Below are 143,500 nucleotides of genomic sequence, written 5' to 3'. Positions count from 1 at the left end.
TCCTCTAGAACAAACAAAAACATCACCAAAGGGGCTTATCCGAGTCTTGCAAGATGAAATGTTCACGAGGCTATCCGGCTCACTGCGCGGGACGTTTTACCAATTCCCCTTTTGTTATAACCACAGCGCTTTGCATGACGGAGGTTTTTTTTGGGTCGGATCGCGAAAATATGAATGTTGTAAGGCTGTGTCGCCTGTTGATTACTACTGGCGAAACGTCGTACTCGAGTTATAAATGTTGTGGCTTTACTCTCCAACACACCGATGTGCTGTACTAGTAACGAATTGGCACGTTCTGTTTACGTGATTAAACTTTGCTAATTGGCTGTGGTGGCGGGTTTAATGACACATTTATGTTTACGCGATCTGACCCAAAAAAACTCTATCATTGGATCATATTTGGTCTCGAAAGCCCCTTGCGTGTTAAACTGACCACGGCGTTTTGTTTCACGAGACGGAGTGCTGGCAGGTTAAAGGCCACGCACGCGAGAAGATGAACACTTAATACATCTATGCCAATACCAATAATACCAACGCAACAGCCATTCGCCACTGAGTGACGGCGATGTCACCACGGCGCCTGTGCCAGGCCAGGTGCACTTTGAGGCCACGTGAAGGCTCGCTGACTGACAAGGAGGTCTCGGGACAGACCCCGGGTCCCATGGGTTGGCTGACCGAGACGACTGGTAGCTGCACTAGCCGTGCCCCCTACTACGTTCTATGCACAACCGAGTTCACGCACCCAAGCGCGAGCCAGCGTTTCACGCGATTCTCGACGTGATCCACCAACCCCATGCGTTCCTCCGCGGGTGCAAGTAGCGAGGGGGCCACAGCGTATGGGATTTGCCGCCTCCAAACCGCCCATTTAAATGTTATGGGAGGGGGGGGGTGAGCGTGGGGGTCACTGCCCCATCGTTCCCACGCCCACGAACTGCGCCAACGACAAATCGAAGAGGAACTCGACCTTGAAGCGGCCCGGGTTGAAATAAAAAAAAAGTATTCGGTCAACACGTTAACGAGCGACGCTTTGAGAGCGGCAGTCAAAAGACGCAGCGCCTCTGAGCCCCCGTCGCTTTGTTTTGCTCTCTCTCTCTCGGTGTGTGCGTGTGTGTGAGTGGGTTTTTTTATTTTTCTTCTTTCTCTCCCTCTCTCTCTCTGTGTGTGTGCTTCGTCAGAATTTTCGCAAGAAGGAGCCATCGGGCACAATTCTAGCACACACACACACAAAAAAGAAGAAGCGACGGTTCTGTACAAATTCTCCCCGAGGGCCTTCTTTGTGCAATGTGAGCCCAATTGAGACACCCTCTTGCACCGATAGTGAACTCAGTGAATGGAAACCGTGTCTACGTGCGCGTGTGTGTGGGTGTGTGTGTGTGTGGGTGTGTGTGTGTGGGTGTGTGTGGGTGTGCCGTGCCGTGCGCGCCTGTGCGTGAGACCCTTCTCCTGGCCCCGGCCGTGTTTGTCAGCAGCTTTCCTGCCGTAAAGTCTGGGTCAACGTGGGCGATTGTTTGCGTGACAATAAGGGAGGCCCACTCTTACAAAGATCCCCCGTGTAGCCTTAGCAGACTGTTGGAGCGAGTGCTGTAAGCGAGCACCGATGAAGGCCGTTCAACGGCAAACGAGGGGTGAGTGGCCAGCACCACGCCCGGCCGCTTTTGTCTCCCAAGTGGCCTTGTTTACACGCCGCACCAGGTACTCATTTGAGGCTGAGTGAACCTAGAGAGAGGCTCAGGAGCGGTTCAGATAATCGTCACCGGTGTTTGCCGTGAGCGGGAATCGAGCCCGGGTCGAGGCGCAGCGTAGCGCTAAACGCTGCACTACCGCTCCGCACGCTATGCCCAACCGCACGCATTCTCGACCACATCACCTCCATCGCAACACTGTCAACATTGCCACCATCACGATCGAGATATGTTATACATCGACAACAACACCACCACCACCGCCAGCACTCACAAGCACCGCCATGAACGCGTGCGATCGCCGCATTCATGAGCAATGCATTGCCATGCAAGTAGGCCAATGTGCATCACGGTGACGCGTTGACACAATGAGAATCTGTGATGTACGCGCTTGCACGTGGGAGAGTGGTGGTGGAGGGAGGGGGGGTGCTCGTGAGACAGGGGGGGGGGTGGTGAGATAGGTGAGGGGGCGTGGTGGAGGAGGGGGGGGGGAGCCACCAGGTGAGTTTGTCTTCCACAGAAGCGAGCCTTGGGGGTTGAGAGGTGGGGGGGGGGGAGTCACATCTCCCGACCCGGTTCGGCCCAGCCCAGGCCCACACTGCTCAATCAGTCAGAGTCAGGCGGGGCTGGGCAGCGCAACATCCACAACGATTGTCGTAGAGTACAATGTGGAGATGGATGTGCCGTGTATGTGATATGACCGCATTGCCCCCAAGTGTCGCAGACTCTCCATTGGCCGACGGTCCGGTGTCGGGGTAGAGTTCAGGATTAGTCTCCTCGCCTGCAAGGCCCCTCCATGATACCGCTCCATCATTGTCCACAGGATACTCCTCCTTCGTCCGAGTGTTCCAGCAATCGTGATTTGGGTCGTCCAAGTTTGGCCCTGCTGCGTGTGCCGAGCTCACGTGTCTCTGTACACGGCGTTGGTTGGGTGACCGGGAATTTTTCGCGGACGTTTGCTTGCGTGGCTCTCGAGGCTGCGGAATTAACTTCCACTGCACGCTCGGCTCTGCTGACTCAACCCCACTTATTTTCAACGGCTTCTTCAATTGCATTGCGTTTTTTTTTTTTTGGGGGGGGGTTGTTGTATTTGATTGGTGTAAGCATGCATATTTGTTTTCTCTCTCGTCACCGTGGCGTGCGCGATGACCACCACAACCACGTGACTTTACACAATTGGAACCTCCTTTGCCAGTAGCAAAATATGCTAATTGGTTTTTTACCCTTTTATATGGCACAAAACTGACACCTTTTTTTACAAGGAGTCATGTTTGCATTGACCACAATACCTGCGGTTGGAATGCAAACAAAAAACAACTCTGATAATGTATGCACTGTCCTTGAAATGGATTGGTCCACACCCGAGACAGCTTTTCTTAGAGCCTAGTCTCACATGGTGTTGGACCAGATGACGCCAAAAGGCGCACAACTCAAAGACAATGCACCATCAGAGTATGAGAGCTCGGGGTAAGCATTTACACCATTGGAACCTCCTTTTCCAGTAGCAAAATATTCTAATAACATTTTTACCCTTTTATCTGGCAACAAAACTGACACTTTTTTTTTGCATTCCGACCGCAGGTATTGTGGTCAATGCAAACATGACTCCTTGTAAAAAAAAAGGTGTCAGTTTTGTTGGCAGATAAAAGGGTAAAAAACCAATGATCACGTGACTTTTCTTTCGTGTTGTGGGCGGTGCTTTCAGCGCCACAGCGCATGGATGTGTAGCGTTTTTTTTTTCATTTGTTTGCTGGTGACTGTGCATTAGATATCGAAATCGCCTCCAGTGCTGTTGCTGCTGGCGGCAATAAAAGTTGTTTAAAAGTCAAAAGTCTCTCCTCTCTCTCTCTCTTCGTACCGCACACCGTGACCTCTGGATGAAGTGCGCTCAAGAAGTGCAAACGATTCATCATCATTATTATTATTTGGTCGGCGTCGAAATGCAACCGAGTCTCAAGGCGCCGTACACAAGAGCTGGTTACGCCATGCCACGCATCGCGCGGCGAGCGAGGCGTGTGTATCATCCCCGCCACGCGTGCACAGAGCCACGCCGTCTTTATCAATAACGATCACATGTGTTCACGGTGGCCGTGCGCTATGGGGGGGGGGCGATCGGAGGTGAGTGGGTGGGGGGCATTCGCACATTCCGCTGCCCGATTGATTGTGCCAGCGTCTCTGCCCCCGCTTGCCCTAAGCGGCTGCGTTGGGAGACGGGGGAGATAGCGGTGGGAGATGGATTGAAAATTGAAAGTGGGTGGACAGGGGCGAGAGGAGACAGCGAGGAGAGGGAGGAGATGGCTCATAGAGGAGGATAGAGAAGACCGAGGGGGAGGCGGCAGGGAGAGAAGGGAGAAGAGACAGAAGAGAGAGAGTGAGAGTGAAGAGAGGGGGGGAGAGAGGAACGAGGGAGGGGAGACTTGACTTTTAAACAACTTTTATTGCCGCCAGCAGCAAAAGCACTGGAGGCGATTTCAATATGAAATACACAAAAGTCACCAGCAGAAAATAAACGCTACAAATCGACGCGCTGTGGCGCTGAAAGCACCGCGTACAACACGAAAGAAAAGTCACGTGGTGGTGGTGGTCATCGCGCACGCTACGGTGACGAGCGAGCGCTTCAGAAGGTGAACACGAGGGTGCCGTCCACGCTGGTGCAGAGGGCTTTTCCGGCTCCCCAGCGTTCGAAGAAGACGTGCACATCACCAACATGTGTGTGGTACGCGTGCTCCAGCCGGAGCCGCGCCTTAAGCAGGCCTCTGAACACTGGAAGCACAGAGCAGCCGTCAGTGTCACCCTCCAGCATCTTTTTTCGAGAGAGAGTGAGGAGGGAGGGAGATGGATGGAGCGAACGCGAGAGACGCACGGGGGAGTCAGTCGCTCTCTCGTGAGCGCCGTGGGTGCCTGAGCGCCCAGCCGCCTTTGTGGCGGGGCTCGGGCTACACTCGGGTTGGCTTCGACCAAAGAAAGAGGAGGCCACGTGCAGCAAGCATCACGTGGCGCGTGGGAGACGCGCTCACACAACACGTGATGATGAGGAACTTGACGTAGCATCATAATGCACGGCAACCGTTAACACATTTGATCGTAATTGATAAAGACAGTTTGAATAATTATAGTACTACTACTCCTAGTGTTCGTTATTTCCGTTTGCATGAAACCCTAATTGAGTCTCAATACTCGTTTTGAGGATGGATGCGGCACTGTGACATTTGGCCAACTATGCGTACACGAGTCAGTGGTTTGGCTTCGTGCGGGAGGAAAAGGGAGAACCCGGACAAGACCCACCATGTGGCGCCATCACTTTCTTGGTCAAAACCTCCCCAGCTCAGCGAGATTTTTTGACAATTTCACCAACGCACAAAAAAAATCTATACGTGATCCACCATGTAAAAGGGGGTTCATTTCAGCCGGGAGCTATCCGGGGTCGAACTCGGAAAATATATCCCCAGGAGCTGACCGCCGGTTGGAATGGTTGTTACACCTTGACTTGCATCCCACTGGGATTTTTGCACACAGTGTTGGTGTACGGTGCTTTTTCTGCAATATTTTGCTGTCTTTTCTTGGATTTTCTGTTTGCACAGTCACTTTAAGATGTTTTCTTGTTCATGTTTTTGTTTTCTGTTTGTTGCGGTTGCACCCGATTCAAGAGCCGAATGGCTCACAGGGCTATACCTAATCAATGAAACTTGAAACTTGAAAACCTGTGACCCCCCCCCGCTCCCCAACCCTCACCTGGACGGCGAGGGCGGTGGGCACCTTGAATCGGGAGCCTCCTCCTGCAGCCCGGCGTGGCCACGACCGCTCAGGGGTTCTCCATAATAGCGCTCTAGCAGAAGCAGTAGCAGCAGCAGCAGCAACATTCCACGCCACGGTCAACCCTCGCATGGAGGTGAGACGACAGTTGTCCAGGCAAAGTGGTCTTAGGCACCGGTAAAGTCTGTTTGGCGTTTAAGTGTTTAGTGTTTACGAACACGGCGCTGGTGCCAAATGATGACAACACGCCCGTCGCAAATCACGCGCGGTTATCGTGAAGCCGCGTGCATGACGCCTGCTGCTGACGATGATGATGATGACCTCTAAGCTCAGGGCGAGGGGAGGGGCAGGGGGTTACGTCTGGGGTCTTGGGCTATGAGGTTAGGGGAGCGGTGAGGGGGGAGGGCTCTATCAGAAGCTCAGCATCACCAAGTCTTGACCTAGGATCGCCCTTAGCGTCGCGGCTTAATTAAACACGAGCCGACGATGACGAATTCGCCCAAGCCTCGTCGCTGTCAAAGTAATCAATGGGCTCAAACGAATTCCTAAGACGCCATATCGTTTGAGGAAACGTCCATCTCCGTGCAAAGGGGAGACGATGTGACGATGCGACGTGGGGAGACCGCGTGGAATACAAGTCGCTTTGTAGGACAACGGAGAAGGAGAATGCGAGGAGCTCGTAGCGAGGCTTCTGGCTTGAACGCAGGCCCACGTGCGTCTGCGCCCGTGGGCGCGCCGTGGCCGTGAAGTCGCGCTTGCGTCCGTGCCAACAAGGGGGGGACAGGCTAGCAGTGGAGCTGTGCTTCAAAGGCGTCCATAAACCAGAGCCGCCCCCCCACCGCCACACACACACACACACGTTTCACGGGCTTGTTTTCGCGAGGAATTTGTAAGTAAAACTTTCCATGGAGACGCGGCTGACACGAACACGCGCGCGACGCGGTAGCCAAAGGCGAAATTCCTCCATGACACAACTATTCCACAGAGAGTCGGAAAAAAACAACATAAAGGAGAGGCTAGGACTTAGGGAGGGAGCGGGGGGTTGTGGGGGTGCAAAGATTATGGAAGGGGGAGGTGGTATTTGGGGTTTGGCTGACACTAAGATGCACATGAACGCGTTATGGGAAGTTTTGAGTTTCAGTGTTTTTTTTTTCAAACGGTGCCTAACGATCGCACTGTTCTACTTTGTTTCAGTGATATGGGAAACGTGCGAATTATTAACCCAGAAAAAGCCTCGCTCACTGGAGGATCCTGCTACGTTGCGTTGTTTGGACGATTCAATTCCTGAGAGTTTGCCATCGTTTGGGGCAAACCCGTGGAGCCAGGAGAAACCCCATCGCGCTGTTATACGAGAGGGAGGGGGGTAACAACTCTGCAATGCCATCCGCTGGCCGCCTCGCAGCGCCACGCCTACAACACCTGGCAAGCCACAGTGGCCACCTGCCCAAATACTCACCAGGCCCAACCCGTAGTTTTAGAAACCAGGCGAGATCAGACGCATGCAGGGCAATGTGGCCGTCGGCTGCGTAACACGGACTTATACAAACTATATTCCACATTTGATACTTTCCGTCGTGGGGTTATTTGACCATACTTCCCCACACTGTTCAGTGCCGATTGATGATGATAGAGGGGTGGGGGGAGGTGGAGGTGGTGGGGCGGGTGTCAATGCCAGTTCAAACAATATCACTCGCCACTGATGTTATCCGTGGCTGGGAATTGAACTCAGGTGGCCGGGTCCGTAGCACAGTGCGATCATCACTGCGCCGCTGGTTCCCTCAATTGGTTCTTACCCTGTGAAAAATGACGGATATTTACAAACACAAGAAACAATAGTTGGTACTCCTGCTGCCGCACAAGGACATATGACGAAACCCCAACTCTCTCGTCAACAACACCGTGGCCTTAAAAGAAAACAAATATAATGGGCGACATTTCGGATAACGTCCCTTCTTGCTAGCACACACATCAGAATGCCAAAGAAGAATGAGTGAATCACGAGTCGGAGACTAACAGAAGAACTCCGGCTCCGCGCGCGCGCGCGGTTGCACGCACTTCGTAGAGATCAACCCAAAAGGTCCCATCGACGACTTGCGCCGCATCAGGTCCCAAAGTCGCATAACGATTCGCAAAACAAGGTGCACGGGAACAGCCGTGGAGGAGGGGTCGTGATGGACAGGGCCGTCACCCACGTGCAGTGCTTGCCCACGCGTGACCTCGCGACGACTGGCGGCTCGCTCGAGGCGGGATCGGGAGATGTCGGGGCATCGCTCTTGCCAGGTGAGCGACGCAGCCGGACGTGAATTTGCCATTCGCGTGCGTTTCAAATGAGACAGACGGCATGTGCGCACGATGAACGACGGCGTGCCTCGCAAAGTGCATCTAGGAACGCCGTAGAGTTTGTAACGCGCAGCGGTGTCTTTGTGCACGGGCACAGAGGGGAAGGGCGGCCAGGAGCCGGTGCCAAAACTTGCCCAAGGTCAGTGGTGCTCCAGTCGAATGTTTGGCCAAATTTTAATTGCTACTGCAGTAAGGATGTAGTCGCGATGTGCCGATTAACCACCCTCCCCACCCCCACACACACACTGTCTCCCTCCCAACCACCCTGCGCCCGCTGCTCTTCGATGAACGATGAAGAAGTGGCAGTGGCGATGGCTTTGCAACGGTCAGAGCACCGGCCGAGCAATGAATGTCGGCAACGCCGCCCGTCGGCGCGACGCGGCCGCCCTCTGCTGGCGATGGCCTGGCCCTGCAGCGACTTATAAAACTTGGCAACAGCGACTACGACGACGACAAGAAACTGTTCGGTTTAACGCGTAGTCGTGAGTCGGCTTTGGCGACCAATAGTATCCACTCGTCTTTAGCCCGTCCAGGGACGGGTGTATTGCAGTAAATATGAAACTTGCAAGCGAAAAGCAGACCTCGACGTGATATTCATTGCATCAATTCGTGTGCATTTTGCAAGGGCGTGGTGACACAGACTTATTTCATTTAAAGGTTATAATCCCTTGTTCATCACGACGCCCTTTTCACTTTGATGTCTCAACAGCGTTACGGAGATCACGTGATGACGTGAGGGTTCTGCCTTTGTAGTGAGGGTTGTGAGTTGACACCGAGGAGGGGGAGGAGGCGCCTCGCCCCCCCCCCATGTGGAGTGACGTCACCCGCTAATTATTATGAATGGCGGGGGGGGGGTATCCATTTGGAGGACGTCACCCGCTCATGATTATTAATGAGGGGGGCTGGTCGACGTGGAGTGACGTCACGTGCGTTACTCACTAACATTCTTGGGTAAATATAGTAGTCAATAATAGGCTTTTTTTGCGGGGGTGGGGGGGGGTGTTTGATCGCATAAATATAATTCTGGCTGTTGCCTGATGATGCTAGTTGAAATTCATGGCGAAACGTCGAACTCCAATTGTAAATGTGGCGGCTTCACCCTCCAACACAGCGGTGTTGCTGTACTAGTAACGAATTGACACGTTTTGTTGACGTGACGAACCTCACTCATTTGGCTTTGTCGGGGTGGTGGTGGGTTTTAACGACGCAGTTATATTTACGCGATCCAACGCAAAACACCTCCACTAAGCAAAACTCTTCCCAAGCGCTCAAACACCCCCATCGGGTTGTTCCATCAGCAGCTGCGACAACTGGAATTGTATAGCCCTCATCGTCGTCGTTGTCATGATCAACCATGGTCTATCTACTGCTGAATGAAGGCCTAATTCCAGTAATCACCATGCGATGACTGGAATGAATCCGGCTCGCAGCTGCACACGAGCCGGATTCATCACAGCTGTCGAATGGTTCAGAAACTAACTCTTGTCTCGTTTGTATTGTCTTGTTTGCATTGTCTCGTTTGTATTGTCTGTCTCGTTTGTATTGTGTCTCGTTTGTATTGTCTCGTTTATATTGTCTCGTTTGTATTATCTCGTTGTATTGTCTCGTTTGTATTGTCTCGTTTGTATTGTGTCTCGTTTGTATTCTCGTTTGTATTGTCTCGTTTGTATTGTCTCGTTTGTATTGTCTCGTTAATATTGTCTCGTTTGTATTATCTCGTTTGTATTGTCTCGTTTGTATTGTCTCGTTTGTATTGTGTCTCGTTTGTATTCTCGTTTGTATTGTCTCGTTTGTATTGTCTGTCTCGTTTGTATTGTCTCGTTTGTATTGTGTCTCGTTTGTATTGTCTCGTTTGTATTGTCTCGTTTGTATTGTCTCGTTTGTATTGTGTCTCGTTTGTATTCTCGTTTGTGTTGTCTCGTTTGTATTGTCTCGTTTGTATTGTCTGTCTCGTTTGTATTGTCTCGTTTGTATTGTGTCCCGTTTGTATTCTCGTTTGTATTGTCTCGTTTGTATTGTCTCGTTTGCATTGTCTCGTTTGCATTGTCTCGTTTGCATTGCCTCGTTTGCATTGTCTCGTTTGCATTGTCTCGTTTGTATTGTCTCGTTTGTATTGTCTTGTTTGTATTGTGTCTCGTTTGTATTGTCTCGTTTGTATTGTCTGTCTCAGTTTTGGTCGTTCCGTTTTGTTTGTGTAACAACCCCCAAACAGGTAACATTTACACAAAAATGGAATGTAATTTCCATTAAACTAAAATAATCGATGCGTGTATCGTGAGCTCATTAGTCAATTTTAATCGATGGTTCGCTCCATGCCGAGCAAAGACGTCGGGAAGTCACCGAAGCGCCTTCTGCTGGCGAGTCTACGTCACAAAGAGCCTCCTGCTGGCGAGGCTACGTCACAAAGAGCCAGTGACGCGTCTCGCGAGAGCCGCTGTGAAGCGTGGCACTGCTTGAACACGAGCGATTTACATTCTCACTCGTCGTGTCTTTCCTTACAAAACACCATCGACGGCGTAAAAAGAAACACGCTTTCAGGGTCTTCCTCGCCGCAAGAATAATAACGGTGATTCTTGCCGGGCGCCCGCCTGGTTAAATACGGGGCTTCGAACGCAATTTGATTGCATCGATGCCGATTTTAACCAACGGCAATGTGGCCGGGGAGGGTCAATTGACGTCGCCGTATGCTTCGGTCATTTATCCGAGACTGTTACCGACCCAGGTCCCATCTCGCTGCTCCCGATGAGCCCGTTTCAACAACAAGAGAACACGGGGGGGGGGGGGGGCGAGTGGCTGTACTGTACCTGCGTAACAACACGCATTGGGCTCATCGACGTCGATGGGCTCTACTAGCCAAGGAGGGTCCAAATTCTTCTTGCCCATCGGTTCACCTAAGCTCGGACATGAAGGACCAGTACTAGGCTCTGCCAGTCAAGCACAGTCCCGTCATATCTCGAATTGAATACGCAGCTGCACCCAAAAGCACCACCCCGCCGCCGTGGTGGTGGTGATCTGTGGGTGGACTGTGCGTAGAGAATGGACCGATGCTCGACTTTTACACGACAGTTGTCATGCCACTGCCTCCAGTTTCAACCGAAACGTTGTTCAACACGTGTCTCTGTTGGAAAACGACTCTTGAAATGCTTTGTACAATTGAAACCCTTGCAGATACAACAGATCAGGTGGTATTTCGTTTGGGAAATATTTTCACTCCGATGTCAATTGTCTGGTAGATTCTTAATGGCAAGAATGTATTTATAACCTGTAGCATCACAGGACTGTGAAGGATAGCAACAGCATTGACAGGCCTGCAGTCAGCAGTTGACAGATAACGGCCGATGAAGATGACTTTGGTGGTGGTCGTGAAATTTGTATCAGTCATTCGTGAATGATGGTGATAATGATTGGAATGATCAATAATGGTGGTGGCGATGGACTTTCAATCACCCACGAGTTGATAAGGACCATAGTGCTGGTGATCGTGGAATTGATGTCACTCATGAATGTATGACGACGATTGTCAGCGGCCAAGGAAATGCATGGCATCGCTCCATGAGCAGATAACGATAATGACTACTAATTATTGTAATCAGCATGTGACGGCAAAATAAGAATGACAGCCATCCCTTCTAAAACCTGACAACTGCACGGAGTGGGGATCCCAACTTTCAAAATCCCGACGCCCCCCCCCCCAATCTCTCCTTTCGACGATTGATGTGTTTGTTGATCGACGTTTTTTCACTTCAGATAAAAGTTGTCGTGCACTCTCGCCATATTTAAAGGCGAATCGCCTCCCCCCCACCACCCCCACCACCACCGTAAGCGGTCGACTGCAGTGGTGCTGGTGCAATCCTCCACGAGCTCTTAACGCAGCAGCCACCAAGCCCGAGGCGCAGCTCCTCACGGTCCGCCCCATCAATTATTTAACCAATTCACTCGCTCGACGCCGATAAATATTTTATTGGAGCAGTCTGGCGTTTCCATTAAATCCACACGGTGCCGCCAGCCCGCGATGTGACAGGGGGCGGCAGTCGCCTGCGTCTCGCTGTGTGCCGGGAGCAGAGGGGGTGGCATAGCGAGGTGGGCACTTGTGAGGAAGCGGGGTTGGGGGGGGGGGTAGCGAGAAGAGTCTCATGACGAGGGCGGAGGGGGGGGGTGCAGGTGATACGGGTGGGTGGGGGGAGGGACACCAGTGTGTGGGTGTTCGAGCGATGTCCGTGATTCATACACGCTCGGCCGTGAGTAATGGGACATATAATGATGCTGGGGAAAAAAAAGAGGGTAAGGAAGCTGAACGTTGACACAAATGTAGTCGGGTCTATGATTCATCATCACCAGCCATGGTCTATCCGCCACCGGATGACGGTCTCCTCATTGTGGCGCCATCCATCAGGGGGATAGCAGACTGCGGACATTGGCATTTATCGCCATACGCAAGAATAAAATTGCTGCATCGCCATGGAGGTTGTCCTTTTTGGAGTTCCATGTTGGCTGCTGTTCAGTCACCAGTCTCGTTCATCTGCCGTCGTCCCTTAGAAGTGACGTGCCCTGTCCAAGCCCACTGATTCTTCATAACCAAAAATATAAGCAGACAATACTTATCATGTATACATGTCTCTCCACGTAAAACATAACTGTATTTTTTCCACAATCCATCAGCCTCACGGCCTTCTGGGGGTGCACGTAAGCAGGATTTCGACATACGTTGGCTTATACTGGTAGGAACCACCTGGTTCCACCAGCCCACAGGGGATTATTGTGTCCGTCCGTCCGTCGTGCATCCAAAAATGGGAGGGGTGGGGCTGGGTGGAGGGGAGGGTGGAGAGGGGCTGGGTGGGAGGGGTGGGGCTGGGTGGGGAGGGGCTGGTCACCCCGTGGTGCCCTTATAAAACTCAACGTTTAACCTACTCACGCCGGCTTGTGCCGGCCCTCACAGTTGGGCATATTTGCGGAATACACCACGCCGCCATTGACCCTGGCCATTGACCGAGAAACCCAACGTTCCTACCAGCTCCCTCCGCAGGAATGTGTTCAGCAGTGTGCACTGAGGAGATACTCTTCGTCGAAACTGGCCCCGAGTTTGGTTGTACTGAATCAATGCTGCCGAAATGATGCACTCCCAGAAGGCCGTGGGGTCGATGGGTTGTGCAAAAAATACTTTTTTTTTACATTTCATGAGAAGACAAAAGCTCATCCATATTGTTATATGTATTCTCTGCAACGATGCTCAATAACTATTTAGTGTTATTCTGCAGTCAACAAGATGTTATAATTTCAACTCCAAACCATGCATTCCTCAGCGTAATTTTCTCCATACCTTTTCCCTCAGAATAGACGATAATGGAGTGTTTTTTTTGGGTTAGATCGGGTAAATATATAAATGTGTCGTTACAACCCACCTCCACCCGACACAGCCAACTAGTAAGGGTTGTCACGTAAACAGAACATGCCAATTCGTCACGAGTACGGCACACCGATGTGTTGGAGAGCCAAGCCACAACATTTACAATCAGAGTACGACGTTTCACCAGTAATTACAACTAGCTTCATCAGGCGATAGCCAGATTTGGTTTAAAAAAACCCTCGCATTTTGGAAAAAAACTTTTTTTTCACAGATTCTCGGTGTATTGCTCATACTTTTCGCTCGGAATCTTTTTAACTGAGAAACAGGAACATAAACTATAGTCCACAACCCCTTTGTTGAAGGTAGACAAGTGCCCTGGGTAAGTTAGGAGGGCATTTGCCTTGGCCGAGTTGGTGAATCACTCGGAGATAGTCATCGCAATTGAGACAACCATTTGCAGGGCTGTGAAGTGCTTTTCAAAGATCAGTGCAAAAAGTAGGTTTATTAAAGAGTCATCATCTACTTACATATTTTTTTCTCAAATGTGTTAGTTTCTCTACATACTCTGGTTGTGGCCATACTTAATACTAAATTCATCGAAACTAATACCCACAACTCTCCACCAAGCAAAAGATTCTGACATGTACATAAATGATTGACTGATGGTTTATATGGAAAATGGCTCGTCATTGTAATGTGCGATGCTAAGAAATTATATATCTGCAACTGACCATTGCGTTCTAGGTTTGTGCACGTTGGTTATATAAACTATAAATTGGCCGGCCACTCAAAACTAAATGACACCGCATGCAGAGAACATGAATAGTAGATCCAACTAATTAAAACACTGCCAAAATATATATTTTAAGTGGTTTATTTTTGCTAACATATCAATACGCAAAGCTTCCATTTGGAACACTCGCAAAAAAAGCAGCGCCAAATCGCCCCAAATTAAAGGACGGGCTCTGGAAGGTTTATTTTTGTTCTCAAGAACCCATAATACAAAATAGACATTGAAGAGGGGGAGAAAACGACAAATCGCGTGTGCAACAAACCCCTAAGCGATGCACCCTCAAAATTAGGCACAGACCGCGTGGGCGTCTTGGCCCGCGACCCCACCACGGCAGGGGTAACGGCCGGGAGCAGTGTATTTGCGGAGGGGAAGAAGATGCAAGAAGGAACGGTGGGGAAAGAGGGGAAGTAATGTTAACCAAACAGAACGGGAAATAAAATAACATGAACACGATGTCCAAGTTGTGTCATTATTATTTTCTCCCAGGAGCAGCGAAGGAATCTGGAAGGAGTTTTGACATCAATCGTGATACCTTCAAATAACTCGTATCCACACTTGGCCGTGCACCATCCTCACAAGCGCTGCTAGACGTTGTGGATAATACGGAATTTGGAATTTTCTCATTTCATTTCCGAACATGGGTTGTTTTGTGCAGTCGCACTGTAACTTGAGACTATTAGTGAATGATCAATCATATTATTGGAGCTGATCAGCCAAGCCACACCTCCTTAAGCCACTTTGGCAGTCATTGCTCCGAGTCTGAAGCATGGGAACACCGCCAACGGGCAGGAAATCCATCCGTCAAAGCTGAGAATGACTCTCTTTTCAACTCGGTTCAGGCATTACATTCCCATTGCATCCATCATGTTTTAATTGGCTTGGGACATTTACTATTATGTACAATAATGCTTGATACATCGAGCTCACCGACTGCTGCTGCCAATGATGCACCTCTTCATGCTCCTAATGCGAATGGATTTCCCCCCCCATTATTATAATTTGCCCCTCTCACCATGCATGACTCATCACCCACACTGATTTATTGTACTGTGCATGCAGGAAGAGGCTGCTCGTTGTGTTCCTCCTTCAGAGACCCGTGAAGTCACGAGCTCTATCGTGCCATGAGTGAGATTAAAACTGCTGGGAATTTCCCACACTCCCCCGTTTCCCCCGCTCCGCAACAATATCGGCAGCGCATTGATAATACCACACAGCCGGAACGCGCTTAAATACGCAGAAAGCACATTTAGAATTTTACAGAAATAAATCATCATTGCCATATTTTCGTTCCGTATGAAAGCAAAGCAGAATGGTGGTGTAATTTTGCACCGTCCAGTGCTACTTTATTAAACAGTTAAGTAGTGTGCCTTGGTATAGCAAGGATGCAAACCCACAATACAGCACTTGTGCAGTCGTTTTAACAGCAGTGCAAATAACCCAGTGGTTCACGGTGCGCGGTACGGGACACAGCACACTATTCAAGCCGTGCAGCACGCAAGCCACACTTTTTAAGGGGGGGGGGGAGGGGGGGTTCAAACCCGTCTCCGGCGCAAAAGACAAGAGGCCAATGACCCACACTCAACGTGAAGTATCTCTGCAAGGAAGAACACGCAGGGAACGCGTGCGGCCTGGTTCCACAGGTTTTCCATCAAGCGAGAATCGTGACATTTTTTTTTGCCTTGTTGAAACCTGTACCGTTGCGTATATGTAGTTGGTGTCGTTCGAGTCCTTGGCCCTGGGCTACTGGCGCAACGAGACAAAATCACGGCTGCGCGTGTAGGGTTCACACCACGCCCGACTTCAGTCAAATATGGCTGTGCTTTGAGTGACGCTTCACCAGCTGCTTCTTTCATGTGTGCAATAGGCAAATAAACAAAACGCGTTGTACAAACAATAAAATACACGACAATGTGACTACGCACAAATACACAGTTTAGTGTACGTCCTACATCTACAGCAAGTTCAGATGACGATTCAGATGGGAGACTTCAACAGAGTACAGCACGTAAAACGTGACACGTCCTTTAAAAGGTGATGTAAAAGCTACTCGGCTATTACCAGCTCAGAACCAAGCTAGGCTTTAATTAAACATCAGCAGGAGTGCAAGGCTCATATAACGCGATTCCGTGTTCATAAATTAACTTCATCAGCAGCAGTAGCGGCGGCGACTTGGCCTGCCAAACTGCACCACGAACAGTGACTACGCGAACAAATACTAAATGCTCACAGCTATAACGAGTACAACGACCAAACTACAGCTCCACGTGTGTGTGTGTGGAGCTGGGGTCAGAGCACTGGCTCGGACATATTCTACAAAAAAACAATTCACATACACCGCAATTGTGTCCAGCTGCAATTGTAGGCACATCTTTCCGTGTGTACTCGTCTCTCTGTATTGATACAAGTTGAAAACCCCACAAAGCAGGTCACACTCGCAGTGCCGACGACTGCAACAGTGTGTGGCACCTGCTCACACCGGCACTGGGCAATCCAATAAATGTGTTAGAGCAGAAATGAATAACACAGGAGAGCATTAAATATTAAATTCACATACAGACACTCCTCTACTTACGAACATTCGACTTACGAACTTTCAGAGATACGAACAAACCTGTCCCCGTATGTCCAGTTGTCTGTTCGGACCGAGTGTCATAAGTTTAACTACCATACAGCAGAGGTCGCAAACGGGTTTTGATTCCTTACCCGTACCCGGCCGGATACAGGTAGGGTACGGGTATCGGGTACCCGATTGCGACCTCTGGGATGAAGCCATGTTGCAGGCGCGGGTGGGTTGATTCTAGGAACTTGAATTGTGAGAAGAGACAAGACGTTGGGAAATGAGTGACAAACGGTTACTCACCAGTGACTCACGGCCTACCCGTACCCGGCCGCACCAGGGTCGCAAACGGGTACCCGTACCCGGCCGGGTACGGGTAGCTGGGTATCGGGAAGGGTACGGGTATTGGGTAACCGATTGCGACCTCTGCCGCACAGAGATGGCGGTGGTGGCATCTACATCCACGGAACATGAAGAACCATTGGCATCTACATCTACAGGAGATTATCCAACTTTTAAAGCCATTCCCCGTGTTTAGTGTACATGCCGTACATGTTTGGAATCGACAGGAGTAAAGTTGGACTTACAAATAGCCTTAACAGACCTCTGAAACCTAACTCATTCGTAAATAGAGGAGTCCCGGTAATTATAATTCATAGCCACCTTTCAATCCAATGCTGGATGAAGGCTTTCCCATCCTGTCTCTATTGGTGAAGTATGGGGCAGCCAGAACTGGTTCCAATATCACTCACCACTCATCAATGCTGTTAGCAATGGTCAAAAATTCAACTTAGGTCGCCAGGTTCACAATACAGCACACGAACCACTGCGTTACCGTTCCACCCTGGTAAAACCTGAGTGGTTATCAATGTAATTATAAGGTCAATAAAAGTAAAATGTGATCAATGTTTCAAATGAATAGGCCATCAGTAGTATCATTGCTTTTTTTGTATTACAAAACATCCCGCTACATTTAATCGGTTCTGGTGGCGCTGGCGATTGAGATATCTGCTCAAGCCCATGAACCAGAGACGTGGAAGGCGGCCGCAGAGGCGGAAGTCGGCGCTTACAAAAATGTGACATTGAAATCAAAGTGAGAAGTGCCTTCGACCACAAACCAACGTGACCGCATGGCTGCGCCACCTGCATACGTTCACAAACCGATCGCACCAGAGTCTGCGGATTTATGACGGCCTCTGGTGGTGGTGGTGGTAGCGATGTTCACACGCGTATTTTGCGCGTGCGCCGCTCAGGCTGAGGGAAAGAGCCGACCAATTGTTGTTTAATGTCAACTGCACTTCTGGTTACAGAAGTCTAGCAAGTGCCACCCGCTCTTGCGTTAACTCCGAACACATTTTAAGTTTCATCGCCCGTCTCAAAAGACACAGGGCAAACTCCGCCTCACTGTCTCATCATGGCATTTATGACTCAACCAAACAAGATCACCTATCCAGACTGAGAACTGCCATGTGTGGATAACCTTATGTAAATAACATTTAACATTAGTGTAAGCAATCGTCATCATAAGCAATTCATAAATGTCCACGTTTCAGAGGGCTGTGGACAATACTTTTCTTGTGTCATTCAATGAGTATACAGTAAGCTCTGAATATCTGGATTGTTTCAAGATTACACCATTTTAATAAATGGCTGGGTGCTTGAAGCAGTGTAAACCAGTACCCTGTCATATCGCTGGGCGAAATTAAACACGCCTGTAATCCTGCCAACTATTTAAACTCGAAACTATTATATTCACCAGGGAAAGCCCACTGAGCTATTAGCTCGTTTTCAGAAGTGGCTTATCATGTGGATATTTATAGCAGCCAAATAATCTATGCAGAGTAGCAAGGTACTTACACTGCACGTAGTAAGTACATGGGTGTGAGTACATCACGGGCAGGTGCAGTTGTTTCTGCTCAAACATTTGATGGCGGGGAATGCTGTAAAGCTGTACCCTGCTCAAATAATCACCTTGCTGGGCTCCTTGGCTACTCGCAGGTTCCCATGGCTACCTGCCCTCTCAACTTAAAAAAGGTTTATCACATGCCTGCTTGCAGAGAACAGAAGCTAACATGTTTCTGACACGGTATTTTGAAGTAAGTGTACATTGCAGTTGTAAAGTTGTACGTTGGAAAGGATCACAAGTTAAAAAAGGGAGTGTTACAGATGTATTGAGGTTATTCTACACATAGTACTTGTATTATTATTTATATTCCTTCGAGATATATAAAAAAAATCACACGGCTTCAAATCTCCAGCACCCTGCTTGCATGCACAGCACCTACAGTTGGCGATCACGGGATTTTATTGCAGTAGCGTGGACGGTCAGCTCAACCGAGATTGAAGCCAGGGCGATTTTAATCGCAGGGAGCACGTACGCAGGGCCCACACGCCAGAGGGCTTAACGCGCCCTCACGGCCAGTCATGAGATAGATATTCCTTTCATAACTACCGTCAACAAAGACCGCCCTTTTAAGTACGCTAATAAAGGTGGAGGGTTTCAACGTGGGTTCATAGCGCTCTGAAGGCGCTCTTGTAATATGTGCAAGTATGTAAGGCAGGGCAAGCAACAGTGGTTGTTGGCTTTCTGCTAGTGCACAATACGGTTTAGGACCCCACTACCCTCGCAAGACTGCATGCCAATTCTCATATCGTTTCTTATTACTTTAGAAACACGTTTTTTCCCCACCGTTATACAAATACAACACACGACAATAAAATCACTAAGTGGTCAGTGTCTACCTTTGGTCAGCCAGCTGTCAAACGACAGTAGCCAGTAATCATTATAAAAAGGTACAGAAACCTGCACTCAACATTTTCTAAGTTTGCGAATTCGCAATGGCTACACACATTGGCGTTAGGACTTAGAAGTATGGTGCATATATGTGTATATACATATACACACACGAGAACTTCTAATATTTTATGCGACACTTCAAAAGTCTCAGCCCTGGCATGTGAATATATACATTTACACAAATATTGATATATTAATCACAAATAATGTACACACATACATACAACACACATAAGTCAAAAGTCTAATTCGTTGGTGCGACCTTGTGTAAAATACAGAAAGCTTTTAACTTAAGGGTGTAATGATTCATTCCCACGGTATTCGACAAATGGTCCAATGCAAGGTGGTGATTTGATTCAAGAAAATATTTGTGTTTGTTACTTTGTGAATGGAGGGGCCTCCAGTGGTTGCAGGAGTCACGTGAAAGCTTTACATATAGGAATCCAAAATCACCACTTCTTTGAGACACAAATTAACGCACGATTCGGGTTTTTACAGAATTGTTACACCTCTAATTTGTACCCGTGTCCTGTATGCGTGCGTGTATACGTGTGTTCACATATGCAGTACACACATCATATCTCTCCTGCACATGTAATATGTAAAGCTACAAACTCAAGCCCTCACCTCAACCCCTAAGTCACCGTTAGTGCATCTTCTTGGCTGGTGGTGACGAATATTGCCATTTCTTCTCTCCGTATAGAATTGATGCTGCTGCGAGTTGCCACAGGAAAACTTCCGTATGTGTGGTTGGCCAACCTGTTGCTGAGGCAGGTAAAATTCTTGATGTCTTGTCATACGTTGAATTAAAATGTGTAGGTATTTTCACACGAGTCAATAATGCAAATAATATCACAGGTGGTTCTATTCAGAGGTGCACCCCCCAAATCCATAGGTGAACAGCGGAGTTGGAACAATTTTCTCCTATATTTTGATGAATTTTCACAAATTGGCATCACGATTGGATTCACGAATATTTTCTTTTTTTGCCATTGTGGTGCACGTAGAAATTTCAGTGGCTGCAAAGGTGTTGACAAAACTCCAGTTTCTACGTATCAATCACGTACGAACCGTATATATAATCCATTCTTACAATGCACAAACCGTGCGCATAAGGATCGAGCTTAACTCACAATTTGTTACAAACCCAACCGAGAATTCGATGCTCCCAGTGCTGGACCCTGCGGCGCTGCCACCACCACCACCGTACAGTTGTCATCAGCGCAGCCATAGTGGCTCATCCAGCCGACGCACGCGCACCTTCTGCTTGTAGTGGTACTCCTTGAGGTAATCCTTGAGCACGTGTGGCACCGGCAATGCGTCGATGCCGTCGTAGGTGACGCGGCCGCAGATGGAGGCGCGGCACAGGCGCTGCAGGCTGAAGGGGAACGAGCGGTGGAGCGGCGTGGCGAGCAGAGGCTCAAAGAACATGCATGCGCTCGGGTCCTTGTAGTGGCGCAGCAACGCCGTGACAGCCGGCGCGTGGAACACACAAGGGTCGTGTGCATCGAAGCTAAAGTTGTGGTTCCACTGCTCGACACGTGCGTGCAGCGAGCGGCCATAGCGCCGGAAGCTTACAGAGAAGAGGTAGTCCTCCTGGGCCGAGTCACGCAGCAGGAAGGTGCCCTCGGGACGGCCCTCGAGCAATGCTTCCGCCTGGTACCGGTCCATCACGCCCCAGTAGAAGGGACTCTGTGTGATGTCCAGCAGATCTGGCACCAAGCAGTGGATGTAGTCGATCTGCGTGTGCGCGAGGCGCACCAGCCCGCCCACCGCAGGCCCCGCCGCTGCCCCCATCACCGCCGCCGACTGCTGCAGCTGCTGCTGCACCTGTTGACAGAGAAGCTGGCTGAACATGAGCGCCGAGCTGGACTCCAGCCGGTGTCTCTGGGGCGGCGCGAGCACTGCAAGGGGCAGCTCATCGTCCTCAGAGCCGGATTCGCCGCCGGCCCCACTGTGCCCCGCTGGCGGTGTGTTCGGCTGGCTCATGCCAGGTGCCAGCTTGGGGCCAAGTTTGCACAACGGGTTGATCTGTGCCGTTGTCTCGAAGGTGTGAATCTGTGCATCAGGTGGCGGGTCCACGCCCTCCTCTATGCTCATCCTCCTGCGCTCCCGCAGGGCATCCTCCTCATCCTCCGCCACGTCTAGCGAAGCCGTGAGGAACGGCCCACGCGTTGGCCCTACCGACGTTCCCACTGGTGCCGTGTGCTGCTTGATGAGGTGCCATTTGCGTGCCAGTTCCGAGCCTGCTGGGAACGGGCAGTGGTCCAGCATGAGCTCCGACAAGTGAATCTTGCGTTTGCTCGAAAGCTGCCCGACAGACAGCCTGTTGTTGCTATTGTCACAAGCGCCATACGAGGCGTGGTGGCGACGCGCGCCGGTGCCGCACAGTGGGAAGCACTGCCCGACGGTGTCTTGCAGGCGGTTACGCAGCGTCCGCGAGCGTGCGGGGGTCTGCTCAAAGCGGTGTTCCGTGCACACGCGCGCCTCTGCGCTCTCCACCTCAGCGTCAGCACTACCATCGCGGCCCTCTTCGCCCACCAGCCTCGGCTGAACATTAAGGTCGTCTGCATCCAAGCAGGCGGCAGCATCGTCACCGCCACAGCCATCACCACTACCACCACCGCTCTGGGAGCGTTTTTTCTTGCTGGCCCAGGGAGCATGGCGGAAGTACGAATCTCTCAATGAGTTAACAGCACCGACTTTGGATTTTGGTTTTGCCCCCGAGCCGCCATCCTGGGGAGAATTGAACCCAACCGTGATCTCTGGCACAATAACAACAATGTCAGAGCCGCCTTCGCCCTTTGCGGCTTTGTCACCGCTCTCCGCCACCTCCACGTTCAAGCCCGAGGCGTTCTCCATCGCAGCCATTGCGGGGCTCTCGTGAGCCGGCGATTCTTGCTGTTGCTGGGCAGTGGGAGCTCCCTCCGGATGAGAGGCGGTCGACCCCTCAGCTTCACGACACTCACTAAACCAGCTGTGGCATTTGTACTTCAAGCTGATCCAGGCCTTCTCAACCCTCTCCATTGAAGCACCTATGGAAAAAAGAAGATTAAAGGGTTTTAATCTGTTTTGATGTATTGAAGAGCAACGGATGTAAGCTCTCGGAGCTTAGCTTTAAATGAACTACTCTATTAAAATGTACAAGGCCAAAGGACCAATTGGAAAATTAATTTCACATGTGACTTTATTTTTACTAAGCTCACGCAATCTGCAGGTTAGAAATTACAAAAACAACATTTAATATTTGTTTCACTCGTATTTTCCATTTCCGATAAGTCATTCTCAATACACCTAGCTCCTGAATGGCACATTACAAGCACAGAAAAATATCCCCCACATCAAACCAAACCCGGTCATGGGAGTTTGATTTTTAGGCAGGATTAACATGAGTAGCGAGTTAAACCTGCATCTGGTTTGGGCTTCCTCTAGGTCGGCACAGCCTCACGTGAACACCTTGTGCATCGTGTAAACATCAGAACTAGGTAGACAAAATTGGTCCGAGCATGATACTGGCCACACTGGTCGCTCACGAGCCATTTATGAGTTAATAGGCGTTTGTCAACAACAATTACCCCAACAATTCATCCAGGCTGTGCAGTGGATAGTTGTCTTTGCACGCATATCTGTGTGGATGGATCAATGGACCCATATGGTTGTATCTTTGTTCGTGTCTGTGTGGGGAGCGGTGGCACATGGGTTAACGCACTGCGTTATAAACCCAGCGATCCGGGTTCGATGCCCACTTACGGTCAACACCAGTGACAATTATCTGAACAGGTCCTGGGCCTCCAAAAAGGTCGACTCAACCTCGAATGAGTACCTGGTGCAGTGTAAACATCACTACTGGGGAGACAAATGCGGTCGGCGTAGTGCTGGACATCCACCCTCTCGTGTACCATGCCGGGTTTCATAAGTGCTTGCTGACAGCACTTGCCCCAAGCCTGTTAAAGTAAAGGGGGATTATTCTTTGTCTTTGTCCGTGTCTGCAATTGGGTAGCGGAGCCTGGAAAACCAGCTCGTCAGCCAAGCCAAATTCACACCAAGTTCGAGGTTCAATGTCTGCCACTATCATAGGTACTTTCAGCGTGGCATTACCTAAGCCAAGTGTGCTGTACAGCAGGTAGATAACATCCCCGTGACATTGTTTAAAAAGTATGGCGCTGACAGCGGCGAAGACTCAACAACCCACGTACATTTCGATTTAAAGCTTTCGTGACTGCAGGGATTCATCTTCTTGGTTCTTTCGGTAAAGTAACGTAGAAGGGAGATAATAAAATAATAAAAATAAAACATAAAAAAATAATACAATTATGTTTAATTTTTATTATTTTATTATCTCCCTTCTACGTGACTTTACCGAAAGAACCAAGATGAACCCACATACACTAATACTTATTAACAATATAAGTGAGTCTATACAAGCACCTCTACAATTAAAGACTGAGTCCTCTATATCTGTATAAACATCTACAGCCACCCTGTATGTATTGAGGCCGGCATAGCACAAAAGAGGGTGGTCTGGTCAGCACCAAGCTCAGCCACTTGTCACCCTAGCCATAACACGTTCAAACACCACACCAGACACAGTACTCATTTAATGCTAAATCAACCTCGGAGAGGCCCAGCACAAGCCTTGAAAACACTTACCACTTTTGTTAGCCATGGCCGGGAATTAAACATGTAAACCAATAATACACTCATCCACATACACACCCCAAGGCACATTATTTCACGCAAAAAAAAATCACATGCAAACAACACTGAACTACTATACACACGTACACAACTGGAGACATCCCTTAAGGTCCATAACCATCCCTACACACAAACCAACACGCACACACCTGCACATCCTAATAACAGCCGCCATTCGCCACAACATTGGCGGTGACGTTACCACAGCTCTTGTGCGAGGCTAGAGGGTCAGAGGTCACAGGACGCGTGAAAGGTCGCCGACGGGTCATGGGACAGATCCAGGTGTTAAGGGCTACGTGACTGAGATTTCTGACACCCTTACAGTGTACTGTACAGTCTTTGCATTGACGCACAACGCTCTCGACACCCTCCCCAGCTATCTCCAGACACCTACACGCACACCTCTATACACACACACATCTTCAGAAGACCCCCACCACACAGGCCTGTATACCACACACCTACACAGCTTAGACAATTGACACAGCCCTCAATAATAATCCTTTACATAAACATCTCCACATACCTACACACTATTAACACTCCCTCCACATCCATCCGAATATAACTGATTCATACCCACCTGTCTCTACAATCACACACGCCACAAACACCTCCACACCAGCGTCAATCTAGTCAGCTTCCACGCACATAAACATGACGATTAACAGACACAGAGATCAGCCATACAAACTGAACAGACTTGGGGGCAAGTGGTTAGCGAGTAGAAGGCCGGCACGGCACAGGTTGGTGGCCAGCCTCGTGGCAATGTTTACACATTGCACCAGGTACTCATTTGAGGCCGAGTCGACCTAGGGGAGGCCTAGAACTCGGGCCATAGGGTTGGAGGCAGTGGTCACCACGACTCGACTGCTCCCTCTCCATACTTCACCCTTCACCCTTTCCCCTAACCCTCTACACACACAAACATCCCGCTCCTCTCACCCACACACCACCCCCGAACCCTCCTATCACCCACACACCTCTCCACACACACACAGAGACCTCCACTCACCCACACACCTCTCCACACACAGAGAGACCACCCGAACCCTCTCCACACATCCCCTTAACAGTCTACACACACACATACACACACCCGCTCCACTCACCAACACACCTTACCACGTCCCCGCCCCCACACCTCTCCATACCCCCCACACCACCCTAACCCTCTCCACACACACCGTCTCCACACCTCGCCTCGATCATTTTCCAAGCGCCACAAGCGGAGGCCAACACCGACCGACAACCGCCTCATCAAAACCACCAACTTCACGACGCGATTTACTGCCCCGCGTACCGTCGCCCCCCTTCCGCACCGCCCCCACCATCCCCACCGTCCCCACCGTCATCACAACAAACAAACATCGCCTCAAAAACACGACGACCGCGCACCCCGAGCGAGCGAGCAATGTCCGCCTCACGACGTTCTTCTCCGCTGCCGCCACAGCTCAGCTCCCTCCGCTCACAATGCGCGGGAAACAATGGAGGGGTGGGGGGGGGTCTCGTGAAGGTGGAAGGGGGCGGGGCGAACTGACACGTGATGTCGCGAGATCCAATAGCGCGCGCGAAGACGTCATCCATAGCCCCGCCCGCCCGCCCCCCCTATCCCCTGGGGACGTGCGTGTGACGTCATCACAGCGAGAAGCTCCTCCCCCACCTCATTGACACCCCCACTCCCCACCCCCCACCACCCCTCCCCCCACCCCCACCACCCCTCCGCCCACCCCCACCACCCCTCCTCCCACCCCCACCACCCCTCCCCCCACCCCCACCACCCCTCCTCCCACCCCCACCACCCCTCCCCCCACCACCTTAAAGGAGTCGCGTTCATTGAGACTGACAAGCCTCGCGCTTAGTGACGTCACTCATTAGAATACCAAGGCCAATGAATGGGATTGTTTAAAGAGAGATTGCTAAACCGAGGTGGATATATATAAGGAGGCGGGTTGAGAAAAGTATAGACGTTGGAAGTTGAACCGAATTGCAATTTGTCACGCGAATTTGTTTTTGTTGTTGTTGTTCTCACTCGCAATACACACACGCCTACTCCAAAATGCGGTGACATCATCATAATTGCACATCCAGTCAAACGCACAAACGGTTGAAGTGATCCCCACTGGACCCCGCCCCCTCCCGACACACCAATTAGCAGAGGTGGGACATAGTCATTGTTATGCAAGTCCAAGTCGAGTCGCAAGTCATCAAATTCATGACTCGAGTCTGACTCGAGTCCAAGTCACATGACTCGAGTCCACATCTCATAGGTGGGACAAAGTCATTGTTATGCAAGTCCAAGTCGAGTCGCAAGTCATCAAATTCATGACTCGAGTCTGACTCGAGTCCAAGTCACATGACTCGAGTCCACACCTCTGCCAATTAGTGACATAATCCTGCTTGTCAGCATACCCCAACCCAACGATCATGAATGACGTCATTTTACCAGGCCAGCCAAATACTCAATGAGTGACGTCACTGCAAGATCCTCCCCCTCCCTCCCTCCCCACCACCGCTCAATGAATGACAGCCCTCCGCCCTCCCCCCCAAACGCCCCTCGCCAACAGATGAATGAATGACGTCACCCAACCTTACCTCCACCTGACGTCATCACACTGCATTACGTTACTGTAATTCATTACAGTCTTGACTTCGTTTCCTGCCAATATGCAAAGGTAATTTCTGTGGTGAAAACCTTAATACTATTCCTGTAAATCCTGAGGGAAATAATCAAATTTTATGGTTACAAAAACAAATATATCTGCGGATAATTTATATTTTCTCCACGTCTAATTTCTAGACTCCTTTTTGAAAGAGGTGCTCATGTATTTGTACTGGAGGAATCCGATGAGATATACACCTATTTTTCACAAATCTCATGAATGTCCTTGCTAGCTACAAACGAATAGGCAATGAACCTAGCATACAATGACACGATAAGCACTGGGAGCATGAAAAACGTGTCAGCTTGATACCTTAAAACTGATATCACTTAAGAAACCAAAATGGAACCATAACGAATGAGACAATATCTCAATATTGTACCGGTAAAGGAATTGTATGCATATTTCTTATTGCAAAAAGTAATTTAGCCCAGAAGTCAAATAATTTCAGATGAAGAGGAGGTTCCTGATGTAACACTTGAAACCCTTTTTTTAATTCAATATTTCACCTGGAAAGCCCCTTGAGTTGGAAACATCTCGTTTGCCAGGGTGTTAAAGTTATCACCCCACAGTCAACGTGGAACGTTGATCCAACGTTGGAATGTTGACTGAGACTGCCCTAGGCATTAGTAACTTTTGAAAACTTGACCAGATGGAATAACTGGACATCTCTGGGAAAAAAAACGATGAAAAGCCATTTGCTGAAGTGGAAACTGAGTCTTCCAAGTTCTTACGAACCAAGTATTTAATTAATAAATACATGATAACTAAAACTAAACCAAAAAAAATCAGAAGATAAGTTAGGGGAGGAGATACGCTCTCAGTTACACCAGAATAAGCGATAAAACCCTGGATTGAAGGAGCAGGCATACAAATACAGAATCAACGCATTTCCCATCCCACATTTGCTGACTAAAATGTAACTGCAAGCCACAACTAAATAAGTTAAGAAAGAACGAACACTATCAGGTGTAAATACTCTTGGGATAATTATCAATTGCTAGTATCATGGGAAGAGTGCTGGAATTACATTTTAAACTGTTACAATGTCCTCACGATGCAGCATTGTGAGGTGATTTTAGGGTACTGGGATCCCACAGTCGTGTACATAAACACATTCCTGCGGAGGGAGCTGGTAGGAACGTTGGGTTGCTCGGTCAGTGGCCAGGGTCAACGGCGGCGTGGTGTATTCCGCAAATATGGCCGACTGTGAAAGCGGACACAAGCCGGCGTGAGTAGGTTAAACGTTGAGTTTTATAAGGGCACCACGGGGTGACCAGCCCCTCCCCACCCAGCCCCACCCAGCCCCACCCTCCCCACCCAGCCCCACCCTCCCCACCCAGCCCCACCCTCCCTACCCAGCCCCTCCCTCCCCACCCAGCCCCTCCCTGCACGACGGACGGACACAATATTCCCGTGGGCTGGTGTAACCAGGAGGTTCCTACCAGTACATGCCCCACACTACATCTACTGCATACATGTTAACCCCTTATCAGTGCCCTACCTTATTACAGACCAATTCAGACCTTATTGGTCACCCCGTATACATCTCAACGGTCATCCCACAAAGTCCCATCACAAGGGAGAAACACAGACAAATAGACAAATTATTTTGGGTTTTTTTGCCCGTATTTAAAACGGCTGTACGCTTTATGGACCTGAAAAATCAATTTCCCTGTACAAGAATAAGGGACATCGCGTATGGGTTTACAATCTATGTCTACACAGTCGTTAAACGCGACAACTGTCATTAAAAAAACAACAACGTTATATACAGCTGGCATGCACAGACACAGGCTATGTGGCACACTTGAATGAACGTGACCTGGGTTGGATTGTTGGAGGTGACAGGATTAACCGATTGTGACCCCCTCCGAGATAACCACAGGAGCCACATTTAACATTTCACCTAATCGCGTTCATCGGCAACCATGCACGCGTTTATCACCCCTGCCAATCCCAGCTTTGTTTATACTGCATGTTCCCTTCCAGATGAGGGAGGGAGGGAAATTGCAGTTCACGAAATCGTCACAAAAACCTGATTAATTGTGCCACCAGCGGCCAGTGCCCATGCTCCCGAGGGCAAGGTGGCAAGCGGTGCGAATTTAATTGCACTGAAAATTATGATTTATGTATCTTTTATTCACTCCTTACAAAAGCATTTATGTTACTCCAAGAATGGTAGTTTGTGTGTCCCCGAGCTTATGAATAAATAATGCGGATGATTGTTGTTGTTCTTGTTGTTCTCCTCCCCTCAAACTTGGCTCTCAACTCCCAGGCTCTGCGCTTCAAGGTGGAATTTTGGACTCGTCTGTCCATTGGCACGATGCGTTTGTTGCAGGCGTTAGCTCTCAATGTCGAGTTCACTTGAATTCCCATCGCGAGCAAGGCTGCCGTGTGCGTTGCAGCCCAATTCGTTGCAGATTGCTCATTTCCCTTGCCCCGGAGAGCCCGAGCAGAGCTTCTCACACTGCGGTCACCACAATGGAATGTTTGACCGGTTCTTGTGTTTTTTTACTTCAACGCGCGGGAGGAAACCATGATGGCCAAACCATCCCACCCCCGCTTCAAACGTCGACTATAAGAAGTGTGTGGCAAAACCTACTTGCTGTGCTTCCCTACACGAAGACACTGCCGGCGTTTTGCCTTGCAGGTGGGTATCCCAAGCAGCCTCCTTCATCTATATGAGGCTCACCAACCCCACCGCCAAGTCTATGGGGGACATGGCGTACGTCCATAATACAGGTTTGTTTTTTATTTGGGGGGGGGGGTTAGATCGCGTCAATATATTGATGTGTCGTTAAACCCGCCACCACCCGACACAGCCGATTAGCAAGGGTTTGTCACGTAAACGGGCGTATGTCATTTGTGACTGCATTCGGCATGAAGGGAAATATCTGCCTGACTTTATCACACGAGCGTTATAGCCTCAGCTGAGCCACCGACCCGAAACAAACAAGCTTGAAGGAAAGCCGCTGGACTGCTATTTCTCAGAAGCGGCAAGGACGAGGCCGCGAAAACGTGAATGTCAAAGACGTTCAGAGCGAGCTTTTTATATCACCAGAGTTCCAAGTGGATTAAGCGAGTTTAGCTCGAATAATTTGAGACTTGATTTAATACGCAGCGTGTGGACAAAAAAAGCACAGCTTGAGATGATTCCACGGCGAACCCTGCGACACGTTAAACACCCAGGTGCAATTCCTTATCCTAAATCCCCTCTTGGTCCCAACGGCATGGCAGCGAGAGACAGCGCTCCTGGCAGGCCCCCCTCCGGCACCAAACCCAAAGGGGTCGCTCCTGGCAGCCCCCCAAGAGAACCCTCTTCCTGGGTTCCCATTGTATTCAGATGAACGAGAGGCTGTAATTCATAATAAAGGTTTTTGGGTTTGATCGCGTTATTTATCAATGTGTCGTAACAATCCACCACCCGACACGGCCAAAGAGTAAACAATGTGTCACGTTCAATTTTGATTTAAAGCTTTCGTGACTGCAGGGATTCATATTCTTGGTTCTATCGATAAAGTCACGTAGAAGGGAAACAATACAATAATAAAACAATACAATTATCACGACGTTTCGACGGCAACACAAGCAATCATCATCAGGTGTGAAAAACACAGCAAGCAATATTGAAAAAAGTGGCGGTTTTTTCTAATTTTCTTGCTGTTTTTCACACCTGATGATGATTGCTTGTGTTGCAGTCGAAACGTCGTGATAATTGTATTGTTTTATTATTTTTATATTTTATTGTTTCCCTTCTACGTGACTTTACCGAAAGAACCAAGAATAGAATGTGTCACGTTCACAAAAGACAAATAGTTCACTACTTTATCCCACCGGTGTGTTGAAGAGTGAATCAACAAGAGGCGGTAAGTTGCGCTTTGTCTCCACGTGTTGAATCCCTTCCCTGCCTCGCTCTCCGATTAGGCACCTGGGAATGCTGTTATCTACTCTCGTTAATTAAATTACTCGAACGGGAAAGAAGCAGCGACGGTTGAGCGGACACGCACGCGTATTGAATTTATGAACGCAGCACTGATCAACCTTGTCATGGAACTCCCGGACCATCTTGCCAACTGTGGTTGCGTGGCCCCATGAGCGTTCAGCTGAGTGAAACTACTCCTCAAAAATCCATGTTCTCAAAAGGGGTCAAATAAAATAAATTTGAATTTACAGCCCTTTTGTGAATAGACTGCTGGATCTTTGGCCATGTTTCTCTACGCTGGTCAGTGTGGATTGGTGGAAAAGCTCTAAACTTGTTCATTGATGTGAGTCGGGCCCGGGAAACTAACTCAGATGGTCGGGCTTATAGCACCAACACTCCACAGGCAAAATGGATAGCGAGGCTTTATTTATGGGGCTTCAACGTGTCCCATTTTTATTATTACACGCTTTTATTTAACTCACTGTCTGTTGTTGTCGTATCCTCAAATCTTGTAACTCAATTTTAACCCACTTCCCAATGTGGTATCGACTACAAGCTTGGTATACTTATGTCATACTGATGACAACACTATATTCTATCATAAAAAAAAGTATTTTTAAACATTCATTTTTAGATATTATGTTTCGGCTTGGGACTAATTGTCCACGCTCAACTGACGTTGGCTGTAATTGGCCACGGTCCCTTACGTTATGGAAAACTTCGGGGCCACTTCCTGGAGTTCTGCCATTACGAGTCCGGGTACATTTAATTAAAGCGTGTTTAAAAAAAAAGTATTTTTAAATATTACTTTTTCCATTCGGGGCACCGAACACACATTCTCGCTACATATTTGAAGACGACGACGACTAATGTGCTCATTACCTAAGTCAAATTGCAATTCTCAGAAAATAATAAGTCTCGAGAAATGGCTCTTTTCGGCATTTAAAGGCTGAAAGTTTTTTTTTTTGGCAGATTATCCAACAAGAGCGACGTCACATACTTTTTAGACAGAGCCGAACATCCGCTGGTGGTGCCAAAGCCAATTTCGTCGAGGCTCAACAATTCACTTACGTAACCTATATTGCAAATAGTTTTTTCCTCTCTCGGCACCCACCGTATACCACTGCGTGAATTCCATGACCCAAAAGTAAAATGTACAGTTTAATAGCTTTTTTGTAATCTATGCTGTAATTTACATAACATACGCTTCTGCAGCCCCTCGGCTACGTGGCACACATGAAAACGGCAGTGAAGAAAAAGACATTGGTGTACTCTACGACATGTTATGCTCCCACGTCGATGGTCACCACCATCACCAACCCCGCACTAATCGGCATGGTGATTTATGGTCAAATAACCCCTAAGGTTGTCCTCATCCAGCAGTAGATTATCCATTCACGAGCCCTTGCACGGTGGGAACAGGGTTCGCGAGAAATCATGACTCCAAAAATGACGCCGCTAATTGAATTGTTTTTATTGTGGGAGGGTAAAATGTTACAAAACAAGCGTTTTAAAATGCTGCAAAGCTGTGCTTACGTTTACAACAAATCGCATGTTCTGGCCCCTACATTAACAACGATTAGTGGTCTTATCGTCAATCCGTGTGAAATGATAAAACCGGCTGTGTCCATGTCAAGACCAACCCCAGTGGTTCTAGCTCGCAGTGCGGCAGTCACACCGAGAGCATCCCGCGTGACGAGGTGTCGTGAGATTTCAGGTATTCTTGGCGTTGTGTATAAATACATTGTAGTTTAGAGCGCGCACCCGGTGGCCCAAAGTGATCAAATGTGCAATGGAGCATTCCAGTGGGACCTCGAGGTTGGAGGGACATCGTTTGACAGGCGGCACAGTGGTTATGGTTCGCATTGGCTGTTTTGTAAGGTGGCCGAGCCTCTGCTGCAGATGGTTGTAATTGAGCAGGCGTGAAAATGATTCATTTGTGGGGGTGGCCCATTGGCCGAGATAAGAGAGGAGGCATTGAGTACAGAGGGTTGCTATCCTCCTGTCACCGCGACCTCCTCTCAGATCTGCCTTTTACACCTCGTGGCACATCCCTCAACCTGCTCGTCGTTATACTCTTAGGTTTTTTCGGTAAAGTCACGTAGGAAAATTTTTAATTACTAAAAGTAATAATAGAATAATAGAAAAAAAGTAATCATTAATATAAAATAATAATAAAATGTGATTTTTTTTTTAGTAATTTTATTTTTTACCTACGTGACTTTATCGAAAAAACCTAAGAGTATGAATCCTTGCAGTCACGAAAGCTTCAAATCTAGACCCTTCCCCACGGTCGCTGCGTCCGTCTGGAACGCCGCGTCCGTCTGGAACGCCGTTCCCCCATTCCCACAGGGAGCACTCGAATCTTGATTCACTTTTGGGGGGAAAAAAGGCAGCCAAAGACGACCCTGTTCTGGCGAGAGATATGAACCGAGCTGGGCTCCACGCCTCCAGAGTCGCGCTAAAACCGGTTTGGTTGTTGTCAAAATTGTGCGCGTTATAAATAGACCACCGTCATTGTGCGGTGGAAAGGCGTTCCATCCCTCGCCTGCTATCCAGGAGTACGTGGGTTCGCTCCGGACCCAGGCGTCGCCTCTATAGTCAGAGTCTGCGTGTTCTCTCCCCCCTGGAATTTGTTTTTCTCTCCAGATCCTCCAGATGTGTTATAGCCTTGCATATTTAGAAACGTGCGTTTTGATTATTTAGCCGCTTTGCTATAAATCCCCACATGATGTTGTTAGCCACACGGGCGAGCTATCAGACGTTGTCATGTTGCCCCTGAAAACTCCTCCTTAATAGCTCAGTGGGTTTAAACCTTGTAAATCAAATCATGTAGTTTTAGGTTGTTGTTATTGTTGTTGAAAGCGGGGCTTGACTGCGGCTCAGCAGACGCAGCTCAGTGAAAGCGTCAAGGTTGGCCGCTCGCAGGAGCAGCTGCTACAGCGGCTGTGCTGTGCAAGTCGCAAAGCTGCGACTATGTGGCCACATGCGGCTCTTTAAGGACCGCTTCGTGACCTTGTCTGGTTTGGGCCACCCGTCTCGTATTCACGTGCGTTGTGCCTCTTGACATACTAAGGTTGGATCCTTTTTTTTTAACCAAATTCGACTAAGATGGCTGATTTAAAGTTATTTTGGTTGCCGACCCATGGTCTCGTGGCAAGTGGAACCCTGGGCTTCAAGGACTTGACTTCCTATATCACCCCCAAACTGTTATAAAGGAGGTTTTACACACGTGGGGGAAAAAACATGTATCCGTGTGTTATTCCGGCAGCGCTACAGGGGACGCAGGAGACAGGCAGCGGTTACAAGTTCCTGGTTTTTGGCTGTTGCGGAAGGACGTTTGATAACACACTTCGGTCAGTCGGTCGGCCGTCTGATCCAGTGCTACGGGTTCTGTTCCAACTCTGTGCTGCGCCTCGAGCTGTGATGGGCGGCGTTCGCTGAAGTGGCAAGTGTTCGCCAGTGACTGGACCCGAGTGTTTACCGCACGCGTCGCCACGTGAATGCTTTTCTTTAAGTCACCTTTGTTGTGCGTAACAACCATTGTAGCTGTGCCGTGACCGGATGGTTGGTGGCTCAGGCCGGTACAGTCGGTTGTCTTGGATAGCTGCAAGCTTTGTGAGTGTGACTGTGAATGTGCGTCCCCTGCGCTACGAACCCCGGCCACTCGAGTTCGACGGTTATTTGAACCGGTCCTGGGCCTCCGCTATGTCGACTCAGCCTCAAATAAGTACCTGGTGTGGTTTTTGTAAACATCACCGCTGGAGAGACAAAGGCGGGCGTGGTACTGACCACCCACCCCTCGTGTGCCATGCCGGCCATCATAGCAGCTCTTGCCCCAACAGTATGTTACAGGTTATACGGGGAGATCGTTGTCTTTGTTTGCATTCCCTGCATTAAGAGTGAGCTGGGTTGTGGAGTGGGACAGGGTAAGGACCTGTGGAGGTGTGTGCGCGCACGCGTGTGCTCTATTTCACTCCTGCTGTGTCCACTCGTGGTCTGTCGGTGGCTCCCGAAAGACACGCCACCACTCGTCACCAAAGTTAAACCCGTTCCGTCTTTATAACGTGTAGTGGCGCAAAACCAAAACCGTCACACTCTTCAAACAGGATTACAGAAGCCAACAACAATACGATGTGGGCCAGGGTTGGTAAATGTGCACAACTGGCCAAAAACTCCATGTTGAGAGAATGCCCGGCTTAATAGTTAATTGTACAACGTTGTCTTCAAAAACAAGGCTAACACTACTACGAGTCTTTGTCGAGGATTAGGGTCGTGAAGACCACGAAACTTGATCTTGACTCAGTTAACTAGGTGCAGGACGCAGTACTCATCACCAGGGCCACTCCTGGTGGCGAGGTTGACTCGAGTTTATCTGTGTGCGGTGACGAATGACTGCGAGGCAGAAACGTGTTCTCGGCCCCCGGTAGATTCACAACTCTAGCTACCGGCGTAGCCACGTCAGTTTGAACTTTAACAAAAATGCAGCCACGCCCTTGCTTGGTCTTTGGCATTCGCTCTGCGTTTCGTTCGACAATTCTCGAACGTGGAAACTCAGCGGCCCCTGGTTTTGGCCCACGGCGCACAGCCTGTGCAAATAACTCCCCCCGTTCGTACGTGTCACGTGGGCTGGCGCGTCTCACGCAGCTGAGGTAGGCTACTCGACACTCGGGCAGGCGGCCTGGTGTCACACCCTGCGCAATCACTATCCGAAGTCCCGTGCTCATCTACTCTCTCAATAAAAATAAACAACTGCTGCTACGCACGGCCTGGCGAGGGTGTACAAAACGTACCGAGCTGTGAGCGCAAGACTCACGTTCGCGTCAAGAAGTGTGCAATAAAAAGAAAACAAAGAGGAATTCACGACCACAGCCAACAGTCGTTGACTTAAGACTTGCACGGTCGATCGTTCTAAAAGGTTAAGACCACTTGACAGAAAGAGAACTCGCAAAAGTGAACGCAACAGCGAACGAGAACAATTTAAAACGACGACAGTAGCACAGAAACCGTGGCACGCCGTCACAGTACGGTGGGCCCCTTCATGGCACGAGGCAGCGTGGCAGGGCCTGCGGGGACAGCCCGCCTCTTGTCCGTCGAGTTGCCACCTGGAGCCGCTGTGAAGATCGGCTGCGCGCGCAACGGCGACGTGGGCAGTGGCCTCTGGGGCGACTGCGGCAGCGGCCGCTGTGGAGAGTGCGGGAGCTGCTGGGGGCGGCCGCCTGCAGCAGGCGTGTGAGCTGACGCGACGGGTACGGGACCCTTCGCCTCACCCTGCTGCAGAGTGGCAAAGCCAACTGGCTGCAGGGCTGACACCCCTGCATGCTGGAAGCCCTGCTGCTGGTTTTGGCGGCTGTTAGCATAGCTGGCCACCAGCAACGTTATCTCCAGGATCTAGGGATGCCGAAGGAAATCGATGCACAAGAACATATTTGCAAGTGCGGTCTTTCACACTGGGTGCATATGTGTCTAAAATACTCACCAATCACGTAACCTTAACAAACTGTTGACATACTAGTAGTGAACATTACGTAGTGGTAAATCAGCGTCATTAGCAGCCATGATGAATCCACTGCTGGAAGGGGACTGTCACATGCTGTCGGCATCCCACGTGGTCCTGCACCGCAACACTCCATCTCACTCCTGCACTCGTGCACATGAGCTGATGCCCTCGCTCCACCTCTACGGTGGTGGTTCACTCCTTTGGCTGGCGTTCTTTCACCAGCCTCCTCAGCTGTCATCCCCTTCCAGCGATGTGCACTTAACAAAGCCCATTAAATCCCTCTATGGTCAATATGAACATTTTTAACTTACGTATATCACATGTCATACAACGATTAATTACAAATTTATGTTTAAATAATATTATATTTGTTCTTCTGCACCACTATCATCAGAGTCACATATTAAAAAAATACATATATTTTGGTGCAGAGGCTTCAAGCCGAGCGCCTGTGTGTGCGAGCAGCATCCTCATGTTTGACGATCCCCAGATGCGGCGGCGGCGATACCTTGGGCGAGGGCATGCGGAAGAGCAACTTGTGCGTGGGCGGTCGGGCTCGCTGAGGTGAGGGGACGTCACCTTGCCGGCACGGAATCGAGGCCGACTCCACGACCAGCATGAAGTCATCGCCGCAGCCTCCAAACGACATCACCGAGCGGTACGGGTACCCGGCCAGCAAGCGCTGCACGGAGCCACGGGGAACCACGCCACGCCACATTGTGTCAGTCCACGGCATTCCGCTTGGAGCTTCACGGTGACGCGAGGCACCAGCGATGCAAAGCCATTATCCGACCGTCTGTGCACTACGCGCGTAGGCGTGCATGATATCCTCACGGTTTCCCAACGGTATCCCACGATAAGCAGTGCAACATCACATTCATCCAGGTGTGATGCATAAGCCTCATTAAAACCATTGGTTCTGCACTCAAGTTGGCAAAAGGGTGCTAAATTGCAACTGAACATGCACTCCCCGTTGCAAGCTATGTGGGGAATTTGCTGCCACTACGGTGGTGCTAAGAGGTCACTTGAAGGAATCTTGGAAGTAATTCTGTAATATCCACTTCCATGGGCTATTCTCTAATATGAAGGGTTACACTGTTTCGCGTGAGTTCCAAACCGATTCTTCATCCCGTCACGTGACACCTATTGTATAACAAGGATAACATTTATCGAGAAAGATCCAAATGTATTTATAAAAGTAAAAGAAAAGTCCACGATATGCAGCAAGCGTACCATAGCGGGTCCCTGCAGGATGCTCACTCCGTCCTCCTTCACCGCCAGCCACACCGCGCCCTCCCCGAGCAGTGACGGCAGCACGGGCTGGAAGGGGGGTGTCACACAATGACGGAAACTTTAATACATCTCAATGATATTCTCCATTGGCATGATCCAACAATGTTTAAAAAATGAAGCTGTCATCAAACCGGAACGGTTTACGTAGCACATTTTTACGACGGAAAGCATCTTTGAAAACAAATAAAATTGTACTGCATGCCTTGGAAACTTCACAGTGTGGAAATAATCAGATGCCGCCGTGACAAGGCTGACAGCAAAGTAATGTCCGTCACGAATAAACGTATCCAAAGAGGTACAATTGAAAATCGTACGTACGTACACATATGAATCGGGAGGAATTCTATCTAGGGGGTCACTAAAATGAGCCACAGGAAATCAGGGGTGAATCGAGCCAAGCTATGCGCAGCACCACATCAGTGAACCGCTCCCTCACCTTGGCGCTGAAGAGCGTGGCCCCAAAGAAGGGCCACTTGCGCACCACCGTCAGGAATATACGGGCACAGTCCGGGGCCGAGCGTCCATGCAGGCCGCTCCAGCGCGTCGCCAGCGAGTTGCACAGCTGCCTGTACGTGCGCGTGGAGCGCACGGAGGCAGGCGGGGGGATGAGTCGGTCGCACGGACCATCGGTACAGACGTCCGCGTCGCATGCCACCTCTGCCCGCGTGCGTCGTATCGGTGCGTGAACGAGCGTGTGCACGTGCGTGTGTATACCGGAGCTGCTCGGGACCGGAGCCCGCTCTGTAATGCTGGGGGTAGAATCGGTCGAGAGCCTGTGCCAGCATCTGATTGGTTGCGTGCTGAGGAGGGGAGGAGCTAGCCAGGGCAGATGTGGGCCACTCCAGGTCTCCGTACTCCACCTGGTACTCGCATACAGGGTGACCCCATGCCGTGCCCCCACGTAGCCTTTAAGGCAAGCATTCTCAGCCAGCGACGTAATCTCAACGAGCAAAAAAAAAAGAGGACAGGAGAGGCATGCGCAATCGCCTCACCTGCGCCATGAGGGCGGCCATCTCCAGGGCGAGCGCCCTGCTGGCGGGGAAGCGTCCGCTCGCCACCTCCGCGCTCACCTGGTGCGCGAGCAGCACGCGCTCGCGCTCGCTCTCGTCGCGCCACCGCGAGCGGTAGTAGAGCCTGGGCGCGCACCGGGAGCGCAGGCAGAGACAAGTAACGGTCGCACTCATTCGATTCGTACACTCGCGAGATACGCACGGAATGGACAACATAAGCAAGCAACACAATCCGGAGGGGTAAAAATTAGACGAAAACTAAGAATCATTCGTTGATGTGAATCATAACCGTTTTATCACAAGTGCAAGGTGGCATTCTTGGCCACTCACAAACTCCCAACACTGCCAAGCTCACACACGCACACATACATAGACACGCACACGGACTCACACATGCATGACTCACCCCCCCCAACAGACTCCCACACAGACTCGCGCACACAAACAGACTCGCGCACAGAGACTCGCGCGCACACACACACACACACACTCCCACGCACACAAAGACTCGCACAGGCACAATCGCGTGGGACTGGTGGGGAGGCCGCCACCTGTTCTTATAGGTGAGTCGGACGGTGCGGGCGGCCTCGTGCGGCCCCGCCTGGTGCCCCTTGAGCGCTTGCTCCCATCGTGAAATCACGTCGCACACCTGCCGCGACACGCCACACCTGTCAATAGCTCGCCAACGACCGCCCCGCCCCCCCCCCCCAAGCGGCTGGCTGCCGTGCTTCCTCCATCCGCTTCCCGGCCGACTGGAAAACCCTGCCTTCGGTGGCGGTGGCTCTCGGGGCCGGAGGGCCTCGCCCCGGCGTGAACACCTCATCGTTTGTGACGATGAAATTGCCACCTTTACATCAAGAGTGAATTGCCAGAGACGTGGACAGTGAAGGCTGAAAGAGTGCGCAAAGACTGAGGGGGTTCAGGGTGCAGTGGGCACCGTTGACTGAGAGTGCGCAGGGGTGCAGTGGGAACCTTGACGGCGGCGTGCAGGCAGTGCAGGGTGCTGTGGCCAGACGGGTCGTCGATGTAGAGCGCGAACCCCGAGAGTCGCGAGTGCCGCACCCCGACAGCCGTCGCCAGCGTTGCCTCGAACTCCTCCACCGTCGAGGAGCCATCGAAGCCCACCACCTGCGGTGGACGGCAAGTAGTCAGCACCGCGCAACCGGCGGGACGCGTGGGCGGGCGGTGGCGCATGCCTGCGATCGGGTGCTTTGAAGGAAAGGGTTGGGCGGATCATGCAGGGGATTGCAAAACGCCTAAATCCAATTAACCTCGTTCACTGGAGTAGACATTTGCAAGATATGCAACAGAGTGAGACAAGATAAGAGAACTAGGAGAGTTAGGAGGGTGTGCGACGGGAGGAGAGAGGTAGGGGAGTGCGTGCAGAAGAGCAGAGTGAGCACGTGTCCCCCCGGGTAGAGCGCTCCACCTGGTAGGCACCGCTGGCGAGGTGCACGGGGATGCTGAAGGGCAGCGAGTGGTGGAAGGGGTTGCGCAGCAGCAGGGAGAGGATCTCGACGCGCGAGGGGCGCGCCACCCGGTCGCCCGCGCGCAGCGTCCGCTCCACGCACCGCCCGCAGTACGCCGCGTACTTGCCCACCTCTGACCTGCAAAGACAAAAGATCCCCACTATAGCCTTGTAACAGACTGCTGGGGCAAGTGCTGTTAAGCGAGCACCTATGAAAGCCGGCACGGCACGGCACGCGAGGGGGAGGGTGGCCAGCATGTATGTACGTTGAACTTCTTTCCCACGGTACGTAGCCAACCAAAGCTAATTGGAGGAGCGGGGGTAGGACAACAAATTAAACACAAAAAGCAGTTCTAAATAAATGAGAAGCATTCCGCCCCAGTGGTGATGGTCACACATCGCACCAGGTACTCATTTGAGGTTGAGTCATCACTGGTGTTGGCCGTGAGCGAGAATCGAACTCGAGTCGACGGGTTCATAGTGCAGCGCGCTAACCGCTACACACACGTGCATGTACACACACAGAGAGGTATGTACACATGCAGGTAGGTAAGCACACATACACTTGTATACATGTATGGTTAATTTAGATGTCAGGTGACAGGCTAGCCCTGCAGAAATGCTTGTTCTAACTCTATTCCTTTTGCACCAAACCTTAAACACGTAAGCCTGAATCCCAACTTTCAAACCGTGACACAAATCCCCATATAACCGACACATTAAAATCCAAACACTAAAACCCTGAACTTCTAAAAGCTCGATTAAAAACTCTAACCTCACAAAAATTTTTTTACAACAATTTAACCATTGTACCTCCAACCACAAACCCCCAAATCGAAATCCCAACTCTATTCCGCTGGCTTTATATTACCACCAACAAATATCTCGCTCAAAACATCAACCCTCGTTCTTCAACCCCCACATCCGCTCGGTCCCCAACCCTGAACACCTGAACACGTCATTCCTAAACTGCAACCCTAACCCAATAATCCGAGAACAAGAAAGCACGTGGCCCCCGTCGCGACTCCCCCTGTGGCATCTCGCTGTGGCCTTGCCCACCTGGGGTCGGCGTGCCGATGCAGGTGCTGCTTGAGGTACCACAGGAAGCGGTGCTGCGGCAGGAAGAGCGACACGGCCAGCGCCAGCAGCTGCCACGCCTGCGAAGCGGCATCGCCACATCAGCCACTTTCCCGCGTCAACCCATACCTGGTGCGCGAGTGTGTGCGTGTGCAATGTGTGTGTGGAGCGGCGGTGCAATGGTTAGCGCGCTGCACTACGAACACTGTTGACTCGAGTCCGATTCCCGCTCACGGCCAACACCAGTGACGATTATCGGAATCATTCATGGGCCTCTTCTAGGTCGACTCGGCCTCAAATGAGTACCTGGTGCAGTGTGTAAACATCGCTACTGGGGAGACAAAGACGGCCGGGCGTGGTGCTGGCCACCCACCCCCTCATGTGCCATGCCGTCTTTCAGAGGTGCACGCTAACAGCACTTGTCCCAACAGTCTGTCAAGGCTACACAGGGGATCTTTGTCTTGGTGGCAGTTGAGAGTGCTGAGCTACAAACCGAGGCGCCCGAGTTTGATCCATAGCCGTGTACACCCACGGTGGCCATCGGAATCACAATCTAAAGTTTCCTTTCGACTTCTGAGAGCATTTTGCACAAAATAAACAATTAGCCTCATCATGAAATTAGTCGTACCACTCACAATTAGTGGTAATTGTCCGTAAGCTGACTGCGCATGTTTGTAAATATCAGAACAACGTGCCCAGGAGTTCCGTCACCCGCACCGCCACCGTGTGCGACACACATATGCGAACAGCGCGGTAGTCGAATACCGGAACCAAAGGTGGCCCGGTTGAGGTGTTCGCCACACCACTGCCTTGTGTGCCACACTGCTCTCATAGGTCCTCGCCAACATGCACCGGCTCCTGCATAGCCTCAAGAGGGTGAACGTGCGGGCGACTGTGTTTCGCGCATTTGCCTGCAGGAGCGAGTAGTGGTTGAGCGGTTGGCGCCGGCTCGTCTGCTTGATGAGTTGGCCGTACATCTCGTTGTGCAGCTCGGGGTGTGAGATGCACACTTGCAGCACGCTCTGTGCCAGCGACACGTGGTAGTCGATGGCGGGCGCGTCTATCAGCACGTTAATGAACAGCTGGCACGACTGGCGTACAAGCGCACACACGCACGCAACGACGACGACGCAACAAACACAATGGGAAGAAGCGGCGTTAGTTAGGCATGAGCCCCCTGCGTTACGGCAATGTCAGTGTTTACATTCACAAAGGCTTCACAATTCTCTTTCATTTTGCTCCACTTGTCCATCTGCCATAAACCTATTTACTAAGTTAATAACAATCGGTTACTTCAACTTATTAAATCGTTTCCTGTATGTGTGTAGAATTTTTTTTCGCTTTCGGTAAATACATTGACTCGTGCTGGTAAACAAAGATTGCTGTATTTACGATCCATGCTTACCCACAAATAAGTTAATCGAATGAATGAGAGAGAACAAACAAGACAGGTAATATAAACACAACCGTGCAAAATGAAAAAAATACAATCAACTGTTGAATCCAACCTTAACCCAGAATCATCGCAATTGAATCGTATCGGGAGGTGGGGGGGTTGTGTAATCAACGATTTTTGGGTTTAGATCGCGTTATTTATAAATGTGTCGTAACCCTCCACCACCCGACACGGCCAATCAGTAAAAAAAGTGTCACGTTGACATAAGACAAATAGTTCACTGCTTTAGCCCACCGGTGTGTTGAAGCGTGAAACCACAACATTTACAATTTGAGTACGACGTTTCGCTGGTTACGACACATTTATAAATAACGCGATCTAAACCCAAAAATCGTTGATTATGAACAATATTGGTCGCGAAAGCCTACGTGTTAAACTGGGGTTGTGTAAGTGAAAACCACTGTATGCCGACTATTTTCTGTGTAATAAAACACGTTGCTATATTATTCTTATCTAGATTTTATTGATTTCAGCAACAAGGGCCCAATGAGCTGCTCATCTCTATTTTCATGGGCATCCTGCACCGGTACAGATGTTGTTAAGTAGAGATCCTAGTTCCACAAGTAATGGGTTTTATATGTGTGCTTCATGTGTTACAGGAATAAGGAAGCGTTCAAAAGCACAAAAATAAAAAAATACGACTACATTATTTTTATTTACAAAATTAAATTAACTACAAAATTAAAATTTTACAAAGCAAACACAAACTATTTAACTATTTTTCTTTTACCAGGCAAGGCCCACTGAGCGTTTTCGCTCTTTCTCAGAAGCAACCTGGCCACAAATGATAGCTCAACGAAGTGGCTTATCATGTAGAAATTTATAGCAGCCAAATACTCTAAATGCACGTAGATTCTAAATGTGGAGGGAAAACCCAGAGCATCCCACAGAAAAATCCAAGCGACTACGGGCAGAAAGACACGCAAACTACAAATAAACAGGCAGGCGTCGGTGTCCGGATCGAACCCATGACCTCCTGTAAGCCAGGTGAGGTAGCTAACATCTTGCCACCGTGGCACCCCCAACGCAATCGGTGACCGTGAACCCCAAGTACAATCTAAACACATCGGAATGCAATGTAACACAGGTTATGAAAGTTAAACCACGGACGAACGCTGGGGTAAGGGGCCTGCACGCGCGGGGTACCTTGAACAGCTTGACGGCCTCGGTGTGCAGCGCCTGTGAGGGCAGCGTGGTGAGCGGCCGGGCGATGCCCTCCTTGCTGAAGCACAGCGTCGGGTGCTGCCACAGCAGCGAGCCTGCAGGGCACACAGGCGCAACGAGAAAAGCATCCGCCGACACAAGAACACAAGTGAAGGAAAAATCATTCGTTTGCACGGGATTCTCTATCTCGCACTCTCCATCGCGTGTTCGCTTTCAAAAGTATGCTTTAAAACTCAAACATTGGATTCACCAGGTAAAGCACTTTGAGCTGTAAGCTCTTCTTTAGAGGGAATCTGGCAACACATGATGGCTCATGGAAGTGGCTTACATTATCACGTGGGAATTTATAGTAGTGGCCAAATAACTGCGATATAAATGCGTTTACATGCGAGCAGACATCCAATTTTTTCTCTGTTTGGCGTCTGCTAAGTATGGGGCAACCCTTTGACCAATGTGGCTGGTTTTCAATCGGGTACATTCCAAAAAACAACATAACTTTAAACCGCAGATTCGTTGACGTAGGCTCATCTTTACTCGAGTTATCGTGCCATACCCCCACCGCACACATTACGGAGGAGAAACGCATCCAAGATGAGTTGGAAAGCGTTAAAATAATTCCCAAACTGTGCATGCATCATGTGGTGGCCACAGACAGAGCCGAAGTGAAACTCGTTTCATCGGCAGAATAAACACGACGGCGTGTGAGCTGCGAAAGTTTATCGGTGGAAAAGAAGTGGCGAGCGAGCGGCGTTTGTGAGCGGTGCACGTTTGCGAAATTAGAGCGGGGGAGTGAGCGGCGAGCGTCGGTGAGAGAGTGGACGGCGTACTCGGGTCTCCATCCATGTCCATCAGCTGGCCGACGAGCTGCTCGTACTCCGTGCCCACTTTCCCGCTCGTGCTCCCCGCGGCCACCGTCAGGTGGTACAGCCACGTGTCCTAGACGCGCGCACGCACACATATCACGCAGCACGCCGTGTGGGTACGCGAGCTCCGCCCCCTTGCTCCGCTGTGGCTACCCTGCGGTGCTCAATCACGCCGCCGCCCACAGAGAGCGCCAAATCAATCGTGGAAGCTTGCGCTCACTCGGGCGAAATCACCTGGGATGGCATTGCAGCATTGTGTGCGCTCGCTCACGTGAGGTTATCTCAAGTGTCGGGGCTCACGAAGGTGAGGGGTCACCTGGGACGGTTCTACATTATGGGTGCTCACACAGATGACATCGCCTGTTCGTACGCTACAGCACTGCGGCTGCTCACACAGGTGAGGGTCAACTGCAATGGCTATCTATCACTATGGAAGCATCTACAGGTAAGGGGTCAATGACGGCTCACACAGTCAAGGTCACCTGGGTTGCTTCTTTACCACCAATGAAGCTCACGCAAGTGAGATCACCTGTTGCGGCACCGTAGCATCACGGCCGCTCACACAGGTGAGGCTGCTTGTGGTGCTACTGGAGGGAATGAACGTGTTCACTCTGGGGCCACGCGCGCTGGTGACGCTGTGTACCAATTGCTGCACCATTCCGCGCCGCACTACACCGCACCACGCCGCACCACTTTGCACCACTCCGCAACGCACCACAACCGTAACACTCCACACCGGACTATCCCACACAGCGCCGCACCTTCTCGTGCCGGCCGGCGATGAGCAGGTACGTGGGGCCCTGGTCGCGCGGCTGCACGCACAGCGTGAGGTGCGGGGGGGCGGCCACGCTGCGCCGCGCCGACGTCACCTCGTAGTCCTCGTCCGAGTCGCACGAGCGGTCCACCTCCTCCACGCGCGCACCGCGCACGTTCAGCTGCCCCAGGGGCATCTGTCGGGGCGAGGGTTGGGCGGGCGGCGTGAGCACAGGTTGCACGTCACGCGCGCCACGTCCGCATCACGCCTCCCGTGGCTCGTTAGTAACGCTGGCTTGTTATCGAAAGCGAAACAAAATACATAAAATAATTAACCACAAAGTGGAGACACGGTGTTCCTTTCCCAGGCTGTGTTCTTTCCGCTGCGAATGAAGCGGTCCACACACTGGGGTCTTCACACATCATCATCCCGCGCATATCAATATGCTCTCAGAAGTTCGGCTACCAGAATGTGTTATTATACGTACGTTACGGACATAACAGCACGTAGTAGCATTAAAATAAAGAGTAAATTGACTCGCCGACTTTCTTTAATTAAACCTAAAACAACTGCTTCTGGAAAGTATACTGAAGGCTTTCAAGTTATTCTTCTTCGAGCCAGCCTGCTGGTGGACACACACCTTGTCCTCCTGGCTGCGGAAGTAGTAGAAGACTTTCCCGACGAGAGCGCACCATACCCGCTTGGAGTAGCCATGCTTCACCTGTGGCGGGGGGGGGGGGAGGACGGAGCAAACGCAGCCCAGAGAATGACAGCAGAGATGTACACAACATAGGGAGGGGGCAAACACGGAGTTCGACTGAGATAGTTGAGAAAGGAGATATTCAACCGACGCCACGGTGGCGTCAAATGTTATCTCCCTCGCCCGGTATGTACAAGGGTCGTGGGTTCGATCCCGTGTGCGACACCAGGCTCAACGCGGACACGTGTTCTGGGCGTGTGCGCGCGCGCACCTTGGTGAGCCAGCCGTGCGCGCAGGGCTTGAGGTGCGGCCACACGAGGCCCGGGCGGGCGGCCTGCACGTGCAGCACGGCGTGCAGCGCGCGCACCCACTCCTCCAGCAGGTTGGGCGAGTCGGCCGCCAGGAACATCACGCGCTTCTCCGTCACCAGCTGCGCGGAAAAGAAAAAAAACACGGCAGCGGCGGCTCGAACCGCGTTGATATCGGCCGTGACGTCGAGGGAAGATGGCGGCAGGCAGCCACGAGGGAGGAAACGCGCCACCGAGAGAACGGCCGTCGCAGAGATGGTGACATTCCCCCGTCACCCGATTTTATTCCAACCAAGTTATCGGCACAATCAATTGGTGGTTGGGGGGGGGGGGGGGGGACGGTCGTAGAGAGTCAGAGGAGAAAACGCGCGCGGGTGGACATCCCACGCAGACGTGGAGGGAATCGTCGCAAACGACCGTGAGAGGTTGAAATGCGTTAATTAGGGAGGCCTTCACACAGCAGTGGATAGAGCATGGTTGTTGATGATGCTATCAGCGTGATTTCCATAAACAACTTCATCTATTGAGAATTGTTGTAGAAACAGTGCATCATGCCATGTTAGAGAATGGTCGGTGGAAGGAGCTACAACAGCACTCCAGAAATGCCTTCAAGTGACTCTCAATTCACACACACACAGTAGGGGGCGCACTTTCCCACATTCAAACAGATATCTGTAAGTGCTCGGGGGGTGGAAATTATCCAAACTAAATACAAAGCGAAATTTAACATAATTTTTCTCCGTGCAATAATTGCCGACCGTACCGAGACCATCATCAACTCGATACACTTAGCAACCCGGCTTTTGATCTCTGGTGGCTCAAGCCCAGACTTGATGCTGGCACCTCGGCGGCATAGGCTCGAAGCCTCCGACACATGAGCCACCTGACCACCCCCGTATCTCTATTCTGAAGGGGCCGTCGGGTGGCACAGGTTTGCCGGACCGAACGGCGGAAGGCAGAGGTCGCAAACGGGTTTTGATTCCTTACCCGTACCCGGCTGCACCAGGGTCGCAAAATGGGTACCCGTACCCGTACCCGGCCGGGTACGGCTAGCCGGGTATTGGGTAGGGTACGGGTATCGGGTACCCGGTTGCGACCTCTGGCGGAAGGAAGAGACTCGGGGGTCCTCACCTGCATCATTTGAGCTTCGTCGCCACGAACCACGCGGCAGCACGCGTTCAGCTCGACCTGCCCCTGGGGCTTCCTGATGACGTCGCTCTGCAAGATTTCAAGGGTCGAAGGGCAGAGGGGGGGAGAGGGCAGTCATTAGGTCCCCAGTTAACGGTGACAAACACCCAGCCAACCTTGAGGGATGGGATGCATGGCATCACCGTAGCGCACACGAGGACACTGTGATTGAGCAGAGCTAAGGGGGTCTTCTCTCTCTCTTCCCATCAGCACAAAGTTGTGCCAATGAGACAAAAAAAAAGAGAAATAATACGATCAAGATTTTGAAATTGAGACAAAAACATTTAATTCCAGGCTTCAGAGCAGCATTACACAGTTGATTCACGCACTGCACTTTAATCCCTGTGAGTTAAAAGTTCGACTCCCAGATGTGGACAATATTCGTGGTATCCGGGAACGGCGGCCTGGGGACGGGTGTCTCACCGGGGATTTGTAGTAGAGCAGCTCCCCGCCCCGCAGCACAAACCAGCGGCGCTTCCATGCGGGCACCTGTCCGCCAAGCTTGAGCAGATAGCCTGACTTCTCCAGGGTTTCCTGCCAACGCACGTCAAGAACTCCCTTTATACACCCAGGGAAGCGACACCGAGTCTCAAGCCTTTCTTGCAGGAAGGTCCCGCAATGGGGCACGTTGGGCCACTGCCGGAATTTATGTTTGTGCACGCCGGAGGAAACCAGCGGGCCCCAGAGAAAACCCCACGCTTATAAGCGGGCGGCACTCTCAATTCTTTAGAAACTTGCTGTACCGCCATCTCCTGGGACAACGTAGAATTCCTTCAGGATGCAAATTCTCGCACAGACGCGGCGATCTCTGCATGATCCACCAACCCTTACCCCCACCCCCCTCCCCCCCAAGGCAGGATGCTACAGGCGTGCGGCGCCGCATGCGTACCCTACGAATGGCTGCTCAGTTCAGAAGGCGGCCAAGCGACACGTACGTCAAGCACCGGGCTTTATATCGCGAGAGGATCTGGGATCAGGAAGCGGAATCTAAACGGTGCTGGCTCGGTGCTCTAATAACGCCAACATCTATTCATCGAGTGGCATAGCTATCGAGTGTGCAGGTGATGCAACTGCACCAAGGACTCACCGGCGCTGGGCTAACAGGAGAGGGGGAAATCAAAGAGGAGGCCCAATTTAATTCCTTGCAGCAAAGCCCAAGCCAACTACGCTACCCTACTGCATCCATTGTTTAAACTTTCAGCTCTCAACTGATCTCTTGCGCTCCCAAAAACATCCCGACTATGCGACAGGCATCACATCACGAAACTCTCGCACTGCGGTGTCACCGAAACGGCGAATGCCGATGCTGTAACTGCACAAGCGGGGGAGCTTACAGCACGCGCGCTGTCCGAAGATCGCGCCGAGCAGGTCTTGAGCAACTTGTGCTCCGGCTCCGAGTGGTCGCTGTCGGCCCAGCAGGCGTCCGGCGGGATCGCGTAGTCGCTCTCCGACGATATCGACGACATCGACACGCCTGCTCGCAACGCACGCACGACGCACGCACGGCACCACGTGAGCCGCGCAACGACGCCAACCCGGCAGAGATACGATCCGTCGTAGGCAAGCACGAGAGTAAGGATTTCAAGAAATCAGCGGAAGCAACGGAGCAATCTGTAAGCCTCACCTCTCTTGACGGCGCGGGGGCTGCCGGGGCCGCTGCCCTTGCGAGCGGCGGCCGTCGAGGGCTGTGCGGCCACGGTGGGGGTTTGCGGTGGGAGGGGCGGGGGTCCGGGCGGTGGCGCCGGCGGTGCCGACGATGGAGGCTCGGAGGCCGAGGCGCGGGAGCTGGCGCACGACGAAGAGCCGTCCTCGTCCGAGCACGAGGCCCGCTCGGGCGACAGTGGTGACGCGCTCAACTCCGTCGCTTTCTGGAGCACGCGAAGCGGGAGGGGCGGCAGAACAATGTCGCACTGGCCACAACGGTGTAGAAGGCTGCCTGTGACGCGGGGCAGCTTCGTGTTGCGGACAGGGTAAGCCTTGCACGTAAGAGTGGATCTGTATCGTCATAGAGGTGAGCACGGTTGGCTACGTACAGTGCGAAAGAAGTTCAACTTACATACATACGTACAGGTGACAATGCATCGATTCCTCAGTGAAAAATCGATGCCATTGCTCGCAGCATGCGCATCGAATCGTGCGCGTCATGCAAATTATATATTAATGCTAAATATAGGCTCACGGAGAGTACGGCAACATACAAATAAGGCAGGATTATCATTTTAATAATAAAAAATTATATCGTGAATGCTAGACAAAGATTAACCTGCTCTTGAATCGATGGGGGAACGGGAGTGAATCATGATGCGCACACTGCACTGTAAACTCGTCGCCCTCAGTTCGAATCCAGGCCATGGAGACCATCAGCAGCATGTGGTACCTGAACCTGTCGCGAGCCTACACCTGGTTCACTCAGCAATAAATGAATACCTCATGCGGTGTGTGCAAGCAAAGGCACGGGGGAGACTAAGTTTGCAGGGGGTGGTGCTGAACATGCAACCCACCTTATGGGCTGTACCGACGTTAATAGGTATTTGTGAACAACACTCAACACTCATCCGAGTCTTGATGGCTTAATGAGGGACTTTTGTCTTTGAGGAAGGATCCGAGTAGGAGACTTCTAAACTATTGTGTAAGCGATGAATTGGGCACGACACGGCTGCTCATGAACATATTTCGTTTTTAAGATTTTGCCACTAGATGGCAGACGTATCACGTGGTAAAACTATGGGGGGGTACCCTTGCACACCTGCACATTAGAATAGTGGTACGATGTAATAAATTGTTTGTAATCTCACGACACGTGACATTTATAGAAGAACAACACTGCAATACGGCCACAACTGTACGAATCACGGAAACCATTTGAAATTGCGCGGCAACATTTAAACAGATGTTGGGCCCTGTTCACTGCGGGAGTGCCGATAGTGCAGGGCCGTGTGCTCTGCAGATGGTGCCGCTCACCCCCTTGAGCATGGCGTACACGGGGGCTGTGACGCTGTTGTAGATGAAGTTCCTGAACGGGTTCGACGACGCCCAGGCCACTGGGCTTGACACGGCTGTGGAGAGAGAGCGAGAGGATTGTACGACAGGCGACAGGCAAAAGGGGGGCAGCAGATTATCGAGGCCAACAAGCGCCGTCGCCCGTGCCGGACAAACGGACTCACCCCGACCCGCTGGGACCACGGACTCCGCACCAGCGCTCCCTGATCCTGACATCCTCAGGCCGGACTTGGCAATGGCATAAATGCGGCTCTCCTGTCGACAAAGCAATACATTCATTTTTTTAATGAATAACAATATATATTTAGACTGCCATGACTAAGTGAGTGATGTAAATTCGAATTATGTTCTAGAAAGGCTACACAGGTGAAATTTGGTAAAAACAAAAATCTAAAACCGGCATTTTTGTAATTATGGACATTTTTCACAATATTTTATTTATTTTCCGTATAACTAGGCCCATAAAAGTATCTGGTGGTGTTGGAAGTTTGCCGAATCCAAACATGAAACCTTGTTTATAACACCAACATTTTTCTGGTACTTGTTTTTGGCGAGTGCAGCCCTAAACACCGATAACAAATGGGCTGCGAGAAGTGGTCGTCGGTCGTAAATCAAATACAAAAATGTTGCGGAACACGCCGCACGTAAGAAACTGTACCCAAGATGGCAGGCGATGGAGCGGTGGCGTTGGTGGTGCCGGGGTGCTCGCCACCTGCCCCACCACCGCCACGCCCTCCCCGTCGTCGGTCTCCATGCCGTCGCTCTCCTCCTCCCTCTGCGTCTCCGCCGTGCAGCGGCCGTCGGCGTTTTCATCGGCGACCGTCTCTCCCTCTGTGTCGTCGTCGTCCTCGTCGTCCTCCTCATCCGTGTCAATCTCGGTCTCGAAGCGAGCGCGGATGGGCGGTTGGCTGCGGATGTGACGTCTGAGCGCGAACTCTGACCTGCGCTCCGCCGAGTCTTCGTCCGTTCCGCACGCTCGCTGCGCGATCCCCTCCGCGGCCGCGCGCACCTTGGGGAGCGTCGTGCACACGGGGCGGGTGTCCTGATGCGGACGGCGCGAGATGCCGCCGTCCTTGTCGCCGTGGCGTTGGCCGTCGCGGCCGTCGTCGGCGTTTCCCGTTGTGCTCTCCGAGCCCGCGTCGCACACCGAGTTCGAGTTGGCCGGGCCCGATGCGGGGCCGCAGGCGGAGTTCGAAGAGGAGGAGAACGAAGAGAAAGATGACGACGAGAAGGAGGGCGGAGTGAGGCTCAGCGCAGACACGCGGCTCGGAGACAGCTCCAACGCGGCGGCATCACCGTCGCTCGCACCCCCGAAGCCCGCAAGCGCAGGACCAGCTGCGCTTGCTGGGGTCGGGGTGGCGTCCCTTACGGTGGCGATGGGCTGCGGAGGAAAGGCCGGGCTAAGAGGCGGCACAGGGGGAGCGGTGCACGGCCTCCGTGGTGGGCTGGACGCCGCTACGCCCGCCGCTCGCGCGTAGGGCCGCAACTGCTCCCGCGTCTCTGGCGCCACGAGCGTCTGCTCCGCTTGGCGCACGACGACGCCGCCGTCGTCGTGGGCGGGGTGGCGGAAGCGAGGCTCCCAGGCGCTTGTCACCGACGCCCGGCCCGGACTCTGGCCGCTGGCGCTCGGCAAGAACGACCTCGACTCTGACCCCGCCAATTCCACCGAGTCGGCGTTTCTGCGCGGTTCGCCCGATTCGGCGTCCGCGTCATCGTCGCCGTCTATGTCGTCGTCCCCATCTTCCTCCATCATCGCCAGCAGCGTCTTTGTGGCTGTGAGAGAGAATGCGGAGTTCGAAGAGGAGGAGAACGAGGGGTTCACCACCACCCACGTGGCACCCCATTTGAGCAGCTCCTCATGGTCACAAACACAACTGATAAATGAACCCCTCCCCCTTACTTGAAAATGCTTGAATTTTTCATTGCACGTGAAGTTGATCAACATTTAATTTGTGGTCTGATTTGTTATTGTTTTTTAAGTGATAGATTTATACATTGAAAAAAGGTTTCTTTTAGGCTCATCCATGGACTTGTGGCTTTCGAACCCCCCCCCCCCTCTCATCTCACTCTACTGCCCTCCAAAAGTTATCTGCTCCAGCAACGAATATCTTCTGTTATAACATCAAGACGTCCTTTGCTCAATGTGAGGTCATTCCTTCTGTCTATAATTACCTCACACTATCCTTGCACTGTAGCCGCGCTGGAAGAACCCCCTACTTGTATTAGTCCAGGCTTAAGAGCTTCGATCTTGATGCCTTCTCTAAAAGCGGTCTTCACATACAAGCAGACAACACCGAATTTAACTCCCTTTTCCTCTCTGCCCTACACCCTTCTCCCCTCTCGCTGCCTCCCATACGCACGACCATACTGTCGAAAATCCGTCAATGTGCTCACATCCCCCCCCCACCCTGTTTGTCCAGGGCATGGAGACGTGTTCACAATCACGCGGACCATAAACTCGAATAGCAGTCTACAGCAATGACGCTTTCAACACGTGGGACAAACGGTCACTTTGACCGTGCGCGTGATGCGGCGCGTGATGCCACTCCCAAGACAAGGGGGCCTCTGCAACACTTACCCTGCAGGCTCTGAATCTGCTCCTGCTGCTTCTGATTGGCTGCCCTCAGGGCTTGATTCTCAAACTCCAGCTGAGAGAGAGGAGGAGGAGGAAACAAAAAATAGAAAATATTTTAGCACAACGAGAGTCGTCAAAGACGCTGACCCCTCGGCATCGCCGCGAGCGCCGTGGCCTCCGTGCCTCTCACCTCGCGTAGCTTCAGCGTCACCCACTCCTTAATTTTCGCGGCTTTCTCTTCGATCATTTTGGTCTCCTGAGCTCGGATTTGCTTCTGTTGAGGCGGAGGGGTGGGGAGGGGGTGCGGAACGAAAACCGACGAGGAATCAGAACCTCATGCCATCAGGTTTCAAGCAACGCTCACTTGGTTTACATTCAGTCGCAGGATAAATAACTCATTTGATTTCATATTCATTCTCATCAGATGAGGAGTTTATAAGTTTCCAACACGGAACTGTTCCTCTTTAAACAGCCACGACCAGAATCTCGTGATGTTAGTCACATGTTGGGTGTTGTAGTTAAGAGTAGCATCCTGATCAGAACCATCTGCAATCGGACGAAATCCATCAGGTGCAGGTGGTTTTGATCTGAAATGGATTCACTGCAGCCTAAATGCAATAGTTTGAACAAAATGTAGAGGTTGCATTAACTTGTATCGCTCAAATACATTTTGTTCAAATACGTTTTATTCATGCGATGCAATTTGGATTTGAATACCTGGCACACTAAATTTTGAACAAAAAAAGTGAGCTGTTCATCTGTAAGATGAGGTCACGTGCAGTAGCGTAACGAGGCCATCAACTTTAGCCGATACACAGAGAGGGTGACTTCAAAGGGCCCATCACCCATGTGGTCACGTCCGACCAACACTCTGGTGGAGCCTGTATAAGAATAGGCCACAACAACTGTCACCAGGCATTGTGAGCCCCGGCAGAGGGAGCAGGGTGATAGGGGGAAGTTCACGCGGAGGGTAACACGTTCACACCTGGAGGTGGCGCTTGGCACCCCCGTGGTGCAGAGGTCGCAAACGGGTTTTGATTCCCTACCCGTACCCGGCCGCACCAGGGTGGCAAACGGGTACCCGTACTCTACCCGATACCTGGCTACCCGTACCCGGCCGGGTATTGGGTAGGGTACGGGTACCCGTTTGCGACCTCTGGGATGAAGCCATGTTGCAGGCGCGGGTGGGTTGATTCTAGGAACTTGAATTGTGAGAAGAGACAAGACGTTGGGAAATGAGTGACAAACGGTGACTCACCAGTGACTCACGGCCTACCCGTACCCGTACCCGGCCGCACCAGGGTCGCAAATAGGTACCGGTACCCGTACCCTACCCGAAATGAGTGACAAACGGTTACTCACCAGTGACTCACGGCCTACCCGTACCCGGCCGCACCAGGGTCGCAAACGGGTACCCGTACCCGGCTGGGTACGGGTAGCCGGGTATCGGGTAGGGTACGGGTATCGGGTACCCGATTGCGACCTCTGCCGTGGTGTCACACCAAGCATCAGATGGGGACGAAGGTGTGCGTGCGCAAGTGCGCGACACGGGGGGGGGTGGGGGGGGCCACACATGCGTAACTGCGAGGTGAAGGTGTGCGGGAGATCGTGCCTGCTGGTGCAGGTCGCTCTCCAGGCCGGCGAGGGCGATCTCCTTCTGGTGGAGGAGGTCGAGCAGCGAGGGGCAGCGAGGGCAGGGCCCGTCTCCCCTCCCTCCCGAGTGCGAGGGCGACGACGTGGCTCTCAGTTTCTCCTCGAGCACCCGCACCTGACGGCCACGGGCACGCACACTCGCTCGCTCGGGACGGCGTACACGGGAGGTGGCCGGGTGGCTCCGAGGTCAGGGCATTCGTGGTTCGAAGTGGAGTTTCAGACGCCGGTGATTACGTCGGAATTTTAAGCGTCGCACATCGATGGTCTCGGCCAGGTCACCGATGACTGAACGAAAGATTCCGTCACATTAGCATTTGGTTATTCATTATTTCGGTAAATTCCAGCTGAGAATGTGAAAACAGCAGTGTGGCTGCCATGCGATGAACTTTTTTTTTCCCGTAGAAAGCTGGAAATGACCAGCGCCCCTCCGTCGACTGTGTCGACAAAAGAAAGACGTTTTGAGAAGGGACCTCCGAAGCGTTTCTAGGAACCCTTCTTCCGCGGGCCGTTCCCTAGAATGCGCACAGCCGGGCCCCGACCTCACGCATCGTCCCGACGGCGTCACCCCCAACAGCAGAGTCAGGTGTTACAATTGTGGAAAAAGATGAAGCAAAGGGAGCACCACACAGGCACAGTAGTAGACACTGAGAGGGGAGGGCTAAAGACACACAGGGGGAGACAATGGAGGCTGTGGGAAGGGGTGAGCCCAGAGGGGGGGGGGACAGGCTCGCGCATGTTTGCACGCTCGAGTGTGTACACACACGGAGAAAAAGGAGAGACCCCCCTTCCCCCCCTCGGCAGCCTTCCGGCTCCCCCTCCCGTCCACGGTTTAAGCAAACAAAAAGCTTGCTCCGTGCTGAAGCGCGGCTAAGTGCTGGGATTACAAACACGGAGCACGCATCTGTAAGCCCGGACCATTTTCTGGGCCAGGAGAAGCAGACAAACGGCCGCTAATTGTTTTGTCTCCTCCTCTCAAGAGTGCGGCGGAGCTCTTTTCATTCGCTCGAGCGGCCCGTGGGGCTGAGGGCCGTGGGGCCGAGGGCCGTGGGGCCGAGGGCCGTGGGGCCGAGGGCCGTGGGGCCGAGAACCGTTGCGCATTCTTGTTTTCTCCCGAAAAAAAAAAATCGCCGACAAAGCCGTGCGTTTGTCTCGCTCAGAAACGCACAGAGCTCTTCCTGTGCCAAAACCAACAGCTGATCAATATATATATCTCTTTTTTAATCCCCATCAGCTGAAAAGAAACATGTCTTGTGAGAATTTGAGTTTTGAAGTATTTTTTGTTTGAAATGTACTGTAAACATGTTTCTTATTGAAGCTGCTTTCATCCAACTGTTGACCGTTGGTGGCAGCCAGCCCCCACCCCTGACTCCCACATCCTCTCCCCGACCCCCAAAATCCTCTGGGACCATCCTGAGCTTTGCAAGAGAAGTTTTTTTTTTACGCCAAACAAAGCTTGGGGGGCGGGCGGTGGGGAAGGGCATGGAGGGGGGGTTCTCGTGCTCCCATCCCGAGCGCAGCTGTGATTAAGTCACCTTGCTGACGAGTGCGACATTTCACACTTTTGGTTTTGCCAGCAGGAGTCCGAGCGGCCGCAACCAAGCCCGACGGGCAGCCTGCGTAGCATGCGTAGCCGCCATCGAGCGGTGACAGAGCGAGGGGGTTGGTGGATCGTGCGGGATCCGGGGAAACTCACAAACTCGTCCGTCTATAAGGCGGCCCAGAAGGTGGCAGTGGAGCAGGTGGGTCGTTGATCCTGCCTGGGTGAACGTTTTGAGTGTCATCCTCTTATGATGAGCGAGTTTTGTTCTAACACTGTGTTCCATATTTACAATTGCTTTAAATGGAGTTGGGCAAACATCCCAACGTACCGAGTCTGGAGACGTTGAGTAACTCTCCTGGATAGGTACGTACAGTGAGAACTGACAGTTTAATGTAGTACATCATCATCAATATGATCATCATCATTGTTACGTGTCCTCATGGAGCTCACCCCATCTTGGCATACCGTGAGACTGAACGTGAGTTGGATGGATACAAAATAAAATGGAGATGGCAAATAAAGGCAGATGATGCGACGTAGAAAATCTCACAAGCGATGTGGGAAGAGGAAAACGGGCACAACAAAATGCAAAACAAACGGAAACGCGCTGTGAATAGCACGCACCCAGACCCCGGCAGGCGGCACCGTCCGCGGAGTTGAAAACACGCGGCGCGGGATTAAGATGCCTTGGAGGCAGGATATCTCCCACACCTCCTCGATGCACAGCCGATTTCAGAGGCGCGGGGGAGACTCGTTACATTATCGTTCCTGTTTAAATACGTACGCCACAAAATGGAACTTGCTAGATGTGTGCGAAAGCCAAATTGCTCAAACAACTTTTAATCATGAACGCCGCTGCAGGGTCACCCAGGGTTCGTATTTGTGCCATCGTCGTCCTGATCTTTGTGGCAACTGTTGCGGCGTTACTTTTCGGTCGGGTGGGCCGAGCGAGGCTGTGTTTGGTGTCCCCGATGTGCAAAGAGCAGTTGGGGGGGGGCTTAGGGCAATCGAGAGCCGAAAAGCGTCGCAGGCTTTCACGGCGCCGCCACAACAACAACGCGCGCGGGAGTTATGTGCACAACGCGCATCATCAAAGCCAAAGAACCCCCCCCCCCACCGTGTGGCCCACACAGGCTGTCACAGGGGGGGGGGGGGGGTAGTTCTGTTAGCGAGTGTCTATGGAGGCCCGCAGGGCGGACGAGGGAGTGGTGTGGTCACAATTACTCGCGGCCACGTTCGTCTCCACGCTGCTGAAGTTGTTGACGCGCCGCAGCAGCGACTCGTTTGAGGGCCGAGGCGGCCGCATTGAGGCTCAGAACTCCGGTTTCGGTGATCACGGCTGTTGTTCGCCACGGCCAGGATGAATCCCACTCAGGTTTCCGGGTTCATCGCCCGGTGAGCTAACCGCTATGCTACCGGTCCGAGCGCAAACACCACATACACACACACAGACGCGCGGACGCACGCACGCAGGCACGCTAGTTCGCGCTCACCATTTTTTTCGGCAAGAAGGCGCCAAAATGGAGGGGAAAAATATCAATCCATTTAAGTATGAAAGGAATGCCCCCCCCCACCACCACCACCACCCCCCCCCTCCCACCACCCCCCCCCCTCGGAAAAAAATAAAATGGGTAAAACCTGTTGGTAACAGAATAGAACATCATCGCACGACTGCAGCCTGCGTGAGCAGCAGCCCTTTGAAGGCGGCAGTCGGCACAAAACGAGGACCGCACAAACGACGACGGGGGACGATGTGAGGTTTGGTTGGGGGCTAGGAATGAGGCTGGGGGAGGGGGGAGACCTGATTTTGAGCCCGCAAAGAAAGATGAAGATCCCTCCGTATAGCCTCAACAGACTGCTGGGGCAAGTGCTGTCAGCGAGTGGCGTCTGTGACGGCTGGCGAGGAGTACGAGCAGATGGTGTGGCCAGCGCCACTTCTAACCCCCTTCGTCCCCACAATGCCGGTGTTCACACGAAGCATCAGGTAATCCGTTATGGCCGAGATGACCTAGGGGAGGTCCCAGGACCGATTCAAATATCAATGAAGTTGGCCATGGCTGGGAATCGGAATTCGGGTTTCTGGGTCCTGGGTCAGTAGCGCAGTGCGCGAACCACTACCCCTCCCCCACTGACACACTCTCCCACACGGACAGGCTCATGGACACACGCACACAGATTTACCGGTATTTCCAGGTGCAGTTTGATGGCTAAATTGAGGGTTTGCTTGTGGGAAGTTTTCAATATTTTTTCCCTTCCTCTTCCAGTTTTTCTGCATTGTTGTGAGCGATCTTAAGGGTTAGCAGCGCTCCTTCGGCGGAACGGTTTAACGCCCGTGTCGGAGAACCGAGACCGTGACTTTCGCAGCCTGGGTTCGAGTCCCAGCTAAAGTAAAGCAAAAAACAAAAACCCACTTATTAAACGCAATTCTTACTCTCATCAAATTGGGTTAAGCAGATTATTTTTCTGGAACATGCATTGTACGGGATTGGGTCACGAAAACCACACGAAAGGTTAATGGAATATAGATTTCATATCCTGACTGCAATTGTCAAAAATCATGAGCCCGGACAGTGACGATTCAGTGAGTTTTGGACGGGGGAGAGGATTGTAAGAGTGGCTAATCTCGGCACAAAAGCACCCCACTCTCTCAGAGAGACACCTGCTGGCCTGCTTCATGTGTTAAGCGCCGCCAATCTATGAGCGCCTGGAATACTGACAGAGAGGGGCAGAGCGGTGGCGCGGTGGTTCGCGTGCTGCTCTACGAACCTGGCCAACCTGAGTTAGGTTTAATATAAGAATAGGTTAGACCCATTCTGGCAACAATACAGGTTCTAGATTTGAAGCTTTCGTGACTGCAAGGATTCATATTCTTAGGTTTTTTCGGCAAAGTCACGTAGGTAAAAATTTAAAATTTTAATTAATAAAAGTCAAATAAAAATAAAATAAAAATCATTTTTTATTTTACTTTTATTTTCACCTACGTGACTTTACCGGAAAAACCTAAGAATAACAAAACAAGTGTGAAGATGTTAAAACACCAAACCAAAACCTTTCGCTAGGAATCATGTCTGCATTAACCACATCTACTTGTGGTGAACATGCAAACAAAAAAAAACATGTTCTGATAGTATATGCATTGTCTTTGAAACTTTACAGCAGTCCCTCGGTGTGCCGCTCACACCCCCAACTCCCTCGCCAACCTGCCCTTGCCAGCGTGGTGAGTTGCGTTGAAAACGACCCCTACGGCCGATTGACAACGGGCTGCACTCCGCGCAACAAAGGTCGGCCGCAATGCACGGGAGAGACGTGGGGTAGTGGGGAAGGTGGGAGCGAGCGAGCGGTGATGTGGGGGAGGGGCAGTGAGTTTCTCGCACCATTGTGAGTTCACCACCCCCCCCTAGCCCCCCCCTTCCACTCCCAAAGACTCCAGTTAAACATTCACAACCGCGAGCGTGGTTGTGGGGTGCGGTAGCCGCTGATCGACTCCCCTTCATATGCGAGCAGCCTGCCGTGTCCACGTGAAGTGTTCACGTGATGGAGGGGATGCCCTGTGACCACGTGAAGTGTTCACGCGACGGTGAGGATAGGGGATGCCCAGTGACCACGTGCAGTGTTCATGCGACAGTGAGGATAGGAGATGCCCTGTGACAACGTGAAGTGTTCACGCGACAGTGAGGATAGGGGATGCCCAGTGTCCACGTGAAGTGTTCACGCGACAGTGGGGATAGGGGATGCCCTGTGACCACGTGAAGTGTTCACGCGATGGAGGGGATGCCCAGTGTCCACGTGAAGTGTTCACGTGATGGAAGGGATGCCCTGTGACCACGTGAAGTGTTCACGCGACGGAGGGGATGTCGCCTCACCTGCTGCTCTGCTTCGTCGGCGCGGCGGTCGGCCTCCAGCACGCGTCGATCCAGCTCCCCCATCTGCACGCACGCACACACAGAACACAACGACATTTATAATCCTCACCAATATCATCATCATTCGTCATCTCTCCACTGTTGCATTAAGGTATCTTCAAGGCATCGGCTTCCTTCGTTGTCACGCCATGGTAACAGGCCATCTAGTTCGTGCTTACGAGCCGGTCTCATCGCTCCATCTCCACAATCGACGTCCTTCCAAGCGTGTTTTCCCTTCTATGACTGCCACTCCACCGGAATCAGAATCATCAGAATCTTGATTTAGACTGGAAGAATCGACACTGTCGCAGGTCTCGACCACCAGTCATCATCGTGGATGATAATGATAATAATCCATTGCCGGATGAAGGAATCTCCCGCATTGGTCATTGTGGATGTTTAAATACACTGAGCCCCGCTGCTCAGTGTGGGTGTAAGTTTGGGGGGGGGGGGAGGGGGGCATGACCGCTTCACATATCACTCGCCGTTCATGTCAGCCGAGGCTGGGAATTCAACTTCACATCGCGAGTTTTGGAGGGCAGCAAGCCGCTGTGCCTGCGGCGTCTAATAGATGTGAACGCGCATTCTGAGCTCGTGACGAAGGGGGGGGATTTTTAGTTCTAAAAAGAAAGAGGAAGTTAGGGATGGAGAGGTACGGGAGAGGAGAGAACGTGTGTATATGCACGGACACAGTTTCGGGCATAATTTGAAATCCGTGGGAAAAACGCAGAATCCACGAGCATCGTCGTAACACGCTTTGGTCGCGCTTCCATTCACCACGCAAATCCGTTCCGACCCCAAAGGCGCCGTGCATCTAAATGCCGAGTTGGGACCACAGTCGATGCTTTCAAATGCCAGTGACGCCACAGGCGTGAAGGGAACTGTGAGGAGCGAGGTTTTTTTTACAGTTATAATCCTACCCACGGATTAAAAAAAAAAAGTGCTGTGTTCTCACGACACCGATGGATAATTCTCGCTCATCATCGCCCGACGGCAGCCTCCCGTGAGAAGTGCGCTCTGCAGCGAGCGGCACTCCCTGTGCCCAGCGACGGCCTTTCTCCTCCCCCTCTTTTTTCTGCGGCCACACACTGGTCTGCCATCGCGTGCCAAGGCCCGATGGGCTCTCGTTCCAGGAACGGTTACACTTGCAGACAGAGAGGGCTTCAGTTGTGTGTTCGAGAAATCCGCCACCGCCACCACTTAACCAACTCCCCACAAAGAGAAACCAAAATAAAAAAAATTCCCCACCCTCCCCCACCCAAACCATTCACCTCTCCAACCACGACGCTTCATCCCAGTCTCCCTCCTCTCCTCTCTCCGCGAGACTGTTTTGGAATGTTTTTGGTTCATGAAGCTCTGTCAAGAGCACGCACAAGAATGCTCGGTATTGCAGGTGAGCTCCCCGGGAAGGCGAGCGCAAGACCCTTCCCTCTTCCCGTCTGAGCCACTCCCCAGCTTCACGCAGTGGCGCACAGACGCACGCACGCACGCAGGCAAGCACGCGCCTGCGCGTGTGCGTGCACGCTGGGAAAACATCACACGGGGCCACGGCGGCAATAAAGGGCCCAGCCCCTCTAACCCTTCGCTCAGACGAGGGACCACACACGCAGGCCAGGTGTCCCCCCCCCTCCCCGTTGGGAAGGCGTGCGCTCACACAAACGTGTTTGTGTCGCGCTCGAAGAGGCCCAGGCACACGCGTGTGCGAAGGCGCAGAGACGCGCAAAGGAGCCGACGGTGACCTCTGTGTAACGCGCACACGCCGCGTGCAATGCGCGTACGCCCACACTCTTGCGTTTCCCTTACCCGGAGCCTCGTCAAAGCAACACAGCGACCAAACGCGAAGACGAGTCGCAAAGCGAGCAAAGAGGTGACGAGGACGGGAGGGTGGGAACCGACACCCGGAACATCAACGTTGCGCTCCGCTGCGCCCGGGCCAAGCTCTCGCACGGGGAGGCATCTCCACCCAAATCCTCCGCTCCCCGACTCCACGCCATCGCGTTCCAGGAGATTGTTTTTTTTTTGTTAGAGCGTTGAGCTCATCCCACGAGCAGAGTCCAAATCCGCAGAGGAATCCATGGCAACGTCGCTGGAGAGCCGGCACGGGTCGAGGTCGACATGGGCGAAGCAGAGGAGGGGCGGCTTACGGCGCGGCGGGGACACGGTGCGGACAGACGATGTCTGGGGACGGGCGATGACATTTTTTGTTGGTTTTGGCGGCAGCGTGGTGGTGGTGTGCACCGCGCTCTCTCCGCTGGTGGGTCCAATGGGATGGCAGGGCCCTGCCCGGTTGCCGGGCCATGCCAGAGCACCATGGGAAATTCATATCGACACCCTCGGACGGAGTTAGAATTTAAATTAGAAAAAACTCAACACGTGCGAGATGTATCGAGTTGTTGATTTATATTCGTAATATATTACCACCGAGATGAAACGTGAAAATGCGGAGGAATTGTAGGATCTCCCCTATTTGTGCTCTACGAGGCCCCAAGAGCTGAACTCTGCCCTATTCAATCCCCCGCCACCATCCCGCCGTAGGGTTCAGGCATGCGGGCGGCGGTGTTAATCATTGGAAGCTGGCCTTAAGCGGAAAACCTGCTGTGAAAGCACGGCTTTTTTTGTGTGTGTGTGTGTGCAAGGATGGAGGAGGGTGCACGTGGCGGGGGAGTGCCCTGTAAATTATGCGTTCGCAGCCAACGCTCAAGTTTGCGTCTCCGCTCCGACACCCACAATTCCAGAGCCGCGACTCACACGACTATGTGCGGGTTATTAATTAATTATTATTGTTTAAAGCACGAGGCAGCTGAACGGCCCCTCCGGTCTCCTCCGCTGCAGGTAGACACGGGGGAGCAGCTGCAAATGGGCACGGAGACGACACCCAACTTCGCTGGCGCCGGCAACATGAACCCAGGCACGATGCGGTGGCGGCGGGGGGGCACGTTGTGGTGGGGGGGGGGGTGTGCCCCCTTCTCCTCGGTCATCAGCAACAGACATGCACAATGCAGGAGGGGTTCGCGGGCGGATCTCTAAAGGAGCTGCGTCGTTGTGGGGCTGGATTCAGCGGTGGGCGGGCGGGCGGGCGAGCGCAGCCCCGGGCTGGGCTCATTGGGATGCACAAACAATCATTCGGTTGTGCACAGCAGGAAGACGTTTTAATGCGGCCGGCGTGGGAAACGTGGGAGTCCTGTGTGGGGGGAGGTGGTGGAGAGTCGTGGATGAGGATTACGCCTCCCTTTGGTGGGGGAGCGGATCACTCGCATGGCTACCCCGGTCATTTGTGGACTCGATTTCGCGATTCCAGCACTCCACCCGCCCCCCCACTCCACCCCCCCCACTCCACTCCCCCCACTCCCCCCCCCTCTCCACCCCCACTCCACCCCCCCCCACTCCACCACCCCTGCCCCCCCGGAGCATTGGCAACTACCACCCGGCCGACCGGCACGCGGAAAACCCATATCAAGGTTTAGCCGCTCGCCCTGTCATTTGGGAAAAACCTCTCAAAATTAAAATAATTGCAGCAAGAGACCTGCCTCTCTCCCCGCCCGCCACCAAAACCGCACCATCATTAAGAGGATGCAGACCCAGCGCCGCGCCATGGCATGCTCCCCCGCGAGCTTTCATCTTCATGGCTGCGAGCGAGCACGCCTGACTGAGCATCCCACAGCGCACCAGCGGAACATCCGCCCCGCGCTGCCGGCGGGCTCACCCGCTCACCCGCCCGCCCGCCCGCCCGCCCGCCCGCTCACCCCGCTCTCCCAACTCGCCCTCTCGCTAACCCGCCTGCTAAACGACTCGTCCTCTCGGTTGCTCACCCTCTCACCCTCTCACACCCTTTCACTCGCCTCCCAACCCGCTCACCCACTCATCCTCTCACCCACTCGTCATCTCAACCACTAAACCTCTCGACCACTCACTCTCCCGCCCTGCACACTCTGTCGCCCGCTCTCCCCCCAGCCCAACAGGACCACATGGCCCTGCAAGGAATCCGTGCCGGGGAACGGCAGTGCCACGCTACGCCCTCCCCTTAACCGCCTGGTGCCGTTGGCATGCTGAGCCTGAGCCGAAGCCACGTTTGCTACTAAAGGGATTCGCGAGCCAAGTCGGTGCCCGGAGACTCGGCCGCGTGGCACCCTGCGCTCTTGGGTCCAGCAGGATGCTACCGTTCGCCACGCGTCGCCAGCCTCCCAGTTATTACCGCATTAGCACGTGCGGCCTGCGGCGGGGGCCAGCGCCGCAGACTGCCTGTGACACAGAGAAAGAGAATGTGTGGGTGTGTGTGCGTGTGCGTGTGCAAGCGTGTTAGAGTGTTTTGTTAATGTGTAGGTCAGTGGTTTGTGCTTTGGACTATGATCCGAGCGAAAGGGGGGGTTTGATTCCTGGCCACGGATGACATCAGCGGTAAGCGGTAACGGAACCTGCCCAGCTTATGTTGACTAAGCCTTAAATTCATATCTGGCGAGGTCTGTGTGCCCAGCGGTGCCGTATCGACCAGACAGAGGGAACACTTCCCACCACACCATCCCTTCGAAAGTGCGAATAGAATCTGCCACTATGGTGTCTACGTCTATGCAGGAGATATTTGACTTCGTTCGTGTTAAGGATTCCACACTCAGGGTCGGGCATTACTTCTGCTCTTCAACCGTTTATAACACGTGGATGAGAAAACAGGACATCGACAAAGAAAATAGAACAAAAGCTGAGAAGTGCGCAAGAAAGTGAGGGGAGGAAGACGCTTAGAATTACACAGAGAGACAGCGCAGGGAACACATGGACCCGATAACGTCACGTTGAGAGTTCGACGCATCACCTCAACCGTTGTTAAGAAAAGCCAAGTGGGGTTTGGGCAGCAGATGTCGCGAGAAGGGACGTTGGCCAGAGGTCGACGCTCACCACAGTAGCGGCCAAAAGGAAGAACTTGAAACCGGAGAGAGAACATCTACCGCGGAGATGGAGCGATGAAATCCGCTCGTGCGTTACATCGCAAGAATGTGACAGATGGAGACAACCTTGTGGGGGGAGGGGGGTGGGGGAGTGGGGGGGGGGGGCTTCATCCGACAGTGGCTAGATCGTGGCTGACGATTACTGGTTTTTACCACTGCATGGATCGGAGTCCGTAAACGCCGCTGCTGCTGCTGCTGTTGTTGTTTTTGAGACACAAAAGAGGGCGCCGCCTTCCTGTAAGTCACTGCACCCCCTCCTCTCTCCAGAGAGAGAGGCTGGAACCCAATTAGGTCCCCCACCAAAATAAAACGCGTTTCCGAATTTGAAACGAGCGTTAAATGCCGTCCAATTCGGGCACCGCATTTGGCGGCATGTTAACGCTCATTGACAACAAATGAAACGCGTGCCGTGGCCGCTACAATGGACGGCTTCCCAAGGCGTATCGTCACAACCGGATCGCACGTGCGGCAACTGCAAGTGACGGATTGTTCACAGAGGTGGCCATCCTGAAAGTAGATGACGAAGCAGAGAAAAGCAAAATCGTAGAATTGAGATGGGGAGAAAAAATGTAAACAATCCCAAGCGAGATGATTTTCCCACCCTGCATCACCGGAAGAGAGAGTCGTTTAAAATCTGTGCGCTCGCTTTGAACATTTTTTCGTGACCAAATGAAAATGCGCAGGATGCACCGTGCCAGTTGCTGTGTTGAGAATGCTCGCATCTGTCTCTTGCCAAGTGTCGGGTGACCTCGGGGGAGAGAAAGACAAACACGGTGGACACACGCGGCCCGTGGCTTCAGCGTTGGACACGGCTCCCAAACACGATGCTAGATTAGCGGGACACGAAAACCCCCACACTCACGGACCAGCACGAGGCCACTTCACTCAACTGGCAGCTTCAGCACACGCGGTCGATTTTGTTTTTCCAATCCGAAGCAGCCAGAGTGTCTCATTGCTCGCATGAAGTGTGGGCCAGCACTCACGGCTGTCTAAGAGCCAGCGCTGGAGTTTCCACATTGACATGGGTGGTGCAGTGGTGAAAATTGTGCCTCACCAGCGAGCAGAACCCGGGGATTCGATTCCAAACTTGGATTGCCTTCCTGCATGGAGTTTATATGTTCTCCTATTCTGCATGAGTTTGATTCGGGGTCTCTGGTTACCTTCCATAGATACCAGTTCTGTTTCGTCTCGTTTCAAACATCTCGTTTGTGTTGTAATCACGAAGTGAGACTGTTAAAGAACGTTGCATTAGCGTATCATTTGCAGAACCAGTAAATAATCGATTCTCGCACGCATGATTCGATGTTTCGATTTAAAGCTTTCGTGACTGCAGGGATTCATCTTCTTGGTTCTTTTTGTAAAGTCACGTAGAAGGGAAATAATAAAGTAATAAAAATAAAACATAATAAAATAAAATAAATGTATTATGTTTTATTTTTTATTTTATTTTTTATTTCCCTTCTACGTGACTTTACCGTAAGAACCAAGAAGATGATTCGATGTATTCATCTTGCAAGTAACAACTTATTTTAATTGCTGGATCGATCACATGGACCCCTGGTTTCTGCTAAAAGCGCGACCACCGCACAACACTCGGTCCCCGAAAGCGGTTGTTGTTTTTTGCTAATAACACTCAGCGCCGAGGCGTGTGTGCGGATATTAATTTCACAAGCTTGGAAATTAAGTTCACAAATAAACAGCAGGTGTTTAAAAAGGTACTCGAAAAGAAGCACGAAAAACTCGACCGTGAAACCTTTACAAAAGCGGCCCTGTTCGGAGGGAGCACTGCGCGCTGCTCGACACGTCAGCGCAGACGGTGCATTCTTGACAGTTTCTCCACTTACATGGGAAGTTGGCTTTCATCGTGCGACGTGCGAGCCCTGCATGGCTAACATTACAAAATAAACCCATCCGGGAAAAACCTGACCATCCAAGTCCGTACCGTGAACAGAGCGCCAAAAAAACAAATGAAACATTCCTCGCTCGAGCGTTGCAAAAGAAACCGTTGCATATCGATCAAATATAAGTGTTGGGCTTCAGCCAAGGCAGAGGTGCTGAGCGATGATGGGAGACGCCCTTCAGAATATGACACCCCCCCCCCCCCCCGTATATGTGCGGCATTCCGGCCAAAGCAGACGGCGACCTTGCGGACTTGTGTGATCAGCTGTCGCAGGGCTTTATAAACAGTGACGAGTCTCAAAATCAAAGCACGCTTGGTGAAACTACATCTGCCGGGATAACAGATGATCGCTTTGTGGATGGACTGGCCCTTGTCGGAGGAATAGGGAATTACGTGATGACATTAATTTATCTAGGAAAGCCTCACCGAGACAAATATTCAGGAGGGTCCTGCATTCGGATGTTTGTCCCAAAGAGACACTCAAACCTAACTTCGAAATAATCTGCCTCTAATGTTTGCCATTCAGAGGACAACTTTGACAGGGAACAATAAATGGTTGAAGAGCATACCAACACCAAGGGCAACCTCACACAGAATCCCACTTAGCTCCTTGCTCCATCCCCATGTCAGCTTTGGCCTCATCACCTCCTCCTCCCACATAACGCGTTACCAGGACGACCGCCGCTCCCACGTGCGAGTCCTGGCCGTGCCTCTTGCCCAGGCACGGCGCGAGCTCGCGCTCCGTTATGGAGCAGCTGGCGCGGTGACGCACACCGGCACGAGCACCGACGAGCTCGTTCGGTCTCTCTCGCACCCGTGCGGCCACTCGCGGGTGAAATCGCGCGGGAACATAATGCCGGCGGCGGCGTTGTCGAGGCGGCGGGGGGGGGGCAAGATCAAACGCGCGCGCGTCGCCATGGTGAAAGTTACCGCTCGATGTTTTCCAGCGTGCGTGTAAGCAGGCACAGGATACGTGTGTCGGTACTGCCACCGTGCACAGGGTTAAACTATTCTCAAATTCCTACCAAGTGAATAAGGCGAACATTCTTCAGACGCACATTGTTCATCAAGGAGAACTAACTACGTTCTTCAAAGACACAATGGTTTCAAGCTGTCCGTGGGTACATGACCGTAAAAAAACAATCCACGTTGCTGCGGTTTAAAAGAATGAGCGAGCCGGAATATTTGTAAAACCTGTACTGCACGCAGGCCATGTGGCAAAGCATTTGAGCGCACAGGCACGCAGCAACCACCGTGCCTAACGTGGGTCTAGACCTGCGCTGGAAGAAAAAACTAAATCCACACTGCCAAGTTGGGTTTCACGTAGAGGTCATTTAACGCAAATAAATCAACTATTCCCAACGCACAGCTGCGCACGCACGCACGCATGCACCGTTTGCATCAGCGCCCAGAGAAAAGCAGCGCAAAGAAATAGTGTAAAACAAAACGAATCCACTTTCACTACAGATGCCACTCCCGGAGTCTGTGTGGCTCCCAGCAGCGGATAACAAGTCTTTACCCAGCGGGTGCCGAGTCAGTCCGAGCTCAGTGGAAACAACTTAATGGAATTTGGAAAGGATGAGATCACGGCCGATGACGCGGCACCGTCTGTTGCCCCGCGGTTCAGGGGACGCCGGCTCCAGCGGGCGGATGGATGCGGCGAGCGTACCTTGTCGGCGAGCAGCTGGCGAATCTTGGAGGCCTGCGTGCGGAAACGGGACAGCTGGGCCTCCAGCGACAGGCAGCGCTCCTGCCACGCGGCCGGACACGCGGGGGGGGCCGTCGCCTGCCCCGCGGCTCCCGTCCCGGTCGCCCGGCCCGCCGCCGCCGCCGCCGCCGCCGCCGCCGCCGTCGGCCCCCGTGGGCTCCACCACCACGGCGGACGCTCCCTGCTCGACGTCGTCAGGCGACATTGCCGAGTCGTCCAGCGCTTGCTCGTCCTGCGGCTCGTGCTCCCTCGCTGCGCTCTCCGCCATGCTCTCCCACACGATCTGCTCAGGGTTTTCAAGTGGACAAGGGCGGTGATTGAAATTACGTGTCACTCGAACTATATAAGTTCATCACGCGTGTAATTTGTAAATGGTATCTAAATGACACTCATCCAGGTAGCTTGCAATTTGCGTCCAAATGACACGAGACGTGGTTAATCGCTATCATTTTCACCTGGTGACATTTGCTGCGGTATATACGAGTGCGGCTCGCTCCGGCCTACGGATCGGAATTGCGGGCGCACGATGGCGGGCGGTCACATCGTGGCAATTTTGAGCAGCAAAACTAGACGCGCGTGGCGCTGGGGGGGGGGGGGCAGGGCGGCAGGGATACACACACACACGACACACACGACACGTACGGCTTGGAAGAGCGCAGACGGCACAGGGAGGGCGGCACGGCCGAGCTCGCCCAGAGGAAGGGTGCGAACGCCTGGCCACGGCACACGAGCGACGTCACGCCGTCATCTCTCGCAAACGTCTTCGCTGAACGCCTCTCCTTGGCTGTTTTCAAAAGTTGGAGAAAAAAAACGAAGAGATTCCTCTTGTTTTTGTTCCCCGCCCCCACCCACCACCGCCAACATTCAGCTATCGGCATCCTCGAAGGCCCTCTCCAGAGCCGAGCAGCTGTTTGTTTAACCGCGCTGCTCTGCACTTCACACACAATAACAGCTCACAACATTCATAACCCTTACGACACGCATCACTGCTCCCAGGACATGGGTTCCTTTTGTGTGGGAGCTATAAACGTTGGGCCTAAAAAAAGCAGGTCAATTTGTTTTCAGTGGAAAAGTAAACTCATTCACGCTTGCGCTATATATACAGTGTTACGTTATAACGTACGGTCGCTCAGTCTAAGGCGGTAGGCTACGGGGTCACGTTGTGTTGGCGTGAGCACCGATATCCGGCCAGCACAGGGGACGTGATAGGGGTGACGGAGCCAGCACCAACCCGGGCTGCTTTGTGTATTTCCAGTGCCGATGGTTGCCCCCACCGTACCGAGGATTCGATTTTGGGCCTAGTCTACCAAAAGCAAGTCCAGGCCGGGTTCACATTCCAATTGACAACACAATTATTCAGCATAGACCAGGAAATCAAGCCAAGACATTGGGATCAAAGCGTGCATGTACTACCCACTCCGCTACGCAAAGGTATAAACATCCACGAACAATTTAATTTCCACTTACAATTTTACGGAGCGTCAATATGCCACACGGTATGCATACGGTCCACGCATACAACAAATAGTGGCGGAAGATCTTTAATTATAAGAGTCAGCTCGGATATTTGAACGCAAAGTGACGGCTCTCCTCCGTACGAGGTCATGCCAATAAAGTCCTGCGTTCTCAACCGCAAAACCCTTGAAGCCGGACATGCAGCCAGCGCGTGCACCCATCCACAGGCTGATTAAACACCAATCAAGCGGGGTTAAAGTTCACGTCCCGGAGGGGAGCGCCCGTAAAAAGGTTGCCGCTTGCCACTGTGTAGCAGCAGTTCCACACGACAATACGAATGCAGCGATTTAAGAGATGGTGGGGTTGGTGAATCACGCAGTGACGGAGATCAACAACAACAACCGCCATTCGCCACGACGTGGCAGTGATGTCACCACGTTGCTTGTGTCAGGCTAGGTGCACGCACACACACACACAAGTAGGTCTGCCAGGAGATGCAATGTCCTGTTAGCGCGTGCGACTGCTAACAATGCCCTTCATAAACACACGATTTGTGTTATTATACGAATTTCATTTTGAAAAAAATTCCCTTAAAAGGTTAGCACAGCAAGCCAATCTCTGTCGGACGATGGCGACAAAGTCTGTGAGTTATCCCCTCGTATGCGTGAGCTTTCTCCAACGACTCTGGTTTCCTCCAACACCGAACAAAACTACTCCAGGTGAAGCCGAGAGGAACAAAACGCCACAACTTCGGTCTGGCTCAAGAAGTTGAGAAGCAGCGCAACACCCCCGGCCGCACAAGTGACGACGATCAGGAGGAATTCATTCTCCTCTTATCTCGCGTCCACTCGCTCGCTTTTTTACATTTTTAACGTCTCGCTTGATCCGTATCGTGTGTACTGCCTCCACTTCATAGTTTGCACGACTACGTGTTGACTTTTTTGCTCATTCAGACGCTGTCTCCCCGACAGACCTGGTCTTCACCTGAGGACGGCTGCTTGCGTTGTGGCCGAAACGTCGTGAGAATTATTTTATTATGTTTGATTTTTATTATTTTATTATTTACCTTCTATGTGACTTTACCGAAAGAACCAAGAAGATACGTGTTGACTGTCTGCCGTCTCGTTTTTTTGTTTGTGCTGTCTCTCATTCGCTTTTCCTGGTGTGTACGATCAGAGTCCTGTCTCGTCTGTACTGTCCGTCTCGTTCCTGTCCCGTCTGTACTGTTCATCTCGTTCCTGTCTCGTCTGTACTGTCCATCTCGTTCCTGTCCCGTCTGTACTGCCCCTCTCGTTCCTGTCTCGTCTGTACTGTCCGTCTCGTTCCTGTCCCGTCTGTACTGTTCATCTCGTTCCTGTCTCGTCTGTACTGTCCATCTCGTTCCTGTCTCGTCTGTACTGTCCCTCTCGTTCCTGTCTCGTCTGTACTGTCCGTCTCGTTCCTGTCTCGTCTGTACTGTCCCTCTCGTTCCTGTCTCGTCTGTACTGTCCCTCTCGTTCCTGTCTCGTCTGTACTGTCCATCTCGTTCCTGTCTCGTCTGTACTGTCCGTCTCGTTCCTGTCTCGTCTGTACTGTCCGTCTTGTTCCTGTCTCGTCTGTACTGTCCATCTCGTTCCTGTCTCGTCTGTACTGTCCGTCTCGTTCCTGTCTCGTCTGTACTGTCCGTCTTGTTCCTGTCTCGTCTGTACTGTCCCTCTCGTTCCTGTCTCGTCTGTACTGTCTGTCTCGTTCCTGTCTCATCTGTACTGTCCGTCTTGTTCCTGTCTCGTCTGTACTGTCCGTCGTGTTCCTGTCTCGTCTGTACTGTCCCTCTTGTTCCTGTCTCGTCTGTACTGTCCCTCTCGTTCCTGTCTCGTCTGTACTGTCCGTCTCGTTCCTGTCTCGTCTGTACTGTCCATCTCGTTCCTGTCTCGTCTGTACTGTCCGTCTCGTTCCTGTCTCGTCTGTACTGTCCCTCTCGTTCCTGTCTCGTCTGAACTGTCCATCTCGTTCCTGTCTCGTCTGTACTGTCCGTCTCGTTCCTGTCTCGTCTGTACTGTCCGTCTGGTTCCTGTCTCGTCTGTACTGTCCCTCTCGTTCCTGTCTCGTCTGTACTGTCCCTCTCGTTCCTGTCTCGTCTGTACTGTCCCTCTCGTTCCTGTCTCGTCTGTACTGTCCATCTCGTTCCCATCTCGTCTGTACTGTCCGTCTCGTTCCTGTCTCGTCTGTACTGTCCGTCTTGTTCCTGTCTCGTCTGTACTGTCCCTCTCGTTCTGTCTCGTCTGTACTGTCCGTCTCGTTCCTGTCTCGTCTGTACTGTCCCTCTCGTTCTGTCTCGTCTGTACTGTCCGTCTCGTTCCTGTCTCGTCTGAACTGTCCATCTCGTTCCTGTCTCGTCTGTACTGTCCATCTCGTTCCCGTCTCGTCTGTACTGTCCGTCTCGTTCCTGTCTCGTCTGTACTGTCCATCTCGTTCCTGTCTCGTCTGTACTGTCCCTCTTGTTCCTGTCTCGTCTGTACTGTCCATCTCGTTCTGTCTCGTCTGTACTGTCCGTCTCGTTCCTGTCTCGTCTGTACTGTCCATCTCGTTCCTGTCTCGTCTGTACTGTCCCTTTTGTTCCTGTCTCGTCTGTTCTGTCCATCTCGTTCCCGTCTCGTCTGTACTGTCCGTCTCGTTCCTGTCTCGTCTGTACTGTCCCTCTTGTTCCTGTCTCGTCTGTACTGTCCCTCTCGTTCCTGTCTCGTCTGTACTGTCCCTCTTGTTCCTGTCTCGTCTGTACTGTCCATCTCGTTCCCGTCTCGTCTGTACTGTCCGTCTCGTTCCTGTCTCGTCTGTACTGTCCATCTCGTTCCTGTCTCGTCTGTACTGTCCCTCTTGTTCCTGTCTCGTCTGTACTGTCCATCTCGATCCCGTCTCGTCTGTACTGTCCGTCTCGTTCCTGTCTCGTCTGTACTGTCCGTCTCGTTCCTGTCTCGTCTGTACTGTCCGTCTGGTTCCTGTCTCGTCTGTACTGTCCCTCTCGTTCCTGTCTCGTCTGTACTGTCCCTCTCGTTCCTGTCTCGTCTGTACTGTCCCTCTCGTTCCTGTCTCGTCTGTACTGTCCATCTCGTTCCCATCTCGTCTGTACTGTCCGTCTCGTTCCTGTCTCGTCTGTACTGTCCGTCTTGTTCCTGTCTCGTCTGTACTGTCCCTCTCGTTCTGTCTCGTCTGTACTGTCCGTCTCGTTCCTGTCTCGTCTGTACTGTCCCTCTCGTTCTGTCTCGTCTGTACTGTCCGTCTCGTTCCTGTCTCGTCTGAACTGTCCATCTCGTTCCTGTCTCGTCTGTACTGTCCATCTCGTTCCCGTCTCGTCTGTACTGTCCATCTCGTTCCTGTCTCGTCTGTACTGTCCATCTCGTTCCTGTCTCGTCTGTACTGTCCCTCTTGTTCCTGTCTCGTCTGTACTGTCCATCTCGTTCTGTCTCGTCTGTACTGTCCGTCTCGTTCCTGTCTCGTCTGTACTGTCCATCTCGTTCCTGTCTCGTCTGTACTGTCCCTTTTGTTCCTGTCTCGTCTGTTCTGTCCATCTCGTTCCCGTCTCGTCTGTACTGTCCGTCTCGTTCCTGTCTCGTCTGTACTGTCCCTCTTGTTCCTGTCTCGTCTGTACTGTCCCTCTCGTTCCTGTCTCGTCTGTACTGTCCCTCTTGTTCCTGTCTCGTCTGTACTGTCCATCTCGTTCCCGTCTCGTCTGTACTGTCCGTCTCGTTCCTGTCTCGTCTGTACTGTCCATCTCGTTCCTGTCTCGTCTGTACTGTCCCTCTTGTTCCTGTCTCGTCTGTACTGTCCATCTCGATCCCGTCTCGTCTGTACTGTCCGTCTCGTTCCTGTCTCGTCTGTACTGTCCGTCTCGTTCCTGTCTCGTCTGTACTGTCCATCTCGTTCCTGTCTCGTCTGTACTGTCCCTTTTGTTCCTGTCTCGTCTGTACTGTCCCTCTCATTCCTGTCTCGTCTGTACTGTCCGTCTCGTTCACGTCTCGTCTGTACTGTCCCTCTTGTTCCTGTCTCGTCTGTACTGTCCCTCTCGTTCCTGTCTCGTCTGTACTGTCCCTCTCGTTCCTGTCTCGTCTGTACTGTCCATCTCGTTCCCATCTCGTCTGTACTGTCCGTCTCGTTCCTGTCTCGTCTGTACTGTCCGTCTTGTTCCTGTCTCGTCTGTACTGTCCCTCTCGTTCTGTCTCGTCTGTACTGTCCGTCTCGTTCCTGTCTCGTCTGTACTGTCCCTCTCGTTCTGTCTCGTCTGTACTGTCCGTCTCGTTCCTGTCTCGTCTGAACTGTCCATCTCGTTCCTGTCTCGTCTGTACTGTCCATCTCGTTCCCGTCTCGTCTGTACTGTCCGTCTCGTTCCTGTCTCGTCTGTACTGTCCATCTCGTTCCTGTCTCGTCTGTACTGTCCCTCTTGTTCCTGTCTCGTCTGTACTGTCCATCTCGTTCTGTCTCGTCTGTACTGTCTGTCTCGTTCCTGTCTCGTCTGTACTGTCCATCTCGTTCCTGTCTCGTCTGTACTGTCCCTTTTGTTCCTGTCTCGTCTGTTCTGTCCATCTCGTTCCCGTCTCGTCTGTACTGTCCGTCTCGTTCCTGTCTCGTCTGTACTGTCCCTCTTGTTCCTGTCTCGTCTGTACTGTCCCTCTCGTTCCTGTCTCGTCTGTACTGTCCCTCTTGTTCCTGTCTCGTCTGTACTGTCCATCTCGTTCCCGTCTCGTCTGTACTGTCCGTCTCGTTCCTGTCTCGTCTGTACTGTCCATCTCGTTCCTGTCTCGTCTGTACTGTCCCTCTTGTTCCTGTCTCGTCTGTACTGTCCATCTCGATCCCGTCTCGTCTGTACTGTCCGTCTCGTTCCTGTCTCGTCTGTACTGTCCGTCTCGTTCCTGTCTCGTCTGTACTGTCCATCTCGTTCCTGTCTCGTCTGTACTGTCCCTTTTGTTCCTGTCTCGTCTGTACTGTCCCTCTCATTCCTGTCTCGTCTGTACTGTCCGTCTCGTTCACGTCTCGTCTGTACTGTCCCTCTCGCTCTGTCTCGTCTGTAGTGCGCGTCTTGTTCCTGTCAATAATATTCACATTAATCAAAAATAATCGGTTGTCACAATCGCGATTCTTTGCACATATCGTGATCTTAACTGAGCGTAATCATGGTTAGCGAAAAGACGTCGCGTGACTGCCGCAGATGTTTATATATTACTGAACTGATTAATGATTAATCATTATGCGTATTAGCTTCCACGGTTTCCCAAGTAGTACCTACTTTAGCAATGCGCTGGTGGTCGCTATCGATTTCTTTTTTAAGTTTAGACAAAGTATCCAAACCGTGGGACTGCCGCAGATTTCCAAAACGTTTCAAATTAACACGAGACCACGAGGAGGCTGCCGCGGATTTCTGAAGACCCACTCTTTAGCACTTGCCCATGGCCAAATCATCCGGAATGCGTCCGTCTGGGTCGCATCTCGGAAGCTAAGCCACGGGGTGACCCTGGAGAACGCTCGGATGAGCCATGAATAACAGGCGTCATAGGCTTGCTTCGTTGTCAGCAGAGGGCAATGCAGCATAACACGTTGTTGTACTGTACTTCTACGTCCCGATGCCTATGTTCATCGCCGTCGTAACGCAATATTATTAAGTACGTGTGGTCGAAAACGCCCTCCTCATCCAGCACTCCGATGCTGTGCGTGTTGGCCGCGATAACCGCATTGTGGATGAGACGCGGCCCTACAGTGTGTAGCTTCCACGGATTTCTAAAAAAACTACTTTAAAGTTTACAATTGACGCAGCGGCCAGGTGGCTTCCGCGGATTTCTAAAGACCTACTTCTTAACGAATTTAAAGAGGCTGCCAAGCGCGCTCGGTCTGCTGCACAAAGATTCTCCCAATATCAGTGGTGGCGCAGTGGTTTGCGTGTCCCGTGCCCTCTGAACCTGGCCACCTGGGTTCGACTCCTGGCTAACATCAGTGGGCGAGCGTTATCTGAACCAGTCTGAGATGCCCCCCACCACCACCACGAAACGGCGTCAACACCCGCACTGACCGGCGTGGTGAAGTGTAGCCAAGCGACACAAGGGAGGGGTCTTCATCCAGCGGTGTATTAACAAGACGCCTACATCTTCTTGGTTCTTTCGGTAAAGTCACGTAGAATGGAAATAATAAAATAATAAAAATAAAACATTATAAAATAATTCTCAAGACGTTTCGGCCACAACGCAAGCAGCCGTCTTCAGGTGGAGAACAGGTCTGTCGAGAAGGCAGAGTTTCCACCTGAAGACGGCTGCTTGCGTTGTGGCCGAAACGTCGTGAGAATTATTTTATTATGTTTTATTTTTATTATTTTATTATTTCCATTCTACGTGACTTTACCGATAGAACCAAGAAGATGAATGCCTGCAGTCACGAAAGCTTTAAATCGAAACAAGACGCCTACAGTATCGGCATATCCTCGAAAGGGCAGTCGATCTACGACTCCACCACCTTCAAAGGCTCAAGCCCAAACAACGCGAATTTCACCCCAAACCTCGCGGCTAAACGCTGCGAGCACGAGCCGAGCATTTGCGTCCCCTGTCACAGCCCAGCGCCACGTTCGAAGCCTCCTCCTCCTCCCCTTGATGATAAACATTCACAATTATCGTGGTGGGGTGGGGGAAGGGGGGGGGACGATCACAAGTGCGACAAATCGTGTGTCCGTGTCGTACGTGGGCACGGCAGCGAGGCGAGGTCGCGGCTGCGAGAGAGAGAGAGGATGCGTGGGGGGTGGGGGGTCCCAGGAATCCACCTCGGAACTTTTAATCTTCTTTCTGTCTCTCCTCTCTCTCTCCTCTCTCTCTCTCGTCTCTCTCTCTTCTCGCCCAGCGACTTTGAAACCAGCTCGCCGTGCGGCGATCCGCGTAAGCCCGGGGCCGTGCTCGTAGTCTCTGTCGTTGCAGAGAAGACGAGAGAGTGAGAGGGGCACAGAGAGAGGCACAGAGAGAATCGCCGATTCGCGAGCGGCGTGGTGGTGCTGGTGCTGCTGGTGGTGGTGCTGCTGATGGTGGGTGATGCTGATGGTGGTGCTGGATGGTGGGCAGGGGAACTCACGGCGGAGCGAGGCCCGGACGGGGGTCGAGGCGGGGGGGTCCGCTGAGTCTGTGGTCGCCTCCACCGCGCGCGGCCCGTGCCCGTACCCGGGGGGCCCGCCCCTTCCCCGCCCACACAGCCGCTAGCCCCGCCTCCTGCCTCCTGCCCCGCCTCCCCTATTCACTCGCCCCTCCTCCTGCCTCCTGCCCCGCCTCCACTATTCACTCGCCCCTCCTCCTGCCTCCTGCCCCGCCTCCACTATTCACTCGCCCCTCCTCCTGCCTCCTGCCCCGCCTCCCCTATTCACTCGCCCCTCCTCCTGCCTCCTGCCCCGCCTCCACTATTCACTCGCCCCTCCTCCTGCCTCCTGCCCCGCCTCCCCTATTCACTCGCCCCTCCTCCTGCCTCCTGCCCCGCCTCCACTATTCACTCGCCCCTCCTCCTGCCTCCTGCCCCGCCTCCACTATTCACTCGCCCCTCCTCCTGCCTCCTGCCCCGCCTCCCCTATTCACTCGCCCCTCCTCCTGCCTCCTGCCCCGCCTCCACTATTCACTCGCCCCTCCTCCTGCCTCCTGCCCCGCCTCCCCTATTCACTCGCCCCTCCTCCTGCCTCCTGCCCCGCCTCCCCTATTCACTCGCCCCTCCTCCTGCCTCCTGCCCCGCCTCCACTATTCACTCGCCCCTCCTCCTGCCTCCTGCCCCGCCTCCACTATTCACTCGCCCCTCCTCCTGCCTCCTGCCCCGCCTCCCCTATTCACTCGCCCCTCCTCCTGCCTCCTGCCCCGCCTCCACTATTCACTCGCCCCTCCTCCTGCCTCCTGCCCCGCCTCCACTATTCACTCGCCCCTCCTCCTGCCTCCTGCCCCGCCTCCACTATTCACTCGCCCCTCCTCCTGCCTCCTGCCCCGCCTCCACTATTCACTCGCCCCTCCTCCTGCCTCCTGCCCCGCCTCCCCTATTCACTCGCCCCTCCTCCTGCCTCCTGCCCCGCCTCCACTATTCACTCGCCCCTCCTCCTGCCTCCTGCCCCGCCTCCACTATTCACTCGCCCCTCCTCCTGCCTCCTGCCCCGCCTCCACTATTCACTCGCCCCTCCTCCCCTATTCACTCGCCCCTCCTCCTGCCCCGCCTCCACTATTCACTCGCCCCTCCTCCTGCCTCCTGCCCCGCCTCCACTATTCACTCGCCCCTCCTCCTGCCTCCTGCCCCGCCTCCACTATTCACTCGCCCCTCCTCCCCTATTCACTCGCCCCTCCTCCTGCCCCGCCTCCACTATTCACTCGCCCCTCCTCCTGCCTCCTGCCCCGCCTCCACTATTCACTCGCCCCTCCTCCCCTATTCACTCGCCCCTCCTCCTGCCCCGCCTCCACTATTCACTCGCCCCGCCTCCACTATTCACTCGCCCCTCCTCCCCTATTCACTCGCCCCTCCTCCTGCCCCGCCTCCACTATTCACTCGCCCCTCCTCCCGCTTCCTCGCTCTTGATCCGCTTCTTTCTCCGCTGAACCTCCCTCTCGGACCCACATCTTAGAGAGAGGGCCCTTGCCTACAACAACAAAAAACTCAACACATTCGTCAATAGCACGGCCTTAAAAGGAAAAGTATACCATCGGCGACGTGCCTATCAACATCACGCAGTTCCCCAACAAAGCCGACTGCCGATGAGACGCCGCGTGTCGAAACCGGCCCTGAATTGTGTTCATGTTCAATCCCAGAAGGGAAGTGGGTCCCGATGGGATGTTGTAATACCTTGAGAGTTTTATATAAACCTAGCAGTCGGTCGTTCGCCAATTGTTGTAGCGGCATACAGTTCGAATTCAGCGGCTGCCCTGATTAACACTGCGGGTGTAATGACAACACGCTCTATCCGTTTTACGGTGAACGCTTCAAATCGCTTAAAACTATTTAATGTGGCGCTGCACTCTGATGTCGGCGAAAACATGTATTAAAAAGGAGGCGTTGGAAAGCTGAAATTTAGCATAAAATGCACTTGAAATAATTCAGCGTCTAACTAAAACTGCAGATGTTCAGAATATTATGTTGAAATTCTCTTTTAAATATTAAAAGTAATTATAAATATAAATAAAGAATTGAAACTTTGTAGTAGAACGAAGCAAAATGGGGAGTACAATAATAACACTCAAATATTCATTCCACAGAATGAAAAGCCCTGATAGAATCATTAGAATCAAAATGTTTAATAACAATCATTAAAAAAAGTTCAAAATGTATGCTTCTCCATTCTTCCATGCTCCTTCATGGAATAAATAAAAAGTGACCTTAGTAAATCTAAATAATAAAAATGAATCAAAATTAGTGTTGTTATAACAATTCTATATTCATTTGAAGTTGCGCATTTTGATGTGACGTCACGTTTCTCACCCCCCCCCCCCTTCGTCACACATCGTCACAAATGTCTGACTCCCCCCCCCCCACCTAGGTGCGTGACGTCATTTATGGACGTCCCCATATACGTTGCAATCGTCTCGGTTTCTGTGCCTGTTGTTGTAACGTTCTGACCCGCTCCTTCTGGACATCTGCGAAAAATTGCTTTATGGCTCATCGGATTCTTCCAGTCGAAATACAGATTCGGATTCCGACTTGGCAAACGGGATCCTCGTGAACAAAGAGCTAGGAGGTTCGGCGAGGCTTCCCCCCGGGTAAACAAGCGGAATGACAACAATACAATAAGTATTGTAATACACAAGTAGAGATTTGTATCGATATTCTTAGGTTTTTTCGGTAAAGTCACGGAGGTAAAAATTTTAAATTAATAAAAGTAAAATAAAAAATAAAATAAACATCACGACGTTTTGGAGGCAACACAAGCTTCCGTCTTTAGGTGTAACCGTCACAGCACGAAAGCTGTATCAAGTAATATCAAGTAATACAGCAATCGTGCTGTGACGGTTCCACCTGAAGACGGAAGCTTGTGTTGCCTCCGAAACGTCGTGATTTTTATTTAATTTTACTTTTATTATTTTTAATTTTTTACCTACGTGACTTTACCGAAAAAACCTAAGAATATGAATCCTTGCAGTCACGAAAGCTTCAAATCTTTGTATCGATGTTTGTTGTTTAATAAAATGCATCTCCGTGCTCACCGTATTTCCCCCCACGCCTCTCCACGCCTCTCCACGCCACGCTTCTAATTTCCCAGTCCACGTCCACCAATGAGCTCGGGCCGCTCGCAATGTGGCCGCTGTAATATTTACGAACAAATTGAGCAGAGTATAATTGTATCTTGTGTAAATGGAATGGCAGTGAATCTTGCACTAAACTATGTCATAAAACACTTCACTGCAATACTGTATTAATGGCAGTGATTCTTGCACAAAACTAAGTCATAAAACACTTCACTTCATGTCACTGTAGCACTGTATATAACTGACCTTCAATTTGTTCAAATTCATTGCTGTGATACTTTATTCTCTTCTGCTTTCGGTCGCTGGGGTTGAAATAAATTGAATTCGATACAATATCTGGGAAATCACCGAGAAATGTCTATTTTACCCTAATGTAGAAGCATAAATTAGACTTACCTTTTGTCTTAAGTGCTGATGAAATCAATAAAGACACCAGATCGACTTTGTTGCTGCGTAGAATTATTTATTAGGTTCACTTTCAATAAAGAAACATGAAACTTGAAGCGAATTTGCGAACAAAATTATTTCCGCGTGAGTGTAAAAATCCACCCGCTCATGAATATTAATGACGGAGGGGGGGGGCATGTGGAGTGACGTCACGCGCGTTACACACAGACAGACATTCTTGGCTCAGTATAGTAGTAACTAGAGGTTGTTCCATTTACGGCCTTCGGCCAGGAAAGTCACAAAAAAGTTGCACACGAACGACGCATTCACGCAAGCACCCGATGCTCCGTTTACAAGTTTTAAAATGAAACATCTTTGAATTGTATTATGTTTCGAACTAGATCATTGCATTCATTAAAAGCTTACTATCATTTTACATCTGGAAGACTTAATTGAAAAGGACATTTCGTGGCGAATTTTTTCTCGTCGTTAAGTAGATGGCCTTGCTGGCGGTTGGGTTCGATGCGGACTTTCACCTGGTTGGGATTGCGGGATCGAGATCAGGCGACACGGAGCTGCCGGCAGTGCGAGAAGACCGCCGTCTGCAGATCGATTCCCACGTAATCGAACGTCTGTCCCTGCGCCTCCGTCGTTCTCATGCAGGGCGCGTGTAGGGTTGTAGCGCCCCCTGCATGAAAACGACGGAAAGTGCAGCGTTCATCACAGATAAAGTTGTGCGCTTACATTATAGTAGTAATGGTTGAGGGGGGGTGTCCACCGCTTTCTTTGCCCCCCCCCCTCATCTCTCTACACTTTCACCCAGCATAGAATGCCCTCATATGGATAGGGGACCTAATTTAATTTGCCCATTTTTAACGTGCAATTAGAAATGCGTAATTTTTATTATGAACGGAGATTGGAAGCCGCGTGTCGAATACGCAATTTTTGTCTGTCGTGCACATTTTAATTCGGCAGAAATTAACATTTACATTTTAAACGCCGAGGAGGAGCAATGTTTTTTCTTGGTTTGAGCCGTTGCAGCAGACAAGATTCCCAAAGTTCAGAAGAATCAGAATATTTATTTATATTGCACTGGAGGAATCCGATGAGCTACAAAGCTATGTTTTCATATGTCTGGTCGTTCTTCCTGTTATCCGCAATATTCCGGGATCAGAGGAGTTTCCAGACGTATCCTGCTCATACTCGTGGTAACTAACGTGCATGAGCTTGAAAACAAATTTCCCCTGCTCACGTTGGTTTAAATCACGCATTGCACCAGAAATACATTTACTGTCTTCTTCTTGGTTCTTTCGGTAAAGTCACGTAGAAGGGAAGTAATACAATAATAAAAATAAAACATAATAAAATGTAATTTACATTTACTGTATTTTAAAACAATACTAATAAGCGTAAATATGTCTGGATAATGAGTTGGGCAACGTTTTTTTTAACAGGTACGAAATATGATTTTTTTAAACATCCCACTGATTTTCAGGACGGGCTTGTTGGAGTTCATTGCGAAAAATGAACGTGATAATGAAAACCAACAGACAAGTCCATCCAATGTACTGTACTGTGCATGAAACTCTGGTACATTAATAATAGGGTTTTCCTCCCTTTTTCTGGCAACAAAACTGAAACCTTTTTACAAGGATTCATGTCTGCATTAACCACAATATTTGCAGTCAAAATGCAAACAAACACACACTATAATATATGCATTGTCCTTGAAACTGGTCCACACCAAGGGACGGCTTTCTTTTGAGCCTCGACCCAATTGATGCTCGACCAGAGGACGCCAAAAGGCGTACAGCTCAAAGACAATGCACTATCAAAGTAATGAGGGCTCGGGGTGAGCATCTACATCATTAGACCTCCTTTGCCAGTACCAAAATAGAATTCAGACCTTATTGGCCACCGCGTGCCCTTATAAATCTCGACGTTCATCCCACAAAGTCCCATCACAAGGGAGAAACACGAACAAAAAAATAATCACGTGGATTTTAAAACAATGTGTTGCCCGTATTAAAACGGCTGTACGCCGTATGGACCTGAAAACTCAAATTTCCCTGTACAAGAATACGCCACAAACCGCGTGGGTTGACAGCTATGCAATCGAGCACAACATTATTATTTTTTGGGGGGGGGGGGGGGTGCGTCTTATAATCCGGACAATGTGCTCAATGTCTGGCACCGAGGGTATGGGGGGGGTGGCTTTTGCGGGAATCTCCGCGCCACGTGCGAGCCACGTGACCTCGCCTCGACTTCCGGGTCGAGGGGCGGTCTCGAAGCATGTGCGGCGACTCCGACTCATCAGCCGCCACCGCCACCACTCAACCACGAACGATCACCGCTTCCATCATCGTCACCCCCCCATCCTCCTCCTCTTCCAACATCAGCGCCAGGATGGGCCGCAGGAGGAGAGGCGGCGCCGCGGACGTCGGTGCCATTGAGGTCGACGCCGGGGAACTGCAGCTGTTGGCGAGTGAGTACAGCAGCAGTAGCATCGGCATCAGCAGCAGTAGTAGCAGCGGCATCGGCATCAGCAGCAGCTAATTCACTCAAACGCCGCGCTGTTTTAATGTTATCGGTTCACCCGCACGCAGTCATCGAGCGTTTAATTAATTCGCGCCGCGACCACCACCACTACTCCACAATGCCCACAGTACGGGTTCATTCACACGGTGGTTGATTGATGGTGGCGGTGTGAGCGATGCCAACATGACTGATGCGAGATTAGCTGCCGTGCGTTCATCGATTAATTAAAAACGACGCAACTCGATGCGACGAAAACCACGACGAGCTCGCGGAGTGGCGACGCACCGAGGCCACCGTCGCCGACTGTCAAGGCAAAGGTCCCCCGTGTAGCCCGGACAGTCTATTGGGGCAAGTGCTGTGAGCAAGTAGCAACCGATGAAGGCCGGCACGGCACACGAGGGGGTGGGTGGCCACTGCCACGCCCGGCCGCCTTTGTCTCCCCTCCCCACCCCCAGTGGCCGATAATTTTCCACACCGCACCAGATTACTCATTTGAGGCCGAGTCGACCTAGGGGAGGCTCGGGACCGGTTCGGATAATTAATCGACGTCGGTGTTGGTGGCCGTGAGCGGGGTAATAATATAATCGAACCCGGGTCGCCGCTAAGCGCTGCACCACCGCTCCTCCCCACCCCACGCTGCCACACACGACGCACGCGAACGTTTTGAATCGTCCTGAGCGAGAGCTGATTAATAAATAAATACTTCTAAGTTACTCCCCGGCCGGCGCATTCGATGCACTACTGGTGAATGAATTAACTTAAAACAACAACGTCATCAATGTGGTGTAGGAAGATCTAATGACGAGGCCGTTCGTGATAATTCGTGGGAATGTCATAATCACGTGCTGTGTCATAATTGAGGAAACGTAACAGCGATCAGCAAAGTGAAGTATGGTCAAACAGACCCCCCCCCCCTTGGCGGAGACTTCATCCAGCAGTGGATTAACAGGGTTGTGCACAATCACACGGTACAAGAATTTAGCTACGTGGCAACGCGCATCTTCAACCTCGGCCATCAATGATGGCGAGACGGATGTGGTGACTTTCACGGTGTTTTACAATCATCATCACCATCATCATCACCACCCGTGAAGACAAACTCGTGCACGTGGGTCTCGTGTGTCACGGCGGTCGCCACGGTTACGCCACAAGCTACGTACGGTGCGAAAGAAGTTCCACGTACGTCGAAAGTTCGCCGCTCAAGTTAACCTCAACTGGGAGTTAACCAAAGGAGGAACCGTTAACCGACGACGATTCAAATAGATTTTATTTTTTACAAAAGTGAGAGGGGGAAAACTCAAGTTTTGCAATAATATTATGCTTTTTTTGTTTTTAAATCGGAACCGAATTTTTTAAATAAACAATACAGATAAATACAGATTTTACAATACAGTAAAATCACATATTGCTCCCTGGTTCCCCGAAGGAGTTTTTTTCCGAATTGCTCATTCGGAATCGTCACCGTCATCGTGCGTGTTTGGTTGCTGCACTGTGTAACATAAACATATTTATTTGATCCTGGGTAGTAAGTGTTATTTCCTAATTGCTTATGCCTCAAAAGTACAGAAAACGGCTATTACTCCCCACAAACTTTGCTTTTGTGACCAGGACAGTGATATTTTGAAATGTACCTATTTTCAATTAGAAAACGTGGTGTGCATTTGTGTCATTCCTTCACATAAATTCCTGGTCACAAAAGCAAAGTTTGTGGGGAATAATCGCCATTTTCTCTACTTTTGAGGCATGAGCAATTAAAAAATAACACTTCGTACCCAGGAACAAAACTCGTGTTACATCGTGTTGTCAATCCAAACAAATCCGTGCGCCCTCTTGTGGGTGAACGTGGTCATTGCTAACAGTCCCACGGTGGGCACCGTGTCAATCACCCGGCCCTCGCCCCCCCCAAGTCCTTTGTAAAATCAAGTTCAGCAACACATTACTTAGTGGTGGTGGCGGCGCTCAGGCACAATTAACAAAAAACTCAACACATTCGTCAACAATGCCGCCTTTAAATAATCTGAATCGGATAGAATTTGCTACGCTTCAGGCATTGGCCCTTCTTCGTTGGTCCGTGTGCCATGAAGAAGGGTCATTGCTCGAAACGTCACCGATTATATTTATTTATTTTAAGTTGAAGGGGGCCCCGCGGTGGAAAGATGTTAACTACCTCGCCTGGTTGACAGGTCGTGGGTTCGATCCCGACGCTGACGCCTGCTATATATTTGTAATTTGCGGTGTCTCTCTCCCCTTGGCTGCGTGGATTTTTCTCCGTGTTAACCTACCGGTTTTTCCCTCCACATTTAGAATCAGCAACACGTTTAGCATATTTGGCTGCTATACATTTCCACGTGATAAGCCACTGCGTTGAGTTTTTATTTGTGGCCAGGTCGCTGCTGAAAAAGAGCCATATTGCTCAGTGTACCTTACCTGGTGAAATAAAAAAAATAGTAAAAAAAAATAGTATAAAAAAAATTTGCATAGTTTTATAGTTAAGACGTGACGTCTAAATCGCAACCACATCTCAAGAGCTTTTTCAGCTGAGCGGCGCTTGAGTTTAAGGATGTGCGCGTCGTTGAAGGCAAAGTTACGACTGCATTGGTGCGTCCCGGCTGTACGTACGAATAAAATAGACTGACGTTGAGTACACGAGTCCCTTGGCGTGTTTCTCGTACAGCACAGACACCTACAAGTAGCACAATGTGTGTGACGCTGTCGGAGAATAAATCACAAAACTAATCATCGTACTTCGCTACGTCGTGAGAAGCTCCCAACCAAAAGGTTGAGAGTTCTGATTTCGAGTTTGGGGTTCACCCAACCCATCATCTATTCGAGGTCGATAAATTACACACCGCTTTGTAAGGGAAGTCGACATTGGTTGCTGCATGGATAGACTCATCCCCACCATAAAAAGTGGAAATTCCACCGCTGACTTAGAGCTGTACACAAGAGATGAGCACTGCCTCAATGTTCACTTGAGCAGAAAATCACTTTGACCCTTTCTTTTTGACACTCCTCTCCACTGGTTGACCAGTGGTAGCTGGACTGCATTCATGTGGAATTGCAACGCTCTGCCCGAGTATTTCAAGAGTCTCGTCGCAATGCCGTTGCTGCCACCACACATCGCCATTGCATTCAAAAGACAGACAGTTATGGATTGTCTTTGAAACTGATTGGTCCACACCAGTTTCAAAGACAATGCATAAATGATCAGAGTATTGTTTTTTATTTGCATTTGACTGCAAGTATTGTGGTTAATGTAAGCATGACTCCTTGCAAAAGGTGTCAGTTTTGTTGCCAGAAAAAAGGGGAAAACCCCTATTAGTCGGTACATAGTTTATAATAGTTGTAGGCCTTCCTCAGGCTGTCACTTCAGTGCCTGTCTCGGTAACCTGCCCTCCTCTACCATGCGCACGCGTTCCTCCCAGCGCGACTTCCTCTCGTCAAGGTATAATCGTGGAGCGGTGTCACGAGTGCGCTCCCCACTGTCGTTCCAGCACTGGCAGACAGCGCCGCTGCGGACGGCGAGGCTGCAAGAGCCGTGCTGGATTGCGTGCAGCTTGCGGATGGCATGGCGCAACTGGCGCAACTCAAAAAGGTGCGGCCTCCTTAAATTGTCAAAACAATACGACGATAATGTTAGACAATCTAAATACATGTATTTGTTTATTCTGGAGTCCCGATGTCCGTTGTTCAGGAGCGGCTTGCCTGGGATGTACGTCCATCGCCTACGTGAACGAGTGCTTTGCTTTGTGTTATCTCCGTACGTACACGGGGATAAGAAGCGGACATTCTTGCCGTGCTGTCTTCTGGCCACCGAGCAACTCGGCGGGTTTTGGCAGTTTTACAAACCTATGTGATCCACCAACCCTCGTCTCCAAAGCGTTGGGCCACAGGCGTCCGTGAGCACGCGAGCGGCCCGCGTTCGTTTCCTATCTGTGCCTGGCATGGATGGCCAGTGACAGCCGAACCAGTCCTGGGCCCCTCCAAGGTCACAAACCTGCGCCGACCAGCATGGCTGAGTTTGGTGAAACAAATCCCCACAACCAAGGGGTGTGGGGAGGCCTTCATACAGCAATATATTGACAAAGGTCTGTACATTATCTACTTTTCGATTTAAAGCTTTCGTGACTGCAGGGATCTATCTTCTTGGTTCTTTCGGTAAAGTCACGTAGAAGGGAAGTAATAAAATAATAAAAATAAAACATAATAAAATAATTCTCACGATGTTGTAGCCAAAACGTCGTGAGAATTGTTTTATTGTGTTTTATTTTTATTATTTTATCTACTTTTGTTATTTATAAATGTACACAAAACACATGAACATGCACACACAAAAGACAAAGATCCCCTGTATAGCCTGACTGTTGGGGCAAGTGCTGTTAGCGAGCACCTATGAAGGCCGGCATAGCACATGAGGGGGTGGGTGGCCAGCACCACGCCCAGCCGCCTTTGTCTCTCAAGTGGCGATGTTTACACATCGCACCAGGTACTTATGTTAAGCTGAGTCGACCTAGGGGAGGCCCAGGACCGGTTCAGATAATCGTCACTGATGGTGACCGCAAGCGGTAATCGAACTCGGGTCACCGGGTTTCGAAGTGCAGGGTGCTAACCACTACACCACCGCTCCCCCACGCATGAACGTTCACGCACAACTCCATGCTGCCAGTAGGGGGCAGTGCAAGTTTCTGATTTCGTCAACAGCATTGGTGCCCATCCTCTCTGGAGCCGCGGTACTGCCACTGCCAAACCGCACGAGTTGTTGCGCTGCTTGTCGTGCTCCGACAGCATACTTTTCAACATTTCTCCAAATGCTCGTGTCTGCAGCCGTTTGATGGACCACTTCCCACAATTCTAGATTTGAAGCTTTCGTGACTGCAAGGATTCATATTCTTAGGTTTTTTCGGTAAAGTCACGTAGGTAAAACATTTTAATTAATAAAAGTTAAATAAGAATAAAATAAAAATCACGACGTTTCGGAGGCAACACAAGCTTCCGTCTTCAGGTGGAACCGTCACAGCACGATAGCTGTATTAAGTGTATCAAGTGATACAGCTATCACAGCACGATAGCTGTATCACTTGACACTTGATACAGCAATCGTGCTGTGACGGTTCCACCTGAAGACGGAAGTTTGTGTTGCATCCGAAACGTCGTGATTTTTATTTTATTCTTATTTCACTTCCCACAAGCCTTGCGGACCACGGGTTGTGAACCACGGTGGAGCTTGTTTCTTCTCCAGTAAACGTGGGCTTTCCCCGGACGTTCGAGTTACAATATACTCTAGAAACTCCCCTCCCGTGAGTGTCGAGGAGGTGTGCCATGCTCTGGCTCGCAAGGAGAGGCTGGTACAGCAGCATGCTGTTAATTACCTCGCCTGGTATACAGGAGGTTGAGGTTTTGATCCCGACCCTGATGCCTTATATTTGGAGTTTGCATGTTCTCCCCGTGGTCATGTGGATTTTTCTCCAGGTCCTTCGGTTTATCCCTCGACATTTAGAAACGTGCGCTTTGGAGTTTTTTGTTGCCATACATTTCCACGCGATAAGCCACTTCTTCGTTGAGCTATCATTTGTGATAACCAGGTCGCTTCTGAAAAAGTGGGCCTTACCTGGTAAAATATTTGTTTTTTAGTAGTTTTATAGTTCAATATAATCTCTCCCTTCATGTGTATTCATTTTCTCCGGGTGCTCCAGTTTCCTCCCACGTGTATAAACACTCATTTATCGGCTGAATTTTAGTTTATTATTATATATATAGGACTGCAGAGCTTGTGAAATGGTTGGCACCGGCTCACCAACTGGCTGCCTTCCAGCTTGTCCGTGGTCGCTCGGCGATCTTGGGATGCAAGTCGCACGGACGACGACGACGACGCTATTTAAAGCTAATTATTGTTAGAAATCTTCTTGGTTCTTTCGGTAAAGTCACGTATAAGGGAAATAATAAAATAATAAAAATAAAATAAAATTCTCACGACGTTTCGGCCACAACGCAAGCAGCCGTCCTCAGGTGAAGAACAGGGCTGTCGGAAAGACAGCGTCTGAAACTTGCCAAACGTCCAAAAAAAATACCCTGCTAAGAAGATGAGACCCAGGTTTGCTTTCCTGGAAAAATAAAGGCTTCTCTATAGATGTATTACTCACCAGTGTAAAACACCACATTGCAGATGCAATTTATGATGACCAAAGACACAAAGCAAACGCTAAACATGACTCACAGTATTCATATTCTTTGGGTCTTTCGGTAAAGTCACGTAGATAGGTTCAAAGAAAATAACAAAAAACTACGACGTTTCGATCTCAACACAAGCGGTCGTCATCAGGAAAAGGGGGGTTAGCTTCTAAAGACAAACTGTTTCTAAAAATGGCTTAATGGTAATTGCTTTTTTACCCTTTTATCTGGCAACAAAACTGACATCTTTTTTACAAGGAGTCATGTTTGCATAGACCACAATACCTGCAGTCATAATGCAAACAAAAAACATAACTCTGATAATGTATGCACTGTCCTTGAAGTTGATTGGTCCACACCCGAGACAGCTTTCCTTAGAGCCTAGTCTCACATGGTGTTTGACCAGATGACGCCAAAAGGCGCACAACTCAAAGACAATGCACCATCAGAGTATGAGAGCTCGGGGTAAGCATTTACACCATTGGAACCTCATTTGCCAGTAAAACTGACACCTTTTGTACAAGGAGTCAGTTTTGTTGCCAGATAAAAGGGTAAAAAAACAATTATCATTTTTTACTGGCAAATGAGGTTCCAATGGTGAATTAATGGTGCTAACAGTGCCGTTTCCTTTTTGTCTGACAGGTGGGAGCTGCCCTGCAGAGGGCGAGCGAGAGGGCGAGCCACACGGCCAAGGGCGATCCGCCTGCGGGTTCCGAGAGCCACGTGGCACGCGAGGTGGCGTGCCGCTGCCTGCGCGTGCTGACGCTCGCGCACCTCACCGTGTCGTGGAAGAGCCCACTCAAGCGGGCTCTCGCCAGGTACCCTGCACGGACCCACGGCCGACTGTCGATCCAGCGTCGTTGACGTTCGCTCGGGTGGTGGTGCAATCGGTGACGCGGCAAACGGATTTCACCGGTCGCTGGACGCAGCAGGGGAAGTCTTGGGGCGCGGCAAGCGCGGCTGCCTTGACTTTCAGCGTGCATCAGGGGGCTTGAAGGAATGCGGCGCGACGTCTTCACATCGGAGAGATGAGTTTGTCTGTAATTATGTGGGTGGCTCTTTGTGTGGCCATCTCATCGAGAGAAAGAAAAAAAAACAAAGCACCTGGCACAAGTGTGTCATTAGCTGCACTTGGGAGACAAAGTAACGATGCTGGCCTTTCCAGCCCCTTGTTCTAACCGTAATTGATGGTTCGCTAAGAAAGCTTTTCCTGCGGTGGTTGGTTGGGTGGGTCAGAGGTCAGAGGGCTGAGCTGGGACCACCAAGAACCTGGATTCGAATCCAGTGGATCCGCTTGCGATCAAACCGGGTTCATAAGTGTCATTAGTTGATGGTCTCAGCCTTGTTGCAACATTTCTGCACAGAAAACCGTCATGTGAAGTTTGTTTCTGCACTTAATATGGCAAAATTCCAGCTCTAGGAATTGGCGAACGTTACTCTCGTGTGGCAGGGCAGGTGGAAAAGTGGCACGCGAGAAGGGTCGCACTTTCCTGCGGAAGATCCACGTGGAATCTTCGTGACGTTACGTGACATAATGGCACAATCAGGATACAATTGAGGATAATTTTTGTGAACCAAATATACAAAAAAAAGAATGCTTGTGCCCACGGTATAACCATGCTAACGAGCGGCTTTTTTTGCCGACCCCAGCCTGCTGGAGTCCCAGCGTGGCGAGTGGAGGGTAGTGGCCTGCGACGCCCTTGCCGGGCATGTGAGCGACGCTGTGGGGCGGAGCGGGCGCCAACCCGGTGGGGAGCCGTCGCCCACGGACGCCGCGAGGCCGGGCTGGCTAGCGGTGTCCACGCTCGCCTGCTGCCTCGAAAACTTCCCGCTTGGTCAGTGCAGCGCCACTCTCTTCGCCTTTTATTTCTGTTGTCTCTCGACACCACCACCGCCACCATCACCACCCTCCTCTCTTTGTCACCAAATCAACAAGTCTGAACTCTGCCTGATGTCTTCCTCGTGTTTTCCCCTGCAGGCGAAGAGGCCTTGGTGTCTGTGCTGTCCCCAGGTGTGTAACTGAAATGGGTGCCGGCCTTGTCTGTGTCCGTGTTCCTGTGAGCGTCGCGTAACTGTGCACGCGCATTCACACGTCGCGCTTTCGTTCTTCGCCGCCCGTGGGTTTGTTCTTCGCGCGTGCACAAATCGCGCTCGGCGCGCGCGTGTCCGTTTTGTTCCAGTTCTGGAGCTCCTCCTGGGCCTCCTGACCGACTCTGTCAACCGAGCCAGGTGAGACGCCTTCCTAAACAACACCCGGAGTTCGCAGTTGAGGTCGCGCTACGACAGAATCAGCGCAGCGAACAAGATGGTGGAGTCTTGGTCGACCGGATTAGCACACCGGTGAACGGAAATTAACTCAAGTAGGCATCTGACGAATAGGAGGAGACGTGTCACTTCTTATACTCGCGATTCGCACGGTGCATCTTCCCTCTCAGAATCAATTGTCAATCATAAATGCAACTGACCTGAAGATGTTAACTTGGTGTTAATGACACTGAACAATCGACACGGAACATAAAACACAACATAAATGAGACGGTACAGTATGTACAAGATAAGAAATAGCCCATTACTGAAGTGAATCGTAACCTTGTATAATAATATAAATAATAATATACTCGGGTCATAGGTGGGGAAGTGGGTTTTGTAATCGATACATGCTTGCACTTGAGCAAATCTAAAGTGGAGAAGATGAAATCGGACGTTGATGCTGTGGTGTGTCGTCGATGCCGCCGCCGTGCGCTGCCGACGCCGTTGGGAGGGTGTTGTTATGCTGCTGCTACTGCTGCTGCTGCTACTGCTGCTGCGTTGAGGGAGTGCGCAGGGAAAGCGGCGGAGCGGACCGCGTGGATGCACGAGGCGCAGGCGGCGGTCAAGACGACGATGGTGCTGCTGCAGAAGGCACTGGGGCGCCTAGGGAAGGCTCAGGACGAGGACTCGATGTCGCTACGGACAACCAGCGCAGGCTTTCTCCGCTGCTTCGTGGATATTCTTTCTGATGGTGAGCCGTCAGCAACGCACTGAAGTTAGCGATAATAACTAAACAGGTGAAATTATGAACATAGCCGTATTTATTCATCCAGGTACGTATCACCAAGTCTGATTTTTCATGGGGGTTCTGCAATGGGATGTTTGGCCAGTTAAGAATTGTTAAACACGTTTTGGAGAATGCTGGCGTACCTGGGAAGAATTATGTGGAGATAACGCTCTCCCAACTCCTCACAGACAGCTACTGGAACCCACTTTGGGTACCGCTGCCATCACCTTTTCACATCGCAGGCCAGCAGGCTTGGGAGAATCACATCCACCTCTAAAGTGCTGAAACACGGGCCTACACAGCCCCCAATATTTACATAAATTACAAGATGTTGTGTAATTAAAACGTCCACGTGTTCACATTTAAATATATTCATACCACGCCGAATCTCTGTTGAACATTACTGCAGAGCAGTAACGTTCAAACTCCTCACCGCCCCTAATAGTGCAGCTGAATGACCGATATTTTCCAGTCGTGTGGAAATCAAAATCAAGTCTCTACACGTTGCACACGCCTGATGGTTGGTGACCGCAGAAAAATGCGCCGGGGGACGGGCGTGAGAGCAGCACCATCGTGGAGGAACTTGCGAGCATGAGACCTGAACTCTACCGTGAGCCATACGGCTCACGGTAGAGACGTGCACAGATGTCTGTCGCTAAGTCTGAAAGTCGCTCACTGACGGCCCTTAATGCCGCGCTGACACGGCGCTGTGCCGTCGGCGGTGGCTACGTCGGGGGGAGGCGTGAAGGCGTGTGTTTGTGTTGGGTGCGGGGGAGTGCCTGTGTGTGTGGTGGTGGGGGGGGGGCTGGCGTGTGAGGTTTGAAGGATTGATCGGTAGGAACTGCTTTGTCTCTGCGGTGAAACGTGAGCCGTTCGACGAGGGGACGGGCGCCCAAGGGGGGAAGGTGGGCGAGGCGGCCGGGGCCAAACAGGAGGATGAGCTCACGACACGACACACACACACACACGTGCCTGCGTCCTGCTGTTGGCACACCGGCGCGTTAACACGTAACGCTTGAACAAAAAACGACGAAAACAACAGGGGAAGCTCTTACCGTCTTGGTCGAGCAAAGAGCCCCCCCCCCACCCCCCCATCCCCGCGCTAAACCCCATGGGTGCACGGCCAGCCGCATCCTGTCGGTGCCCGTCGTCCGAACTCGGGCGCCGTAGCGCATTCTCTCTCCGGTCTCGATGTGATGAACTGCCATGGGTTGGGGCTGCGATTCGAGTCGTAATAATGGGTCCTTGTCGTCGTTAACTTTGTGGTGGTGCGTTGTCACCACCTCCTGTGGCTGCAGGGGGTCATGTGAAATAATTGTTCGTAAGATACGAATGGAAATACTCCATTCTCGCACGCACACACTATTCACCGCACGCATCGTGAGCGCAAATCAATGCTGTTGAATGGATGGCTGATTACTCACCAGCCAAGCGTGTGTTCAAACTCAAGATATGAAACCCGCACCTCTGTTTATAACAAAAAAATGCAAGAAGTTGGGAGGGTTTGCAAAGAGGTGATTTCCTTCTGTTGATCAAGTTTGGCGTTGTGGCAATATTCTCTGTGGAAAGAGGATAAAGAAAGATCCCCCCCGCCGTGTGTATGTGTGTGTGCGCGCACATGCGCACGTGCGCAGACAAAAGGGGGATGAATTCTCCCATTATCAGCAGGACAGGGAGAGGGGCTGCCATTGAAAGCCATTGAGGAAACTCTCCCAGGCTCCCTCTGCATTGCAGAACAGCGGTGACCACGCAAAAGCGAAAGAAAAAAAAACACTGCTGCCAATGTCCTTGTCCACGCTGTGAATTTTGGCACGGTCGGCAGTTTTCAGCGGTAATCTCGGCATTACAAACAATACCCGTAGCCCACACGGAGCAGCAGCAATGCTCGGCAAACTGAACCGTGACCTCCGGCCTTAGCCCTAAGCACTGACCGCCACACTCCGTGTGAATGCCTTAACACGGCCATTGATTCGCAATCTGCTGGCATTGACGCGTTTAGTTTTTTCCATCCAATCTCCGTTTTTTTTGTGTGTGTTTTTAAACGGCAGAGTCGTGACCTCCCTGGGCCCCCACTGTGGTGGGCGGTGGCGGGGTCACGCCCGTGAGCGCCGGGCGATTATCCTGCCAGAGCGACCCTTTTAAAGGCGCCCGTCCCGTTTGCGCGCTCGCGGTTTTGGTTTTTGCCCGGGCTTATTGTCTCCGGGAGATGATGGCCCAAAGAAAAAAATACTGCCATTTGTCTAAAAGGTTTTTTGGCGATGTGTGGAGAGAGAGGACAGGTGATGGAAGGATGGAGCTTGGGGGAGTTGAAATGGGAGTGAAAGGTGGGGAGGGGACCTGAGGAGTTGGGCCATAATAATCTGCTTCAGCAGCATTTTATCTTGGGCATCATTCTACCGTTAATTGTAATGGTTGATCCGCTTTAACCAACAGACATGAACAGAGGCTCTTTTACGAGGTTATGCAGGGGGGCAAAATCAGTTCTCAAAGAAAAGAATCTTGCAGGAACTGTGACGGCGGAGGTTCGTTCCATTCCTCCGAGTGCTAATCCTGTTCGCGAAAACAAAACGACTCCAGAGGATGGGTTTAGGGGTCACAATGGCAGAGACTCTTGGAAACTCATTAGTGGCAAAGCTGTTTGTACTCCGACTCGGCCACACATTCTCCCCCGTCCACCTGGTGCTCTCATGCCACCAAGACCGCCCCCCCCCCCCCATCCCTTAACACACTCTGATCCAGTGTGGTCAACTGTGGTTGACTTGCAGGCTGACGGGCTGATACTTTAAAAAGGCAACGCTTGCAAAACACCCCTTAAAAATAGAACTCGCCGTACAACCCAAAGGGGGTCATTGTACTCACCGAGGCTTTCCTGGGTAAATAAATGGCTCTATTGTGATCATGATATGAATGGCATTCATTATTGCTATCCGACGCGATAAAGTTGCCTTGGAACGTGGCACGATGCGGGAGGGAGCTGTCCCTGTGTGTGACGCGTTGACCCCACGCATCCTGTCGATCTCTCCGGGTGACCCCCCCCACCCCCCACCCCCCCCACCCCCCACCGTGGCAGCCGGGTTCCTGCGGACGTGTCGTGCGGCGGCAGGCATGGCCGCGGTGCTGCTGCTGCTGTTGGGCCCCGACACAGCGTCGGACCCAGCTCCCCTGGTACCACCACCGGCTCCCAACATCCGCCTCCTCTTCATACTCCCCCCTCCATCCCCGCACTCTACCTTCACTGCTCTCCCCTCTTGTGGAAAGTGAACTTTTATGACCAACCGTGTGTTCGCGGTGAAGGCTTCCCACTTGGCACCTTTGCTATCCAATGCCATCGTTTGCTGTCCCCTCTCTGCACTTCAGCCCCATCCCGTCTCACTCCACCTCCAGGAACGTCACATCTCTACTTGTCTTCCTCGTCCCCTGTGATGGATGTCCTCTATATTTGTACAGCGTCTTGAGATGCGGTCGCATTTGAGCACTTTGTAAATCAAAATTGTGTTGGATTATGTGCCAAGTTGCAAAAGCAAGCAATGAATAAAGGAAGCTCAGTGGCTTTCGATTTAAAGCTTTCGTGACTGCGGGGATTCATATTCTTGGTTCTGAATCCCTGCAGTCACGAAAGCTTTAAATCGAAATTTAACCGCCTCTACGGGAAGGGTTTCCACATAACTTTAAGATACCCTTACTTCCTTTCTACATGACTTTACCGAAAGAACCAAGAATATGTAGCTCAGTGAGTCGCGGCGGTGGCTTTCTGCAGTATCGCCGTTTGATCGCACAGCCGAGGGTTTTCCGTTCCTGCTCCCCACCCTGGCCCGAAGCTCGCGCTGGCGCTGTTGGGCTCACGGGAGGCGGGCACCAGCGGTGGTGGCGGCGGCGGCGCGGTGGCTCTCCCGGCGTGGGCGAGCGACGAATTCCAGCGCTTCTGCGACGTTGCCGCCTCCGTGAGTCTCCCCTTCGTGCACGAGCGCCAATCCGTTGCTTATTGTTGTTGGGTAACTGCAAACTCTGGCTGCCCGAAGCCCTGCTGATGCCCTACTCATTCGTCGTTAATAATAACATTGTTGTCGTGTAGCGGTCCAGATTGAAACCCAAAATGACACGAGGGAAAGTGGCACAGGCCGTCCGTGGTGATGGAGGTGCGGCGGGAACGGCTGCCGCGGGTTTTGCAGGACCGGGAGACGTGGCTGAGCGTGTGCCACGGGACCCTCGCGATGCTCAACTGGGACGTCGCGAGCGGCCCCCAGCTGCGCCTGCTGCTTCGCGTCCTGCGGCCCCTGCTGGAGCTCGCTGCTGGGTGAGCGGCCCGGCTCCAGGGCGCCCGATGGAATGTGACGTCTCTGCACTTAAACTTGCTGCTGCGTAAACACAGCGCAGCTTGCACCGCTGGGTAGAGATGAACCTACCGGGAGTGCACTTGTCACGCAACAATGCTTTGGTCCGTTGATTTCAAATGGGCTTTTTTATTCAATTGCACTCATAATTATTGATTACTGAATAGGGCTACGCAGTGCACTAAAGAAATGTGAAAAACACTCAACAAAAAATAAATATTAAATTTAATTGTGACCCCCCCCCCAATGGTGACAATTCAGGCAATTCCTAAAGGACAGATGGAATAGTTCCATGTCTCCTGTTCATCCAGCAACACACCTTGGGTTCAGGCCCTGACGAGTTGAATATGACATCCACTCTCGTTGTTTCCTGACTGAGCAAAGTCCTCCCTGCCCACCGTTCCATCCAGATCCCAGGAGCCCAGTGCTGCGCTCACCCTCGCCCGAACTTTGACCCTGTGGACGGCCTCCGCCCTCGCGGGCCTGGAATCCGAGGCGGCGAGCGCGACGCCGCTCCTGCGCTCTGCGCTGACGGACAGCGGCCGCTGCGACGAGTTCACCTCGCCGTCGCTCACCCCGTGCGATTCGTCGCCCCGGCCACCGACGTCCACGCCAGCGGCGGATTCGTCGTCGTCGTCCTCTTCGGCGGAGGTGCGCGCGGCCGACCTGCTGGTCGAGCGCTACGTGTGGGCCAACCTGGACCACCCCCTGGACGGCGTGCGGCACGAAGCGCGGCACATCCTCGCCAACCTCCTGAGGGCCCACCGCGCCGCCGTGGTCCCGGCACGTCCCTCTGCGCTCGGATCCGGCATCGGCGGAGACGCGGCGGCGAGCCCGGTGGACGGGCTGGCGCGGGCCGTGGCGCATCGGACCCTGGCGCTTGGCTGGCGGTGCCGGGCGGCGTTTGGCGCGGCGCGGGCGCTGATGGAGGTGCAGGGCCCCTCCTGGCTGCTGGCGCTGGCTCCTGGCACGCCCCGCGGCCTGCTGGTGGCGGCCGCCGTGGACCCCGCCATGTGCCCGCACGCGGCGGACTTGCTCGGGTCGATGAGTCGCGCTCACCTCCAGGAGATCGGCCACGGTGCGGAATCGAGGGAACGGCAGGACGGTAAAAACAGAACCTCCAACTTGATCAAGTGTGCCTTGAGCGGTCGCTCTAGCTAAGCTTTAAAATCGATTATTTCATACGTGCATTGAACTGTGTATGTAAGAATCAATTATAAGCTATGCACGCAAATTATACACTGTTCCTTGAACTTAATTGATATAATATGATCCCCGAATTGTGAGAGTCCTTTTTAATTGGAGCGATTCGTCACTTTGCCTAAACCCGACCACAGCAGCCAGGACTGCGACGTTTAAAGAGCCGCGCCGCCGGCTGCGGTTGCACCCCAGGTAACGATGACCCTGAACCCGCGACGCCGCAATCGGCACGGCCTGCGCCCTTTTTTCAGTCGACGGCGTTGGCATTGGGGGCGATTTTGCGGACCCTTGGCTGCGCACGTGGGTGTCCCCGCTCCTGGAGGTGCTGTGCGCGCCGGCGTTGGGAACGGGCACCGCGGAGGAGGGAGACGGAGCGGAGGGAGACGGAGCGGAGGGAGACGGAGCGGAGGGAGACGCGGAGACGGGGAGGAGTCGCGTGGTGGAGCAGTGCCTCCCACGGCTGCTCCAGTCCAACCCGGCGTGCCTGGCTCTCACTGTGCAGGCCCTGCAGGCGCGCCAGCCAGGCAAGAGATGCCCACAATACAATTACAACTCGACGTGCACTTACCGTAGAGTCTCCACGTGACCGTATTTCTAGACGGTTTACAGAAACGGTGGGAGATAATTAGTTTGCAGCGAGAGAGAGGTGGTCACGGACACAGGAGGTAAGGAGCCTGGACGTAGGCAGGGGCAGGAAGTGTGCAGTACAGATGGCTGGGGGAAAGAGAGTTCCAGACTCGCAGCAGAATGATCTCTCACAGGGCAGGTGCCTTTGAAAAACAACTCTCACACTGTGGGATTGTGACACCGTGAAAGTTTGTTTTTGAACACACACACGCACGTTGATGAGGCTGCCTGTCAGCCGAGATAAATGTATGGAGGATGGCACAAATTCGTCACGTAATACCTAATACCCGACCGGTGGTAAAGCGGCCAGCATATCATCATGGAATATACTCACAATGCATGGACTGTACCCACAATGCATGGGCTGTACCCACAATGCACAGGCAGCTTCTGGGATTAGTGGGTGTGGTCACGCCTGACCTACTGCGCTACCGCTCTCCACACGCAAAAACAAAGATCCTACGTACTGCCAACCTGCCAGGCTGTCGGGACCAGTGCCCACAGTGAGCACCTGTGAAGGGTCACGCGGAATACGAGCTGAAGGCGTCACCAGCATCACTTGTGGCCGCCTCTATCTCCCCGGTGCCAATGTTCGCCATGTCATCATTTCTGGAGAGGTCCCAGGACCGATTCAGATATGACCCGCCACTGATCTTAGCCATTGAGCTCGGTCGGGTTCCTGGGTTAGCAACGCAGCGCGTCAACCACCGCACCGCCGCCGCGCTCCCCGTCCCGCCGACCGGTGCCGCGTGTTGCCCCGCGGGTGCAGGCGGCCGGGGCAGCCTGGGCGGGCTGGTGGCGTGCCTGCGGGCAGCGGCGCGGTTGCGCGGCGGCGCCGGTGCCGGGCACCCGGACGGCGAAGCGAGGGCAGCCGCTCCTGACCGGCTGCTGCTCGGCGAGGATCTGATGGAGCGAGCTCTCGCGCACCGATGTGACCAGGTTTGTGTCGCGCTCGGTCGATGCGCTCATCCCGGCTGCCGAGGTTACGGGTTCCTCGGTAGTCAGCCGGGTCCGATCGCGACTGTGAATGGGCCGCGGTGCCACCACCCCGTAGCGCTCGTTTGGTTGGAGCGTAAGCTGGAGGGCTCGCTAAGCGATGAAGATACGATTTGTCAGGCGTGGAAGGATTCGTGAATGGATATCGTGCTCGCGATACGTGCATCGGATCACGTGCGCAAGAATAGATTATTTTTGTGCACATTCTGCACACGTTATGTTCAGGATGATTGATGAGATTGTATTAATGAGACGGAACAAACGAGAAACATACAAATGCAACGGTAAAAAGAAGACGAGAGAAACAACCTGTTTATTCATATATTTGCGACTAAATCGGGAGAGTTCATTGCTTCACGGGGGAGCCTGGGAAAGGGCAAGGAGACGATTCGTGACATTCTGCCGTCTCCCCACATCCCATGCAAGTTACGCACAGCACCCAGCCCACGTGGCAACGATGCCGCCACCGCCGCCGTTGCGCCTCCGCCGCACGTGACGCGGCTCCACGTCCCCCGCGTCTTCGCCAGGTCCGCCTGGATGCGCTGGCGCTGCTGTGCGAGAGCGTGCGCGCCACGGAGCCCGTGCTGCCGCACGAGCTGGCGCTGCTGCGCACCGCGCTGCCGCTCGCCCTGCCCAGCTGCTCCGCAGCCACGCGGCGGGCCACGCTGTCACTCCTACGCAAGGTGCGGCCGCATCACCACGGGTGCCATTACCCCTGGCGGGCGCTCGCTCGCGATTGCCGCGTCTGCCGAGTTTACTCTAATCCCTAACCCCCATCTAGTTGTGTTTGGTTTGTTGTCCTTCATGCCGAGCATGCGTGTGTGCGTGTGTCATGCCGAGCGTGCGTGTGTGCGTGTGTCATGCGGAGTGTGCGTGTGTACGTGTGTGATGCCGAGCGTGCGTGTGTACGTGTGTCATGCCGAGTGTGCGTGCGTGTGTACGTGTGTCATGCCGAGTGTACGGTGTGCGTGTGTCATGCCGAGTGTGCGTGCGTGTGTACGTGTGTCATGCCGAGTGTGCGTGTGTCATGCCGAGTGTGCGTGTGTGCGTGTGTGATGCGGAGCGTGCGTGTGTGCGTGTGTGCGTGTGTCATGCCGAGCATACGTGTGTACGTGTGTCATGCCGAGTGTGCGTGTGTCATGCCGAGTGTACGGTGTGCGTGTGTCATGCCGAGTGTGCGTGCGTGTGTACGTGTGTCATGCCGAGTGTGCGTGTGTCATGCCGAGTGTGCGTGTGTGCGTGTGTGATGCGGAGCGTGCGTGTGTGCGTGTGTGCGTGTGTCATGCCGAGCATGCGTGTGTGCGTGTGTGCGTCATGTGGAGCATGCGTGTGTATGTGTGTACGTGTGTCATGCGGATCGTGCGTGTGTATGTGTGTACGCGTGTGTACGCGTGTGTACGTGTGTCATGCGGAGCGTGCGTGTGTACGTGTGTACGAGTGTGCGTGTGTATGTGTGTGCGTGTGTGATGCTGGGGCTGTTGTCCACAGCTGTTGCTGCGCATGCGGGACGGAGCGCTGGCGTGGCTCCGGCAGTCGGGCTCCTCGCCGCATCATCGACACGGCCCGCCGGGAGTGGACGGGCGGCGCCCGCACGTCGGCCTGCAGCAATATCGCGTGAGCCGACCGGGCGGTACCTTGGCAAACCCTCGCGCCCACACCAAAATAAAATCAACCTCACCACGTCTGTCACGATAACAGACAACAAACAAAGCAGATGAATGTTGCCGGCTAGGGGGCCGCCCTTGTTGGTTGGCGACGCAGTGGCTCCGGATCGGGGACTTGAGGCTTGCCATATATTTGTTTTCGATCACGAGGCAATGGCATTGTTGTTGATTCGTCCTCGTGCTCCACTGCCAACACAGCGGGGGGCCCACTCGTTATGCGCTCACGCGGCTTGTGGGTGCGAGGCGATGGTTCCCCGCCGACGTTGCAGTTTGTCGCATTTCCTCTTCCCGCCGCTGACGGACGACCCCCAGGAGTTTCTCTTCTGGCTGAGCGACGTGTCGTTCGACGCCCTGTTTCCCGGAGCCTCGTTCCCACGCAAGTTCATGGCGCTGAGCATGCTGGGATTGCTTGAGGAGGTGTTCCCCGACTTCCCAGGTGAACGCTCCACATTCTCCCCCTCGCGCCCACACCCACACGTCCTTACCGACCAGTTAAGTAAATAAATACATTCTCAAGTTCTCTTGCTTGTGGTGTGCATCCCATAGACGTGTAGGTGTTTTCCCGTTTTAAGTGGTGTAACTTCGTTTAATTTTTAATATGGCTGTTGGAGTGGAGCGGTGATGCGGTGGTTAGCGCGCTGCTCCAATGAACCTGGCAAAGCTTGGTTCAATTCCCCACCACTGCTGACATCATTGGCGAGAAATATCTCAACCGGTCCCGAGCTCCCCTTCACCACCCCAGCGTGGTGAAGTTTGGTGAAACAGCACCATTGACTCACGTGGTGTCCCGGACACCTTTGTCCGGCAGTGGATTGCCACGTACACACTTGCGGGCTTGATGAAAGTCTACAATCATTGCAATAATAATTAATTCGTAGCTCCACGGGCGTTTCACGAGATAACGAGAGTTTCTAGTTTTTTTTAAACGATTCAAAACCCTCGAGCACCGAACGCGTGAGGGCGCCGGCAAGGTCGTCGCGTCGCGCCGGCAATGCGGTGACCGTCGGGCCAGACGGTCGTGTTGAGCCCGGCTCTCCGCGCTGCCGTCTGGCGGTGCAGGGTTCAGCCTGGCGGAGGCGGTGACGCCGGAGCGAGCCCGCGTCCTTCTCGGCTGCCTGGCCGACAACTTCCCCGAGGTGAAGCGGCTGGCGAGCGCCCTGCTGCAACTGCTGCCAGCAGAGCGGCTCGGGCTGCAGGTGCGTGATGCGTGCCTCTCTTGATGCATCGACATGGATATCGGTCGGTGAATTGAAGCGTCGCTATGCGACAAGCAAATGACATTGCCTTCAGATATAACGTGCTCAAGGCACCGTCGCATGGAGTGGCTTGGCAGCTGCGTGTGGTGGTAAGTGCGGTGGGGAGCGGTGGCGTAGCGGTTAGCGCGCTCTGCTACGAACCCGGTGGTCCGAGTTCGATTCCCGCTCACGGCCAACACCGGTAACGATTATCCGAACCGGTCCTGAGCCTCCCCTCGGTCGACTCAGCCTCAATTAAGTACCTGGTACTTAAATGACCAAGGTGCTCTGCAAACCCTCGAGCTACCATCAGAGATTTGTTCATGAAGCCATCCAGATATACAAACACAGACAAAGCTTTCATCGAGAAGATGGATTCAGATTGAGCGATCATTAGAAGGACGTGATAATCCACGTCAAGTTATAACTGCTGTGATTGTCACTCTTCCACCCGTGCTGTTTTCGTTTACTAATTCAAGCTCATTGACATGCTAATTTCTCCAACCCCCAGCCGTCACTGCACGCCACAAACCCTCCCTCCCTCTCCCCCTCTCCCCTGTGAACTCCTGCAGCCACGACTCTACAAAACCCCCCTCTCCCCCCCCCTCCCGTGCCTATATAAAGCCACAACAGCAGATCATTCTTTCTCACCTGATGACGGACGCTTGTGTTGCGATCGAAACGTCGTGTTCTTTTTATAATTTTTTCTATCTACGTGACTTTACCGAAAGAACCAGAGAGTATGTACTTAGTGCGGTGTGTAAACATCGGCACTTGCAAAACAAGGCGACCGGGCGTGGTGCTGGCCCACCCACCCCCTCGTGTGCCGTGCCGGCCTTCATAGGTGCTAATCGCCAACAGCACTTGCCCCAAAAGCCTGTTCATGCTATACGGGGTCTATTTGTCTTTGGTGGTAGGAGTCACATTCTCACCACGTGCGTGCGTGCGTGCAGACGGAGGAGTGCCTCCGCTCCCTGCTGGTGGTGGCGCTGGCTCTGGCCTCCAGCCCGCGACCCTCCGACCCCTCCACGGCAGCCCCCCTGCTGGCCCTGCTCGTGCGCTGGGCCCCCCACAGCGCCCTGAGCCGCGTGCTCCCCCAGCACACGTCGGTAGGCGACGCCTTCCCGCACCCGTGGATGTTCCAGCGTCTGTGGTCCACGGTCATTCAGCAGTTGAACGTCTGTATGATGGATGACGCTACCATTTAATTTCTGAGCACTGAGTGGGGGGGGGGGGTCAGACAGGGGAATATGGATTCTAGTGACGAGAGAGAGAGAGACGTGGAGAGATACAGGGAAATGGACGTAGAGCAAGAGAGACAGATGGACATTGAGAGAGACAGACACATGGAGGGAGAGTGATACAGAGACACAGAGAGAACGAAGAAAGACGGACATTGAGCAAGAGACAGCGGTACACAGGGAGAGACGCAGAGAGACAGACCACGCGGTACACAGGGAGAGACGCAGAGAGAGAACAACAGAGGCGACACACATTGAGGCAGGCAAGGCGAGACACGGCACACTGTTTGACGGTCCCTTTCTCGAGGGCCATGTGCTCGTACAGTTGTTACAGTGTATCTATGTTGAACTTCTTTCGCACCGTACGGAGCCAACCTCGCTACTAACCGTGCTACTAACGGCCCATCACGACTAAAGTATGCGCGAGAGCCGCTCCTGCCCCATGGACGGGAGAAATAAAACGCTCGTTCCGGCTCGTGTGAGTACGCGTTTGTCTCCGTCGCCCCCCTCCCCCCCCCCCACTAGGAGGACGGCGTCGAGCAAACGTGTCCAGGAGGGCGAGGCGTGGGAGAGGTCACGGGGGCGGATGCCGTCTCTTCAGCCTCCCAGCCGGATGGGGTCCAAGACAAACCAGGCCGCAGCCTGGAGTCCAACACGCTGGCAGGTCTGGTTTGCACGGTGGCTGCACGGCTGGCACCGGTGACCCGGCCCGCCGTGATGCTGGTCAACGCCGAGCGCATTCACGAGCCAGACGGAAATGGCGTGGTCATTTGGCGACGACTGGCAGAAATCCCGTGTCGTGCACACAGAAATTATTATTTTGCGTTCCTGTAGCTGATGCTTTTGAAAGGTTAGTTTGTGGGGCTGCCCATTGGAATCAACAGTGCGGCAGTGTGGAGTGTGCGTATGTGAGTGTTGCATCTGTGTACAGGACGTGTGTGTGTGTTTGACAGTTTAGCAAAGCGGAGAGCAGTTTTGCATCTGCCAGTCAGTCTGGTCTGTTAATCAACAAACGACGGCCTTTGTCCTGTGACTTGCAAGAAAGCCTTCGGCACTCTAAAGTGCACCCAGCCTCGCACAACAATCATGGTAAGGGGCCATCCATTTAGTACGTAACGCAAAAATCTGTCAAAAATTGACCCCTCCCCCCCTCCCTGTACGCACGCAAACTTTTTACACCACCCCCCCTCACCTGCGTACATACGCCAGACGCACCCCCCCCCATTTCCTATGTGTACGTACATTGTCAGTAGACCTCCCACACGCAAGCGTACGCATTTGGGTAAACCCCCCCTCCCCCCTCCATGCGTACGTACTCAATGGATGCCCCCTAACTCTACCGACAGTGCCGAATGGTGGTGCGGATACGTGCGCGATATTAAGATTATGAATTGCATTCAGCACTGAAACGATATAGTGCCTCAAAGTGCCGTGTGTGCGCGCGCGTGTACAATGTGACCTGTGGCCCCGTGGTTTGCACGCTCTGCTACAAACCCAGCGACCTGGCTAACATCGGTGGCGAGTAATATCGGAACCAGTCAACCCGGCCTCAAATCGGTGCATGGGTGCAGTCGCGTGCAACGGACACCGACACCGGGGAGATCAAAGTCGTCTGGTCGTGGTGCTGATGCCGCCGTCCGTTGTCTTTGTCGTGGGCATCGTGCCGCTGCAGTGATGGGCGTGCTGGTGTCGGGCCTGGAGGCCGACGTGGCCGTGGCCGAGCACAGCCTGCTGGAGGCGGCGAGCACGCGGCCCATGTACGGTCGCCTGCACGCGGCCACTCGCCTCCTGCACGGCACCCGCCCGGGGTGAGTTTTCTGGGCCGGCGCGAGACCGCTCGCTGCACCGATACTGGGCTGGGGGGGGCGGGGCTTTGGGTTTTCTCTTCTCCTGAGGCCTGCAAGCATGGCTCAGTCGCCCTCGCCGTTTCATTTACCCCAAGTAAGAGCCGTGTGCTGCGGAACATCCGCTCCGTGTATAAATGCAAATCTTTAAATCCTCAACCCGTCGTGCTGTCGGCATCGTAGTGTCGCGCGGAGAGCGGTGGCAGCGTGCCGCGTTCGAGAACGGCCTCCGGAAGGTGACGTCACTGAGGTCCGTTCATTTGCCTCTAATCCACACGACGTAGTGCCTGCCACCTACCCGCCTGTCCTGCTATATAGAGTTCATACTTCATGGCCATTCAACTATTGGAATAAACCAATAGTGAAAGTTCAAACAAAATGTCACCGTCATTTTTTTTCATGGTCAATGGTCACCTGACTGGCTCGCTACATTTGGGAACCTGGTTTCTGCATGCGACGGGAAGCTAATGTGCCCGGAACAAACACGGATTCCAGTGGATTGCGCTCATACTCCATGCCCATCAATCGCCTATACTTTATTTGTATTTATTATTTTCTTTACCTACGTGACTTTACCGAAAGAACCAAGAGTATGGATCCTTGCAGTCACTTAAACTTCAAATCTAGAATGACATCAATCACCTACTGGCAGTTTTGTCTCCTGTCGGTGCCACTTTGTTGTACACTAGGTGATGGTGGTGGTGGTGGGGGGGGGGTCTCACAGGTAATGGTTCCACCACTGCCTGGTCCACCAAACCCACATCGCTCGCCACAGGTGCGCATCTTGGCCTGTGATCTATCATTTGGGACCAGGTCGCTTCTGAAAAAGAAGCTAATAGCTCAGTGGGTTTCACCTGGTAAGATAAGAAAAAAAATTGGTTTATAAAAAAATTGAAGTGATTTGTTTACCTTTTCTATACTTTGCACTCCTATTGCATTCGTTTTTGTTTTGCTCGTCGTTGTCATGTTCTGACCTGCCCCTGCTGGACATCTGTGACAAAGAGCTTCACAGCTCATCGGATTCCTCCAGTCGAAGTAAATAATCTGATCGATTCTAATTCGGCGGCATTGGCTGTTGCAGCTCTCTGTGCGCCGAGCCCGCGTGGCAGCACCTGCTGGAGAGGCTTCTGTCGGCCGCTTGGCGCGTGTCCCGCATCGCCTCCCGCGTCGTCAACAGCTCCTCGCCCGAGGGCTTCATCCCGGACCGCCCCGGCACCGGTGAGACCCCGTGCTCTGGTCGCCCCCCCACCCCTAACGCCACCAACACCGCCGCCGCCAATCTCGGCGTTTTGCCGACGCGTCGCCGTGCTCGGTGCTCGCGAGCCGAGAAGTTTGCTCGAGTTCGCGGTTCAAGTTGCCGCGGAGCGACGGCCGCTCGCGTGAAGCGTACAGCGATGCCTGCAGCGCCGACGGGCGGTGGAACGAAAGGAGATCGCATTCTAATTCATCGCCCGGCAAGCAGCAGGAGTGCACGTGGTGCTTCCTGCCGTTACTTGCTCAGTCGCAATAGGTGCCCATTAGAAATGTATTTTTGTTAACTTTACTCGCCGAACAAAAGGAATGTAATTGTTGAAAAGACGCAGGTCTAGAACACAACAGGGTATGTACGTACATATCCACGGCGGTTCTCTGGGAAGTAACCAGAGTGGAATGAAGAGGCATAGGCGAGCAGCGTCGAGTGCTTTTTCAATTTTTAAATAATTATTCTGCCAAGAGCATAAAATGTCAAATCGGTGCGTATTACCTGCCCATTACAAGCTGGGAATGCACACCGAGAGACACTGAAAGCAACACGAGGATTCGAGAACAAATGATAATTAGACTCCTTATTGGCCGTTAAGAAGCCGCGCACGCTTGAGTAGAACACCGCCACTGCCGGGGACGAGACTGGTGAAGGAATGGCGACGACACCAGGGAACAACAACGTGCCCAAGAGGATGACCAACGTGGAGGAGGAGGAGGGATATGATCAGCTCGTACACAGGAGCAGCGAGATGGATTTCAACACGGCAGGATGGCAACGGCCTTTCATCCAGCAGTGAATAGGTAATGGCTGACAATTTCTAATGGCACAAAAAAAAATGCACTTCCATTAGCCGCAGATGGCCGCAAATCGCTGCCGGAGGACTCTTCCAACGGGCAAGCGCAGGACAACTCGGCCGCATGTGCCAGGGGTCCTTCCTCTCTCACCGGGGGAAACCAGCGGGTCGCCGGTGTTGCCACGCCGACGGCAAATGGAGAGTTGCCGTCGGCGCCAAATATTTGCCTGCCGCGCTTGGCCGCGTGCCCGGTGCCACTCGAGGAATTTCTGAGTGGAGCTTTCAAAGCCTGTGAGGTGGGACAGAGGCCAGCAGGCGGAGACACACACCGCCGGTGCAATGTGCGTAGCAGCCCGTGGGCTGCTCTGTCGGGAGTGCAACGGATGAGACGAGGTCGTGACTACAGTGCAGTATAATCCGCCGCGGTTTTATTGAATCTTTTCGATGAGAAAAGTATCGCAGAGGGGGCGCAGCTGCAATCGTCCGCTGTGCGCCGCGCGCCGCGGTGAAGATAAGGGGGGGGGTAAGCGCGGGACAAGGAGTCTGTCGTCGTTTGCGTGGACACAATTCTTTGTCTGGCTCGTGAAGCCCCCTTCTCTCTCGTGTCTCGTGACCGCCCCGCTGTCCGTGACCGCAAGCCGCTCCATGTGAACAGCGAGAGATGTGCGTCACCGCCCTTTCTGGGCGCTCGCTCCCATGTGTATTTCTTTGTCCTCGTTTTATTTCGGGTTGCATTTCTTTTTTGGGGTAGCGGTTTCCTGCGTTAAATCTCGATAAAAAAAAACATTTTCTTTAGAATCGCTTTTTTGTGTTTAGTTTGTTGTCTTTCCCAGCACCTCCCGATTAGCACAGTGGGATACGTATGGTGTGAAAGAAGTTCGACATACAAACATACGTTTAAATCAAAGCACAGCAGGGACTGTTTGTACGTGTGGATCGAAGTTAACTGATCCAGCGCCAAAGGGAGCTGGGAATGGCTTCTCCGAGTGCTCGTGAAATGAACGTGTCTGACACCCATCGGCGTAAACTTCCCATAATCTGGCAAACCCGCAGCTGTGAGAATGCAGAGATGACTCCAGCTGAACCAAACCCAAGGTCAGCAGGTTATCATGGCCATTACAGCTGATGCCACCACACTCATCATCACTTGCTTCCTTCACTCAATCCCGTAGTTGCTGCAAAGACCAGATCTGTCCTCCATGGGTCACTCTTAACAGTATCCCACCATTCTCTTTGGTTCTTTCTGTAAAACCTCCATTGGCTGGAGGTTTTTTCCCATGGTCACCAGAACCCGGGTCTGATTCTGTCAGTAACGTGCCCCCTGCACGTTCGTCCCATCCGCCAAAACCTCTCTTCGGTGTCTTAATGTCCTCCCCTTACCGTCCCCTATTCCAAATGTCCCAAGTTTCCTACCACCTGATCCTTCCACGAAACCAAATGCTGCTCTTTGTTTCCTGAGGCTTGCGCTGCGCTGCCCGAATGCTCGTCGAGCCGTGTCTGTGCCGAGCGTGCTCGCGAGTCGAGGGGGGGGAGGCCGGACTCGCGCGTTGCCCGACCCGTGCCGCTGTGACCTTCGCAGGCGCGGGCTGCGTCGTGGCCGCAGAGAAGGAGTGCGAGGGCGCGCGCAGCGTCACCGCGCAGGCCGTACTGCTCTGCTGCTGGCGCAGCATGAAGGAGATCTCGCTGCTGCTCGGGCAGCTCTCCCAGCATGCCGCGCTGCAGCCCGCTCAGGTAACCAACTTCCTAAGCAGTGTGCCCTCCCCCCCCCCGCCCTCCCCCCACACCGCACCACAGAATTCCACCGGCCGTGCGTGAGAGCCAGGCAGGAAGCAGGCAACAGATGCACCCACTCCATGCTTTGGAAAGTTTTTGTGATTCGCAAGTTACTATTGGATTTATTTCGGGGGCGGGGTGATGTTTCGTTGCCATTTCGGCGCATGCCGATTTTGTGTCGGTGCAAATGCATTGCCCAGTCTACTGGTGGATGAGGACGTCGGCACGCTCTGGGGGGCCGCGGGGGGTTGTTGGGCCACACTTGACGACGCTGGTCAGCGCGGCTTGATGAAGGCGGGCAAGTGGGAGCGTAGAAGCACAGCGCGTTTCAGGCCATTTGGTTACACTCACAAATAAAGAGGCGTAAATAATCGGCCCTCGCAAGAAGAATTCGCCGCGTGAGAATATCACTCTCGGGTTCTATCCGACGAAGGCAGACGAGTCGCTAACGCGTCCGCGGGCCGCGCGATTAAATGTTTTTCCAGCGCTAAATCCGTTCTGGCCGCCGAGTTGCCCTCGATTCGATGCGATGCGATGTGCGTGCGTGTGTGCGTGTGTGTGTGCGTGTGTGTGTGCGTGTGTGTGTGCGTGTGTGTGTGTGTGCCCGCGGCCGTGCAGTTGGAAGCCGTGGGCCACTACTTCCGGCAGCAGCTGCTGGAGTCGAGGCACCGTGGGGCCTTCGAGTTGGCCTACGTGGGATTCGGAAAACTCGTGGACGCTCTCGCTCGGTGAAGGGCTCGCCCCTCACCCCGCTTACTTACCCCCACCTCCCCCACTCACGATCACCGCTCCCCACAATCCTGGCACAACCACATCTTGCCCCGAAGCAGAGCCTGCAGCTTCCCCGGAGAGCATGTTTCTTCATGTTTTCCCGCTTGTCAGATTTTCCCAATTTAAAATGCAGACAAGTTAAACGCACTTCCCAAGACCTCTCCTTACTGTGTCAGTATTGAGTTGTGGTCAAATAGCTCTGAGACTTTCTTTCGCATTGTTTAAACCAAAATTGCAGTTGTTGTTAATGCATCGTGTCTGTGCATTTCCGCAGAGCCCTGCCGAGACGATCGTTCTCTTTTTGCCATTTTTTTCCCCCCCTCCTCTTAAACATCCCATCGGCCTCTTGCCCTCCGCCCCGGTGACAAGGAGGCCTTTGTTTTTGTTTAGTTATTTATTTTGCGTGCGCATTTATGTAATCTCTCAGCAAGAGACACTCAAGGGATGACACGTCAACCCTTTATCAGTGATGGAGGAGAGGCCCTCGGAGGCACGAGGTCACAGGGCAGCGGCAGATAACGGATTATAAAAGGTGATCCGGAGTGCCGCTCGCTTTTATTTCTGGCGGTCAGGAGCCCGCGGCGGGCCACTTTCATGGCGCTATCGGCCCGCGTGCCGCGAATTGGCACACAGTTGAAGTGCTGATTCCAGTGACGCACGCGCACTCGGGAGCACACTCACGGCGGCTGCGGCGCTGCCGGCCTCATGCGCTGTCTCCAGGTTTGGCATGAAAACATGTGCTCCAAGTGATTGCATTTGTAATTGTGTGCATTGTGTGCGTTATGCGTGCATCCTCTCGTGGGGAGCGGTGGCGTAGTGGTTAGAAGCGCTGCGGTATGAACCCGGCACCCCGAGTCGCGATTCCCGCTCACGGCCAACACCAGTGACAATTATTTGAACCGCTCCTGGGCCTCTCCTAGGTTGACTCAACCTCAATATCGCCACGAGGGAGACAAAGGCGGCCGGACATGGTGCTGGCCACCCACCCCCTCGTATGCCCTGCCGGCCTTCTTGGATGCTCGCGAACAGCAGTTGGTCCTCCAGTCTTTTAAGGGCTATACGGAGTAGGGGGGAGGGGGTCTCTGTCTTTGTACGCCCTTGTTCACATGTGTGGTCGTGCATCCGTGCCCTGTGTGTTTTGTCGACGTTTTGGGGTGGCCATCGCAGAAGTGAGGACCCGGCCTTGCAGACTCTGCCGCGGCAGTGGCTGGAGGCGGTGCTCGGCGAGGTGAAGGAAAGTGCCGCGGCTTCCAAGCTGTGCGCCACGCGGCGCAGCGCCGGAGTGCCCTTCTACATCCAGGTGTGTGCCAGCAGCGCCGCGCGGCGATCTCACGCCGGCCAATGCGGCCGGGCCTCATCCGCGCCCGTCGGGGCCTCGGCTAGGCCCGTCGGGCCATGCGCAGGGGTTGAAAAGCACTGCGCCGCATCCCCAGTGACCTTGGTCCAGTTCTAAAGCAATGATTGATTGCGTCAGTGCCAAGTGGGGTCCCATAAGCCAACCTGGCCTTATATAAGTGTACTCGGTGTGGTGTGTGTGACCATGAGTAGCAGAGACACGTAAGCAGTCGGGTATGATAATAGCACTCGTCGTATTAGTTGGTGTGACTTAACTGTCTTGTTTTTGATACAATTACTTTGATATGCACAATAAAAAATATGTTTGCAATGCTTTTGGTGAATGTGCAGAAATTCCGACCCACGATGCCACGGCTAATTTGTTGCTTATGCAATGGGGTTGGCAGATCGCTTGCTGTTTATCACATCGCTCTCAATTTCTGAGAAAAGCAGCGCCGCTTGGCTCTTCTAAAAACTGTGCTCCACGGGGGAGCCAGCCCACGTCGCGGCCCCAGTCGTGAGGGAGCCAGAGCCACCAGACTGCCCACTCCACTCAACTCTTCCTCGGTGGACAGCCTGCCGAGTCTTTGATCGTCCGCGTGCGCGCCGCGTGTGTCTTGCGTGCGCACGTCAGGCGCTGGTCTCCGCTGAGCACAAGCGCTCGGGACGCTCCCTGCTGCGCACCGCCATGAGCCAGCTCCTGCCTCTTGCGCTGCCGCAGGGAAAGGGTCCCGATGAACCCGGCGTCCACGCCCAGGTATGCGGAACCCCGGGGAGACCAACGGCAAAGGGAGATGGAAAAACAATCCCTTCGGCACAATAACCCCCAGGTGCCTTATAACTGTCCTACACCGCAAGCTGAAAGACAACAATTCTGTTTCACTAGTAACGGCCTAGAGTGCTCTTGTCGCAAATTAACCAGGTGGCTGATGTGGTCGGCAAACATGACTTGGTGCAGTGGCAGAAACCTAATAACTTGACAGCGCAACACGAGTTGTTTGTCACATTCCCACGACCACTAGCGATGCTGCGATGTTAAAATAATAGATTCTTGAAATCTGGGCTATTGAATTTCAATGGAGTTAATGGAAAGCTAACCTTGAATGCAAACGTCGTGATTTTTTTTTTACTTTGATTAATTTTAATTTTTTTACCTACGTGACTTTACCGAAAAAACCTAAGAATATGAATTTGAATGCAAGTGTCTATGCTGTCCGATTTGTGCTGAGCCACAGACTGGTGACGTCTGTGCCCACCCATTCGCCCTTTTTTACTCGCGACCCAGGTGCACGCGCTCAATATCTTGCGGGCTCTGTTCCGAGATTCGCGGCTCGGCGATCACATGACCACGTACGTCCCTGACGCGCTGCGGGCTGCCATCCTAGGGTTCGCGTCGCCCGTCTGGGCCGTGAGTACATTGACTTCACCGCGTTCAGTTTACTTAGCGCCGGTCAATTGTAACGATTCGGAGCAGTGACGTCGCTCTTGTGCGCGCTCTGGATAGGTCCGTGGTCGCCGTGCGTTTCCCAGTCTCGACCGCGTTTCGCCGGCCTCCCACCCTCCCTCCCTCTAGGTGTGCAACTCCTGCACGCTGCTGTTCAGCACCCTCATCACGCGTGTGTTTGGAGCGAAGAGGTCACGCCGTGCGCCCGTTGGCAGCAACAGGTGGGCATGGCGGGGCCCAGAAACGCGGGCACACTCTTAAATGCACACAAACTTCGCACCACGCTACCGGGCCACGAAAATTTGGTGACGGTTGCCAAGAAAGTTTCGGCTGCTCATCGCATGCCGCTCCATCCTCACCGCGCCGGCTCGCTGGGCAGCATCGTGATGTTGAGAAGGTAGGTGTTCAATTATCACTTTCCAGCAGAGGTCCCCCAATAGCAAACACCTGGGCTGGCAGTGGACAAAAGTGGCATTGCCAAAAAGGCCCCTCCCTACACATCCACATGCCCCAAACACCCACAAATCAATACCGTTGGTTTAAAAAGCCGCCAGCCTTTTACGTCAGCAAAAATAAAAACACAATTTGCTCCAAGAAGTCTCAATAGCTGCATGGGATGGCATTCGCAATGTTTGGGGAGTAAATTCAAAGGAGGGTGAGGCGGCTTTTAGGTGGGGTAACCTAATGGTGGCGAGGCCAACAGGTGTGGTGGCCTCATCAAGTTCAAGTTAATTTATTAGGTATAGCCCTGTGAGCCATTCGGCTCTTGAATCGGGTGCAACCGCAACAAACAAAAACATCATCAAAAAACATCTTAAAGTGAATATGTGACTGAGTGCAAACAGAAAATCCAAGAAAAGACAGCAAAATATTGCAAAAAAAAAAACACCGTACACCAACGCTATATGATAGTGGTGTTCACGTGGAATGGCCATAAGGTGGAGTGGTTTCGGGTGGGATGGCTTTCAAGATGCCATCAATTCACTTGGACGGCTGGGGTCCGCTGCATCGATCCCCGATGACCTTTGCATATCGCTTCGTCCAAAATCTCACTGACAGTAGAAGGTGCCGAGTGATTGACGATTCGAGGCATTCTTCAAAATGGGGTGGCCGCCACATCCCACATGTAACGTGACGTTAGCCCCCATGTTGTACAGGGTCGGCTGTGGTCACACGGGGCCAGGCCGGGCCTCCGCGTCGGTCTCACCATGCCACGTCCGCCGTCCGTGTTCCCGCAGAATGACCGGGCGGGAGTTTTTCTCCAGGTACCCCTCGCTCCATCCGTTCCTCCTCGAGCAGCTGAGCCGTGCGGCCTCCACGTGCTCCCACAGGTACCGCAGCAGCGTTCAGCCGATGGCTTCTCATGCCTTCGCGCCATATGTTTTTGGAACATTCATTTCTTTGTAAGTTAACTTTTCCCCAATCATACCAAATGTGTGCAATTGGCAGTCCATTCTGAACTCTTGCAGAAAACAGCGGATTGTCACTTTGTTTATAGAACAGACTCTGGAAGATGACGTTCTAGAACTACTGCTGAGATCATTTTGATTGCCTCTCATCCACACTGGGTAGAGAATCTTATGCTACATGTTTAAGCGGCTACTTGTTTGTGCCACTTGGTCTAAAACGAGTTGCTACTTACAGAAAATCACCATCATGAAGATTATTAACCATCCTTTATACTTAACATCAATGTTGAGCAGCATCACCTTCTACGTCTCAGAGTTAATGCCAAGGTTGATGGCACAGCTGCTGTCAGTAAACCTGGCGAGAAGTGCTGTGCAGTGATGGTGGCGTCGTTGTCTGTGTGTGTTCGTGCGTATGTGCATATGTGTGGAGAGGGAGTGCAGCAGCAGCAGTTAGTGCACTGCACTACGAACTCGGCGACCCGAATTCGATCCCCGCTCTCGACCAACACCAGTGACGTTTATCTGAACCGGTCCTGGGCCTCTCCTCGGCGCCCGGTGCAGTGTGTAAAAACCACCACTCAGGAGATAGGGGTAGCTGGGCGTGGTGCTGGCCACCCAACCCCTCGTGTGCCGTGACGTTCTTCATAGGTGCTCACGAAGAGCACCGTCCCCAACAGTCTGCTCAGGCTATACGGGGGGGGGATCTTTGTCTTTGTTTATGTGTGTGCGCGTGCGTGCTCGCTAGCGGCGGTGCGGTGGGTACGGCGAGCTTACAGCCGGCGCTCTTCCCACTGCTGCTGCTCCTGGCCAAGCTCTACCCGTCCCCCATGGACGGCACCTACACCGAGCTTAGCCTGGCGCCATTCCTGCCCCTGCTCGTCCGGTACCACCGCCGCACCAGACCCGGCGTCCACCGCAACTCACCCGCCCCCACCCCCCTCACTTTACCGAGCTGTATCCAGTCATCCGAGTACAGGAGCGAGATTGATTGTTGCATCGTAAGACTGTCACAGGTAGTCATGGCTTGGGGATGCTGATAATGATGATGATCCAATCGTGATTACAGAGACAGGCACTGGAATGGCACCCAGAGGTTGGCGACCAAGATTAAGACCCAAACCGGGGTGGAGGGGAGGGCCTAACTCTATTCTAGAGCGATATAATTTAGTGGACCATGGCAATCTGCTTTTGAGCGCAACATCTACGGGGCTTTAGCAGCAGACGCAACGGACAAGCGTGGTGGCCTTGGCCGTGAAGAACTCTTCACCGTGACCCCGTGCGAGACGTGTCGCTCAACGCAGGACGCAAAGCTGCGTATCTTGCACGGTGAAAACCGTTTAGCGGAAGTATTGTTGCGGTCGCCTAGTGTATCTCAAAGGGTCTGCTCCCACACGCGGTGTTTCTGGGGTGGCTGGTTCAGCCACCGTTACATACAGGCGCGTATCTTGTCGCCTCCAACTACGTATTTGACCGGTGTGCCATCTAAACCGAAGCCAACGGGTGCCGAAACGGTCAGAGCGTTTCTTCTACCCGCTCCGTGCCAGCACTCACGTTCCGTCTTCTTTCATTCACCCAAGTTGACTTGCCTGGCACACGAGACGCGGGGAAAAACAGAGAACAAAAATATACACGACACAGCCGTCTCTCCCTCTCTCTCTCTCCGTGAACACCCAGATCACAGCGGTGACGACATTGACTTTAAAAAAGATACGCATCTTATACATAGGAACGAATCTTGTGTCGGTGGCCGCTGTTGCTGGGGTGGACTCGGTTTTACGATGCGTGCGCGCGTCCGTGCGTGCGCGCGTGTGCGCGTGTCCTTGTAGCTAGGTGTGCGAGCGTGCATGTGTTTAAAGTTTGCCCGGCTTTCAGGAATGCTCTTCCATTATAAAGGTTCCCCCCCCCCCTGCCCCCACCCCCCATATGGAAAGGCTCGACCTCCAGGCCTGGCCTTCAAGGCCGGGGCAGCCTAAACGCAACGCAGATTACCGCAGCGCCAGCCCCACCGCGTGGGGGCCGCACTCCGCATTCCTCGCTCGGACCCCGCTCGCCGAGGAGGCCACGGAGACCCCCCCCACCCCTCCAGCCCCGCGGGCAGACGAGGCAGAGAGTATAAAACTCGACTCCGGCGGAGAGGGAGGGAAGGGGTGCAGTAGTGAGGAGGAGGAGGGAAAAACCTCAGACGCTCTTTCACGCGCAAATCACAAAAGCAGCATTTCACAAATCAAGATTTTTGTTTTGTTTTTGGAAATCGGTCTACATTTTTTTCTTGAGGAATGGCAGGAGGGGGGGGGGCGGGGAGGGCGACATGGGCCCGGCGTGCGTGTGAAAGCGCACGAGTGTGCGCACGCAGAGGGAACAGCCATCACAGTTAATGAATCGCCCCTCGCTAAATCAGACTTAGACACTAATTGCTACGGGGCTCGTTTTTAATCATCGCACTGTTTTCTTTACTGGGGGTAATAACTAATAGCTGCAATTTTTTTTGCGTTTTAGTTGCATTTGCGCTGCTGGACTCGCCTGCGCATGTGGAAAGTATGCGTGCGTGTTTGTGTGTGTGTGTGCGCGTGCATGCGCTCGTGTGTGTGTGTGTGCGCGTGTGCATGCGCTCGTGTGTGCGTGCGCACGCGCACACACACGCGGTAGTGCAGTGGTGTGCAGTGGTTATTGCGCTGCGCTCCGAACCCGCCGACCCCGAGTTCGATTCCCGCTCACGGCCAACACCATCGACGATTATCTGAACCGGTCCCGATGCGGTGTGTAAACATCGCCACCGGAGAGACAAAGCCTTCATAGGTGCTCGCTAACAGCACTTGACCCAACAGTCCGTTCAGGCTATGTGGCGGATCTCTGTGCGCGCGCGCGCATGTGCACAAGGCATGTGCGCTTGCGTTTTTCCTTTTTTGTTAGTCAGCATGTGTTTGTGTTTATAACACGATCACTCGATGAGTCCAAACGTTTCGCATGCCCCTGATCGCGTCTTGCCAGAGCTGCAACCGCAGCCTATCGCTCGTGGCAAGCGAGCATCTTCGTGTTTATTTGTTTAATGAGTTCATTTCCTTCGTCCAGCCCCCCCCCTGTCCCCGCATCCCTCCCCCTGCTGCCCCTCCCCCGTCCGCACCATCCTCGTTGTAACTGTAACCACCGCCGCATGCTTTGCCTGTTAAAATTAAAATGCAATTTCATGCCGTTGCTGCCAGGCCCAGGGATAGATTTAGACCGAGCGTGGCAGACGCGGTCACGCAACGGCGGAGACATCTCCGGACCAAACTTTGCCCCTTTACGTTAACACGAAGCGAAGAGCGCGTCCAGGGGCCGGAGAGTGTAAGACCTCCTTCGAGTGAGCCACAAGTAATGCAACCTTGGGACTATTCTAAGAAGGTGGGGGGGAGGGGGGAGTGAACAGATTTTAAATGTCAAGTTTCATCACGCTTGGCTTTGTGGCACCACCGCCGTCGTTACTTTTTTTTTGTCTGCAAGCATCCAGCAAATAAGGAAAAGCATCGAAACACTCGACCAATTTTGGCTGTGCGTGTGAAGGCATGTTAAAGTGATCGCAGACCAGTTTAGCCCACACTCCAGTCTCTAGTTCCTGTTCTCCCTCGCCTAGCCCATTCTTTCTCATCTATCCCACATTCACATCTGTTGTGGTCCATGCTCGACGAAGTTCCTGACCGTGAAAATACTGATGGCCATTACACAATGTTGGGCCTGTGAGTCACAGGTAGGACAATCCTATTTTGAGCTGTGGATCGGTGTCTGTGTGTGTGCGTGTGTGTGCGGTAGTGTAGCGGTTAGCGCGCTGCGCTATGAACCTGGCGACCCGGGTTCGATTCCCGCTCACGGCCAACACCGGTGACGATTATCTGAACCGGTCATGGGCCTCCCCTAGGTCGACTCAGCCTCAAATGAGTACCTGGTGCAATGTGTAAACATCGCCACTGGGGAGACAAAGGCGGTTGGGCGTGGTGCTGGCCACCCACCCCCTCGTGTACCGTTCGGGCCTTCATAGGTGCTCGCTAACAGCACTTGCCCCAACAGTCTGTTAAAGGCTATACGGGGGATCTTTGTCTTTGCCGTGTGTGCTTGTGAATGTGCGTGAGGAAGTGGTGTAGTCGGTTACGCACTTCGCTATAACCCTGGTCACACCTGGGTTCAACGTAAGTGGCACTTCGTATTTGAACTAGTACCAGACCTCCTTCAGGTCAACAGTCTTAAATGATGTCCCTGGTGTAAACATCAGCACTGGGAAAGACAAAGACGGTCGGGCATGGCTCTGGCCTCGTTTCGCCTCGTGAATCGTCCTAGCTGCCTGCTACCATCACTTGCCCCGACATTCCGGTATGTAAGGCTAAATGGAGGATGTGCAGTATGTGCTTGTGTGCATGAGTGCTGGAATGGCTGTTAGCCCACTGCGCAAAGAACCCAGCTGCCTGGGTTCCATTGCCAACCATGGCCAACATCAGCGAGAAGTAATATCCGAAACAGCCCTGTGCCTCCTCTGTGTCCACTCAGCCTTAAATAATTACTTAGTGCGGTGTGTAAACAACGGCACCGGAGAGACAAAGGCGGCCAGAAGTGGCGCTGGCCACGCCGCTCCCCCTGGTGTGCCGTGCCGGGACTTAATAGGCGCTCGCTAATGGAACCATCTCCGTCGGCTCCACGAAATGTCTTCTTCCCGCTGTCTTCTGTGCGCGCGGACGCTTGCAGGTGCGGGGGGTCGCCCGTGTGGCGCGCCCGCGTCATGGCCGCCCACGCGCTGGTCGCCTTCATCCCGGCGGCGGCGGCGACGCGAGTTCTGTGCGAGCTCCTGGACTCGCTGCCCCGGGGCCTGCGGCAGGCAGACGGCACGAGCAACCGCACGCACGGCACCCTGCTGCAGGTTTGTGCAGCAGGGCGATGAAAGGGATGGATGAGGTTCGTGGGCCCGACCAGAATATGAACTCCCCAACCTTGAAGTTGTGATCTATGCCCTATTAAGTCCCGGGCACGGCCGTGCTGCTCAGCAGGATTATAATATATCAGCCCTGGAAGAGGAAAGGGCAGCCAATTTCCAGACAACCCCACAATAAGTATCTTCCTCCCGTCGGCGCACAAGCGCGCGTGACGTCGAACGGCAGATCCGCGCGTAGCCAGGCAACGGCAGCCCCTGTCCCTTACCACCCGGCGGCAGTAAACACCGCCGCCGCCGCTGGTCACGGTGTCACCAGCAGGGGCTGCAGGCGCTTGCCGGGGATGGAAGGAGGAGGGGGGAGGCGGACGTCGCACATCTGTTTGGGGGTCGTGTCGCAGGGAGGATGGTTCGTCCCCTCCCCTTGCCCTTGCAGTGGTGCCATGCCCCACCGCCTGTGCCCAGCTCCACTGCTGTGTTTGGCTGGGGTGGGCACTGTTTGTGTAGCGGGCACGAGTGCCAGCTCCACTTTAGCCGAAGGCAGCGCTGGTAATGGCTCGACGGCCGAGTGTTGAGTAAACAGCAGCAGTCGCCGTCGACGGCGCTGTTACGCGGTTAGACCAACACCAGGGTAATGTCGTGTCAACACCCGGCACTGAAGCCCATCTACAACGTATACATCATCACCGCCGTCGTCGTCACCACCACCGTCACCATCATCGACGGCGTTCTCTGTGCGCCAAGTATCTGCGATGGTTGCCTTTGGCATTCCTGGCCCGTGGATGCCAATCAAGAGTGCAACAGAGAGTGGCTTGGCCGAGCAAAAATTACGCACGGCATAAATCCCCCATTAAGCCGAGTGTAACCTCCGTAATGATCAACAGCCTTTTGTCTCTCGCACGACTTTCTGTCAAGAGGCAGTTCCGCAGCAAACGGGAGTAAATTATAATGAGCAGGTGCAGCAAAGTGGCAACACAGCTGTGACAGGGCTGGGCGCTCGAGAGGGAGCGAGGGGGGGGGGATTAAAAAGGGGAACAAGACGGGGGGGGGGGACGAAAGGGGGGTCTCTGGAGGGGTCCCCGTGCCTCTGCAAAGCCAGCTTCTATGAGGCCGTGACGTGGGCTAATTAGAAAATAAAAGAAGCTATGATTCTGGGATGAGCCCCCCCGGCGTGCTGCTCTGGGTGACCACGTGTGAGTGGTGACGGAGCGTGCCGCGAGTTTTCTATTTTCTGAGACATGAGCAAAACTTTTTTTCTACAGTTTTAAGAGGCCATATGGTGGCATTGTTAAAGAGGCTCCCAGACCGCAAGAGGCCATTTGACGTTTTATCCTCTGCGCGAAAGGTTTTATTCCATTCTGTGAAAGCAGAAAATAGATGCATTACACCGAACTGTATTAATAAAGTACCCTAGCGACTGGTGGCATGCGGCCATGCTGTGGGGACTAGCGGCTGAAGAGTGAGCGCCGCTCACTGCCCGGCCCTGGCCTCTCCCTGACCTGCACCGGGGTCTGTTTCTCAACATCGCTGTTATTTACAGGCCAATCTTTTTTTGTTTTAATGTGTACACTCAACATATGAGTCACTTATTTTTCTACTTGCCTTATCGCTATATTTTCCAATCTTGTGTTTTTGTATTTTACTGTACGTATATGAAACGTACAAAGTTCAAAGGGACATTTTGGTTTTACTTACGCTCAACTGCAGCCGTCGACCAACTGACCTTACAAAAGGCAGTCCCATGATTCGTCACCTCTAGGGCTCATCAGCAAGCCACGGTGCCCCTGCCCATATCACACTGGGCATGGCCGTGGCCACATTTCGCCAATGAACCCCCTCTGAGAGTGCAAACACGTTCGTGCTTGCTATACTGTCGGCTAAAGCTGCTCACTCAGAGGAGTTGGAGGTCCTCCTGCTGAACCTGGAGCGTCCCACTAAGAGAGGTGGGGCCTTACTATCAGCTCCTCCAAAACTAAGCACCTGCCTGGGTATTTTGTATCATCAAAGACTCCACCCCTCAACTCCCTATTGGTGATGGAGATGTGGAGAGAGTTGAGAGTTTGCCATACCTGGGCAGTATGCTAACGCTTAGTCTGCTTGACAGCAGAGTTCTTACTCTGAATCAGTCGGGTGGCATATTTTCCATGGCTGCGTTAATAACGCTGTGTAGAAGCTACCTGGTCTGTCGCTCCACACAAAGCTTCGGGGCCTTCAGGGTCACAGTCATGGCCCTCCCTTCTCTATGCTTTGGAAATGTGGAACATCTGTGTTGGTTAGAAACATTCAGGCTCGCCTGCCTGTGATTCATCCTGGGCTTAATCAGGCTGGATTGTGTGAGCTCACAAATCCTTTAAAGATATGAACACATTCCCATTAGTGAGCTCCTCCAGCAGGTAAGGCTGCGTTGGCTGGGTCATGTTGCCTGCATGCCCAGCCATCGCATGCCCAAGCAGCTTCTGTTTGGCCGGATAGAGGAGGCTAAATGGGCGCTATATGGGCTGGAAACGAGATGGCCTGATGCTGTTCAGAAGGATGTGGAGCCGTGTGGACTTGCCGAAGACTGGTACCAGCGGCGTCAAGATCGGCCTGTATAGAGAAGGCTCGTGAAGGATGCTCTGGGGCAGTTGGAGGCAGTCGCCCTCCAACAACGGAGGCCAGAGGAGTGACGCTCACAACGAGTGGGGCGCCAGGCGGCTAAAATACAAAAAGTTGGCACAGTAGGGGGAAAAGCTGTCTCGTGTCCGTCCTCATATCAACAGCGAGCCTTCGACACTTCACGTGGCCTCAGTGCACTTGGCCTGGCACAAGCGCCGTAGCGATGTCACCACCACGCCGTGGAGAATGGCGGCCGTTGTTGTGGGCTACCGACGGATGCAATTGTTCAAGGCTTCCACCATTGGAACCTCATTTGCCAGTAGAAAAATATGATAATTGTTTTTTTACCCTTTTATCTGGCAACAAAACTGACACCTTTTTTACAAGGAGTCGTGTTTGCATAGACCACAATACCTGCAGTCATAATGCAAACAAAAAACATAACTCTGATAATGTATGCACTGTCCTTGAAGTTGATTGGTCCACACCCCAGACAGCTTTCCTTAGAGCCTAGTCTCACATGGTGTTGGACCAGATGACGCCAAAAGGTGCACCAATACTCTGATGGTGCATTGTCTTTGAGTTGTGAGTGCGCCTTTTGGCGTCATCTGGTCCAACACCATGTGAGACTAGGCTCTAAGAAAAGCTGTCTCGGGTGTGGACCAATCAACTTCACGGACAGTGCATACATTATCAGAGTTATGTTTTTTGTTTGCATTATGACTGCAGGTATTGTGGTCTATGCAAACACGACTCCTTGTAAAAAAGGTGTCAGTTTTGTTGCCAGATAAAAGGGTAAAAAACCAATGTTCAAGGCTTGTTTGTCAACAGAAATTAAGTGATCGTCACGTAAAAAATCATGGTTGTAAACATTACCGGTGGTTTCTATGTAAAAATCTCGAATCAGCAGCATGGGCGCACTGGACCGTGGCTGGACATGTGCAAGGGTTGGTCAGAAAGTTTGAGGACATGACGTTAACAGTAATACACTCGGGGCTTTTATTATTTTTTAAGTCACTTGCACCATCTGTGCACTTATTCTATTACGGTAAACGATGAAGGTATAAAGATGTCACTTGAAAAGAGGGCCTCGTGCAAATCTGGGCACACTTTTTTGTTGTTGTTGCCTCATTCTAAAAAAAAAAACCGTTTGGCCACTCACGTACACGCATATGATATCTACGCTAATGTCTCACGCGTAAATGGTATTCGCGTTTGTTAGCGTGTACGCATTCGGAATAGTATTCAGTTCACCGTCAATAACGTTGTAGCGTTTTCGCTAGGCCTTCACTTTCTTTGTAAATCCGCTGCTCGTGCCATTGTCTCCTTGGCTGTTTCCGAGGCTACGTTTCCTTCATTAGAAGAAAAAAAACCACATCTTTCGTTTTTAACGTTTTCGTTTTTTTGGGACGTCCCCAAATAACCTGACAGAAGAGCAAGTTAACGTCCAATTTCAACCCCCCCCCACATCACCACCGTCTCCTTCAGCGTCCCCACCACCATCACCCCACCACCACCACCCCCCACCAACTCCCCCCACCAACTCCCCCCCACCACCATCTCCCCTCACCAACTCCCCCCACCAACTCCCCCCATCACCACCACCCCCCACCAACTCCCCCCACCACCACCACCCCCTACCACCCCCACACTCCACCCACCACCACCACCCCGCACCACCTCCCCCCCACCACTTCCCCCCACCTCCCCACCACCACCTCCCCGCACCCACCACCGTCTCCATTCCCTGCCAAGCCCCAAGCCAGGGAAGTTACAAATATTTTCCGTGATGTCACGGGCGCCCGAGCGAGCCAAAATAAATTCACTTAAAAAGCCTCCAGGGGCGCATCTGGCAGAGGCAGCCTGCGCCTTGCAGGACATGGGTGCACGATCACTGTACTCGCACTGTACTGTGAGTGGCCTTCGCCGTCAATAAACTCTTTTGTATTTTATGCTGCGGCCGTAACGATGCGGCCGTAACGAAATGTCTCAAGATCGCGGGGGCTTTCAACCCATCGCTCGACTTCTTCAAGCTCCTTCAAGCTCGTGGGCACGCTGGCACCAAGCTCGCTCAATGCCCCCCACGATCTCACTGAGTCTCGCTCGCTCGTTCGCTCCATTCGCATTGCGTTTGCGCGCTCGCTGGCTGGCTGGCTCACGCTCTGCACAGAGCCTGTGACAAAAGCCTCCTCGTGACCCCACCACGCTCCGTCGACTCTCCGCGTTTACCAATTGACTTCCCCCTCCACCAATTGACTTCCCCCTCCAAATGCGAATTGACTCCATCCACCCTGCACGCGCCTGATGATTGTCAAAGCGTGTCCCACTCGCACGGCGATGAACGCGCACGTGTACACACGCACACGCCGAGTTCTCACATCGGCTCTGTTAACGCAGACTGCGTTCATTACTGAGCGCGTCACATGGGACGTTTAACAATCATCCTGGCCCGTGCGGCGTGGACGGGGTGGGGGTGGTGGTGTGGTGGTGGTGGTTTAGTAAATTGGTGAACGGGGTGGGGGTGGTGGTGTGGTGGTGGTGGTTTAGTAAATTGGTGAACGGGGTGGTGGTGGTGGGGTGGTGGTGGGGGTGGGTTAGTAAATTGGTGAACGGGGTGGGGGTGGTGGTGTGGTGGTGGTGGTTTAGTAAATTGGTGAACGGGGTGGTGGTGGTGGGGTGGTGGTGGGGGTGGGTTAGTAAATTGGTGAACGGGGTGGGGGTGGTGGTGGTGGGTTAGTAAATTGGTGAACGGGGTGGTGGTGGGTTAGTAAATTGGTGAACGGGGTGGGGGTGGTGGTGGTGGTGGTGGGTTAGTAAATTGGTGAACGCGGAAAGACGTGGCGTTTGGTGGGTCGCGAGGACTGGAGTTGGGCAACGTACGTCCACGAAGCTTGCGTGCAAGCGATTTGGCGCGCACAGGCGAGCGGCAGGGATGAGTGCGCGTCTGTGAACACCTCCTCCGAGCCGCTGACAAATGTTGTCAGCACCGCAGCCCCAAGTCTCCCCACACACCCCACCAACTCACCCCCCCCCACTGCCCGCCACCCTGCAACTCCCGAGATTACGGAGGTGCTCGCTGACCCTTCACAGGGCTACCTGACAGTTCCTCATCTTGCAAAAGTACACCTTGAGTGCACCTAAAAATTCGCGCACAAAAAAGTCGTGGGAAAGTTCTGGGCACAGCGGCGGTGGTTGTGGGAGCGTGGAGCCTCGGCCCATGGTGAGCAGTCTCACCGCTCATTTCGGCAGTCGCAATTTTCCGTGCTGATGTGGCCCCGCTCGTGGTGACAGTCACCCCTCACCATCTATAACCGCAGCGCTAGATACAGCCCCCCCCCCTCACTACAGACCCCCGCCTCCTCCTCCCCCTTGTGCCCTATTAAATAGTGGCACGCAAGCCATACGCTTTTCATCATCAGTCCATTTTTTTAAATAAAAAGTCACCGCTTGTTTTTCCTCTATTTAAAAAATGTATGCAACGGGGGCTAAATCAGCCCACAGGCCCTCTGCAAAGTTGCAAAATGGGACACGGTCTGAAATGTGGATTTGTGCTTTGCCTTCCACGGGCACGCAAAGGGGTTTATTTTTTTGTAATGAAGATAAAACGTATCCAGATGGTTTGTGACAGCGCGGGTTGGCTGCGCTCGATGACAGTTCGGTTGACCGTTTGTGGAATGTGGACGCGGCGATCGGGGGGGGGGGGTGCACGGAACCGTGAGATGTGTTTTGATGCGACGTCGCTCTCTGACAAGACACCTAACCCTCCCCCCCGCCCCCTTTAACGCCCCCCCCCCCCCAACAGGTGCAGCACCTGGTGCATGCGCAGGGCGAGAGTTGGGGGAGCAGCCCCGACTTTGTCCCTCCGAGCGGATCCCCCGGCGAGCGGGTCTACGAACGGCTCCTCGACTGCGTGTGGCTCGCCACTCGGTAACGACCGACACTTTGCGCGCTGCCACACCCATGGCCGGGCGGCCTAAGGGATCTTTAGACATTTTTTGTTACTTTTCAAAAGCTTTCACACGGCGTACGCTTCCCGGAATATCACCCCACCAAAAGCATAAAGAGTTCGTTGAACTTTTTATCCGCGTAAAAAAAAAACTGCTTTTATCAAGCAGCATGCATAGTGGTTCGATGCTCTTCGCAAGTGTTCAGTTTGTACGGTCGTGGCGAATGTTTACGATTTACAATCCCAAACAGACCCATAAAGAACGTGGGCCCTAAACAATGCCACCGCCACTTACAAACGCTTGCCCGCTCCCCTCCACTCGTCCCACCCACACGGAAGCCGGAGGAGGTAGCAACATTTGAGTGCCTTCTGGAATCACTGCCGAGGCTTGCCCTCGTGCTCCACGGCACGGCGGTTTCACCGCAGCTCGAGTCGTCTCTGTGACGGAGGGGCTGGAGGATGCGGAGGAATGCAGCTCTCCCAGCCGCCAACATCTCCAGCCGCAGCCCTGGGTAGGATAACCAGCGGCAGCTGCGCTTGGGGACACCGGTGGGAGCCTTCCACGCCAAATTTTTTGACCGCGCGGGCGGCGGTGACCGCTTGGGCTGCGCATCGATGTGTGCCTCGCGCCCGCGTCGACTGCGGAGCGAAAACAGCTGCCGGCTCCGTGTCACCCAGAGCTGCTGCTGCTCTCCCAGTCGTCCTGTTTTGACGATGGCTTTGGGTGGGCCCCCCTTCCCCTGCCCATGCCCCACAACCAATTCCCACCCCCCCCCCCACCACCACCAGTCCAACACCCTGACACTCACCCCTCACGCTCCAGATGTCACCAGCAGTGATTCGCCGCCACTTTAGATTTAAGCTGCTGAAAGCGAGCACATGAACAATGCTATTTTCCCAGAAGTTGCTGCAGGGGAACGCCCAAACAAGTCCACGCTGGCAGCGCCTTGTGAGCACACACGCGGTGCACGCAAGAGAGAGGAGGCCTCAGGGGATAGGAGTTAATGGCTGCGGCACGCTGCTAATTAGTCGGCCTATTCACTTAAACATAATTCTTTTATACCTCGTGATAGAATAATAATAATAATACAATAAAATAGTGTAATAAATGCCACACCTCGTTAAATAGGCCTGATGGAACGCAGGCGATTTTGAAAAGATGGTAGTTGAGGGGGGGGAGCATACGTGGGGGGGGGTGGGAGGCGTACTTTGCGGCGGGTGGGGGGCACAGGGAGGAGCCCCAGGTTCCCTCCCAGGAACCAGCACTCTGAGGTCATTGGGCAGCAAGCGCTTCGCTTGCACCAGCACCTGGCCAAACACGCGGCCTCACGGCGGCCTCGCTGGTGCTGTGCGCGGCGCGCATTGCCGGCAATTTTGTAACACCTGTAACAACGATTTCTGTTGTTTTTCACGGTGTACAGTGCGCCCCGTGTGTGTTTGCCCAGAATTATTTTGGGGAATCGACCGCCGTTTCTGAGCGCCGGTTGCGCCTCGGTGGTGGGAGGGAAATGGCTTGGAATTATTGACGACTGTTATACCCAGGCAACAACCCACATACTCGTATTTCACAATTTGAGTTCTTGTATATTTTTTTTGCAGCTATTCATTCTCTCATTGAATTTCAATACTCCCTTCCCTTTTCCCGTCTGTCTCACCCTGAACTCTCCCCCCCCCCCCCATTTCCTTCTCCCCCCCCCCCACCTCCTGTCCCTTTCAGGATGAACCCCTGCGCCATCACCCGTGCCGCTTACCTGGACGTGCTGTCCCTCGCCATCACCCACGGGGAGAGGAGCGGTCGCAAGGGTGGGTACGCACCGCCCACCACGGCTAGATCTGGAAGGATTTGCGTGATGGACAGGAGTGGCCGAGGCCACGGTGTCGGCTTTACATTGTCCAAACACGCACCGGCATGCACCGTGCGTGCGGCGCTCTGACTGCGCGATAACCGTAAAGGCGGTGCTCCTCTCTCATCGCGCAATAACTGCACGCTCTGCCGCACCATCAGATGCCCAGTCACGTGTGCAGGGTCGGCAACAAAGGGAGGTCACACCTGGAAGATGGGTGCTGTGAGTACCTGTGCAGCTGATTAATTCAGGGCCCCTAGGGACTACAGCAGGAGCCACTGATGGCCCAAATCGACCCTTAAACCTTCTGCTCCCCACGACACGGTCGGGGGGGGGGGGGTTGGGGGGCTGGGTGTGTGGAATTTGACAGGGTGACCCCACGCATGAAAAAAAATCACCCACGCTGAATTGCAGCCGGGGCCGTTTCTCACAAACCTCCCCTTATTCTCATCTTAATTCAATTGCCGCTTTTTCATTCCGTATTTTTTTTCTTTCTACCCAAAGCATTCCTTTGCGGCGCACAGGCATGGTGTCACTTAGTAAATCTGTAGTGGTCTTGATTATTTTGAAAGCACGTGGACCGAAGAGTCAAGTGATTGTGTATTATTGTTTCACGATCGGCTGATGTGTTCCTTATTGCTCACCTGACAAGTGTGGCCGGGATCGGAATGTGCCTGGCTTGCATCTCTGTGACGACTTCCCGGGTGCCCGCTCGCACACAAGCGCCCACTCTTCCCAACTCCCCCTGCTCCCACGGCCAAGTGTCCGCTGTGCACGGCCACTTAAAACGTTACACATCGCACTTCTGTGAGAAGGGTGACTCACAAGGAAGGTGACATGAGCGATGGGTCACGGACGGATCTGGGTGCAGGGAGACGGCACGGACATCATGTGCCTCTGACCCCGGGGACTGAACGTGCGATCCCCATTCGCGCGGGGTAGACAACAGATTAAGCGCTTGGGATGGGTAATGGGGCATGTATCCCAGGCAGGGGATTTATATGTCGTATTGCTGAACAAAGTCCCCAGTGATACCATTCGACATCAGGGCTATGGAGCAATTGGATACGATGTCTTCCAGCCCATCGGTGTGATGTTTGTAATAATGTATTCGGTGTAGTTGTTTGACATACTGCTTGCATAAACGTATACAGTTTTAATTACACCTGTTTTATATTTACACTAGCATGTGAATAAATTGTTTGGGCACGTTTATATAATCGCATAACTGGTTGTCCTTTGAGAAGGGTAATACCAATCGTATATCCTAATGAGCTCCTTGGCCTGTTGACAAGCAGTCATTATATTGCATGTGATCCGATTAAAAATAAAATATTTCATGATCCTGTTGTGGCAGTAGTGCACTCGCATAAACAACAAAATTCACCACATTCATCAATAACGCTGCCGTAAGAGGAGAAGTATACATTCGGTTGACAGCAAGTAACTAGAGAGGCCACGGAGATAAGAGCAAACTTATCCAATGGTCAGATTTCCACTGCCGTCTTAATTCTAAATACCACCACTAGACTTCGCACCCAAACGCCTGAGAGTCTACATTATCCCAATAATCCATCAAAACCGGCTGCCAATCCAATTTTGGATCGGTCTCAGAATTACCCTTACCATCTCCAACATCTACAAAATAGCTATGCCCACTGCTTTTGTAAACCGACTCGAGGTGCGGTCGCATTTAAGTGCCATAATGTACTCCGTTGTTCTCCCGCAGGCGCCGTCTACGCTGCGCTCGTGCTCCGCACGCACGCATTGGTCTCGGCGTGGCTACAGGCCCCTCCCGATGGGCAGGTGCTCGAGCCGGGCCACGCGCTGTGGGAGGCCAGCTCCGCTCACCTGGCCCTCGCGATGCTCCACGCGCGGCCGCGCTACCAGCGGCAAGGTGCGAGCGGCACGGACAGTCCGGCCGTGGACGACGCTGCTGGGGATGAGCGCGGGCTGCTGCGCCGTTTGCTGTCGTCCCCGGCGTGCGAGGTCCACTCGGCGGCCTTGCGTTGGCTCGTGTCCGCCCGTGCCAGCGAGCACCGCCCAGGTCAACCGCAAGGCGGCACCCAGCCGGGCGGCACGGAGGTCGTGGAGGCCGTGCGGGGTTTGGCCGTCCAGGAGATGCACCCGCAGTGCCGCACCGAGGTCAGCATTGGCTTCTTCCGTTTAAAAGTTTCCGGTGCAGCTTCACATACAGTCGTGTGCCGTACCTCGCCTCACATTTGCGAGCGCTTGGGTTGAAGCCAGACACGAGTCACTCAGGAATCGATGTATGCTGCCCGTTTGAAAATCGTGTTTCATTAAAAGAAGATTCTGCGAGACAAACATTCCTTTTATACGCGGTGCCGGTGGGAACGTGTTGCCCTCTCCTGTGTAGATCAGAGGTCACTTGAAGGGACCTCGGAGGCAGCTCTTTGGTGTCCACTTCATTGGGCCGAATGGATGCTTTGTCTCATGACATGACACTCATAGGTTATGCAGCTCAAAGAATGCAAGGCTCATATCTTGTCGTTTCACACCTAAACTGTGGCCCAGGATGACTGACATGAATGAGGAACTTCGTTAAAAAGTAACAAACAGAAACTTGCAGGTGTGCCACTGTAGATTGATCAAGTGATGGCACCGCATTGATGTGGTGTTACAATGTACACGAGTGACAATGCATCCAAGTCACTGGATCACGGCAGCATGCCTGGAGATTAAAGTCTTTCTTTCTCTCTCTCAAGGCTTCAAAATCGTGTCAGAAAACATCTTAACTCATGCAGCTATTTCCTCCAATTCACTGCGCACTTGCTATCACAGGCATTCAGGGCACTCTGTCGCTGGCCGGTGGAGGATATGGTGCCATGGCCCCAAGGGGTCGGGTGCCTGGCTGCCGACGGACTCCTCGACTGGATCGTCGCCCTGATCGAGGCCAACCTGCACAAGTGAGACGGCGCAGAGCGTCGCTGGCGTTACGCGAGCACGACAGTCGCGCTTGCGCCAACGCACCACCGTGCGGGGGAGCGATCATCCGACGGGTAAACGTTTGACCCCTTGTCGTTCACCGCAGCGTCGACCTCCGATGTGCCGGCTTGCAATTCGGTGCCGGCGTGGTCCGGCACTTGCTGAATCGCAGCCCGATGCAGGTACGTTGATCTTGCCCTTCCTCGTTTGTGTTGAAGAGACATTCAATTTTACGTAATTATTAAGTCGATGTGCTGCCTATGCTTGCTCACGTAGCCCACGGCGAGATAATCCGCCACAGCATTGCCTAACATTCCAACGGAAGTCGTCGCACCCATACAAGCAGCTCTTGTGATCTCGGCTCAAGAGGACAGCAGTTCCCTATTTGGTTGCCGCTTCGTCGCCCATCGCATGTGGGCATGAGCACAACAGGGATCGTTCACAACAAACACCCCCCCCCCTCCTTGCTCGCTGCCTCCTTCCGCGCTGTGACATTTTGCCGAGACAATGTGCCCTCGTCCCATTTCTCCGCTCCCTGACTTTTTCCGCCCAGGAAGTGCCGCCGGCTTGGGCCTGCTGCGTGGAGCGGTGGATCCGATTGGTTGTCGCGGGTGGCAACGCTGACACCTGGTCGGAGGTCAGGGTCGTGAGCGCGGAGGTCATTGGCGAGGTCGCCGCTTCGCTCCTGACCAATGACAGACTTCCCGTGGGTAAAGAGTGCAGTGCGTGCGAGCCGGACTCGCCGCGCACACCTGTGAGCCAGAAGCACCGCGGGGTGCTGGGTGGACCCCAGCCTGGTGCGCTGTACCACAACACGTGCACAAGGAACGTTTCCTTCACATGCACAAATCTGCCACAGTATTGTTGGTTTTATGGAATTCCGGAAAAAAAAATCTGTTTTGTTTGCACCGAGGTGGCACCGAAGTGAAAAGGCACTTACTCATAAACATGACTGAGTGTGAGCTTCTATTATTTCTCCAACAAATGGCTTTTGCAATCGTTCATGTGCCTTGGTGCCGAAACATTTCTCGCGATTCGTGCTAGCTTTGGAATGTGGTTTATTATTTATTTACTTGAGTGGTTTTTGTAACATCTGCTTTAAAAATATATATATAATTTGCAACACCCCACGCACACCCTTGCTGTGGTCTTGGCGGGGGGGGGATCGCAGTACCAGGCGGAGGGTCGCCCCACGCCGACACGAGCCCTGATCCTTCCTCCCCTCGCCCGCTCAGCCGGCTCCATTTATTAATTTATTTACGCGCACACGGAGCGCGATGCTTAACAAGCAGCCCATTATCGCGCCGTTGTTCATTTACTCGGGTGGTGCTGGTGGTGGTGGTGGGGGGGGGACAGCGAGGACTTGTCTTGTCCCCCATCACTCGGTGTTCCACGGCGCACGTGGACGCACAACTATGGGGAGCTGCTTGTGCTTGACGATTGTGGGGGTCGGCCGGGCTGCGTCCCCCCCCCCTTTCTCTGTTCGTACAAATGCCCCCATTTTATTCATTCTCGCCAACACCACCCATTGTCTGCCTCCCCACAGACGGCGATGACCCCACGTGGAACTTGGCAGCAGTAGCTGGCTGCTTGTCCTGTGTCCCGGTCATTGGCCATGTTTGTACAAATTTAGTTTTCTTTTCCCCGTGCGGTTTCCAAATTGCCCACCGTGGGGGTAGAGCTGGACCCACTTGTAAACAAGCAGCTGAGTGCAACAGCTGCACATAAACATATTTAATAATAAACAAATGTGTAAACATCAATGGTAAACTGAGCAGTCAGAGCTTGCGCAGCAAGGGAGAGAATTCTGGGAATGAGGGGGCACGAGTGTAAATTTGGATGTGACTACTTGTTGTTTGACAACTGCTGTACTTTTTCTTCACTCGTATGGAAATAGCAACATTTACAAGGGGAGATCGAGTTGAGAAATCCAGTCGAGAATATCATCGAATGCGGAATTAACTATTGTCATCCCACCGGGAAGGGAATATTAAGGGAAACTGTTCACAATGTGTTCCATGAAGTTCGCTGCAGCTGCAGTGGGGATTGTCATTGAACCATCGCCACTTGTGCATCAGATATCAACATCTCCCATGTTCAAACCCTGATGATCACCCACTGCCATACACCGTGTTACCAGGGCAGGAATGAGTTGTGCTAGATGACTATGCCAGACTCGGCCAGTAATTCCGAAACAATGTCTCATCTCTTATTTTGGATAGTTGCACGTGTGAACTTGTGTGGAGATCATTGATGTTACATTTCTCTCTTCCCGCATCGCCCCCCTGTATCGTCCACTCGTCTAAACCATTTCTTGTTGTTTTTCTCCACCCACCTTGTTGGCCACCCCACACACATGGCGTCACACGCCGTGCCACTCCAGGCCTGGGGGGCTGTCTGAATCTGTGGGGGGCCCTCCTGGGACTGCTGCAGGACGACGATGTGGGGGTGCGGGCACGGGCCACGACTGCGCTGGGCGGCCTCGCGCCCCGGAGCCCCACGTGGGACGGTGAGGGGAACCAGCGGGTGGTGGTGGGGGGGGGGGCCTGGGGCGTGGGGCGTGCGGGCCAGCGGTCGGACCATGTCCGGCGACCCGCACCGGCAAGCCGAGGCCTGGCTGTGCTTGCCCGCCGACTTAAATTACACGCAATTAGTCTCAGCCGTTTCCTTATTACCGCAACGAAGGCCTCGTGTGGCACCATGCGCTCACCGCTGTCGCTGCGGATTACTTCGCGGCCGGCGGAGGCTTAATGAGAGAAACTACGTAAAGGGATGAAATTAAAGTTTACCAGCGAAGCCGGCATTCGGGACAAAAGGCGTTGTGGGAGTGCAGGGCCTTAAAGGGAGCAACTGAAGCGAGAGCAGCGAGTGCACGGAACTCACTCGCTCGCTCATTCCATCTGACCGCCCCGCATAACGATAACGGGAGTGAGGAAGGAGTGAGAGACGCGGATGAGGGTGAAGTCATGACTTGCACGTCAGCGAGAACATTTTTCACTGCGTTTTAACAAAAACACTTTCCTGGGTATGGGTGTCACAGTAGGTCAAAGTCGATGTTATCTTTGCCAGGGACTGGTGAATTATTTCACCCTGGTTCCAAAGAAAAAAAAAGAGCGTTTAAATCGGTGTTAGCAGTTATTGCCGATGAATTAAACGTGACGTAGGTACACTTAGTGATAACTGGACTGTGGAGGTAAGTGTGACTTCATTTCTGCGAAGCCTTCTGTGGGCAATGGTGACCACAAGCATGGGAGGATTCGGTCAACATTCTTCTCCATTTTACAGGAAGTTAACGAAACAACGTAGAGATGATTACAGTTTTTAGAGACACAAGTAATGCGACTGTAGTGTGTAATCGATTGTACATAGCACGAATACTTTTATTAACTCTCGGGATATATGCACAACGTGCAGCAAACACGCAGCCTAGGGGGGAGGCATGGCAAAATGAGCTCTATAAACACGCCTCAACAAACAAACAAAAATAATCTGCCGATGCCTCTGGCTTATTTAAAAGTAAACCAAGCTACCTTCAAGGCCAGGGCGAGCATATCTGACCAGGGTGGTGGAGAGACCTGCAAACTGTTGAAAAACAACAGCGTTGCGCACATGTTTTCCATGCAACAAGCTTGAAAGAACCGAAAGACTGAAATATGACCTCCCACAATGCCTCAGGGCTGGCAGTAATGGCTGCAGTCACACATTTGGACGCAATCATCCATGGGTGCCTGTAACAGCTCCTTGTTTTCTTCTTTTAAATGATGTGAGTAATGAAAGTGTAAAGAAAAGCACAAAGAGTGATAAAACCGTGGCATAACCTCAACCCATACGCTGCTACTACTTATGGCTATGTGTTCAAGTTAAACACTTAACGTGAGGCCACTTGTCAAAAGGTTGAACTTTTAAATCTAAAATTCTGCTTTTTTCCCCACATTTAAACATTTTCTTTGGAGAATATTTCATTTAAAAAGATTCCTGTTATTTTTATTTAAGCATTATCACTCACTGCGTTTATAAACGAGATGGAAACCAGGCATAAAATGACAAGATGTTCATTTAAATAAAAGCATTCGGTACCCAGCCCAATAGATCATCACACTTTTATAAAAAAAAAACATGTGGTCAGACCCAATCAGTTTGTAACATCTCAAAGATGTAAAATGCTTGTTGAGTCCCAACGACTCACCCCCTGCAGTCTGCTTTGTCTCTGGTCATTCGAGTTGAGGATCTATATGCAAATAGTTTATGGCTTTCAGCTGAGAGCGTTTCTCTTCCCGTTAAAAGGACTGAATTGCCACCACCTTCACGTCTCATCTTACAGCACCTGGGGAAATGACCCCTTTGTCTGCCATGTCTGTCTGCCACAATATTTATCACCTCCCAAGTTTTGTACGACTGCTCTCACCGGGGATGACTTCAACAAAGTGTACCCCCCCCCTCTCCCCACAAAAACAGGCAAAATGGCACGATACCGCATGCTTGAGCAGTGGACAAATTTGGTTTGGCAAACTTCCCTATTCGTGAAGAGCATAAACTCGCGTTAGTGTTGCAGGTGGATTACTTTACACCAATCAAATATTTTGGTGACTTCTTTGGGATTTGGAGAAGACTAAAATGTGGCCAAAAAACACTGTTTGCCTACTGATCCGTGTGCTGCCTCCATACGCCAAACGGGCCTCAGGACTCGTCCCATCGGCCCAGCCACTGGTGGCTGAGAAAGGTGCTGAGGATGCAACACATTCTGTCGATTCTGCCTGATGGTGCTCATCCAATACAGATCATCACAACTGTACAAAACTTTCGACTTGAGCTTACATCACATACATTCATTTCCCCTCCAAACAATAACTGTCTTGACATTCATAATAAAGTTTTTTGGTGGGTTAGATTGCGTAAATATAAACCACCACCACCACCCGACACGGCCAATTAGTAAGTTTTGTCGCGTCAACAACGTACCAATTAGTTACTTGAACACACCCGTGTGGAGAGTAAACTCACATTGACAATTTGAGTACGACGTCTTGACATAGATCCATCGGTGAGGTACGGCTGTATTTTCAAATGAAAGTGCCATTTTTACTTCCCCCTAAAGCAATAAACAGATTAAAATAAACATCAACCAGGCACATTTGTAATAGCAGGGCCCAAAGATAGGTCTGCTGTGGCTAAGGGGAGTTTCCAAACGACCTTGTTGGCCTGCCTCTTATCCACATCGGGGAAGTACCCAACCGTCCCCTCCCCCACCTATGGCCTCGCTCCAAACGCACGTACACACACACGGACAAAAACCCCTCTTCCCGTCTGCCCCGTTGAGCCTCCTCCACCTCCCTCACCGCCCCAGCGCCCCCCCCGGCCCTTCCTGCCACACTCCATCCTCACCCTGTAGCTCAGAGCGCTGCTCGGGCAGCCTGGAAGTGTTTATAAAGGCACGCTTGGCTTGCCAAGAAAATTTTTGGTCTTTTTTTTCTCTCCCTTATTTTCCCTTTTTTTTTCCATCCTTCCTGGCTAAGAGCGCCAGTTTGAGTTGGAGGCCATGCACAGCGGGTGGCATGCAAGCGGAGGGAGTGAGCGGGAACCGCTCCCCGCCGAGAGCGAGCCGACTGCTGGGCCCGCGAGCTAACGTGCCTTTGAGCTTTAAAAAGTGTTTAATTTTTGCATCTGGTTTTTGTCTCGAGAAATTCCATATATACAGCTGCAATGCATGCATGGCGGCGTGATGCCGTAACTCTGGCATGCTTTAATGTGGGGCAAAGCCCCTAAATAACAAGACCAGGAGTAAAGCTAACAACTAAATAGCCCCCTCTAATTTATTTGCATTTTTTGTACCTAAAGGGATTTTTTTTTTAAAACAGTGTGTGTTACAGTCGGTATGCGTACCCATGTGGATTTATACAGTGTCTGAATAAAGTTATAGCTCAAGGCTGCACCATGCGGTAGCTAGTTATGGTAACAAATTGTTAGGGTGATGTATAATTGTTTTGTGTGATGGAGTAAGTATTCTTTGTATTGACGTCTCTGACATTCATTTAGGAGCTGCACTCGAGGAGGTGATGCCAAACCATGCCCTGGACCTGGGACTCAAAGCCCTCCTGGACCTGCTTGGAGCCTGGGGTCTTTTCTGGGAGGCCTTGCCCACCCTGCTGCTCTGGCTGCTGGAAGACGATGAGCCACGAGTGGTAGGGACAACTGAGGATGATGAGCAAGGAGGGCTGGGGCACCCGGCAGAACTTTTGATGGGGGCTGGAGAAGAGAGGGAGGTGAGATAATCACATAGCTTGGCAAAAATCCCACAACGCCAAGCACTTGAGAACTTTGATAAAAGTGCGGCGGCCATGTGGGCTTCATTACAACACGGATTAGTAATATGTTGCATTGAATAAAAATTCACCTGCAGGTGCTATACGGGATTTTTGTGGATAAGGCACATCTTTAATTGATGATAGTAAGATATTCAGCAAATGTGAGTGTTCATTAGACGTATATAAAGGTTTGTCATATACATCTATATATAACAGTTATAATAATGCGAGGGTTGTGATGGTTAATCATCCATTCATAAAAAACCTTCGTATTTTCCAGAATGAAAACGAGTTTCTCTTCGACAAAGGTGAAGTCAACCTGTTTGCCGAGAGGCTACTCTTCGCCCGGCTTCTTTCCACGCATCTTGAAGGGCACCTGCGACATCTCTCAGCGCACCAGCCAGCACCACCACCACCACCAAACCCTGACGCAGCCGAGCGACTAGTGGCCACGGCGGATGCGTTGGCCGCCGGCTCGCGGAAGGCTACCCGTGACCTGCTCCAGCTGCGGCCCTCGCTGTGGCCGAGTCTCCAGGAGGCTCCACGCTACACGGCGCTGGCGGAGCGAGCGGCGCGCTGCCTGCTGACCCTGCGAGTGCTGCTCCTCGCCGTTGCGCCTTTAGAGCCGGCGTCTGCGCTGCGGGCCGCCGTGCAGGCCGGTCTGCAGGAGGCGCGGGCGTTGGAGCGAGCGTGCAGTGGCACAGGGCTGACTCACGGCTTCTTGGCATGCACAGCTGGGATCCATCAGGGTTACGCATTGAACCCTGAACGCAGCTGCTCTTAGCATGCGCAAGCCTTTAAAATGAATTTGCAGCGTACTTAATTGCACAGATGCGGTTTACAAAATGTATGATTTAATGCTGTTACGGTCTCAATTGAACGGCATTTGGCCGCGATGGGATACACGGTCTGAGAAGAATGCGTTCGCCCAGAAGGAAAGTGTCCGAAATCGGTCTGCTGACAGAAAAAAGTCTGCCACTCGGATAGAGAACAGGGCCTAACAAATCAGAAACAACGACTAGATCAACTTTGTTTTTAGTACAACTCAAACCAAAGCTACTGGAGTCGTGTCGCTGTGCACATGTCGGCGTCGCCACTTCACACGCTCAAACGTTCGCACAGATTATGTCAAGTGTGTGTGTCACCCGCTGTGTGTGATTTCTACAGCCAGACTCGAAGGCAAACGTCAGCATGTTCAATTTGCGGCACTTTTCACACTTCTCTCCGTTTGTTTTCTCCACTCGTCTTACCAGTCGAGTCTGCTCGCCTTGTCACCCAAATTGACTCTTCGCAAGGCACACCAGGCCCCCAGAACCTCGCCTCGCCTCGGCATGGGAACAGGAAATTGGGGAACACGAGAGAAAGGGCCATATAGCTTGTCCAGCTCTCAGCGCCACGACTCAAAATCCCGGAGCCGCACGACACGCCGCCCCCCCGCCCCCACTGGCAATCGACTTCACAGCAGCGCCTAAGCCAATGGTTTTCAATCTTGGGGGGGAGGGGGGTGGAGGGAGGGGGGGCTTCTGAGGGGTAATACATTTTCGACAGGGGGGCGGCGCCAGCCTCTCCAGCAGTCATATTTTTAGCACAACGAAAATATACGACTCGGGGGTTTGTTTTTTTTTGCCCCATTTTAAATAATTGGGCGGAGGAGCTTGGTGAAGAGAAACAGGGTGTGCGCTTCACGTTCGACTTCGGTGAAATGAGAGAGAAGTCTGGAGGCGGTGAGGTGGGCTCTGGAAAGGAAGTGCGCCTCGCTGACAACTGGTAGGAGTAAGTGAACGCTGCTCGGCGTACGTGAACAAAAAATTCGGTGACAATTTTATTCAAACATCAGCAGCCCCGATATTCTATTATCGGGTCATAAAATGCTTTTATCTAAGTGCCTTGCAGTTCCTATAGTTGAACAATGAATATGCATTGCATGGTGCTCTGTGCCATTGCATACCTTGAGAGGACAAACGTTCATAAGGGTGTTATTTCACACCTGTATTCTGTTCGCACATCGCGCCTACCATTCTCATAAGCGTCGGGCGTGCCAGGTCACGGTTAGTCATGTGCAGCGCCAGTGTGAAGTCATTCTCCTGCGCATACCGGGCCCTGACCACCATCATATCATCCGTGAGTCCGCAGAGGCAGGAAACGTCTACATGGAAACCAAGGCATAGGTGTTTCAGATCTCATGCGGACATGGACCAGGCTTGCGTTATAAGATCGCATGCCCGACTGAGCTGGAATAAAAATTCAGGGTAGCACATGGATTGGCATCTGCAACAGTCACACTTGCCAAAGGGTGTTATTTTAACAAAGACGTCCCTGACGTGAGCTAAGACCCGCGTTTGCAATTAACTATATTTGGAGCGAGAGCGATTGGCAGCCCTGAACGGCGCGAGACGATGGCCACACTTGTGCGAGCTGCAGAGGGACTTGACAACTCGTTCCCGTAATTCTCAAGTATCGAGTTATCATTTACTTGAAACTGACAGCTCCCGATCTTTCGGCGGGCCAGCTTACGGGAATGTGCACGCTGACTTGTTGCTATGGGAATGTGGTTTCCAAAGGCAGACTTACGGAATCGTGAAAGGTCACATCCACAGTTGGGCAAACAAGAGGTGCCGTCTGACCTTGCGCGCACATGTTGTGTGCGGCAACAGTTACAGTCATATTTTGGTTAATTTTGTCCCCTTGATTGCTGCCCGCTTACGACAGGCTTGGGACGATGTGATGTTGAATCCGTTGAATATGTTGTAACAATTTCAAATCGTGACGCTACTCCTGAGCTACTCAGAAGTGACACATCCCACTGTGAACATCTGCAAAACGTCCTCTTTTTAATATAAAGTTATTTTTTACAAAAAAGTGTCCCGATCAGTGTTCACACGGGGGGGGGTGGGGGGGGGTCATCGTGCGGGAGTGGAGAGTAAACAAAGGCACTTGGCGTCTAAACAGCAGTCAATTGAGACGATGTCATCTCTCGCGTATGTTCCATAATTACAAAGAAAACTATGATTGTGCTATTTCTGTAAAGGTGTTATTTTAAGTCAAGTACCAGCAAGGGGCATTAACAGTTGGCCCAATAAGGCCACACACCATCACAATGCATAATTGTAATTGTTCATAATGTATACTATTAGCTGTTAGTATGGTATTTGAATAAGCGCTGCAATACAGCCCCCAAACTGCTAGACTAACAAAGCAATACTTTCACGATGACCATTTGTCATTTCAGGTGCTAATTTACTCCTTACTACTAAAAATGACTTTCACTTGTCATATTATTTAGGGACAGACACCTCATATAGTTACCAGCCAGGATGAGAATTGATCAAATTGAACTCGATGCTCCAAGCCATCTCCATCAGTGCCCTCATGCTACAGGGCACCGCGTGTCCATCGCTCTGCCACACACACACACACAGGTAACGCACACCGTGCACACATGTTGATCGATGAACATCGATCTCCTTACATGCTGATTTCTCACGTTAACATCACTAGCTCCAGCCACTTCTTAATGACCCTTGAGCTACACCCATTTCAAACCTTTTAAAACAGTCTGCCTCAGCAGCAGCAGACCATGCTTTCCCACCTGATGATGGACGCTTGTGTTGCGCCCGAAACGTCGTGATTTATTTTATTCCATACCTACGTGACTTTATCGAAAGAACCAAAGAGTTTGTAGAAGCTGCCGAGTAGGGAGTGCAGTTCACGTGGGTGACATTGTGGAAGCCAGATTGGCACTGGGAGGACTTGCAGCTTGGGAGTTGCTGCTGCTGCTGCTGAATATTCACTGTGAAGGTGACGTTAATTGCTGAGCAAAAACATCAAGGAAGGATATGTTGTTGCTGAGGACTTGTGCTGAACCTCGGTTTTGGAGATCCTGTGTTGGGTTTTCCAGGTACGACAGTTTTCTGCCCAATGCAGACAATCGCCAGACATCCAAAGTAGGAACTTCCAAAGTTGTCTCGTGACTCAAATTGCAAGGTTGCAGTTCAAATCTTTGGTTCACGTACCATCACACCTGGGATCAATACAATGACAAGTCACTTTGTGGGATCTCGACAGAAGTCATCCTCTGGAGAGACTGGTCCTCGCCAACGGAACGTGGAATTAGCAACACTCCCCAATGGAGTTGAGCTCCACTCCATTGCTCTCGAGTGAGGAGACACTGACTTTATTCTGTAAACCGTACTAATTTTGGACCCAGTCTCGATACTCCCAAAACAAATGCTGATGACGCAGATGCCCGTATATTGCCAGTTATGCGGAGAGGGGAGTGGAATCGAGATGAAACGATACAAAACACTGAAAATGAACAATCAGCCACCACAGGAACAAACCACGTGTTTCAACGCTACGTTTGTATTGTGTGACGAACTTGGACATGTTTGTATGCTTTTTAAAACACTTGAGATAAAATAGTTTACAGCTGCGCTGTCTCTGACGTCAGTTTGGCTGCTTACGACTTGTCAAAAATTGAGCGTGTGCAGTTGCGTGAACATCCTTAATTGTCATTTTCACGTCATCTCAGGGAGTGCTGTTTATTTGTCAAGTTTTTTGCTGGCCAGCTCGCACGCAGGCGAGGGCACGGCAGCGGCGTCACATTCATCCCACGGCGTTGAACCGGGTTCGTGCGTGCTGACGTCACGCTTCTCAACCTCGGCCGTGTATGCCGCGAAAATCCGTAAGAAAATTTGTATATTTTTTATTGTATAAATAGTGCTCTTTACGCTAGGGCGTCTCAGACATTTGACAGGGCACACCGGGTGGTAGATGTCCCGATTGAGACCAATGCGACTCAGCTCCTGGCCTGCAAACAGACATACGTTTACCAGTAGGAGGCTGATTACTTTGTGTAATCCCAAAACGGGTAAGCGAATGAAAATCAATTCTTCTTGGTTCTTTCGGTAAAGTTACGTAGAAGGGAAGTAATAAAATAATAAAAATAAAACAATAAAATAATGTATTACTTTATTATAATATTTTATTTATTTTTATTATTATTTTATTGCTTCCCTTCTACGTGACTTTACCGAAAGAACCAAGAAGATGAATCCCTGCAGTCACGAAAGCTTTAAATCGAAAAATGAAAATCAATTATCCATATTTTATCTTTCAGCGATCGTCATTCACGTGGCTGGTCTGGGTGAAAAACAAGTTTACGTGCATAGGTGCTTCACCTAAAGTTACACAACACTACCGCATACAGCTTGCCAGGGGGGCCAAAGTCAACTGGATGAGAGATGCGTTAATTTACGAGCACCGCGCGATGCGTGAGAACCCGTGGCTGGCGGGTGACGGGTGCCCCGGTGAACCCCAACTGCCTTACGCAGCAGGGCTTCTGAGCGAGGCCACACGGCTTCAAAGAAACAAATAAACAAGAGGAGAGGGCTCTGTATCTCCGTGTGAAAATAAAACATTGTAGTTCATCAACACAGTGGCCCTTTTCAGACCAATGCCTTTCAGCAGCGTTTGTTTAAGCAGTAAAACCTGGATTCGTTTCGACTTTTGAGTCCAATCAAGGCGTGGCACGATTCACAAATATTGGTGGGTTGCCTGGTATCCAGTCATCTCAATCAGCCAACCCACCACGGCACCTGCTGGGGTCTGTCCCGAGACCTGTCAGCGAGCCTTCCCGACACTTCACGTGGCCTCAAAGTGCACAGGCGTCGTGGCGAACGGCGGGTATTGGTCTAAAGGCTGACGCAAATCATTGTCGAGCACGTTTATTGCGGCTTCACAAGGAGACGACGGGTTTACAACAGAAGTTCACTCACTGACGCGTTGACAAATATTTCGCCACGCGGACACACCACTTGGGTTGACTCAGCATATCACCCAGGGGTCTATGTATTGAGTAACAACTGGGTGGAAAGTCGAGTCGGCACGAATCGTTTTCAACAATAGCCCTGTCACATGAATGTGGAACGGACACCACTGGATCAGGTCCGCGAATGGAGTTGAGCGGCGACGCATGCCTCGAGCGGGGAGAAGCGAACTTTTTTTTCGGTTAAAATAAAAAAAAATCTTATGATTTGGAGCTTTCGTGACTGCAGGAAATCATACTCTTTGGTTCTTTCGGTAAAGTCACGTAGGTAGAAAAAATAAAAAAATAATGATTTTTTTTTCTACCTACGTGACTTTACCGAATTTTTTTTTAAGTCAAAATAAACTGCACCCATCTCGGCGTGTCGTGTGGTCTTGTTCCTTCCGCAACGGACACAAGTTTCAATCCTCCTCGGCACGAGCAGTTCAGCCTCCTCCACCCCCCTCCCATCCCCACACAACACGCCACGTATTAACATGTCACGATTCGTTATTTAAAAATCGATTATCGTCGCGATGCATGACGCTTGGACCGTACGCGCGCAAGAACTGATCGTTCGAGATTATTTACGGAGTATGCAAATTTATACACAAATTAAATGCCAATGTTACATTGTGAATAGTGAGACGAGCAAAACTGTTCCAATATGAAAGACAAATGAGTAAAACTACACACGCGAGAAGACAAAACGAGAGACCAGAGAGCACAAAGCAATGCTCGAATCAGAATCACGATTGTCAATTGGCGCGGGACGCATCATTGCGTCCGCACACGAACAACTGCGACGTGTATCGGTCGTGCCTTCTGCCGCATGTGGACTCCCCCCCCCCCCCCTGAGGTGGGGTTGACGGGAGGGCAACGCGTCTCAAAATGTGGGCAGAACAAAGTTCCCGGAACGCAAACATCGT

At 52.3% G+C, this 143,500-nt stretch overlaps 3 protein-coding genes across 4 annotated transcripts; 1 reads left to right on the top strand and 2 right to left on the bottom strand.

Annotated features, from left to right (window-relative positions):
* Positions 1-15,193: 15,193 nt before the first annotated feature.
* Positions 15,194-25,552, bottom strand: LOC144933477 (suppressor of cytokine signaling 5-like). 2 transcript variants are annotated; one of them, XM_078858280.1, is made up of 2 exons: positions 25,392-25,552; positions 15,194-22,301 (listed from the first exon to the last, which is right to left on the bottom strand). In XM_078858280.1, the coding sequence occupies exons 1-2, from the start codon at positions 25,549-25,551 to the stop codon at positions 20,485-20,487; spliced, it is 1,977 nt and encodes a 658-aa protein (XP_078714406.1). In that variant the 5' UTR covers position 25,552; the 3' UTR covers positions 15,194-20,484. The 2 variants fall into 2 exon arrangements, with proteins under 2 accessions (XP_078714406.1, XP_078714407.1); XM_078858281.1 differs by having other exon boundaries at positions 25,363-25,458.
* Positions 25,553-32,032: 6,480 nt separating this feature from the next.
* Positions 32,033-76,893, bottom strand: LOC144933476 (pleckstrin homology domain-containing family H member 1-like). The gene is given in 31 exon segments (XM_078858278.1): positions 32,033-35,943; positions 36,561-36,734; positions 37,286-37,372; positions 37,782-37,911; positions 38,060-38,205; positions 38,338-38,479; positions 38,907-39,004; positions 39,328-39,483; positions 39,785-39,962; positions 40,883-40,980; positions 41,812-41,991; positions 43,503-43,615; positions 44,348-44,456; positions 45,145-45,333; positions 45,778-45,858; positions 46,109-46,267; positions 47,277-47,363; positions 47,757-47,867; positions 48,668-48,807; positions 48,958-49,201; positions 50,295-50,389; positions 50,498-50,588; positions 50,992-52,106; positions 52,912-52,981; positions 53,099-53,182; positions 54,521-54,676; positions 59,965-60,027; positions 68,510-68,617; positions 68,619-68,831; positions 69,191-69,332; positions 76,776-76,893. Coding segments are annotated over 29 exon segments (4,974 nt in total). The 5' UTR covers positions 68,817-68,831; positions 69,191-69,332; positions 76,776-76,893; the 3' UTR covers positions 32,033-35,571.
* A 5,985-nt stretch (positions 76,894-82,878) lies between these two features.
* Positions 82,879-138,267, top strand: THADA (THADA armadillo repeat containing). Its single transcript, XM_078858276.1, has 39 exons — positions 82,879-83,074; positions 86,622-86,722; positions 89,938-90,113; positions 90,946-91,130; positions 91,274-91,306; positions 91,476-91,524; positions 92,109-92,296; positions 95,403-95,497; positions 96,151-96,273; positions 96,502-96,626; positions 97,074-97,768; positions 98,115-98,387; positions 99,260-99,429; positions 100,014-100,169; positions 100,975-101,100; positions 101,463-101,586; positions 102,210-102,346; positions 103,339-103,494; positions 104,152-104,290; positions 105,299-105,434; positions 106,552-106,688; positions 109,089-109,240; positions 109,901-110,010; positions 111,221-111,353; positions 112,023-112,145; positions 112,674-112,796; positions 112,962-113,053; positions 114,071-114,163; positions 114,987-115,124; positions 118,952-119,123; positions 125,530-125,654; positions 127,391-127,476; positions 129,247-129,662; positions 130,320-130,444; positions 130,570-130,645; positions 131,017-131,173; positions 132,847-132,972; positions 136,497-136,723; positions 137,046-138,267. The coding sequence occupies exons 1-39, from the start codon at positions 82,882-82,884 to the stop codon at positions 137,547-137,549; spliced, it is 6,495 nt and encodes a 2,164-aa protein (XP_078714402.1). The 5' UTR covers positions 82,879-82,881; the 3' UTR covers positions 137,550-138,267.
* Positions 138,268-143,500: the final 5,233 nt, after the last annotated feature.

Source organism: Lampetra fluviatilis, chromosome 7, assembly GCF_964198595.1.
Source record: "Lampetra fluviatilis chromosome 7, kcLamFluv1.1, whole genome shotgun sequence".
Classification (NCBI taxonomy): Eukaryota; Metazoa; Chordata; class Hyperoartia; order Petromyzontiformes; family Petromyzontidae; genus Lampetra; species Lampetra fluviatilis.
The sequence above is the reverse complement of the archived record's forward strand: the minus strand, read 5'-3'. Positions and strand labels throughout refer to the sequence as shown.

Coding starts and splice junctions, on each gene's coding strand:
- LOC144933477 (XM_078858280.1), bottom strand. CDS start 25,551: ATGGATGACGTCTTCGCGCGCGCTATTGGATCTCGCGACATCACGTGT. Junction 22,302..25,391: donor CGGCAGCGGAGAAGAACGTC/GTGAGGCGGACA, acceptor TTTTTTCCATAG/GTGCTTCAATGGAGAGGGTT.
- THADA (XM_078858276.1), top strand. CDS start 82,882: ATGTGCGGCGACTCCGACTCATCAGCCGCCACCGCCACCACTCAACCA. Junction 127,477..129,246: donor GGAGAGGAGCGGTCGCAAGG/GTGGGTACGCAC, acceptor GTTCTCCCGCAG/GCGCCGTCTACGCTGCGCTC. Junction 130,646..131,016: donor TGAATCGCAGCCCGATGCAG/GTACGTTGATCT, acceptor TTTTCCGCCCAG/GAAGTGCCGCCGGCTTGGGC.